Consider the following 144179-nt stretch of genomic DNA (forward strand, 5'->3'; position numbering starts at 1 on the left):
ATGGTTTACACCACTGCGATGGCCAGAAGCGACGTGCGTAAGGCATGCTGTCTGCGCTGCTCTCGCACCCACGGAAGTCATGGCCATGCGTGCAGCCATTTAAACTGTCCGCAGGCATAGATAACGCGGTTGACGAGGGCGATGCGCAGAAGGTCGTAAGCGTCGACAAAGGCAGATGGTGAAAGGAACCGTGTTGTGGAAGGGGCTGGTTGGCGTGAATTTTCGCCAGAGGCAGCTTGATCCCAATGCTTTCCGTGGACGACGACAATGGCGAAGACCGCAGCAACAGAAACGCAAGTAAAACCTGCGATGGGCAGAAGCGATGTGCGTTAGGCATGCTGTCTGCGCTGCTCTTGTACCCACTGAAGACATGGCCACGCGTGCAGCAATTTAAACTGTCCGCAGGCATAGATAACGTGGTTGACGAGGACGATGCGCAGAAGGTCGTGCGCGTCAACGAAGGCAGATGGTGAAAGGAACCGTGTTGTGGAAGGGGCTGGTTGGCGAGAATTTTCCTCAGAGGCAGCTTGATCCCAATGCTTTCCGTGGACGACGACGATGGTGACGACCACAGCACCTGGAACACAAGTGAAACCTGCGATGGGCACAAGCGACGTGCGTTAGGCATGCTGTCTGCACTGCTCTCGCACCGAAGAACCGCCCAAGAACCGCGCCGCCAATGCTGAAGCGGGATCATGCTGATCATTATGAAGGGTGGGTGTGGTTTACAGAGACATGGCTGCTGTGTTTGGAATCCCGTATAGTTGGTTGTTTTATTTAAATGTGACCAACATGTCTTGCGTAGTGTGTAGCATTTTATACTGCTGAGGCCCTCCGCTCCTATGAAGCTGGCCGCATGAAAACACCAACATGTCGGCTCGGCAACAGGTTACAAATTTGACCGCCATGTTTTTGCTTACGAAGTAAAGTGTTTTTGTCGCCTGAGATACATTGGCAGAAGCTCTTGCTTTAACTGTTCGTAATTGCCTACAGCGGTTTTTAGAAGACGACAGAGTAGCAGATCAGTAGGGCTTATATTTAGATACCCTGTGACCATCAGCAATGCGAATAGTTGGTGTTCAGGCGTGGTGGCGCACTGTTCAATGAGGTCTGGTGCTCAGCACAATCAGACGGGTTTTATCACAGGCGGGTTGCATGACTGCTTTTCTGATGGAGGCAATATGCTAAAAGGCCCGGTCGTCGACTTATCAGTGCACATTTACGATACCCAGGAATCCAAATTTATCCATATCCTTCCACTACTCAGTACCTTGTTGGCAAGCGGTAGATTTGGCCCATTGAAACCTCAAATTTCAATTTGTTATACCGATTTTACAGACATGTCAGTCTTAACTCTGATATAAACAAACGCGGCTAGGCAACGTTGGTAATTTCGGGATGGAACATCCACAGAATCCATAGGTTTCGAGCTTGCTATACACTTTACTTCAGTGGGTAGATAATGTGTGGTGTGCGCTTCCCAACAGCTATTTCAAACCGGGTATCGGGGTAAATGCTAGAGAGGTTCTCGTTTGTAGAAAACACATGAGCACACTACCTTGGCTACGAAAAACACCGAAGTAAAAGAAATCAGGGAGCTTACACTTCCGCGCATGATTTCAATGAGGAAGTTGTGGTACGTGAGCATTGTCGGACACATAGGTAAGTATTGGTATATTTGTTTATGTTAAAAGATGCGGTTATGCAGGATCCAAAAGCGAAAGCACGCCATAGAGGCCCCGTTCTCGGAAACCATGGAACATTAGCTCAGCGAGGCATTGGGCCCAGCTTCGTCCTCCTCTTCGACCGCAATCGCACCCTGCCCGCGCACTTTTTATTATTTATTTATAACTTGTAGTCTTCTATGCTTTACCTATGTCTCGCCTTGCGCTCTGCGAACCTGCGAATGGGTGTTCGTCCTTCTTACTCCTCATAACTTGTAATATTTCGAAGCTTTGTAATGACTCACGAATATTTGCGAAGGCAGCCAGCCATTACTGGAATAAGGTCATCTTTGCTAGTTGCGGCCGTATATTTTTGATATGATCAACGTTCTGCTCATATTACTTATGGATTGTGCACTTTACATTTATTCCTGTTTGGAGTGCATCTTTGGCAAGGTAATAAAGCAAAACTGGGTAGTCGTCGCTTCTCCTTGTTTTGCAGTCTTTGAAGTGAGAATCATTTGGAGCTCAGGGGGTAGAGTTGAAGGATACGCCGATGCAGCGGCACCCTTTCGCGTTTTTTATGTTTGGGATGCTGCCATCGGTAAAGGACTGAATAGACCATGGTATGAGCTCTGCTATTTTCATTTTTTCGACTTCGTAGGTGCGCTGCCCAGATAACAGGGCAATGTTGGAGTGGCTGCAGATTAAGTAAGGTAGGCACGCAATAGTTGTTATAATTACTAGCCTTAAGGCGTTGAAGCAATTGCTTTTCAATGTGTAAGCATCAAGAAATGGGATGCATTCCGTGTTTTGTGCCAGGCATCGGCTACGTCTAGTTTTTATGATGCACACGTTCGCTCCAAGAAAGGTTTCTTCCTTGAAGGAAGCCGCTGGTGTCCTTGGCTTCGTGGTATCTTGTGAAGGTGCTGCGTACATGCGCACTAATCTCCCGGCCAGTCATCAATTTCGTCCAAGTCGCGTCAGCCCAATACTTTTAGATTTTCCTCTGAAATCTGGTGTTCTTGAAAATCACCCCAGGAAAGCAGAAGCCGCCACCATAACAAGCGCTTTGACTGCGTTACCGGTCGTCTTGCAGCAGCCAATAGAACTAGAGTCATTTTACGAGTAATCGTGGGAAGAACCTGATGAAGGCATGTTCATCTCGAGGAAGTCCAGAGGTTTGACATTTGGGATGACTACTGAAGATTGAGAGCACCACCAGCGCACCCTAAACCGCTGGGAGTCACTTAAGTGGAGATTCTTGAAAACGTTCACCCCTCTGCTACGCAAAGAACGGGCCGAGGTTGGTGAGTATCATCCCTATGAATTCGTAATACTGTTTGTTAGTGACATCAAGCGACCTTTTCCCCTGAGGGGACAAAGAATTGACATAAGAGAAAAAACGACAGTTTCTTATGCGAGTGGTAAAGCAGGAGCCCTTCCCTTGCCTTCTTCGTAATCCCCTAAGAGGGCGCCCTAATTCCCGTCTTTGGTAGCTGCGACGGAGAAGACGCTAAAAATTTGTATAGGGGAACTGGACCACCTAATAAATGGACTGGGTTTGTAACGTTCGCGGCCGAGGCTATTAGCACTGATACACTACCTCTGAAAATCCGCACAGTCGTCAGGTAGGAGCTGCGGAAATGTTCCCAATGAAGCTGCAACCACAATTCAACATCTTGAAAGGAGTAATCCTGGAAGAAATTGAAAACGCTTTATTGACATCTATGCCGGCGGAAGCACCGTGCGAGCCTCAAGCTATGCCCAACGCCGCAACAGTTTGTAGAACCCGCCAATATCTAGGTGGTTTTCAGGCTAACCTACCAAGGCCAAACCAGTGTAAACCGTTAGCTAACACCCCGTTCATACCCACTGCCGAGCCTCCGCAGCACTGCTGACGTCGTACAAGGAAGGTCCCCCAGAAAGTAATGAGAAACTAACCGCTACAACTTTTAAAAGCCCAGTTGCCCAACAGCGCAAAGCCGCCAATCGTTCAACAACTTAACGACGCACCGAACACCGAAATTCACTTCGCGTCCACACACGGGCGCTGCGATCATTCGCTGACGTGACTTCTATGCATGACGATAGCTAAACTGCGCCCACCGGGCGAGTCAACACCCGCAAATAAACAGACAGCGAAAACGAAGATGGTTAGTCGCCAACGGTACACGCGAAGCAGCTGTTACACGATGCCCTGACGAAGCCGAAACTAAATGTGCAGCTATCGACCGACAGCCGGGGCAGTAATGGGCATGGGAGGCTAGTGTTCAGTGGTGAGCGGATCATTCGCGTCGAATTGACATAAAATACCAGAAGTGGAACAGTGGGCACATAAGCACAGCAGGAGGCCTTCTCAAAACACCTACTGTAATCTCTACTTCACGCGTCACCGACGAAGGCACAACGTATCTGCTTCATTCGTCATACTGCCTAACCGCTCGCAGGACGTAATACCGGGAATGAGCTTTTTGAGAGGAAACTGTGCTATTATCAATTTACAAGCCGAGTTGACCAGTTTCTTCTCCAATGTCGTTATAACGCCTCAGTCACGCACCGAACAACGCGCTTGTTTATAAATGGAGAATAATCATATCCCCTTGCGTTCCCGTGCAAGCCTTATGTTCGCAGTCCACTCTCAATATGCTACTCCTGAGACCGAAGATATCATAGAGTGCGACCAGAGCTTGCTCTTGATAGTGATGCATTCTTCGAAAGAGGCATCGTTCGTTTGAAACAAGAAATCCCACGATCTAATCATGACGTTCATTGAAAAATATACGAAAAAAACAAGGGCTCTTTCTTGGAATTCCTCGAAAAAAAATCAGAAAGAAAGGGAATATATTCCTGTCGCCAACTTTTAGACCGCACCTGAAGCCGCTTTCAACTCTTGACGCTACTGCAAAAATTGAAAATCTCAGGGCCTAGCTATACCCCTAATGCGACTGCATTCACTCGATTTCGCAGCTACAACATATGCCTCTTGCAAAGCGCCGTGTAATCGCCGAAGGTGGATCTCGACCAATGCGACAGTTACCATACCGATTGTCTTTACACTAGCGCCAGGCTATCCTTACGCACGTTAACGACATGCTAAGCGACGATATCATACAACCCTCAATCTCCCAGGACATCTCCCGTTGTCCGCAAGAAGAAAACAAGTTTTCACGTAAAGAGTTGGCATTTACTACCGACTGATGAACAAAATCACGAAAACACTCGTGTACCCTCTTCACCATCTTTGCCACAAAAAATACTTGTTGTCAATGTACTTGAAAACGGCAGCAGATAATTTAAGTGGATGAAAAAGAATACAGCATTTATAATGACAATCTGGCTGTACGAGTTAAAGGCGATCCAACTTCGTCGGTTCCGGGTACAGCAGAATCAAAACATGTAATGGACACTGCTCTAGTTGGCCTAAATTTGCACACGTACCCCATCTACATGGAAGGCATTATCGTATTTGCGCAGACCTTCGAAGAACATCTCGAAAGGTTGGATTTGGTGCTCGATGCAGCCCGAGAATAATGTGTAACACTAAACGCAGAAAAGTGCTGGTTCGGGTTCAAGGAAGTGAAGTATTTGGGTGACGTCGTCAACGTCGAGCAACTCCTGCCACCCCCCACGAAAACAACAGCTTTAGCCAAATTTCAAGTACAAGAAGGGCGTTCTCGGATGCCTCGGACTTCGCACGCACTGCCAGCGCTTCAATGACAACCGCGGAAACTGCCGAACGCTCGCCCGCCTGATCAAAAACAATGGTCAGTTCAGCTGTGGAGAACAGCAGCAGAACAATATCAGTGACGTTCAAAATCTCCTACAGTACTCGCCGGTACTTTTTTATTTCGACGAGTATGCAGAGACCGAAATGCACAGCCACGCCAATGATGTAGGCTTGGATGCGGTCCTCGTCCAAAAAAGAACAGCTTCGAGAAATAATCGCTCGCGCCATTCGTGGCCTATCAAAGAAGAAAGACAATATTTGGCCTCTGAAAAACACTGACTCGTTATCATATGGGCCGTTTCGAACTTCAGGCCGTAGGTTTACAGCGGATCCTATAAGGTGGGAAAAGATAACCGCTGTGTTGGGTGGAGAATTAGTAGGGCCTTCCAGCCATCTAGCGCGATGGTGACTGCGCCAGGATAATTTCACGTGGCCACTGTGCCCAAATTCACAAGGAAACATGGGAACGCTGACTCCCTCTCACGCGTCCCGCTCGACCCGCCACCCAAATATAATAAAAGGCTGCATTGAAGCTTCGTAATTTTTTTGTAAAAACGGCATGCAATGGCAGAATCTGCGAAACCCAAGGAGGATGATAAGTAGTGAGTGCAGAGATTCTGACAAATGCAATGCCAAGCACATTGATCAAAATGTAGCATGAAAAATTGTGTTGTGTAGAACATCCCGTTAGCTTGCGGTAAACACTACATCGGTAAAACCACTCGCTTCTTCAATGCGAGACTGCGGAAACATGGCATTGGATGGGCACGAAATGGACGGGCGAGGCCACATTATGTGCAGCAAGAAAACTCAACATCACTGTTGCAATGTGTTTTTTTAAATAAGGGCAATGGTTGGAGGAATTGAAATTCCCCGATAGTTTGTAACACAATTTTCAGGACCGATTTTGCCCAGTGGGGTGATAAAATTCTTTTTGAGCCCAAAGGTACAAACTGTGTATCAACGATATTGTTGATATTCAGAATAATGTAATGCATGAAGACCCATCTGAAGGCGACTGTGATGAACGTATGCCAAGTTCAAGCTCAAAGGCTGATTGGGTCAAAGTTGTCACCCAAACCCTGCGCCGACGCGAGCGGAAGGGCAACACAGCGGTAGGCCTAACGTCTCAACTGACAACCACAAAGCTCTCGCTTACACCCAAGATTGCTCCAATGCCAGCTCTCCTTCAGCTGAAGTCTGGGACGCTCTGGTGACCACACCTAATTCAAGCTGCCGTTAAACCAACCTGCGAGTGCTCTCCGACATGGTGCACAGCACCAGTACGATCAGCACCACGTCGAAGAAAGCAGAAAAAGCATTGAGGCTGGAGAGGCAGTTGGGAATAAATAACGTGACCTCCACCGAGCAAGTCCACAGAGTCGCCCAATATGACTCCGTTGAGGTAATTATTAATGCCGCATCCCCCGCTTTTCGGAATAAAGGACGGAGACCTCTTTTAGACTATGTACGAACTAAAGAAGAAAATCTACGTAAGTAAAATACTAAAAGTTCGAATGTCGTTCTAGTTAGATTGCCTGGAAATGACGTAGGCTTTTACATCGCCCTCCTCCTTTCTTAATACAAAGAAACGGAGACTATTTGAGACGCATCTATGAACTTGGACATAAAAGGACGGCATATCCTCAGCCCAACACAAAGGTGAGCCCCCATTGTGGGGCCAAGCTCCCAAAACCCGGACATGAGTGCAAGGCCTGTGGTCGCTATGTGAGGATTGGGGGAAGCCTAACGCAACTGAGGGCTTCTCGAATCGCTTCAAAGAGCCTCTTCTTCTCCGTAAACAGAAGTTCGAGATGAAGAGGATGGAGGAGCGAGCCTCAGGGTTGGACCAGGGAGCATCACAAGCGGATCAGAAAACCACCAAATAGCACGAATCAGCCTGATAACCAGACCACCTGTCCTTGCAAGAAAACCACCAGTGACAGCATGGATGCACCCCTGACGGATCCAGAACTGCATCCACAAGAAGGTGGGAAAATTGAAACACCAGGTTCAAAAGAATGTTCAGCAATTTCGCACGGAGGACTGGGAATGACGAGAAACGGTTGAGGTGGGACGGCATTGTGACTCCGATTTCTTGACGCAACCCGACAAACGTACCCTCAAACAACACCGATTCTCACCCATATAAAGAATGTCACACCCTAAAAGCACAGTTAGCGCAACAACAGTTCGTCATTGCGTCATTACAAGAAAGGTTAACCGAAATATAAAGATCCCTTTAGGATTCGCTCCTAAACAAAAAAAAACGGCCTTCCCGCAAGGCCACGGAAATTTGACAGCCATTGCAGAGCTCCTTATACACCTCCCACTAATAAGTAGTGCGCGGGTTTCTCTTAACAAGCTGAATTGGACGCGATAGGTCAAACCAAGACTGCGTGAGAGCACATCGTTGAATTCATCTCGCAACAAACTCACTCCCAAGGAGGCGAAGCTTTTCTCGATAAGGTATTAAACGCGCTCACCCACAAGCAAAACAACCAGGTCATAGAGCTGGACTTGGTGCTCCTGCCCAAGATACAAATTCAAGGTCTCGATATTCATGGGCAACTACAGGAGCAAATGGCTCACGTAGCCGAAAAGGGCGTCCAAATTAATCAAGTAGTAGGTCGGGTCGACCAACGGAGAGCTCGCCTCGCCCGGCTAGGAGGCAGACGGGAGGCGTAGAAAGCACAACCTACGCATAATGAAAGCTCTGTACTCCCACCGGACAACGTCCGAAAGCATGGATTTGATTTCATAACCCGAAGAATATGCTACCAAATAGGCACGACGTTACCGCGCCACTCTCTTGAAATTGCCGATGACAAAAAGACAAGTCAGCGGCGATACAACCGTGTGTCGGTGTACTCCAATCGCTCTGTGTTATAACGGCTATGCGATAGACGAATGGTTGAACAAGCTCACAGAATACCCTACTTACAAGGATACCTCTCGAACATCTACGGCAGCCGCCGTGAAGGGCAACATAGAAGTCATACAGCACCTTACACCACAAAGGGAATGTGAGCGTACGCCTTTGGAAGCCATCCCTTTGACCGCCACTGCAAAGGCATAATTGTTATTATTCACGTCTGCAGCCCAACCCCCAAAAACACAACCAGGCCATCAGATACTGCGCGTGAAGCCCTGCAACGGCCTGGTAGCTCTCCTTACCTCTTGTAGGGTCGACCTTAATAGAGCTCACAAACTTCGGGGATACACATTCAACTCCAAGAGGTGGAATTATCTACTCACTTTTGTAGGGGCATACGACGGCATGCTCCGAAATGACCGCAAACCCCTACCCGCACTGAGAACAGCGTTTCTAGAAACACGTGCACTGACATTACTTTTGCGGGGCTCGTTCGACAACAGCTGTGCCAGCACAATGGAGAATTCGCGACCCGGTCATGGTATTATACAAGTGCTCATCAAATGCTGAAGCTGAAGGTCATACATCAATACAGCCAAATTAACTAATTGTCAGATATTCAAGAAAGAAAGAAAATATTGTGTCTCGTAGAAGTGGCAGTCTTACGGCCAGTGGGCCAAGAGTGTTATGTAACACGTACACGCCAACACGAAAACAATTGCCACAATATACCAAATGCCACACCTCGATTACAAAAAACCCACCCATCACGAAGTCAGCCACAGAAGCACAGACGTAGCCACCTGGTCTTGAAACGAAAAGTGCAATTGGGTAAGCAGCCGGCGGAATACGTGGCCTAAATGTGCTTGGAGAATTATCGTATCTTGTGCGATGGCCACCAGGGAATCCTCTCTACTAGAAATACGGGGTACATGCTGCGATATCTATCGACCCACAGAAAAACATGCTGGAAACAAGTAGAAGACTAGCAAGCACGAAGCTCATGCACCAAAGAACCTCACTAAACACTTGAGCAACAAATACCTGCGTCCACGTAAAGGAATTCTTTTACCCTTTCATGGAGGTACACCTAGTCTTGAATTACACCGATACATCGAAGTCTGCGAAATCCGAGCCGCCATTGCAGCCTTTAAACACTCCATCTTAACTTCGCAAGACCAAATCACCAACAAACTATTGGCTAATGTATATGACAGTTCTGTTGAAGACGTAAAAGAGCATTTCGACCTCCACGGGCGCGCAAGCAAGCTTCCCTTCTACTGGGAGACCGCCAAGGTGCGACTAATTCTCTAAAGCCAAAGTATCTAATTTTTTGTTTTCAAAAGAATGATATGCTTCTACCTCGCGGTAATCGTACCGTCATCAGAAGAGCAACATAAAGAAGCATTGTCACCGTACCCTAATTTGTCAGATTGGCAGTCATAAACATAGCAGAATATTGGCAAGATATTTCACCTAAGAATTTGTGGCACCTAAAAATCCCATATCGATTATAGTGACACTGGATCAGAAAAGAAATGCGCCCTGCTAGCAGCACATGAAGCGCGTCTTCCCCTCGGGTAGCGCTGGCGACGCCGCTGCCTTATTTTTGCTCAACATCATGCTGCGACATGGAGCCCCTCCCGTACTGCTACGTGACCACGGCAAGATGTTTCTGTCTGAAATCCTTGCCGAAGTACTTCGTGCCTCTAATACCTCGCACAAAGCGACTTCAAACTACCATCCACAAATGAACGGGCTCGTTGAACGATTTCACCGCACGGTCTCTGACATGATATCAATGTACCTACACTCTGACCACCGAAATTGGAACACTATATTACCTTCAGACACCTTCGCCTATAACACGGCAGTTCAAAGCACCACAGGATACGCGCCTTTCTACCTTGTCAGCCACCTTCATCTATCACACCGGCTTGCTAAGTGTTTCTGTACCACTCCTGTGTCCGCTTCTGCATCGTTCCGAGAACAATTCGTGCTTCGGATCGACCACCGTCAGCAACTAGCTCGTATGTGCACAGAAGCAAGCCAACAAGACCGCTACGACGCTGTTCGATGGTCCGTCTCTTTCTGACCTGGTGGCGAAGTCTTGGTCTGGACACCGGTTTGCGCTCCACACCTGTGCGAAAAATTCCTACACCACTTCCTCGGTCCTTACAAGCTTCCTAAGGCTACATCTCCTGTGAACTATCACGTCACCCCGTTTGTGAAAGTGTTGACCGCCCTCATCGCGGCACGGCGATTGTCCACGTTTCCCACCTCAAGGCTTTCCACCGGCGTAATCTGCAGTAAAACGCGACCAGGCAGCCTCCACTGCCCCCGGGAGGGGGAGAGGTCGGAGAATTAGTGTGAGATTAGAGGTGGCCTCGTTTGTGAAAGTTCGGCCCCTTAATGCAATGTCCCAGTGGAATGCAATATCCACTGCCGCCTGGTTGCCGCTTCGGCTTCATCATCTATGTATATACTCATCATCACCGATTCTTCTTCTTTTTCGAACTGTCATCATCGCTAACCTGTTTCGGTCGCCATTTTGCTGCCTTCCAACTCGGCCTGCGAATAAAGCGGTTTGCGCTTACTGGTCTGCGTTCGCCTACCATTGCTCTACCTACGGTCCTTCCTACCACTATTCGTTGTTACGCCCGAGGGGAGCGAAGAAAGATTTTTTATAGTTTTGTTGCAGAGTTTGATAGCAATAAAAACATTGATGAACTTTTCATTTCTTTGGTGAAATTTTGAGACGGTCGTCAACTTTAGAATACAAAAGTGGCTGCAGCGATAAATATTTAGAGGGTGAGGAAATATTTCTTTAGGATAGGGAAGGAAGCCAACTGAAGAATATTATTTTTGTTAATAGAATACGCACTTCAATGTACCATCTTAGCTTAGCTTTGTGCCTTTCCTGCACCGTCAATAAATTATGAGAAACACGAAGAAAATCATTGCAAAATAGTTAAAAGGTAATTTATTTAAAGCTAATTGTACATGTTCAAATATGGTTACAAAGACTGACAGCGTTCTTTTAAACAATGGTAAGCATGCACGAACTATACACGCAAAATACATGCAAACAAATGTATAGGAGAACAGTTACATTACCAGGAACAGTTGAAGAAACCATGCCCAAACGCGCATCACAAATTATATGCATCCTTTCAAAATATTTCTTTCAAATTCGTGCACTGATTCCGAAATCAGTACGTGATCGATTCGGGAGTGACACCGAATACAAAAAGATGACTGAAGCGAGCAATTATTTTTGGAGGGATAAGACAGCATTTTTAATTAGAGGCCCTGAACATAAACATTGAAACACTGCTTCATCTTTACAAACACGCAATGTGTATATCCTTAATGGGATATGAGATATACGTTTGGCCCTTACACTTTCCAGAAATGGTTGACAGCCAAAGATGTTATGGTACGGTAGCACTGTTTATCGTAATATTATTACAACGGTATATTCTAAGTTTTATCGCTGTGGTACAGAAATATGTGTAACCTCTACAGTTGTGGTGATGCCGACTACTGTGGCAGGGAAAAGTCTGCTTTTGTTTTGTAGAATTTTGAAATGCTTGTGGTGTGCCATCACAAGGCCGTCATCGCTACAATAGCCGAAGGGCCCTCCGAACGTTCCCGCTTTACCTTGGTGTATGATGTCTAATCCTCCGGAATTTACGTCGCCACGTAGCGGATTCTCCTTGCTGTTGGCTGTGACGCTTTTTATATGCTAGGATCACTCTAAATTCGCGCCATCACACTTGTCACCTGAGAACTCCTCACCATAGCTCGACAGGCTCGTCTAATAATTTACCTACACAACTCCTACGCACACCTCACGACTGAGTGGTGAGTGAGCCTATCTTTCTGGCAGCGCAGTGCTAGTACCAGTTAATGCGAGCACCACTCTCGGCGATCCCGCTGATGACTTGAGATAGCAAGAACCACTAGTGGTGAGCCGCCATCTCCACTTGCAAATTTGGCCGCCAGTCGCTTGAAGCCCCACTCACCATTCGAGCATGCAAGTGCACTGCCTACTCACAAGTGCGAATGCTTCAACCTCTTGCGATTGTTAGTGTACAAACACTTCAAAGTCAGATTTTGAGAGCCCGTTACCGCTTTTCTATCAGCGTGCGGGCTAACCGCCTTGTGGGCACCTTGTGGTCTTGTACTATCTTTTGCCTGCTCTTTGCAGCATACTCTCGCTGCGGTGGCTACCGCTGGTGCAATCCACTTGTAGGAGTAGTTTCCGTTTAGAGGGGCGATTAGATTTACCTTAATAATTTCGTCACGAAGCCAAAGATAACACAGTTGTTTTGTAGGAAACCGTGTTTATAGGAGCGAACTTGGGCTCTCCTAACAACTCAAAATATACAAAGTTGGCGAAGGAGCCGTCGATAAAGTGACGTGTACATGAGAGTGTGGATGCATCGCTTGCCTGGGTGTCTGCTTTGCGGGAATTTATCTTTCAGTGCGGGTGTTTCGATAATCGTCGAATTTCATCAAAGAAAACATTTGTAACCTTGTAATGTTAAGGGGAAACATTCTCTCTCACAAATGCGATGACGCTTGCGGCACAAGAAAACAATACTTTAACATGCGCTTCGCCTTCTACACAGAATTCAGAACTCGGCAGAGCCTGGTGGTAACAAGAATACAGAAACAAACCCAATGCATTGTTCGCGGGGTTACCATCGCTAAGAGTGCATCGACTTGATGCTGACATATAAAACAGTCGGAACCAACAAAAAAGTCCGCCATCTTGCGTGGTAAGGTTTTATGCGAACAATGTGGGCGACTTGGGGCCGCGTGCATCGTCGTGATGTTCTGCAATCACCATTCTGGATCACCTCGTAAGTAAGTTGGCCGTCACGTTGTAGAATCTAGTAGGGTCCGAAATACTGTTGCACAACCTTCTCAGTACGTTAACATTGTAGGATGGGAGTCTGTACGCATATACGATCCCTTGGGTTGTACTCGGCGTGTCGGAGTCGGAGATTGTAGCGTCCGGCAACCAGCAGCTGCTTATATGCTGGAACAAAGTCAAGGGAGCTGGCTGGCTTCCTCCGTACGCTGATGGAATCCTTGAACGACGGCGTTAGGGTAGTCGTCATGTATGTGCGGAAGCAAAGTGTTGAGCATCTTGGTCCGCCGTCGTCCGTAGACAAATTTCAACGGTGTCGCCTGCGTAGTTTCCTAGATAGCCTTCGTGTACACAAACCTGGCATACGACACTGCTTCGTACCAAGTCTTGAGTTCAACGTCGGCGTACATAAACAGCATAACCGCTATCGATTTGTACGGGTGTTTCATTAGTCATTAGATGTTTTACGCAGTCGTACTTCGGTAATCCGTGTAGCTGTAGCGTGAGATTCTTGCATCAGCTCCGAAGTAGAGACCGATCTACTGTCCGTGATAAGGACTTCAGGGTCCGCATTAAGCACACCAAGTTCTTTTATGATGAACTTGGTGTCTACTTGTGCAGTCTCCCTCTCCTCAGAAGAGCGGTGTTCACTACGTAGCGCATCAGGTATTTTGCAGGTAGCACAATCTACATGTTCTTTTATCGTTACGCAGGAAAGGGGCCAGAAGGTCCACTCCAATCTGTTGGAGTTGCCTTTATGGGACGGCAATTGGCTGCAGAAGTGCCGCGTGTCTCGTCTTTTTTATTCGTCGCTGGCAGTCACGACAGCTCCGGACGTAGTTGAACACATCGGTTGTAAGAAGGGGTCAGTGGTACTTATCCCAAAATATTTCCAAAAGGATGTGCTGTGCCCAGGTGTGCGAAAGATGGGTCGAGGTGGAGCGGTTCCAAAATTTCTCATGATGGTGTTTGGCAATGACAAGAGTATAATTTTTTCTCGTTCAAGGGTTGAATGTTTCTTCATAAGGACGGATGTTTCGGGGCTAAATGATGGTAAGTGGTGTTCAAAGGTTCTAGGTACGGCGTCTCTGTGTCATTTTAGGTATTCAATTATGATTCATAACTCGGGGTCTGCACGCTACTGCGCGACTAGGTAGCTCTCCGTCACGACTCCGAAGAACACGCTGTCTTCTTCGGAGTCTTGTTGTGGTGGGTCGACGTGGGCGCGAGAGAGGCAGTGGGCCTCGTAGTTCTTTTTTGTGGCACCCAAGACCACCAGAGAGGACCTCCAAATTAACAAGCCAAAACAGCGCGTCCTGGTCTGTTACAATAATGAACGAAAGAGAGAGAGAGAGAGAAAACCTTTAATGAAAGCTGAAGACATCCACACCCATGCAAGCATAGGCGAAATTTGCTGGTTGCTTATATAACAGCCACTAGTCTTTCTCAGAGGCTGAGTAGTCTTTGTTAACCTTCGGCAGGCCCCGGCTGGCATAGACAATTACGTTTTCTCAAGCGATTTGCTTTAAACGAGCACAGCACGCAACCCTATATGAGTTGCATCCGTGTTCATTTCCGCTGCGGCATTTTTATTGAAATGTGAAAGAACGGGAGGGTTTTGCAGTCGTAGTTGCACCTCACAGAATGCTTTTTCTTCGCCATTTCTTCAGCTAAAACGGCTGCTATCTTTCATCATTCTTGTGAATGCTTCAGCAATGGCTTATCATGTGAGTGGCTCTGCTTGTGTTGGCGGTCGGGCACTATGCATCGTCGTTGTCCTCAGCTTGTAACCAGCTTGCTCGGCCACGTTAGAAACGCATCGCACAGTGTGCCTTACGCCGCTTTTGGGAGGTACTTCGGGATTAGATCGAGTTGTCGAGCTTAGGAAATGTGGTCACCACGGTCTTCGTTATCGTTACTTCGACGGAAGGTTTTCGCGTTTTCACGGTTGTGCAACTTCACTTCGAAAAGTGGCTGCTTTTAGTTTCCTTACCGTGGGCGAGGTAACTTTGCACGTGCAAAGTTAGCATTACTTTAGTGGCTCGTGTATTGGTAGAGGTAGGCCGACGGCGAACGGTTGAAACGGGTTGGGCAACGGCTGGTTTGAGATAGATACTCGTCAATCTCAGCTGGTCGTTTTCCAGGGAGAGAGACAGGTGTATCGACGGAGAAACCAGGATCCCGATCTGTTGTAACGGCAGCAAAGGTATATGTGGTCGGCCTCTCCGTAGTGGTAGCAAAGAGGAAGGCTTTAACGGAGGTTTGGGCAAGTTGGTGCATACTTTCAAAACAGTGCAAAAAGACAGGGTTCCCACTTGAGCTCAGTATACTACAAAGAATGGTGAAGAAAGAGTACGTCACGGCCCTGCACCCTGGTGAAGCAATACAATCCTACCGTCGTTCTGCAGCACCCTCGTGAGCACCATTCATTCCGATGATCCCTTGGTTAAGACCACAATGCGTCGCTGGAGAAGCGGAAGCTCGTCCGAAGCGCACGACTTTGCTACGAATAATCTGTATCGTTTTTTTTTAGAAATGACGCCAGTAACGTCACCGTAACGAGGCCAACGCTCAAAGCTACCTCTGCGCGCTGCGATCTAACCATCAGGAAGCGCGGACATATGTTTTCCTCGTATGTGCTATCATTTCTTTCTTGCTTGAAACAACAACCAATAAATAGGCTTTTCAAAAGAGCAAATAGAAAGTGCCTATTTTTTTGGTAAAGGTGTCCAGACCTTCAGTGATTTGCTTGACACAATGGCGAAACAATTCAGATGGCTGCACCGTATGTTGTGAAGAAGTATCACAGTTTTGAGACCTTTGCTACCTAAATATAGGAGTATTTGGCAATACTCCTTAGGCCAGTGCTCTGTGATGCTTTATGATATATCTGACACTTTTCTCTGGGGTATTATCTGATACATTGCTTTCACAAGCACTTAGACACACAATCCTTGTGTCCTTGACGCATGTGGTTTGTTCGCACCTGTTAGATACTGTTAAAAATTTAAGCTCACGTATGCGCCAAAGTGTTTGGTATATAGAGCCTGAATGGTGCCATAATTCGTTGAGCAACTGTTCGTACTCTGGTAATGCACACCAAAACAAATAACTCGCCTTCACAAGGACGTGACATAGTATTTGTGATTATCAGTCGGAGGTGCACTTCTTTTAATTTATAGCTACAGCTGAGGTATTGTATATGCTCGTTCGGTTTAAAAAGGAATCGTACAATATATCTGACCCTTATTCTCTAGTGATATCGGGGAATAAGTTTCGCTACTATTGCGCATTCGTTAAGAATGTATATTTAATAATTTGGAAGGCGAAAGGTAACCTACGTGCTGCCTTCGCTAAGTTTTCATCGTCCGTCATGTACTATGCCTTCAAAAAACAGCGCAGGGACGAGGACGAAAAAACGAAAAAGTTTAGTACAAGCGCTGACAAGCAAAGGAGGGTACTTTATTGCATTGTACAGTACACAAACAGAGAAGTTACGTCGCAACTTTAAGGATGTGGACACAAATAGACGTGGACACAGCACTGAGGGTAACATTTGGATTCTGCGATCTCCGACATGGCCATTTATATAGTCACATTCCTTATGTAGCAATGTACCAGAGGGCTCACTGATTCACGTGTTGCCCCCTTTCGCTATCGTTTGTACCTAAAAAATGTCGCACCTTCGCGATTTCAAGTACTGCTTCAAAACGTTTAGGTTCTCAAAAAGAGGTGCGGTGCACGCACAAGTATTGCAATAGGAAACCAAGAGGCTGCCGGTGCCGACCCGTAAGGCAAATACGTGCTCCCTTAAGCGTTCGCTAAGACATCTCCTCGTTTATCCATCGTACACTGCACCGCACCTGAGGGGAATCTCGTAGAATACGTTGTCGTGGCCATGAACGAAGCTAGGGGCGTGTGTTATCCCAAATGCCACATTCGGAGCTGTCTCGTTTTTCACAGCTTTACACACTCTCCCAATCTTGTTAGGTACGGCAAACATGGTCCTAAGTCCCGCCATCTGGCAAATCTTATTTATTTTATGTGACACGTTATGCGCGTAGGAACTGACGTGTATGGGCTCACGCCACGGGTTCTGGTTCTCCGGCATTGTCTTTGATGTCGTCGAGTTCAATACACTCTCCGCGGCTGTAAAAAGTAGCGTACGTGTGACCCTAAGCTAAGAAGCATACCAAATTCTCCGTCCAGGCTCTTGCACCAAGTGTGGGGACACCAACGATGCACCAAATTCTTTAGGGCTGCTACCACAATTTCTCGTCGCACGAGATTGGTGTGATCCGACGAGAAAGGCAGAAAACCCTCCTAATTTGTATGCGCATACATCCAGCACACGTGGCGATCATAGAAGGTCAGGCTCATATCGAGCAGTATCATGGTCCCACGCTCCGGAACTTCCGTGCTGACAACGAAGGAGTTCACATTGGAGGAGAACACACCCAGAAGATCCAGCTTCGGCCCTGCCTCCGCACCACTGTTCATTTTGAAGACTTCTAGGTATTTGCGCACAAGCGGAAACGTCTTCATGACGCTGTTGCCCTCCAAGGCCACCTGAACATAATGGTCAAACGATCCCAAAAGTAGGTCCCTTAGGTCAGGCGCAAGAGATGACCGAATGCAAACTCCTTCCCTCCGCAAGTAGGGCATATTACTGTTCTCTAAAAAAAGAATCCAGGTAGAAGTTTAACGGCTCTAAAAACTTGTTGATGCTGATCCAACACTCACTCTGGAACCGTAAGTTGCCGAAGTGTTCCACCGCAACGTTCAAAGCCCTCAAAAGCAAGTCACGTAAAGGAAGTAGTAAAGGTCTTTTATATTGACTGAAAATGCGTTCAAAGCTTGGGTAGGCTGTGCCTCAGAAAAGAAGTCGCAGATTTCACGGAGGAGCGCACCAGGAAATGGTTATCCAGCTGACGTTTGGGTGGGGTGCCTTGAGAAGGCCACCAAGGACGTGCTGCCAGGAGCCTAATTCTGCTACAATCATTCGAGAGGGGCATTCTTCTTTGTGTGTTTTCGTCAAGAACACTTGAAGGCTAGAGGAACTACTTTTTTGAGTGAACACGCCAGTTTTGACAGGCTCGGCCTCTCACACACGTCTATTCCCTCGTTTTTCTTCCAGTGGGACTTGGCTCCAATCACTCGGCAGAAACGACCGCAAATACACCTTCTTGGTCAGGAAGGAGCACCTTGATTTTGGACACCCGCATTTATGTGACTGCGCTTATTCTGGGACGCATTTCATGGAGTAGGATGATACCTACACCATCAAGTATGCATCTCTTCTACTCTTCACCCCCCGCATTCGAGGCCGTGGTCCTCACCAACCACATAAGTGCCGGCTTGTCATGGTTGGTTTGCGTGCCCAATTTTTGACCCAGTTTCAGTGTCTTCTACACCCCTCAGGGACTGGCATGACGCCCAAAAGATTAATATTGTGGTCTGGAACGTTGTGGTGAGGCGTTCTTGTTAGGGAAGCAAGCATCATTTTCCAGACAAATCGGCGGTCTGAATTGCTCGGAGGTCCGAGTGCAGTCACACGTCACTCGCTGGTGGCAGGTCGGGTGGCGATCACTCGCTGGCATCATCTCTGGTGGTGTGACGGAACCAATAACAATATACAACATAATACAACAATGTACAACAATGGGCTGTACAACCGAGGTGTGGTGTGGCGCAGCGGATGACCGCTATCTCGGAAAGAACAAACTGGATACATGAACGCCGCCATGGCATACTGGCCCTTGTTTTTCACCACCTTCAGAGGACAGCTGACCGAAAGGTCTCATTTAGAAGAGACTGTCCTTTTCTTAACACGAACCATGCCTCCAACTGCTATTTTTGATTTCTTCGCTGCACTACGTGACTTTAGTGACTTTAGGCCCGAGAAACTCCCATGGTTGAGTGATGTGTGCACCTATAGACACCTTAGTGCTCCATTGCTGCTTGTCGAAGAGGACGATGGTATAACGAAGCAACCTGTACAAAGTACTTGAAAAAACGATAAACCTCTCAACAAGTATATTGACATGGTGGCAATACTCTGAAGAACGTGTCAACCGGATACCACGCTCTTCTACAAATTGCGGAAATTCACGTGAAGAAAATTGTGACCCATCGTCACCCCATATCTCGTCCAGGTGTCCCTCCCGTACAAAAAATAACAGCAAGAATTTAGGTAAAGTTCTTTTAGATACATCGTTGAAAAATAGTATTGGATCACTTAGAAAAATGTCAGAGTAATGGCGGACCAAAAATCTTGAGATGCTCTTTCTGCTGGGCCAACATTGTCTTAGGCGACATTTTGACAAGGGCGCTCTGGTAACGGAATATGTTGAAGAGGAGCAGGTGCCGTTTTCATACACTTGTCTGCCTTCTGACAAACACTGGCGACGCTGCAATCCCCCTTCGGACAGACGCTGCAGTTCTGACAGACGCTCCAAGGACCACTGGGATATCACCGCTGCCGTTCCTCGAGAATCCGCGTACGCCTGCGATCCCTTGTTACTGCCGGTTTCGCTTGTTCCAGAACTTAGTGTTCGCGTCCGACGCCGACGAGCGGCCAGCCACCCCCCGTCAGGTGTTCCTGCTTCACTGCCTTGAGCCAACTTCAGCCGCCCCTTTCTACTGCAGCCACCGACAAGAAACGGAGAAAAAAACAGACGCCTACAATGCATGCCCCTGCCGCAAGCCCTCTGGACCCGTAAGAAATTGCTGTCGACACACTGGCACAGCCCTTTACCCCCACCGTCAACCTTCGGGTAGTGCATCGGCATTTTCATGAGCGTCAATTGCTTTCCCGTGAGTAATTCGTCGAATTTACCTTTGCGCTCCTTGTACAGCAGTGCCGTGGAATTTCGCCGCTACCGTGAATTCTGACCTGTGCGAGCAGTTCGTTGCCGGAGTTACTGGCCCGACACACAGAGAAAGACTGTTGCTCGAAGGAAACGCACTTACACTCGATCGAGCGGTAGAAATAGCCAAACTTAGTGAACTTACCCGCTAACAATCTGGCGGATTCGCGAAACCGACTAACCAGACCACGCAACAGCGACAACACAGACAACTCCATTGGGCCAGATATCCCTGGTTTTGGCTCTAACGGATGCCTCACCCCAAGTCAACATCTTCATAGCACGTCGCACACACGACAAAACTACACGCCCATGATGGAAACTGCAGCTGCCGTCCCTCTGCATGCGATTTCTCGTGATAACTGCGATTACCGCGGCGCAAAAACAAGCGAACGCATGCGTGGTCCGGGCTGCGGCGGCACCTGTTTCCCATGTCCAAGGCCTTCCCCTGTCCGCGCACTACTTTGCGAAGATGATACTCAAAGCATTAACAAAATTTTGACCGTCAGCACAAAAACCGAGCTTGGTATGTTGAAGTCGACATGACCGTGATTAACTGGACGCGGCTCACACGCAAAGTCGCGTTTCTCATTGGCACAGGCTCAGCAGTGTCAATAATTGAGGACGTTGAGGACCGCTTCATGTAACGCGCAGTGGGACCTCCCTTTTGAAATTACATTCTGTGCAACCCTTGGATCTTCAAATTTGCGGCAAACAGCTAGGTAAAGTTGCTTGCACACGGTCGTTCAGGAAACTCCCACCACTCAACCTCAACGTTACCTGCAATGAACAAAGACTCACAAGAGCGCACATGACAGCCCGGCGTTATCGTAAAGCAGCCACAGAGTGCACTTAAGTTTGGCTTGCCTGCACTGCTGTGGGCCCGGTTTTCTCACCTGTTTATGCCAGCCCTGGGCGTTGTGAAACGTTTTCAACACAAGGCGAAGATGAAAGAGGTTGTCTAACCAGTTCCGAGAAGTTTACACTTCTTTCAAGATCAGTACGCCAACCAGTAAGCAACGAACTGTAAGTCACCGACCAGTAAGCAGCCCTAATCTCCTTCAACATCATCGAAATCATTGATGCCTCCGAATGGGTACCTCAAATCATCGCCGCCCTGAAAAATGATGGCAGCATTCGTCTTTGTGTAGATCTGAGGGAGCCGAAGATAGCCATCGCGGTCGACCACTTCTCGCTGCCTGACACCGAAGAGCTGCTGCACGCCTTAATCGGAGGCCGCCACTTCTCAAAGCTACATCTCTTGTCGGCGTAACACCAACTTCTGCTGCACCCACACAGCTGGAATCTCACAGCGTTTGTTATTCAAGGAGGCTTTTTTCAGTTTTAAATGGCCTGTTTAAACTGGAGTAAGCGCCAGTAGTTTTTCAGCAGCTAATTATAGGAATTCTGCAAAGCTGCGATGGTGTTTTTGTTACTTCATCGTCTTCAAACAGCATCTGGAGATGCTGGGAGAAGTTCTTTATTGCTTAGGGAAAACAGGTCTGAAACTCAACGAGAAATGTGTTTTCAATTGAACATAACTCTCTTTCTATGGCCATCATGTAAGATATTAAGGCATAACACCCCTTGAAGCCGGAGTCGATTTAATCGTCAACGCTACCACGTCAACAGAACGAGCCAAACTCCGTTCATGGTTGGGCCTAGTCGAGTACGACGCAACGTTCCTTCTGAGGTTAGCCAAAGAAGTCGCGCCTATGCGTCGACTGCTGTACAAAAACTCACTTTTTAAAAAGGACACAGCTTCCCAAGCAAGTTTTGTTAGAGTGAACACACTTCTGTCCTCTTACAAGGTGTTACACATGTTTGACCCAGCTCATCCAGTTATTCTTGGAGCACATGCTTCTACATACGGGCTAGGTGCGGTTTTGCAGCAAGTGGATGGAGAGAAAACTCTCACCATTGCGTTTGCCTCGCTAACTAACTAATGCCGAAGGGAAATACTCCGTAATCGAGCATGAAGCAATGACTTGCATGTGGTCAAGCGAGAAGGGCCATATTTACTTCTGGTGATGACCTTTTACTCTTGAAATTAATCCCCAGGCATTGGTAGCGTTGCTTTCTAACAAGGAAACAGGGTGACGTCTTTTTCGCATCACGAGGTGGTCTTACCGACTTCTTCATTACAACTACACAGTGGAATACCGCAAGGGTCGGAAAACAAGGTAGCAGACGCGCTGTCTTCTACCAGTACGCCACAACCTGCAGACAACTCTACAGAAGTGTTTCTAGCGAGCCGATGTGCATCACTAAGGACCAGTTCGAGCAGTCCACAAGTGACGACCCCTCTGTTGCAAAAGTCAAGGAATACGATACGTCGCCACGGCCCCCCACCCAAGCTCGTCAAAGAGCAGCTGCAGCCGTACTTCATACTACGCAACGAGTTTTCTGCGGTCGACAACTTACTCCTGCGTGGAAAGCGACTCGTAGTGCCACATTCTCTTACGCATCATGTAATCACGACAGCACATGACTCTCATGTGGGGGCGTAAGTTCGGGAGGGGGTTGAGACGACATTAATACTAGGTACAAAGTTCGACCCGCACTCCCACCATGACAAGCGGGCACTCGAAACCCACAGCTGAAGATCAAGAGAGATGCATCCTTGATCGTATAGGCGTGATGCCACCATCTGAAAGTTGTGGCTTCACTCCCACAAGAAGCGTCTTAGTAGAACTGCGGTAACCCAACCCAAATCTTCTCCTCTCCGACACGGAAGGTCGAGTCACTGTCGCCACCGAGTCAGAGTATACCATAAGAGTAGACGTAGCTATTCCGGTTAATTTTTGCCAAGTGATTGTAGTTAAGCCAGCCAAAAAAATGGAGCCAATCGTCTTGGGCGAGAGGTGGGGCTTGCAAAAACTGGCGTCTTCACTCAAAAAAAGTAAAGCCTCCAGACTTGAAATGTTCTTCTTGGCTTAACAAACAAAGAATAAGGCTAAACATTATTAATCGGCGCTAAAACAGGGACGAGAGGAACACGTAACTCACAACACGGTGCCGAATAAGAATAAGGCTCCTTTCGGATTATGGTACTAGAAAGAGGCTCCTGGCAGCTTGTCTTTGGTCGCTTTCTCCGAGCGCTTCTGGTCAAACTCAGCTGGGTGACCCTTAACTGGTGCGGAGCTCCCGTGAAGTCTCCGTGTTTCGGTCTGAGAGTTTCGGTCGCATTTTCGGTCGATCTAAAATACCTTTATTAAAACGTTTCAGGTGACTTGGTTTTTGAAGGCTGTCAACGATACGGTGGACAACTTCGGCTACTTCAGGTTCCACTGTGAGTGTGAGATCACCACCAAGATTTTAGGGGCATTGAACTGATACCTATACTCCACATTGGTAGTGTGACAAGCCCAAACAGCAGAGGAAGGAGTATGCATGAGGTCCTCTCTTGCGCCTGTCTTAATGGACTGCTTGTCGTTTGACCAAAAACTTTAGGTTACCTTCGAGTGCATGAGTGAAGTGAAGGCGTTTCAGTTTGTGGACGTCTACCTAGTAGTATTCAAAAAGAACGGTTGTGTGCAGCCAGTGCAGATGCAGGACATTGTCAGTGTGTTCTCCTTCATGTTAAACACCTTCGTTCTCAGCGCGGATGTTCCTGAGCGTGGGACCATGCGAGTTCTCGATATCAGCCTTACCTCCTGAGATCCTTTGATTGCCGTTTATGCTGCTCCTATGCGCCTAGAAGCCAGAAGTGTTTTCTGCATGCATTTGTCGTCCGCCCAGAGGATGCTCTTGAAGCGAGGGATCGTGCTAGCGGCACTGAAAAATGCGGTGCTTCGTTCGTTTTACCACACTATGTCCAAGACCCTGGAGGCAGAAGCCGGTAGGCTTCTTACGCAGGGTACCCGCACGCGTTACTTCTCACTGTCGCGAAGAGTATAGAACTCGACGACATCGAAGGCCATGCCGGAGATACAGGAGATGAGGCCTGGGCGCATAAATCTCATTCCGTAGGTGAATAAAGTGTCACACAGACTCACGAAGACCGGCCAGGACGCGGCAATTATGACCACACTCTCCCCACGTAACAAAAGTTGGAGACAGTGCAAAGCTGCGAACAACATGACCACCTCCACAGGCGGCATGCAGGATAAAACGTGCTGCTCACGCCGTTCCCCGCCGCGCAACTTAGTCTAAGATATACCCTTCAGTTACGGTGCAGTGCACGTGGGACAAACTAGGAGATGTCTCAACGAACCAGCACTCGTACGCCTAACGTGTCGGCCGCGGCAGCGACCTGATTTCCCATTGCAAGAATTTCGGGTGCACTCTACCTCTTTATGAGAACACAAATGTTCTGAAGCACTACTGGGATTGCGCACGCGGGAACTTTTAGAGGCGTGCACAATAGCAAAAAGGGGCGAGTATAGCGTCAGTCAGCCCTATGTTACTTAGCTGCAGAAGGAACTTCACTACATAGATGGGTAATGTCGGCGATAGCAAAATCAAAATATTACCCTCGGTTTTGTGTACATAGACCTACGTTTATATGTTTTGTTATCCTTTCCTTTTCCTTTTCCTATTGATTGACCACACAGTTGTGACTTCACTTAGTCTTCGTATATATTGCAGCTCGCCTAAACCACGAGCAGTTGCTAGACAGCACTTTTACGGTCTTTTTCGGTTCGTTCGTCCGCGTTCTTCCGCTGTTTTCTCAAGTGATCTATAGCCAGGTGGCCCAAAACCCAAGCCTCCGTTATATACGAACCAGTTTGTGAGATTGCATGGTCACTTCGAAATTGAGACCCCGAATCACGATTTAAGGTTTTCTCCCTTTTTGCGCTCACATCAGCAAGCTAGTTAAAACGTCGAGCTTGCTTTCACTTTTCACTTTAGTATTGCACATTGTTTTTATTTTAATGTGAACACCGTAGCACCCCCAGTGATTGTTTTTCTAGCTCGCTAAAATGGGCTTCCAGGCTAGTATTCCACACATTGTGTGCCCACATGTAAATCATCAAGTGTGTGCGGGTGTCGTAGAGATAGCGGAGAGGTACCGACAGCTTGGTATACATCACTGCTACTCGGTATGTGTTCTCGGGTGAATTGTCAGGTTTTCCTGCAATCGGATATTGTAATGTGTAGCTAGTGAGATTGTGCGGAAAAACGTTTGTTCACTTGATCTCATGATTATACTGATCTTTGCACGTATTGATGCTGCTTAGAGGCGCCATGTTGTCGACGTTATCGCCGCTTCTATAGCAAAGCAAAAGTTGCTCGTATGTGTCCGTCCACGACCGCGTTACTTTGTATTCAGACGTCTGTATTCAAATGTCGCGTTGTTTTTGGAGTTACGACACTTTGCGTTACATGGCATGCGTTTTCCGTGTCCGCCTCGGCGAGACATGTTAAGAACTACTCACTTTCATGGCCCGCTTAAGAAGAAAAGCCTTTTTGCGGGATTGTTGAATGTTTTTATTTCTACTATGTTAACAGTTCGATGGTATATTGGTAATTTTAAAGTAAATATTTATACAAAGTTGGTAAGATTTGGACAACCTTTTTTTCTTCTGAACTCGAGAAAGACAACATCATTGGTTGAGGCGTCATACGGATTTTTGTATTGTTGATAGAGAAACCCGAAAGCAAAACCACTGGTATATTTGTCAATGGTTAATACAATAAAAAAAATTAGATATATTTCGACGGCTTTAAAACTTTTAGAGAACTTGTGTTGCGATATAAGGTGGTCAGAATTTTGTCTCCTGAGCAGTGTATGCGGTTAAGCAATAAATTTTTCTTTCCGAAGATTTTCCGCAAATATTTGCTTGACTAGGTAAGTCTAATGAGCTACTGTGAATGAAAACGGTTTATGGAAATTCTGCTTGTAGCGCAGGTAGCGGCTAGTTTGCGTGACCACTGGATGTCGTGAACGGATGACCCGCCATATTTCCGAGCCTCCAGAACTCGTTAACCGGCGTGGCTGCTCCGACTTGCAAAGCGAGTCGCTGGGGTTTGTTCAGCGCCTCTAAAAATTAAGTCTCGCTGGCGCTGTGATGCTGCTATCCAGTGATATTCGTCCGCTTTGGTCATTCGTTCGGTCTGTGGATGTCTTAAACGTGTTCCTGGTCTGTCGTAACCCAGTGGTGTCAGACGGCATTGCGAATGAGGAGCGATCTAGGACATTGTAGGTAACAGTGCTGACAGCTTTTAAACACCTGTTGAATCTGGCAAGAAAAACCCTCAACTGGACATTGACAGGAGAGCTTACATCGGTCAGCGTAGGAAGGAGAATGAAGTTATGACAGGCTGGCTGTACAATGCTACGTGAAGAACGTGGGCTTTTCGTGTTCAAAAAATTGCATTACTCTCTGGAATACACCAAAAGAAGTTCGGAAACTGTCACTAAAGGACAAACAATTCAAGGACAAACAAACCGCCAACCTATTGGTTGATATTACGCAGACGAAGAAGCAAAATTATTCCTAATCAGCAGGGCTGAGAAAATAGACAGGACAGCGCAGCTGTTGCTATGATATTTGAAAATACCGCATGTCACGATATACCCCGCATTCATGAACGTGGGAGGGTCGCGGTATGCTCCAGCCTAGTGACGACCCACAACGAGATGGTGGTGACGATTACTGAACGGCAGCTGCTGTGCTCGTAGGTGTTTTTTCGATGTCCCAGCACGTGGTTGCCCACCGAGCCTGGCGGGGCAAGGAATCATAGCGGCTGACGAAGATTAGGGTCCAGGTGGCGCCATATTGAATGAATGTTTATTTATTTCACAAGCTAGTTTATGGCCAGGACAAATAGGGAAAAAGTTGCAATCATGCATCTTGACGGGCACTACAAATCCATTTACAGTTGGAGACAGCAGCGTATAAGCATAAACAATACAATAAAAAAAGTAAAAGGAAAGAAAAGAGAGTATTCACTTCTATACAAAAGGAGGCGCAGAAATAACGTTGAAGGAGAAAAAAAATGAGCGAGAGGGGGTAACACAGATAAATGAAGGGGAGGGGGGCAGCAAGGGCGAAGAAAAGAAATCACTGCACTACACATTCTTATGTAGCATTAGAGAAACAATCCAGATAAATTATATACAGGCGTTCAATGCAACCGTAGGGGATTCACAATGCATGGCATTCAATACAAACAATTCTAAATAAAAAAAAAGATGAGTTTACACATGTGACGGTGTAACACTGAAAAAAGGCTGGTTAGTTTCGTAACGCTAGGTAGTTAATTATGCTAGCATCTGAACACAATGTTACATCAATTCCATTGAGTAGCAGACTGTTCAGTAATGTCGGAAGGTTGTAAGAAAGCATTTCCATGGCATAATTAGTGCGTGGATGCGGGACATACCAATGTTCTGGTTTTCTTGTGGCATAGCTGGGAACATTTACTTTCAGGTTTGCTAGGCTAACAATGAAACCCTTACTGCTTCTTATTTCCTTGCGGTAAGTGAGCGCAAGGTGGCTGGAAAAGTGGTGCTGTACTTGGACTACACCGAGATCACTGAACAGGGGTGCAGTAGTTGCATTATACGGGGCGTTGCAAACAGAGCGAATTATTCGTTTTTGTAGGCGAGACAAACGGATGATATTTGACGCTGTGGTCGTACCCCACACAAGACAGCAGTAGTTAAGTAAGCTGGCAAAAAGAGAATTATAATCAGTAGTTTCAGTTGACAAGGAAGGTACCTAAGCGAATATACTTGACCTGCAACCTGGGAAAGTTTACTTGTTAAAAAATGTATGTGCGCATTCTATGACATAGCCTGGTCAAAATAGACACCAAGGCTTTTTTGCGGAAGCTACCATATCAATTTGTGACGAGTTTATTTGGAGATCGAAATGAGAATTTATATATCTGCCTTTTGCCCTGAAAAGAATTGCTTTCGTTTCGTTGGCGTTTATGTTTAAGCCATTTTTCAAGGACCGCACTTGCATTTTATTTAGCACAGTGTTTGCAAGCATGATTAAGTTTTGGGGATTGTTGGATTGAATAAGTAATGTGGTGTCATCTGCGTATATAATATATTTGGTATCATGGTCAATGTTAACAAGATCATTTACGTACAGTATGAATAGAAGGGGACCCAAAATACTGCCTTGGGGGACACCAACATTTACCCGTTTGAGTTGTGAAGAAGGGCTATTTATTCGTGTTAGTTGATGTCTGTGACCTAAATACGATTTAATAAGTTCTTGGGTGACTCCACGAATACCATAGTATGTCATTTTATTAACTAGTAACTGGTGATTGATGCTGTCAAAGGCCTTGCTGTAATCTATGAACACCCCAAGAGTAAGACGACGCTCTTCAAAGGATTTTAAAATAAATTCTTTTTGCTCCAGCAACGCGAGCTCCACAGACCTGTGTTTCCTAAAACGATATTGACTTGTTGTCAATAGCTTGTTGTATTCAAAGAAATCATATATACGCTGAAAAATAATCTTCTCGAGTCCTTTGGAAAATAAAGGCAATATGGAAATCGGCCTGTAATTGGATATGTTTGTTTTATCACCCTTTTTAAAAAACGCAAGAACTTTGGCAAGTTGCATTTCTCGCGGAAATAAACCGGAACAGACACAGGTTATATATGTGCGTTAGAACGGGGGCTATAATATCGATCACAAATTTCACCGGTTTAATTTGAATGTTATCTATGTCACATGCTCTCACATTTTTTAGACCAGAAAACACATTTCTTATTTCTGTTTCTGTAGTAGGTGCCAAAAAAATTGTACTGTTACAAGAATGCGTGATATACTCGCACGCGTCACTATTTACAATGGCATCGCTCGATTGAGCAAAATGGTCATTGAAGGCATCAGGAACTAAATTTGTGGGAACACCTACTCCGTCCTTAATTATTTTAGCTATCGACAATCCTGTTGCAGTTCGGTTTAATAACCTGTTAAGTGTTTTCCAAATTTTTCGTGTACCTTTTTGACATGACTGAAGCGAATTAAGATAGTATTGAGTTCTAGCTTTTCGAAGTTCATTGTTTAATTTATTTCTGAATTTCTTAAAATTCAACAGATCTTAGGGTCTCGAGTGCTGATGAACTCATTATATAACTTCTGTTTCGTTTTGATTTTTAAGAATAAGTCCCTGGTAATCCTCATTCTTCTGTATCTTAGAAGAATGAGGGGGGTGTTCTAGGAAGGGAAAATTATTTTCATAAGTAGCTTTAAAGGCAGTTAAAAACATTTCATATGCTGAATCGGCTTGTTGCTGACTGAAAGTTTCCTTCCAGTCAAATTTCTCTAATTCAACCGTGAAGGTGAATAATCTGTTCTGAGTAATGGCTTGCGTCATTGGTTTGCTTTTTTTTTATTCTTTTATTTTTTATCTCGTCGTTTCAGACTAAGAAAGACTGGCATGTGATCGCTTAAAGCATCAGAGAAAACACCTGCTTTGGTATCTTCTAGAGGGTTGTTTGTAATAAAAAGGTCAATGCAAGTGCTTGTGTGACACGTTATTCTGGTTGGGGCTAAGATCATGTTAAAATAACCATGTGAATTCAGTAATATTTCAAACGAACGCTTTACTGCTGTATCCTCGAGCATGTTAATGTTATAATCGCCACCCCAGACGGCAGTGTATTGATTATCTTGGGCATATTGAAAAAATTCTTCTACAAAGGAAAAGAACCGCTCCAAATTCCCGTTTGGTGGTCGGTAAAAAACAGAGTACACAGTTCTGGCACACAAAACAGATATCACTTCATAATCACTTGAAATACAACTGTACTGGTCAATAATTCACGCATTAAAATTTTCCTTTACAGGTAACGCAACACCACCGCCACGCGATGCTGTTCTGGATTTCGCAAAACATTGGTAATTGGCAAGAACCCAAGCTTGATCATATCAGGCTTGATCATACCATGTCTCAGACAGCATAATGAAATCAAATTCAACGGTTAGGCTACTGAAAAACACGTCTAGTTCATCGGTTTTATTTTTCTCTGACTGACAATTGATATGAATACATGTTGTCGCTTTATCATGTTGGGATCCAACAAACGACTGAAATGCTGCGGGAGACACCGAGTCTGCGCATGACATCACAGATAGAAGCAGTTTACCGTGCCTTCTTACTCATCCTACAGTAGTGTGTCAAGGTCAGCAAGGTTTCTTATCACGCATGCGCGGCCGCCTTCCTCCCTCTTGACGAAAATTTTGCCAGCACGGTGCCAGCAGAAGCGAAAGTTATTCTGGTCTGCCCAATCTTTCGCAGTCTTTAGAAGTCGCCTATTGTGTGCCATCAGGTTTTCATTCATGTAGTGACCAGGCATTACATCTGGCACACATTTCCTTTGTTCAAGCCACTCGTCTCGGGTTAGCTGACTCGTGAAGCGAACAATGACGCCTGGTATTCTATCATTTTTGGATGGAAGTCGATGAATGGCGGACACATCTTGCTTCGTCAAAGCGTCAATGTTTAGTGCTCTGGCAATGACATCGACCTTGCTGAGCAGACATTCATTTTTTTCTTGGGGGATGCCATGTATCTCTATGTAGAGCTTTCTACTCTGATATTCCAGATCGTTTATGGTATTAGAAACTTTGTAAAGTTCTGACTCAGCAACCATTTTTTCTAGTTTCCCGACCCGGCGTTCCAAAGCCTTCACCTCAGAGTCTTGCCTGGCTTGTTCTGCAAGTACAGAGTCATACTTTTCTGACATCATGCTTATCAATGTTTCTATCTAGTGAACAGTAGTTTCTTGAGGCAGCAGTTATTCAAGTTTCCGGTTTATGTCCGCGAGTAGAACAACAACAGGATCCGAAGGTTCTTTCGGTGAAGCAGCGCCTGCCATGTCCACACATTTCTGACATTTCCATGTTATTCTGTGCTCATCTCCTTTCGTTCTGAAACTGCTAACTGATATCCCGGAACACGTTCCTAGGTGGTACAGGTCCAGGCACTCACAACACTTTATCGTGCATTCCTCTGAAGGAATATTGACCTGACACTCAGTACATGAATTCATACTCAGCAATACAGATTTTACACAATTTGCGCATCAGTGCAAAGATGAGCACACGAGGCCAAGGTGCAAGAAAAACCAGGAGACAAAATGGGAGCAGCAGCAGCGAAGCACAGTATAGCAAAGTTTTGACGGAAAAAGATATTTCAGAAGCCCAAACCTGTAACGATGCAGAGCAGGTTTAGGCAAAGGCACGTCTGTGCTCCGTCGCTGCTGCCCCCAACAGACGATTGCAGTCGAAGCGTAGTCTTCTTATACTTGAAAGGCGGTGCTCATGTGATCCCGGCTTTGCCGTGATAGCGCAATCAAGTGCACAGGAATCTTGGGAGTTGTCTTCGGCGCAGTAACGGCAGCTAGAGGATCCAGGGGCAGCAATCCGTCCTTCCGTGCAGGAAATGGCAGCGGCGATTTGGGTGAAGTAGTACAGCAATTGTAACGATGCAGAGCAGGTTTAGGCAAAGGCACGTCTGTGCTCCGTCGCTGCTGCCCCCATACTTCTCACACCGCGGTGTTGTCAAAACATGAAGATGAAACAGCCAGCAAAATACTCGGGCCATACGAAATAAGACAATCCGCCAACGGAGGCATCACTGTACCCTTGTGTAAGCGTATATATGCATATCTTAATTAGGCCCTTCTGTGGACAAGTCGATAAATAAATTACACATTTAGAAGCGTCGTTAATTGTGTTTTTTTTGGTGTTATGATTTAGTGCCACATGGGTGACCGCTGTATTTTCTAGCCTCTATTGTGTTTAAACAAAGTAGTTTTGGTTGTGAACATCTACTTACTCTCACAGCTTACCACCCACTTAAAGTAAGCAAAAAGGTGTGAGATCAATTGCTATTGGGTCCTTGAAAGTAGCGGTCGCGCGTGGAGTCAGTAGCGTGCGCCGGGCAAGCGTAGGCTTCGTAGAAGCAAAATATCTCTGCCCCTACCAGCAACAACTGAATACTTGGGAGCACCTATTCTCATGAGAGTACAAATTACGTTGACTAAAATATAACTTTAGGAGAAAATTATGCACCCCTTCATTTTATGACGACGGTTGTACAGCTAGACGGTTTGCTCCAGAGTGATTGCTTAGTTGTTGTCAGAATTTGGAGTTTGTAACACAATGGTTTGGACTTCGACTCATTGAGATTTAATTGGCTGGGCCAGAGTTTGGACTTTAGGTAGCAGCAGCTTTGGCTAAGACCATCTGCTATTTAATTCTCACAAAGAAAGAATTGTGTTGAAAGAAAGAGTAAATCACATAGAGAGGATGGCATGTTGTAGTTAGATAGAAAGGTGTATAATTTGTTTGTGTTATTTAACACCTTTATGCATTATTTTACGAATTAAACGGCTTCTACTGTGTTCGGAGGGTGCAACACTGTCATATCGGAAGGGTGATTCTGTTGGTTACCGTGAGGGACCCGGATTCAATTACTACCAGGGGAAGTGTTTCTTGTTTTTGCGTTACCCACCACCGTCATCGTCAAACGGTGAGCTTTTAATCATTGCGCTTTTCCACATAACTCAGCCTATAGGCTGCAATTTAAAACATTCATACAATTGTACTAAGCCTTCAGCTACCCCATACGCATTACTTTGTTTCATGACCAAAATCTAAAGTACTTAGAACAATCATCAAGGTGTTTCAGCGAATCTGTTTCAGTTCGCTGTTGCTCCTTCGTACTTGATGTCATAATTTGAACGACAAGGACATTTCTCTATTTACAGGCGCAGAAGCCGCGTGTTTTTGGTCTTCTCGCACTTTGTACAAAGGCACGTACATTCGCCTAAAGTCTGCCTAACAGAACAGAAGCTGTTTACTTCTTGTCCATAAGTTATTAGTGAAGGTCGCTGGCATCGCGGTTGTCGTTTTTGTGCATATTTGTGGGGGTGATTATATTGCCACGAGAACGGTTTTCTTCCCCAGTGTTTTTTTTTTCGGTAACATGTTTCTGTCGCATGTTTATACAGAGTTGTGGAGGCCCGCACTTTGGTTGTCTCTAGTGAAGAAGGTGCCGGAAAATTGCACAAAAGTCTGGAAGGGGTCTTTCCGTTTTCACCCTGGAGTACTTCCCAGAGGAGGGGGCCACAACGATATTACCCAAAGCAATCTTCCCTATGACAGAAGTTGCTGTATCACACCGGTAAAATTATTTTAAATTGTGATGGATATTACCGCATGAGAGCGTCCCGGGCGCCGGTGCGTTGTGGTGTGTAAAATTACGCTTCCTGTTACGCTGGTTTAGTGGTGCGGGTTATATCTAGAGCTATTAGTGCAACCCTTTCGGCATGTGCGGTACTGCTCAAAGCGACGACGTAAGTTTGAGATTTTTTATGTGTCTAGATGGTTGCAAGCGCAGCAGAGACATATGACGAAAGAGTGGCAGCTCATCTCGTAATGTACGCAGCATGTTGGAAAAGCCTGCAAAAGCCTGCATTTATGATGTGAACTATACTTTAAAAAGGCTACCCAAATTTTGTCCATCACTACTCAGAGAAGACTTTGCGGTTCTTGTTTTTAGGTGTTGTACTTCTGTATCTATAAGGCTCCGAACATTACAATTCGGAGTTATAGTTTGGATCTCCTGAAGGCTTCCGTACAAACGTTTGGTTGTTGACTGTGTCCAATCAGTCGCCTATTCGGAGTTATTAGAGAGACCTTCCTCTTTCTCTTTTAGCACACGCCATCGTGGGTGCGTATTTCCTCAATTTCTTCGTGAATATAATTTGAATTACACTTTGGTACCCTGGAAGCGTAGGTGAGTCGACGGTGTGTGAGCAAACGAGCGCAGACGCCGGGAGGCCTTCGTTAAATAAATTTCTTTAGCTCAAGGTGGATGGAAACCCTCATCGCCAGAGCGAACTTGCTATCATAGCGGGAGAGTAAAATCAGTCACATTATACCATCGGACTTAAGAAGTAGTTACTACCATACATAATTTGAGCACGTCTACTTCGACAGATTGAACGGCAAATATATAACATAAATATCACATATTTTTTAGCTGCTACAAATGTTACATATTACAAAAAAGGGGAAAGGTCGGTTTCCTAGTGGAGTGAGGGTTCCGCGCACTTACGCCGCCCTGTTTATTCGTTATGCACAGAGCACCCCCGTCCCGGATACCCGTCCCACATTTCTTATCCATACGCTTAGGAAGTATACAAAATTATTGGTTTGCTCCCTTCAAAGTACTGTCGCGTCTTTTCACGTGAGTGATGAGGGCGCAATTGAGATACTCCTCCCACTAAACACCATGTGCACGTTAAAGCGCATATATATAAATTCCTGTATATGAAATTCGCGGTGCCGTGCTGTCTGAGCCCATCTTAAACAAAACAACAAATAGGGATGAAGCCCATAAAACTACACTGAACGCTCGTTTACTTCAACCTTTATAATTTCTTTTTGAGGGATAATTCCAACTGTGCGATTTCGTTTCATGAAATCTCAATTGATGATTAGTTATAAAAAGCCACCAAACTCAAACCAGAATACAAACTACGCACTATAAATCACCCACACAACAGAATTGAACTATGTGCCACAAACCCGGCACCTTCTGTCCAGAGAAACCAATCTGGATAAATAGATGGCAAAACTGAGTAAAACCCGTCAGAATAGCAAATGGCGTAAAATATAGAAGATGCATCCTTGTTGACCCATTTGGATGAGGACGCGTGTGGCATGTCAGGCACGCTGAAACGTGAAGGCATCATATTTTATGTGAATGTGCAGAACTAATAGTTGCCCCGGATTAAAACGAGGGCAAGAATCAAGTGCTCCTAGGACACTCGAGCACAAGTCATGGCCGAATAGAAGGCTACACGTGTCTTCAGCTTTTGCGACTGAAAAAATGAGGCTTTCTGCTATGTTCTTGTGTTTGAGCATAAAGTAAATGCGGTTGCTTCAAAAGACTCAAAGTGTTAACATCATCTTCTACTATCCAATCGGTGTGCTACTATCACTGAGAATTTTTTTGAATGTAACATTCATAATTTCATATTTCCCTGGCATCCCGTTGCGTTTAAAAAAATGCACGTTTACTATATGTGCATAACTTTTATTGTAACTAACTAGATTACAAAGTGGCTTTGAGGCTGCGTATACATAGACTGCAAATTTTGTTTAATCGCCCTAAACGTTCTTAGGAGAAATAACATTTAAAGGCAACACTCACATCATCTCTCCAAAGGAGAGCATGATGTGATTTGTAATTTATTTTTAAGTGTAAGTGTCACATACCTGAAGAGACAGAGAAATAACTTTTATTTGCACCCATCTGAAATGATGAGGGACAGGGCAATAGCTAGAAACCCGTTCAACCTCTAACCGTCAGCCCGAATCTTTTGAGATTCGGTGGCGGTCAGGGCGAGACCGATGACTTTGCGTTGCTCTTCTGTTTTATGGTTGAGTAATAAGATCTCCCGATATTCCACAGTTCCACCCGCCGCGGTGGCTCAGTGGCTAAGGCGTTGCGCTGCTGAGCATGAGGTTGCGGGTTCGATTCCCTGCCTCGGCGGCCGCTTTTCTGATGGAGGCGAAAAGCAAAAATGCCCGTGTGTTCGAGATTTCGGCGCACGTTAAGATCCCCAGGTGGTCAAAATTAATCCGGAGCCGTCCACTACGGCGCGCCTCATCGCCTGCGTTGCGTCGGCGCGTTAAACCCTACATTCAATATTCCACACTTCCTTTCGGGTCGTTATAGAAAGGGCATGCTCAGACCATGTGGACTACGTCCGCAATGCTATTGCAGTAAATGCATTTAGGAGTAAAGCCTTCCGGTTGCCAGTTGCGGTACAGTTGAGGGTTCGGAAACACCCCGTTTTGCAATTTCATCCACATAACTTCCTCTTTTTTGCTGAGCGGTTTATCCGCCCCTGGATAGGTCTTGCGACGCAGCCTATAATGAGAAATTATTTCTTGAAATGTTTTGAATTAGTGACCTGAAGGAAGGGGTTCCTCGCGTGGAGACGGCGAGTCGGCTCCGGTAGACGGGCAAGTGAGGCCTTGGGCGGTCGCATTCGCCTTCTCGTTCCTCAACAGGCCCTGTGGGCCGGGGACCACATTAGTGAGATTTGCTCTGCTGGTACTTCACCTTCTCTGAGAATTTTTACGGCTGCAGCAGAGACCCTGCGCATATCATAATTCTAATGGCTTCCTTAGTGTCACTTACAACCACACTTGTAGCGGTTTTTGCTATTTCTAGAGCTATAGCAACTTGTGCCTCAGTTGCATTTGTGTTTTTGACGGTGCAGCACGAGACCGGGTCTCCCCTCCCACGCAGGTGCGTGGGGTGACCTCGCGATCAATGGCTCGGACGCGCGCTTCTAATCATAGCGAGTGGCCGCGTGCCCCGGGAAGGGGGAACAGAGGAACGCGGGGAAGATGTCAGAGCAGGACAAATCCGCGGCCGGCAGACGTTTATTTAAAGGAGCGTAAGCGGTCGCTTGGGGCAGTCGGCTGGAGATTCTTCAACGTGCAACGCGGAAAATTTGTCCGGGCGTGACGCACTTTAGTGGAAGTACGTCGGTAGGCTCGCGACGAAACGACCAACGCCTCGGCTTAGCGCTCTAGTCGCCCGTCGCCGTGAGTCCCATGGCCGACCAGCTTCCGCACCCCGTAGCCCCCAAAACACGTAAGCCGCTGCCCGGGGAGGCCGACTTCACCTCGCCGTGACTTTCCGTCGTTGAACCTCCGGGTTCTCCTTGCCTCGTTGAGACTTTCTTTTGCCGCGCCCTTCCCATCGTAATTTCTTTGTTGCCTCGGATTACGATATCTGTCTCCTCCTGGTTTTTCTAGTGTCACTTGTAGGTGACGAGTTCAGAGTTGTTTAGGTGTGTTGTGTGTAGTAATTATCGTTTTCGAGGGTAACGATATTTTAATGCATTTCGCGTGTCGTGTACAGCTTGTAGAGCTGGTAGGGTTATAGTGCTGTGTCGGGGATAAAGGTGTTTGTCCCCTAGATTGTTGTGCTTGTTGCGCTCTTGTTAGTATTGTTTGGTATTTGTTATGTTTTTTGTGGTCGAAGGTGAAGGCGTAGGCCAAGGCGGATAGAGTGTCTTCTTATTGGCCACATTGTGTATTTTGTTTTTGTTGTATTTGGTACATATTAGGTTATCGCCATGCGTTAGCCGCCCAGCGCGCGCGTGCGCTAGGTGCACGGCAGATTAGTTCCTGCGCACACAAAGCCGATGACAGTGTGAAGGTTTCTTTTTCTTGTGTCGGGCATTGCCTTGTAATCTCTTGGTCCTGTAGTAAACATATATAGCTAAGAACGCTGTCGAGCATCTGAGCGGTGATTTCCCTCACTCCAGCAATCTCGGCACACGTGAATACGCAGGAGCGGCCACTCTGCTAAAATTTAAGTAACTATTGCCTTGCGCCCTTCTTTTTTGGTTTCTGCTAGCGGACGCAATGATCGGGGTGATGGGTTTGTGACACGCACAGGGTCACCGCAGCACATTGGTAGCACAAAGGACGTTTTTCAACACCTGGCGAGCGTGATCATCTCCCTGCGGCGATCACCTCAGGGGGCTCGTCTCCTGGCACAGGTCACGTCAGCAAAAATTTGACGTCAGCCACAATTTCACAATCCAGCATCCTCACGTTAACAGCAACGTCGTTACCAACCATTAAAACGACCTTGAATGAACGGTTTTTGCAAAAGGCGCAGGAAAAAGCGAGGATTGCTCCCGCTATTGCGTTTCACAGAAGCCAGGGTGGGCAGCGTGGCGGCCCGCAGGTTAGGCGTAGCAGGCGCTGAACCACGTTGCCGAGAGGTCTGTGACCGATCACACGCCCTCAGAGTTCGATATATGCAATGTTTAGTCCCTAAAAAAACACATCTTACATGCACATTGAACCGTAGAATTTTTGGTTTTTTTATAAAGCATATTCACTCTATCTTGGTGGGTATATTCGTGATGATGGTACAGAGTTCATTTTCTTTCTCTTCAGGTACTTGTTGTGGAACTGTTCTCATAGATACAGTATTATACCAATACAAAAATGGCTACACTAGAAAAACATCCCTTACCACAAATGCCTCCATTATCAAAAATGAGCCAATATAAAGTGGCCGTAAATAGGCTTCCTTTTCGCGACTGCGCAATGAATACCAAGTACATCAGAAGCATAATAATAGTACATCCGCTTAGGCACCGTTCATAAATTGCTCAATTAAAAATATCGCGCCAATCCACCCCGTGAATGTGGTTGGAAAACAAAGCAGTAAACGACACCTATAACGATTACCCATGCGACGTCACTTAAATTGACTCACATCGCTCTACAATTAGCAAAGCCAGATAGAATTGAAATGCACTTAACCACACCATTTATAATTTAAATAGATATTATTGTTAAAATTAAATCAATGCATGAAGCATGAACGGTATTTTGTTGAGTTGTATTGGTGTAGCACAAGAGTGGAAACTTTTTTTTATAAAATTAAAGTAAGCTCCAACCCGGTGTTAGACGATCTGTCTTCTCCTTCTCTGCGCCGCGGACGGAGGCGACGAGATTTGCGGAAGAGAAGAAGGAGGAGGAAGAAATACTTCTGTTCAGATTTCTGAACAGCCCAGAGTGAAGCCCTAGGGAGTGATTCCTTCTTTTGTGGAGTCCATATGCAGTCCGCGCGGCCTGTGTTTTGTCCACCCCGTGAAGCTGGGTAGGTAGAGAGGGTGTGGACAGCAGCATCTCCCATTTCTCTTTTTGGGTAGTTGGCGAAAAGAAAGGAGGGTGCTCAGTGCTAAAGTCGCACACCCCTATTACGGGGCGGAGTGTTCCTACTTCTAAACAAAGTTCACATTCAGCGTCGTAGCGCTTCGGATACATTAGGTGAAGACGCGTAGGCTGTGGGAAGGAGCGCGGATTGTATGAGCTGTGGGGTAGTGTTCTCCGAAAAGGTCAGGGTAAGGCGAAGGTACGGTCTGTCTCAGAAGGCGATAATGCTGGGTTATCTCCCTGAACGTGGCAAGCGGGTGACTGTCCTCGTGGAGCTCCATAGCACGGGAGGTAAAAGCGCAGGTTTGTTGGCTGGCCGTATTTGTTGCCCTCCATTTAGGCGTGAAGGGGTGTCCAGATAAGCTGAATGAAACCGTTTGGGGAGTGATTTTTTAGCACGCGCAGTGCAGGTCAGGACACCCAACCCTACTGGGAATTCCAGTAGGCTTGCTGGGAATCGATGACTACCCTCCGAACCCCTTGATGAGCGAGAGCCAAGGTGACGGCCACCTCTTCTGCTGGCGTCATTTCTTGGGTCCTAAGCGAGGTACACCCAAGGAGGTTGGTTCTGGAGGTAGCCACGATAATGGCGTATTGCTGCCCTCGATGTTTGGAGGCGTCTGTGAAGATAACTGCATGATCCCCACCGAGGTGTGGTGTTTAGCGCTGGAGCCCGTGCTTTTCAGTGACCCTCGTCATGTTAGGGGTTCATATTTCTAAGCAAAGGGAGCATCTTTATATTTAATCACCAAGAGTCTTGGAGTGCGTCAAGCGGAGTGACATTCTGGGCTTCCGAACCAATCTGGTGAAGCATGCGGTTACCCTTCGCAGTTCTGAGTCGGACCTTCTGGTTAGAAAGATTGCCTTCTATCAGCTCTTCCACCGTGTTGTGGAGCCCCTTGCTAAGCAGCCTGTGTTGGGACGCACTCATGAGAAGACCATTGGCCTGCTCGACCGCCTTTCGAATCATTATATAAAGCATCTCGATGTCTTCCTCGTCGAGAAGAAGACAGGGGGTGGACGTAAGTAACTCTGGAGAGGAGAAAATCTTCAATTAATCAAAAGGTTCCGGATTCCTTTAGGCCTCGCTTCTTGGTGGCTACTCGCCGGATCATGTGTATGATTTGATTATTCCTGTTTTTGAGGCGCTGCAAGGAGACGTCACTCTTGGGGTTAGCCCCGAGATGTAGGCCCAGGATCTTGATGCTTGGGCTTAGAGGAATGGCCTGGCCATCAAGGAGTATTCAATGTATTGAATACTTTGGTTTGGCGTGAGGCCGGACGCCAAGGAGCTGTGATTGTTTACGTTATCATTAGAGTCCACAGGCTTTAGCACATTGGAGTACTAAAAGTGAGATGCCATTCATTGGTGTGAGCTTCCTTTAATTTTTGTAACTCTTAGCACATGAGCAAAGTCCTCACAGGCGTGAGTGGTCGCGTGATACTTTTACGTGGGATTCAGGGAGAACGCAGGGGGTAAACCCGTAAATGGGCTTGGTGAGTACACCACCTGTCTTCCCAGTCTTCGCGTCGGCTCGTAGCTAAATCGGCAAAACAACGGGCTCTTGCTTTGTTAGTCTATTAGTTCCGGGGTTCGATTCCCGGCGGTGGCAGTAGATTCTTTTATTTGTTCGCTGGAGTTTCCTGGTGACACCAACGGTCACGAAAGAACCCTTGGGGGGTAGAGGTAAAAAGCTTTGCTTTAAAAATTTAAGCACTCGAACTGGTAAATAATCTAATGTTTATAACGTCGGTGTTGCAAAAGGGTGTGAACCATGTCACAAAACAGGTTACACTTTCAAGCACTTCTCTGACGCCACTCCCAGGGTAGAAACAGACAAATATTTTGGTTGGGGTTATTGCGTTTTTTTTTTATTGCTTCCTGTACAAAGCGCGAAAACGACTTATAATACACGGGCTCCAGAGCATAGCGTGACCTTCGCGCTTGTGCTCAGCGTCACCGGCTTTATCTTCCACAGTGTTTGCGGCACGGATGCGGCGGGATACTTTTGTTCGTGGCGACTGTATTGAAAAGCCACAATTCCTTTCTCCTTACTTCTTCACACTTCATGCGGTCGCACTCCCCGCAGGGTGCACGTCTTCACCTGTGTTGGTAATTAGTCGTAGCCCAAGACCGGCTTGTTGAGGGTATAACTGCTTTGTCACCTGTTAATACCATATTCCGGAAGCCATTGTCGCCATCAAGAAATAACATAAACTCCCCGCCTTCTTTCCACCGGCACCTTGCTGCTGCAGAGAAAGTAGCGATAATGTTGATTGTAAATGACAGAGAAGATATGGAAGTGCCTACCGCTCTATTTTTCAGGAATCGACGTGCACATTAGGTACTGTTCTCCATCTCCCCTAAAAACAGTGATTCTTTAATGTCTTTAGGTCTAGCTACCTTCTGCAGCATTGTGTTCATTGGTTTTACTTACCTCAGCTAGGCCAAATGAGGACAAACCCCGCAAAAACACTTCATATCTGAACACGTTTTTAAAGAAACTTTAAATAGCCCAGTTAAATTAGAAGTAAGAAAATTGTAGGAACCTCACCCTACGTGCCGGACTTTTGCAGTACGCTACCTTCATTCCCATCGCGATGGCTTACGTCGAGGATTGCAGCCGAATTTCTTCTTTATCGATGCCACATTGACTTTATCTTCATCGATGGTTCTTTACCTATAAGCCGCAATGAAGACCCGTCAATAAATGTTGTTTTAATTTTTCTCTGTCGAAAGACTTTATTTAATAAACAAATGTGGACTGCGACACTTTTTCTTTATTTTGAATGATGAAAGGATGGCTCCTCTAATGATCAAGCCGACCTTGTAAAGGTCGGCTGAAATGGCATGATGCGAGAGATCTCGCACTTCACTTTTTTCTATTTAATTGCATAGCCACTAACAATTGATCAATACAAGCATCGTGTTTGTAAATATTTCTACGCACTAACAACCGTAAGTCTATCATTCTCGTGAACATCAGCTGTTTAAAAATAAACGGTTTCATAAAAAATGCACCTTGAAAGTCTACCCTTCTCGTAAACACCAGCTCTATAAAAACTAAAACTTTTTAAAAAATATATACACTCTGCTATTCATACTAAGAAATTCGACATTTATGCGGTTTCAGCAACGTCGCTTTTTAATAAATAAGTAGTGACGTTAGTAGGACATAAAACACAGGCTCTTTACTGATTAATCGAGTGGACATGGCAGCAGCGTCAGAATGCCGCCTAACAATCCGTTTCTGTTTTGTATCCAGACTATCCTGAGTCTGCTGCTTGCACCAATGACGTCAACGGGATCTCTACCGACCACAGATGCGCAGCAGTGTTGGCTCCGGGATATCGACGACGCATCGCGTGAATTGACCATCAACTTCTCGTCCCTGGAAATTATCGTCGGCGGCGCTGGAACTGCGTCAGCCCTCCCCCTGGAGGACCTGGCTGCGACACCAGCGCCGACACTTTTGCCGCCTATAAAGTTGGCCCGCAACGCTCGGCAGTGGGCACGGCAGCAGCGTCAGAATGCCGCCTAACAATAAGTTCTTGTTTTGTATCCAGGTGATAAAAAATTTTGGAAAATGTTTTCGCAGTAATGTATTTCTTATTTTGCTGCCGTGCCCCCGCCCTCTATGCGACTTGGTTGGCAATTTTTGTGCATCTATGCGGTCCTTGTTGATTCTTGCTGGAGATGCCGAGTCTAACACGGGACGTACTCTCGAAGAGCTCACCACGCATCTGAAGCTAATCGCGAAATACATACAAGAAATAAAATGTGGCTGAACTGAAACAAACGAAAAATTCAATGCGATTGATAATAAGTTAGAGAAAATTGCTAGCCTTGAGACTAAAGTGACTGACTATGTCAACAGAGTAGTTGAACTTGAATGTACTATGCAAACTTTGGCCAAAAAGCTGAATGACCTCGAAAATAGAAGCCGCCGTTCTAATTTGATCGTTTATGGTGTCCAGGAGCAAGAAAATGAGTCGACTGAAGTACTTGAAACAGCTGTAGTTAAGGAAATTTTCGGGGATATTCTTGGCGTGATGATATCGGGAGTTGAACGAATCCTCGTCTTGGTAGGCCAAATCAGGGGGATGACCGAAAGTCTAGGCCTGTCATACTAAAGCTTGAAGAGAACCGAGACAAAGAGAACATAATGAAGGACTGCCCAAAACTGAATGGCTCCGAAATTTTCGTCGGTGAGGATTTTTCCCAGCCTATTCGAGAAATTAGAAGAAAACTGTGGTCTCACACGGAGGAAAATCGAGACCGAAAGGAAAATGTTCATCTAGTGTACGATACGGTTAAAATTGACGGAAGATTATGTCTTGGGATGAAAACAGCAACAAAATGGTAGAAGTATCAAAAAACGTCAACGAAACGGCAACGAAAAAAAAAAATATTCCAAGCGAACCACGTATCACGAGAAGCAGAAATCAGCAACATTAATCAATGTAAATGCTCGCAGTCTCATCAACAAAGTTGATCAATTGGGAGCAGTCCTCCTGGCACATGCACCTGATATCGTTAGCATCACAGAAACGTGGCTGCATTCCGGTATATCTGATCACGAAGTTGTGCCCCCAGGATATGCGATAGTGCGTTAAGACAGGGAATCACGTGCTGGGGGCGTTGCGCAGCTTTTTAAGGAAGGGATTCATTTTTCTACCATGCCCGACGTAAAAGATACTGAGGCGCTGTAGTGCGACGTGCATCTTCACGATAGGATCGCTAAAATGGGCGTATTTTACAGGACTCCGAATGCGGAAAGTGAGCATCTTGAGTCATTATTTGATTACATGCAATCGCATGTGCACGGGGGCTCGATTGTACTGGCCGGTGATTTCAACCTTCCTGAGATTGACTTGTGTTCCATTGCCCCTGAAACAAAAGCTTAAAGCATCCTGCTGAACATCATGCTTGGTTTTAATCTTGAGCAGCTTGTCTCCACCCCTACTCGTGTACAGGGAACGTCATCTTCAATCTTAGACCTTGTCTTTGTTAGTAACAGTCTTTCTTTAAATGAGTCGCGAGTAGATATTCTTGAAGGATTATCCGACCAGAAAATGGTCTTGTGCACATTGCCATTCACCAGTCTACCTACATCCCGTGGTCCATCAATGCAAATACCCGCCTTTAACAAAGCCAACGATGCTGCTATAATGACGTAGCTTGCATACGAGTACTCTGAATTCTATGATTTTTGTAGTGGTGATTGTTCTAGTATTGAAGCGGTTTGGTGGAAATTCAAGTTTCATGCCATGCACTGTATGCGTAATTTTCTCCCAACTCTGTCCAAAACAATCCAAAAACGCAATCCGTGGATTACGCGTGAAATAATTCAAACCAAGCGTAAAATCAAGAGGTTATAAAAAACTAACAAGCAAAGGAATGTTTCAGGCTATCGTTCTCAACTTAATTTCCTTACTAGATAACTTAAGGAACAAGTGCGTAACGCTAAAAAGAAGTTTTGTGGCTGTACATTGCATGAGTTCATCAAAAACGCTCCCCATAAATTCTGGCAGTTATGAAAAGAAAGCAGACTAACCCAGTTTCACCAGATGGTTTAGATCAGGCTAGAGCCGAAGATTTGAATGTCTATTTTCGGTCGGTTTACACAACTGACAATGGTTTTGCGAAAATGAATCCTTCCCTTTACAATCAGGGCATCCGATGGATAGGCATGCCTACCTTATCGGAGGCTGGTATTCTTTCGCTTCTTTTAGGTATAAATGAACAGAAAAGTAGCGGTCCAGACCTGATTCCCAACAGTTTTTTGAAACTGTACGCGGAACCAGTCAGCAAATATCTTTATCTTATATATTCCAAATCTTTGAAAGACTGCTGTCTTCCTGCGGATTCGAAAATTGCTAAAATTATTCCCGTACCCAAATCAGGTAACGCTGCGTCTCCTTCTAATTACCGGCCAATTTCTATCACCTCTACTTGCAGCAAAATCCTCGAACATTTCGTATTGAAATTTTTAATAGGTTTTATTGAGTCGAACAATATTCTACACATGAATCAGCATGGCTTTAGATCTCGGACTATCTACAGTTACACAACTTGTCGAAACACTGCATGACCTTGCCCTCGGAATAAATGAGCGCATTCAAACCGATGTCATTTTCCTCGATTTTTCGAAGGCATTCGACCGTGTCTCGCATACTAAACTACTCCTTAAACTTAAATACATGTTAGGTGATGGCCCAATTTACCAATGGATTAAGAATTACTTAACTGACCGCCTCCAATTCGTGCAGTACGGCTGTAACTCTTCCGACCTTGCTCCAGTGCTCTCAGGCGTTCCCCGGGGATCCGTATAGCTCCAGTTTTGTTCCTAATCTTCATAAATGACATACGGAACTATGCTGACTTGAAACTTAGGCTTTTGGCAGATGATTGCATTCTATATAATACAGTACCAAACCGTGATGACCAGGGTAAATTAAATATTGCCAAAAATAAAATAGCCCAATGGTGCGCCGATTGGCAAATGACAATCAACGTACACAAAACCGTATTCATCTCCGTTACAAATAAAGCGTCTAAGCTAGATTTTCCATACCATTTTAACAATGTGCCGCTTCGAAGTGTCACCCAATATAAGTGCTTAGGACTTATAATATCTTCTGACCTAAGCTGGACAGAGCACGTGCGTAAAGTGTCAAATCAATGAATGAACAAACTATTCTTCAATAAACGGGACTTGTCCTATTCTACACATGAAACGAAGCTTCTCGCATACGTCACTTTTGTCCCCCCAGTTTTAGAATACGCGAATATTGTGTGGTTCCCGCACACTGCGAACAATATCGCAATATTGGAAAGGGTACTGCGCAAAGCCTTCCGCTTTATCTTCAATAGATACGGACGCACTGACTCCTATGCCACTCTGCTACAGCGTGCTGGTCTAGCTACCCTCGAAAGTCGCGCAAAGCTTTTTCGGCTCAAATTTTTATACCAACTTTTGCACAGATCGTTGCCCATAAACCCTGACCATTACTTGACATTTCGTGATACCAGACCGACTAGAAGAAGGCATGCTTGGGAGCTTGTTGAATATGCATTTATTAATAATACTTTTCGCTATTCTTTCTTCCCGCGTGCAATTCGTGAATAGAATGCACTGGACGCAGTCGTAACACAGCAGCCTACACTAGTAAAATATATGGAAATAATTGAACATGGTGTATTAGCTTAGAATGAGATATGATTACCAGTAATTAAATTCTTTTTGCCATGCAGTCCTGCCGGTTCCGTTTGTCCCTGGAAAGCATTTGCCTAGACTTTTTTTTTCTCTGTGTTTTGAGTCCAACGTGATGCTTTGTACACCGTGTGTTTTTCTTAACTTGAGATCTCCTGATGGTTGACGTACATTGGCGTTCTTTCATGTATTATGTAAGAATATACTAATGCTATGCTTCTATTGTTTACATAATATGCTCTCTTTGCGCAATTTTATTTATATAGATATATATAGGACGTTGATGAGCGATGACTTGTTGTTCACCCCTGTAATACTCTCCTTAGGGGAGTGACAGTATTCTGTAAATAAATAAGTAAATAAAATAAAATAAACACGCGGTACTTTTCGTTACTTCACTGATAATTTGCAATATGGCGTTTTCCCAGAGTTATAAAACGTCCGTAGACATTATAAGAGCTGTGAAATGTCTGCACACTTGTGCTTAATTTTGTGTTTTGCAATACGGTTAGCTAACTGAGGTGTCGTACGGGCACAAGATTTTTGAATATTTGCGGTCCTTCAGCTTACCAGTTGTTTGAGTCGTAGATTTCATTATTGAAGTTTTTTCACCTAAAAGACAACCCTAAGGTTTCTATGATGATGTAAATTATTTTCGAGTAGTAATGTAATCTACTCCCCTACCTGCATAACCACCCAAAGTGAAGCACTCGTTTGCATGTGTCCGTCGTCATCATGTAAATCATGTAGTTTTCTTCATAACAACATTCGGCGTGAGTGAACCTTTTGCAAAATTGTGGTGTGTTCCCAAAAAACAACAGAAAATTATTTTCTTCAGACGCAACCAAAATTTCATCGAATTACCAGCGGAAACGCTTTTGTTTTATTTAGGACATTTAAATATTTCACAAATTATAAGGATGTTCATAAAAAAATAATTTCAAATATACAATCTGAAAATTTTCTACAGAAGGTTTGGTATAACAATGATTTTCTTTGAAAACAGGAAAATATTAAAAAACGAGGAAAACCTTGGCTCTCCCGACATTTTATAGAAACGAATGAAAACTAGAGGTAATTGTGTGACAAATCTAATTCATTTCACTGTGTCTATAATTTAAGCGAGTACAATGGATCAACTCGGACATAAAAATACATGCAAACTGTAGTAAAAATACTTTGAGTTTACATCGAAGCATTGGAGTAAACTATGAAATACTATGATAAATTAGGTGTTGCACCAAACGTCCGGCCCCAAATACCGCAGCAACAAAACAAAAAACGAAAAAACAAAGCCGTAACTGTCTGTCTACCCGGATAATTCAAAAGAGTTTTTTATGAAATCGGGCGCAGCCGCCTATTCCTACAACCCAGGCATCGCTTGTAGGAAATACATCACTCCTAGAACTTCTGTGTCTTTTTGACGTTTGGCATTCCATTATCATTTAATAGTTTTTTTACGTTGTCACACACAAATACTGCTGGTGGTGGAGATCATCATAGAAACACACCAATCATAGCCGTAGCTGTTAAGCTGAGTTCTCCGAAAAGCACACATGAAATGCTCCGGTAGAATATTCTGTATTTGGGGATAGCACGAAAAAAGAAAGGTAATCGTGATAAATGTTGTCGGTCGTTTAGACATTACACGTAACTTCTCCCCGCGTTTTCATTTTATCTTCACTTTCGAAAGATCTGGAGCATGTTTTTAAAGTAAGCCTTCATAAGGTTCTAAACTTTTCTCTAGTAACCGTGAGTGAGCAATATGTTATTATAAGCTACAGCACAACACGAAAAAAGACGATTGCGCAAGCGCTGCTCGCCAAGACCAAATCAACGCGTGTCCTGTCATTTTTCTAGGGTACTTTTCTCTTCGTCCGCTCCAGGAATTTTAAAATGAACCACCGCCTTATCGAAAAGTACATTTTTTGAGAAATGTGGTTATATTGCCGGGAACTATGGTTTGATATTGTTTATTTATATTATGTTTGTACGGCACAGCTGCGCCGATTTATGTAATTTGTGTGCCAAGGGAAGCGCGAAAATTATCTAGATTTTATGCAGCCCGTGCTGTCTCCTTTGATAGGGAGAGTCTTTCCAACCAGCCTAAAATACTCTTCTGTGGTCTACAAAGTTCGAAATGTAATTCGACGGTTCGAGAAACACTCGCGCCGAAACATAAATGCTTGCGGAGAGGCAGCCACGGTTTTCAATGCGCCCACACCAGTCTGCGGACGTAACTTTGTTGACTGCTGCTTTGCCGCCTCTGTATTCTTTTAGTTGTTAGGAGAGCACGAGTTCGCTCCAGTAAACTTGCTTTTCCTTCAACACAGAGGCGCCGTCTTTGGCTACGGTAAATCTGGTGGGGTGCGGAGTACGCACCCTTTATGCTCCCTAGTACCTATGAAAGCTGCCAAGCCAATCCAACCAGTTGCAAGCCCCTGATTGCAAGGTTTACTGCCCGAGTGCAGTCTCCTGCCAGGAAGACATAAGAGAAATACCGCTACAACGACACCATGGCGCAAGAAGCAACGTCGCCAATCGTGCTGCAGCTGCCCAGGTAACTGCCATCGTTCCAGGGAGCACCCGCTGAAGACCCAGCAGAACGGTTGGAGAAGCTGGAGCTCAACCAGATCTTCAAGAGGTGGCACGGCGAAGAAACGGATGTCATGTTTCGTTCTACTTACAAGATGAAGCTCGAAATTTGTTCAAAAACCAAGAGAGCTCTTTGACCAACTAGAACCAATTTAAAAGCAAGTTCCTTAAAACCTTCACTACCGTTGTGAGAAAAGTTCTTACTGCACTTTAGTTTAAAACTCAAACGAAATGCCCCAAAAAAAGTGATGATCTTCGTTGAGGAACTGATGCGACTATTTGAGGCGCGGACTCGTAAATGGCGGAAGAAAAGAAACATTTCTGATGCAAATAGTAAAGCAAAAATTCTTTGGTTGCCTTATCGCAATCCCCCTAAAACGGTAGCCTAATTTGCGTCTAAGGCGGCAGCAATGTAGAAGCCGCTCGAGATACAATTGAGGCAGTAAGACCGCCACATCAACGCGTTAGTTTCTGATCCATCGATGCCGGGGCTTTTAAATCTGATACACCACGCGCACAATCCGCACCGTCGTCAGGGAGGAACTGGGAAAATCTTCCCAACCACGCCGCAACCCAAAGTCACCTACATGGGCGAAGTGATCCGGGAAGACATTCTACACGCTTTTGGGACTTCTAACCCAGCAGAAGCAACCTTCGGGGCAGTTTAGGGACTTCTACGCCACCGGAAGCACCATGCGCGCAGCTAAGTGTTACCTACTCTATGGCTATTCGTTGACCCCGCGCTGCTGCAATCCGTCGTCAATAAGCCCCCAACGTGACGCCGTCTACTGTCGTCCCCCCGACCCCCTGCAGCCCGAAGCAGACACCGAAGAATACAGACGTATGCCGAACAGCGGACAATTGTCCGCGGTGCTACAACTGCAGAGAAGCCTAACGCATATATACAGACACAGACTGCGTGGATGCTCCATCGCTACACCTCCCCCTCTCTTTGGCGAACGAGCGCGTGAGATCGACGAGTATATATCTAAAGCCGGACGTGGGCCAGTCAATTTCAACCGTTCATAGTTCTTACCCACACAGATCGCCAAGCCGAAGACGTAAAGCTGACTTCCCTCGCGGGAGATCCCCAAACCTACACCGGAAAACAAAAGCAGCCGCTTCTTTAGGAGAAGTTGCCCAGGCGGAAACGCGAATACCCTCCAATCATGCAAAGACACACGGAACAACGTGATTCACTAGATGCGATCAACCCGACTGCTCGATTAAACCCTTAAGTAACTTCCGAACCCGGCGACAGACGCACTTCGCGACGCGTACACGACATGACCGAACCAGCAGGCGAGAAGACGACAACAACGACGAAGCATAGTGCCCGACTGCCAACACGAACAAACCGAAACGGACGCCACGACGCACGTGCCGTTCTAACAAGGCGGCTTCCGACGTAAATTACTCCATCGACGGCTTTCATGTAGTCGCCTCATAGACAGGGTATACGACTACTCCATATTCAGCGGATCATTATCGCCTAATCTGAATAGTGTTACAGAAAAATAGAACGTTCCGCAAATAGGCACAACAGGAGGAAATCTCGTAACATTAATCGGAACGTGCACGTCACTCGTAACCATTGGCGGCAACACATAACCTGCTGAGTTAGCTTTTTTGCCGAACTGCTCCCGTGACGTAGTTCTTGGATTGTATTTTTTGAGAAAGAACGGTGCCATATTTCATCAGCAGACCAAGACGATAACTTTCCCCTATGAATATTTCATGATTCAGGCACCAAACCAATGACACTATGCTGCTGTAACGAAAGCCGGTGATCATTGATTGATGATTGATCATCGCGGTTTACTGTAAAGATGGTACTCCTGAGTTCGACGCTATCGTAGCGACCGACCTAAGTTTGCTTCTCGACAGTGTTGTCTTCTTCGCAAGCGGCATTGCGCTCTTTAAGCGACGACAGTCCTACATTTAGTTCATTCATTTCACCGAGGAGTACTAGCATTTCACGAAGGACGCTGCAATTGCGTTTCTCAAAGAAACACTGGAGGCAGGTGAAGTGAATGCAATCACTGACTCTGAAGGCGATCCCGAAGATGCATTCAAGCTTCCGTATCCCTTCGACGTGAATCCGGCGCCAGCGCAAGAAAAACGAAACAAATGATTCGATTTGCTGCGTTGCTACACCGATTGCTTTCCGTCGAACTCAATAGTACGTCCTCTATCTATAGCCAGCACCCAATAATAACCAAAGATCTAGCTCGGCCTAACTGAAAGTCATTCTACCACGTGTCTTTTTACGAGCGGGTAGCCATACGGACAGATTGGAAGACACGTTTAGCGACGCCGCTATGTAGGCATCCTACAGCCTGCTGCGGCTGTACTGGCTGCTGCAGCTGTACTTGTGAATGAAAAATGGAACATTGGGGTTTTGCGTTGACTACAAGCGGCTGAACAAAATCACTAAACAAAAAAAAGGACATATACCCCTCGCCCCGAATTGACGGCGTCCTCTACCATCTCTGCCACGAAAAGTACGTCTCGTCGATGGATCTAAAGACCTGCCACTGGCAAATTGAAGTGGACGAGCGAGGCCTTTAGAAAACAGGAATCATAACCCTGGTAGGCCGTTGCGAGTTCGAAGTGAGGCTCTTTGGTCTATGCACTGCGCTAGCAACATTTCATACAGTCATTTACACTGCGCTAGCTGGCCTTAAGTGGCACTTCTTTCACGTACACTTCGACAAAGTTGTGGCAGTGTCCAAACTTTGGACGAACCCCTTGCAGGGTTAGAGTCTTCACTCGTGGCCATTCGGAAATAGGGGTTAACGCTGATGCCTAAAAAGCGCCACTTCGCGTGCGAATAGCTCAAGTTTTTGGTCCATGTCATACTTCAGCAAAAGCCAACTCCCCAAGACCGAAAGACGAGAAGGACGAGCGAAGATTTCTCGGAAAGTGCGCATACTATTGCGCTTCGTCGCTACCTTCGCCCAAATTGCAGAGCAACTCTCACATTTTTTGAGAGATAGTACCCCTTTCAGCTTTAATACGCCAAAGAAAAAGCATTCTGGAAGCTGCAACAATGCCTGCGAAACCCTCTCGTGATCGCGCATTTCGACAGAATCGCCGGAACAAAAACGTACACGCACGCCAATGTTATACGGTTGGGTGCCATCCCCGTTAAATAGCAAAACGGTGTCGAAAAAATTATCGCATAAGCCAGCCATGGTCTGTCGAAGGAATAGAAAAACTTTTCAGCCTCTTAGAAAGAGTGTATGGCTAATCTATTGGGTATTTAAATATTTCGACAATACGTGTATGGTCGGCCGTAAAAGGTTGGGAGGGACTGACCACCATGCGCTGGGTTGGCTCCCACTTAGAAAGACACCTCTTGCCGTCTAGGGTGGTGGAGCTTGCACCTACGAGATTTCTACGTTACAATCGTCGAGGGTAGGCAGGAAAGACTCGGATGCCGAATACCTACCGCGCGCCCCCGTTCACTTACCACTACAAGACCCCGATAAAGATACCGTGTTCTTAGGTATCGTGACGGAGAGCGACCGAGCCGCCCTGCAGCAGCCCGACAACGATTTGCGTGTAATGGTCGACTACCTCAAAGAACGAAATGTCTCTGTGCCATGTCCTTGAAGAAACAATTCAACCACTGAGCAAGAACAAATTGTTTTTTTTTTGCCATCCCCGCATACCATATTTGGAAGCGTGCTAGGAGGCGTGCCACGACGGCTCGTCTTCCGCACATTTCGCCAAAGCTAGCACTTTTGAAAAAATCAAGGTGAGGTACTACTGGCCGCACCTTACAACCGATGTTCCTAGTACGTCCGGAGCTGCCGTGACTGCCAGTTACAAAAAACGCCGCGTCCAGATTCCCCGGACTTGTGCAGGGGATTGGAGTCTCACCAAGGCGATTCCAACAGATTAAAATGGACCTTTTCCCTTTCCCTATGTCAAGATCCCAGAACAAGTTTACTGTAGCGGCCGACGACATGATGCGCTGCTCTGGAACAGCGGCTCTTCCAAGAGGTACTGCTAAAGAAGTTACTTGAGAAACAAAGTGGTGCTGTGGGAGGCATCCGCCAGTCATAACCCTGACCACAAAACTTCCTTTATTGAAGAGCCTAGGAAAGAATCTTACGATACAGAAACCCTGATCACCTAAGAATGACTGCGTGGCACCCCCAAACGAACAGACTAACGGAGCGTGTTAACAAGATAATCTCGGATATCCGGTCTATGCACATCAACGATGAATATACTACATGGGGCGTGCTTGTACCGATGAAACGTAGGTCCTTGACCAAGTCAAATATGCGGTTTGACGTTTCGGTAACACTAAGGGTACCTTGATCACAGTGAGCATGTGCTTGGAAAACGAAGCTACACGTCGGGCATGAGGCGTCACACTGAGGTCGCATAGGTACGGTGAAGATTGCCGTCTGTTCTATTGATAGTGTCGGCCGTCGTCTGAATAGTGAGGGATTCGGGCAGCAATCGAGAAGACGGATTGTGCGCGGTTGTCAGAACTTTTGCCTCGTCCCAGTCGACCACGTGTCCGGTTTTCTAACAGTGCTCCGCCAGTGCGCTTGTTCTTGCATGGCCCTAGCTTACGTCGTTACGGTGCTGCGTTATTCTTCTTTGAATGTTGCCCGTTTCGCCAATTTATACTGATTGGCATTCGGCGCACGGAATCTTATAAACAACACCTGAACCTTGTAGCGTGAGAGGGGTCTTTTACGTTAATAGGGTCAGAACGCAGTTTGCTAGAGGGCACGTGCGCGATGTGCAAACCACGTTTCTTGAAAATGCGTGCGATAGCTTCACTGATATGTGGGACGTGGGGAATCACAGCACGCTTGGGCGCGCTTCTTGTGGACGCTTCTGCCTGGTCATCTTGAGTGCGGGGCCGTGTTCAGCGCCCTCTTTGACTCTTTTCAGATAAAGTGCTTAGGGTAGCCATTCCGTTGCAGGTCTTTATCGATCATCTTCATTTCTTCTTTCAGACTTTCCAGGTCAGAGCACGTCCGTTTTGCTCTGTTGACAAGTGGCGTCACCACTGAACGTTTATGGGACATGGGGTGCACCAACTGAAAGCACAGGTAGCTTCCGGAGTGCGTAGGTTTCCTGTGTACGATGAACGTTAGTCCACTCAGGGAGCGTTTTACGAGCGTGTCCAGAAAAGGGATACAGCCATTGGATTCCTCTTCCACAGTACAGTTGATCGAAGCCTCCGTATCATTCAGATGCTGTAGGAACATGCAGCTTGTCCGTGACGCAGAAGCAATCGTCGACGTACCGTACGAAGAGCTTCGGCTGTGGTTGGAATGATTCCAAGGCTATTTTCAAAATCGGTTCCATCGCCAGATTTGTGGTTGTGACCGAGATCGATGCCCTTCTGGCCGTTACAAACGTCTGCTTGTAGATGTCGCCATTATACGTAAAATACGTATTGCTTAGGCAAAAATAGAGGAGCTTGCAAAGTTCGGCGGCATCAAACGGAGTGCGGACCGGAAGCCTTTTTTCCAATTCCACACGTTTTCTGCAGGTTTGGACTGCCAGTTCGACAGGAATACTTGTGAATCTTAGCCGCCTACCCGTTCCTGCAGAGAAGGGGATATTATAGGCCTTTCTGTGACGGAGGTGCGCCACTGAATATCTCTGAGAGCAATTTCTGCAATTCCTTTTGAATTCAAGAGGTGGGAGCTTTTGCAACTTTGGAGTACGTCGTACGGTCTTCCAGTAGTGCCGACAAATTGTTGTCGTACGCAGAGCAGTCAAGCACAACGGCGACGTTTCCTGTGATGGCAGGGAGCACATCAATCTCTTCGTTCGAAATGGACAAAACGTTTGGAATTGGACTAAAGGCTTCTGGACTGCACTCCGTTTGTCCGCCAAGCTTTGCAAGCTCTTACGTTTTTGCCTAAGCAATACGTATTTTACGTTTAACGGCTCATCTACTAGCAGCCGTTTGGAACGGCCATGAGGGCATCAATCTTTGTCACAACTGCAAATTTGGCAATGGAAGCGATTGAGGAAAGAGCATTGTAATACTTTCAACCACAGCCGAAGCTCTTCGTACGGTACGTCGACGATTGCTTCTGCGTCATGGACAAGCAGCATGTCCGGCGCTTCCTACACTACTGAATGATTTAGAGGCTTCGATCATCTTTATTGTAGAAGATGAATCCAATGTCTGTATTCCTTTTCCGGACACGCTCGTAAAACGCCCCCCGAGTGGTCTATCGTTAGCGTATACAGGAAACCTACGCACTCCGGAAGGTACCTGAGCTTGCAGTCGGTGCACCCCATGTCCCATAAACGTTCAGGGGTGACGTCACTTGTCAACAGAGCCAAACGGACGTGCTCTGACCCGGAAAGCCTGAAAGAAGAAACGAAGACGATCGAAAGAGACCTGCAACGAAATAGCTACCCAAAACACTTTATCGGAAAAGAAGCAAAGTGGGCGACGAACACGTTCCCGCATCGAGATGAGCCGGCAGAAGCGTCCACAAAAACGCGCCAAAGCGTGCTGCGATTCCTTACGTGCCACATATCAGTGAATCTCTCCCACGCATTTTCAAAAAACGAGGTGTGCACATCACAAACGTGCCCTCTAGCAAACTGCGTTCTGACCTCTTCAACGTAAAAGACCCCCTCTCACGCTACAAGTATCCACGTGTCGTTTACCGGATTCCGTGCGCCGAATGCAAATCAGTGTTCATTGGCGAAACGAGCAATTTTCAAAGAAGATTAACGCAGCATCGGAATGACGTAAACAGGGTTTATGCAAGAACAAGCGCACAGGCGAAGCACTGTGAGAAGACGGGACAAGTGGTCTACTGGGACAACGCGAAAGTTCTGACAACCGAGCGCAATATGTCTTCTCAATTGCTGCTGGAAGCCCTCATCATTCAGACGACTGCCGAACTTATCAACAGAATAGACGGCAATCTGCACCGTATCTATGTGACCTCAATGCGACGCCTCATGCCCAATATATGTATATATTCGTTTTCCACGCACATGCTAATTGTGATCAAGGTACCCGTAGGGGTACCGAAATTTCAAACCACTTCTTTGACTTCGTCAGTGACCTACGTTTCATCATCACAACCATGCTTTTACCTGAGCAGACGGTATTCCGTAAAACTCTGTACTAAGACATGGGGCTAAGCGGTTCCTCGGGTAACGTTTGCGTGCAACTCGTCAATCCAGGGAACAGCGCAACTGACACCATTCGAGCTTGTCTACGGAAGACGGTCAACTTCAGTGTTTCACTCCATGATTCGGGACATGTAGCAGGCAAAAACCTCAACGCCGACGTCGAAGGATACCTTCAACGTGAGAAAAATGCCCGCCTGATCCCATAGGTTCATACAATAAACTAGCAGCTAGTGGATACTGGACGCTACAAACACCGAAGCCGACATGCCGAGTACCACATAGGGGATAGTATGTGGTTTTGACACCCATCCGACGACGCGGACTAGCAGCCTAGAATTATGTTCTTTCACTTGCGGTGTTCCTAAAGTAATTCCCTGGTTCAAGAACCACTTGCACTGAAAGATAAGCGCCCACACAGAAGACACCACTGTACATGATTCGGTGACCCCAGTATGCGCATGTCATAATATTCGCAGCTGTTTCACTACCTGTGTACTCTTTGAGTAGTTAGAAGACCAGAAGGTGGCTCCAATAAACTTGTTATTCCTTCAAAAAAGCTGCGTCGGCCTTGGCTACGCGACAATATGGTTCCGACGAAAGTATCTCGAGTGATGTGGTAGTACCGATCATATAAGCGAATAATTAGTAATATAAAGAACAATTTCCTTACGTTTATGACCTGAAATTTTTACAAAAGAATTTCATTCAATCAAAAAGACCAAACATTTCGTTTCTAAATTAACCTGATACGGAACCTGGACATAGATTTGAGAGAGCTTAGGAGTGATTTCACCGGTTGCTTACAATACACTTGATATCGTTGTGATTTTAGGCAATACATGTCTAAGGTTTAACTCTTATGCAATCTTTTTTATTATTTTAGGCGTTTTTCAGACGCCACGAACACGGGACCTCCTTTTGCACGCAGGCGACTTTGCAATCAATTGCAGCTAACCGGTGGAAAAGAAATACTGAGTTTTCCAGCACAGAGGTAAACATGATGAATATGAAACCAAAATACAGTTTGAGAACTATGTTATCGAACGTCTTGCTTCTAATGAACTCGAGGAGTTGGTTTCGAAGGAAACCTGTTCTGAAAAAGCAATGAGTAATCATGGAATCGTGTCAAGACACACAAGAATGTTATATAAAATAAAAGAACTGGGTCCTAAAACCGTAATGCGTTAACTATGTTATCCAGTGGGGCAATAGAACCTACACTACTTCTGGTTAGCGCGGAAAACCACATTTATAACTGGCATAAATAGATAGCATCACAACAGAAACGAGTGGTTCGCTGTATTGATGTTATCTAATAAAAAAAAGAATTCTATTCTCTCTTCTATTAGCAGAAATTGCTCAAATTTTCGTGGCTAGTTGTGTGTACACCTTAGGTACGCATTTGTAAAGAACTGAGGAGTCATAAATCCGTTCTTATGGAGGCGAAAAGCAAAAACGCCCGTGTGTACGAGATTTCGGCGCACGATAAAGATCCCCAGGTGGTCAAAATTAATCCGGAGCCCTCCACTACGGCGCGCCTCATCGACTGCGGTGCGTCGGCGCGTTAAACCCTACAATCAATCAAAAATCAGTCATAAATCTGCTTTATTGAACACCTTTGGTCACCTAACATGTATTGTACATTTATAGATGAGCTATAAAAAACTGAAACGGAGAGGACAGTTCATTACAACCAGTCATTTGGGTAATTTTACCCTGTGTCTTGAACAAATATCTAGATATCCAAAAATAAAACTTCTGTTGCGTGCGCTACAATTCCTGAGAGACAATGTTATTCTATACATTCTTACTGGTACTATTGACGGAACTCTTCTGAATTTGAATTGTATACATTGTTTTGCGCGTCTGTGCACTTATTCTTCTGAATATCTCTTTGTAATAAAAGTATTGCCATTGAACTTGCTTTCCTATTCGCTTCCGCCGCCCCCTTATAAGAAAAGCCGCAGCCATCGCGGAGAATAGGACCCGGGACCTTGGGCTCAGCAGCACAACGACTGAGCCACCTAAACACCACTGCGGGTCTCATATCTTTAAATGATTTATATATTTGCAGAGCTCCCTCGAAAGAAAGTGAAGGGGAGAAGCTTTATTGAAGTACACGTCGAAACTTTATTTTTATGTTCGGGCGAGCAAAATACGGGTCCTGATGATCGCGTCGATGGAGCTAAGAGATGGAAATTACTGTTCCTAATGGAATGCTTATTACAAAAACTGTTTATATTTGGAACCGCAACTGCATTGGCTCAATTATCCAAACAAGCAGCAGTATTTTGAAACTTTGATACGGAAAAAAATGTGTTGTCTGGAACATGTATTTTGGTGCAGCACCGAGCTGTAGGACGAGGAATATTACGGTCATACTGGCCGCGTAGAGGATTTTATTAAACTGCCGGTACTGTTCTTTATATTACTTTATTTGGAAACATGCTGGTATATATACAGCACTTTGTGCTTTGGAACATGTAGCCTACAATGCAGTCTAATATGTTAGGAATACGCCATACATAAAATTATATGTATATTAGTAGTGCGTCTCTTCTAAAAAAGAGACAGGGGAGGACGAGGACCACCCTTGTCGTGTTGATGGCGAGAGTTTCCTTAAAAGACAGCAAAATATATGCTGTAGGAAGCGGAAAAGGAAGGAAAGAAATATTAGGAAAAGGAAGGCTGATGTATTTCGATATTCTTCAGCATAAATTAATTCAAAACTTGCCTGATTGGCCTGAGCAATAACAAACCGGAAAGAGCACAAAATTACGCGTTACAATGATACCGTTAACGCCGTGAACGTTTAGCAAGTCATTTTCCAACCACAATTTTTACGAAGAGTTTATATATGCGCTGCTGTCGGTAATTTGGCACAAACATTTGAAGAAAAGGCTTGAGTGTCAGGAAATTATGTAAATAAAAACATCAGTCAATCAATAGAGTTCTGCTACAAAAAAGTGGTCACGCATGCACTAAAGTGTGCTAACATTAAACCATAGCGCACATACAGGATTTCCATTAGTCTAAGCACTGAAGGCCACATCACCACGCATTTTTAGAGTTGTACGTGTTGTAATTGTAGCGCCGTCTTCGCGTGAAAGTCTAGGTTTTTTCCCGTGTCCGTCTGTGTGTTCACAACAAGCACAACTTACCTTCAAAAGCATTTTACTCCAACTAGCCCGACATCAAGCTTTATTGAAGTACACGTTCGAAACTTTAGCTTCCCCCTGTCGTAGTGATAGTCATTGTAAGATCAATCGAGATCGTCGTGTTACTTATGCCAAACACTTCGTGCGTGTTTGCACTTGACGACAGCGGGGACAACACTGCGGCATGTACGTGCGCGATGCTTGTGCGGGGTTCCTGAAATCGCGTCAAGGTTCCGCGGAGCAGGAGTTGCGCCAGCTATGGCTTTGTTGGCTGCTAGGCAACCGGAGCCGCTGCTCAGGCTTTTCGCCAGTTTTTTTTTCATTCTCTAACTCCAGCTCGCAAGCGGGGTCGCTCTGCCATCCCCAGGAGGCAGGCACGTAGCTGGGCTCGGCATTTTCTTGCTCCTTAGTGTTTACGCAATTTTTTTTTTTTTTGCAGCGGTGCATGCCGGTGAACCGCCGCGGTTCCCACAAGGCACGTTTACACAAGTGGCAGCCAATTTCTGTGTATTTATAACTTGTTGCACCTTGCAGGCTTCAGATAATGGCGAGAACCAATTGTTCCCCTTTAAAATAAATAGGGGATGCCTTTGAAAAAGGCGCTTGTTTTCTGGCGTCAAGTAATCATTTTTGAACACTGTGTTCTATATTATATCAAGGTCGGTCGTGATCAACGTAACCTTTCTAGATTTGCTGATCAAATGAGCGTTCCTTATTCTTTGGCAAGATTTGGCTAATATGTTTGTACTTTTCTTGGCGGCCACACGGTGGATCCCGTCAATGTCTGCAGGAGTCACTACATACGCAATGTTATCTCCGATTTTTTGCAAGATGGCATTGAAGACCTCTACTGCGTGCAAGGTATGCCTCTAATCTCAATGTTGTTGATTCTGAAGTACTGCTCCGAATCTGCAAGACTTTTGTCAAACTGATGGTTTCCTTTCTTGAACGCTTTCTTCTCCTTTGCTAGTGCTCCTTGATCTTGTTTGATTTCTTTTGTAAGTAAAGTTGAACATCTCCAAGCTTTTGCGGATTTCAACCACTTCATTCGGAAGTGCGTCAATCTCGCGCCGACAATTGCTAACTTTGTATGATGGTTCACAAAAATACACAAGGTTGGCAGCAGCACTGTCGCAATAAATGTTAGCGGGAAAGTGTCCATTGAATGAATAATACCCTGTAGTAAAATGTCTGTCTAAGCTAATTGCCACCGTGTCAGAAGCTAATTGCCACCGCCGCTGCTGGCATCCGAAGTGCAGAGCGATTAGCATGATCGCATTTAAGTAGCATCGATGGCAGCGCCAGCAGCATCGCATCAGGGTCCGCTTCAACACGTCACTGAAGGTAGTTGCAGGTGGTGATCGGTCCTTGTCAAAGAGTCTATGCAAACGGCTTGAAGCAGTGAGATCAGAGTGCACTGCTGCGGCGCCTGCGCAGTAAAATGCGTTGGTTTAGCGGCAGACGCGTGTGGCCACAGTCGCTACTTGCAACCGAAGTACAGAGCAATGAGCGTAATCGCGCTTAAGTTGCGTCGATGGCAATGCCAGAAGCAACCCCTTAGAGTCTGCTTCAATACGTCAATGCAGGGAGCTGCACGTGGCGATTGGTCGTGGTCAAAGGGTTGATGACAATGGCTAGGATTGGTGAGCAATGAGTGCACTGTTCTGGCGCTTGCTTAGTGAAATGCGCTTGTTTAGCGGTTAGAGCTTGTTGCCACAGCCGCTGCTGGTAACCGAATTGCAGAGCGATGAGCGTGATAATGGTGAAGTAGCGTCGATAGCAGCGCCAGCAGCACCCCGTCATGGTCAGCTTGAACCGGTCACCGCGGGTAGGTTCAGGTGGCGATCGGTCGTTGTCAAGCAGTTGATGCCAACGGCTTGGAGTGGTATGCACTGAGTTGCTCGTCCGGCGCCTGCGTTGTAAAATGCGTTGGTTTAGTGGCAGAAACTTAGTGCCTCAGCTACTGCTAGCAACCGAAGTGCAAAGCGATGAGCGTGACCGCGCTTAAGTAGCGTCAATGGCAGAGACAGAAGCACCGCGTCAATGTCCTCTTCAACACGTCACTGCAGGTAGCTGCACGTGGAGACCAGTCGCTGTCAGGGGGCCGATGCCAACATGCTTGGGACGATGACCACTGAGTTCACTGCTCCGGCGCCTGCGTAGTGAAATGCTCCAGTTTAGCTCCAAAACCTTGTTGCCACACCCACTGCTGGCAACCGAGGTATCCCTTCTTAAGAGTGCTTGTCCTGGCTACAGTAGTAGCTTTGGCAAAACGACCCAAATCAAGAAGGCTGAAGTATTTCCAAATTCTTGTACGTGAATGTTGTGTACTTTTGTGAAAGCTTTTTTTCTAACAGCTAGTGGAAGACCGGAACCATTGCGTCCCTGTTGGTCGCTTCGATGCCCTAAGAGTCACCAGGGAGTGTTTTTTTTTATATTCTTCTTACAAATATTTTTACAAACGCAGCAGTATTCGCTCATATTTCAATATGTGTGTTTATATATAGGTTTACATAGCCAACAATAAGCTCATTGGCGAAAAAATCTGATAGAAGTGGGCTTTCATATTCTTAAATATTAATACCTAAAAGATGTTTACGTTGGCATCGACGTAGATGAAGAAAAAAACTACGTGTCCAGCTGATCACGTATATTCGGTTTGAAAATCGGCAACCATTGTTCTTTTTATATGTTTCTTACAAAGGACAATCATAGGCAACCAAAATCTCTCTGGCACAAGTATCTAAAACAAGGGTAACCAATTTAAATACTCTTACGCCTAAGATACCTTGGATCCACGGGGCGCTTCTCTAAGTGGCATGAACTGAATACAACATAAAAAAAATTAGTATCAATCGACAGGCCTAGTGACCTTGATCACCGGGATACCAAGTTTTCTCCAGTCTAGCCATTTTTTCTGGTATTCCGAAAACGGGAAGTCTCGAAACGGTGGTGGCCACGGTAATTTTTAATCAAATTTTAGCTGGCCAGTGGCGTTTACGCAATGGCTTCAGCTAACATGTCAAACCCTCAGCAAGTAAGAATGGGCCACCGAGACACCGACAACCACTCCATCGGTCATGCCTTGTGTACCGTGACGGGCGCAATTACGTCAAACTCCTCCTAGCAGCCGAAAGGCACGTCGCCTGTCTCCCAGTGTTGTGGCCAAAGAAAGTCACGACTGCCACCTTTACAGGGGAGCCATTACGAAGTGTTTAGTAGCTCCCGGGCACCTAAACTTGCGGTAGTCAGCTCTGTCGAACTCTTCCTTACCATTCAATTCACACGCAAGATCAAGATGTCAGTAACAAAGGAATCAAATTTCGCACTGATCCGAACGAAAGCATTGCCAGTATCGGCGCACCCAACCAAGAATTACCCTCACCAAGTATGCCACTCCTCGGAGGCGAAGCACAACGTCAGAGCGTTTGAAACCCTGCTTTCCCCCATCCCCAAATATGTAGGTACGCGGAGTTGTTCATGGAATCCTTGCACAAGCAGACAGCGACTACCAAAGAAAAGTGTCTGCGTCTAGGATGAGACATTTATCCGAGCCTGAACAATGGGTATATCCAGCCCAGGGCATCTGTGTGCTCCATTTTTTTACACCCCGATGTGCTTTCTGCGGTCAACATTGCTCCGCCAACCAATCCTGCAAACACAGATGCACAGTGTGTGGGGAACCGCATCTTTCAGAAAGTACGAAGAATGGGCCCAGACATCGTCTCCGGCCGGCCAAACTCCGTCACATGCTCTCGTGGAAGGAGCCCAAGCCACAAAAGGAGTAACTGAGGCGGATGGCAAGAAAATGCAATCCGGTATCGTTGCCGTAGCATGAGCCGAAACAAATCGACACCGGGCCCACCAGCCACCTGGGCGAAGATCGCCTCTGGCTTGCATATTTCCAGGTGTACTTCTACCAGAGAACCAGAGAGGATCAGATTTTTAATAAACATAGGGAGCTCAAAATTCAGACCTACGCTTTCCTACAAGAGATGTCCAACAAGGACAAAGTTCTCACCTTCACTGAGACTATGGAAACCTTTAAACAGGTCCCTCAAAACAAATCATCAGCCGCCCCTGCCTTTTTTTCAGAGAGGGATGAATTGACTTACAAGAACTCGTAGTGCCCGCCATCTCTATCGTGGCGGGCACAAAAGTATTGAGAGCGATGGAGTCCGATGGAGCATCTTTAAAAATGTCGTAAAACACTCTACTGACCCTTCGAAAATAAACCTGACATCAGCCTGCTTCACGCGCCAAATGGGAGGATAAGAATACCTCGCTTCATCTAGTACAAAGAACCCACGTGAAGAATCAGAGCCACTTTTATCAAAAACAACGTCACAGCTCCCGGCATATATTGCCCCAGAGAGACCACTAACACGCACTCATAGAAGTCAACCCCAAGTCGATCAAGAAACATGAAAAAAGGTCTTTTCATACTTACTGGTATTGTTGAACCAAGGTGCATAAACCTTGGGGTCTCGAAAATACATTCACCGAAGGAATTCAACTAGCCACTGCCAAACCAAACTCTACAACCCTCATCGCAGGTCACCGTAATGGAGCACGTTAAACATGAGGCTAACATTAGAGTTCAGCCAGAGGTAGGAAATCAATCTCCAATAGCCAGAAACCTCTGACTTTTCAACGACCCTGACGCGCCAAATACACTTAGAACCAGCACACTTAGTAATACATGCCGTCACATTGCTTTGTTGGCTAACAATAAAGGTCAGCCAGAGGTAACAAACCTGTTTTTAATAGACAAAGACCTCAAACTTTTCAACGTTTCTGACACGCCAAATAGACTGAAAACAGGCACAAGTAGTAATACTTGCCCTCACATTGTTTTTTCGCTTGTGCCATAAATACTTGGAGTTCCCTGCCAAAACTCTTGGATCAGAGCACAATATCTTAAAAATTGCAGCCCAACATTCCCAATACAAAGCAGTCATTTGAAAAGTATGTCACGCGGACCGAGAATAATTACGGAAAGACGGGTCTACCTTAACCAGCTAGACCCAGACTACAGTTGTTATGCCACCTAACAAAAACATCATCAGCCACACCTTATAAATTGCCTATAATCTAGATATCCCATACATTTACATCCGTATTGGTCAACTGGCAGCCGACAGTTGACCAAGCGCTAAAAACAAAAACAAAACTACCAAAAAAAAAGCTATGAACAATGGTAAATCATATGCAAAAGCAGCTGCCTGCGTGAATGATGTGGACAAGAAAAACTGGCTAAAGATAAGTGCCGAGGTACATGGGTGCCTATCCCTCGACAAATTATCAAAACCTACTTCGCACCCTCAATGCCTAGCAAATGGACAATTGGAGGCAGAACTCCGGATCACCCGGAATACCACCGCCTACAAGGGCACCCATCAACATCCTATTCACAACTTGGCCCCTCTATTCCAACAACAAAGGACCACACCCAGACTGCAGCGTTCTTCCAAACACCACAAGGGACGAGCCTATCTCCATAGAAGAACTGAAGGAAGCGGTAACATTGACTAATAAGAACAGAGCACCAGGAGCCGAACCCTATAGAACAAAGCCGTGACGTACGTCGAAGACGCCGGCCTCGAATCACTCATCCACCACATGAACGAAGGCTGTGAACACGATTCTATTACAGAAGAAATTTCACCCAGCAGGCAGGCAAACCGCTCATCTTCTAAAACCTGATTACAATATCACTGAATTCTTGTATAGCAAGTTAGTAACAAAACCCACCGAAGGGCTCCTATGGAGGTCCCTCAAATGGATGGACAATTGCCACGAAACATCTTTGGCTTTCGCAAACGTCCTAGCATCCATTATGTCTTTTTCCGTATATAATTAAGACCTTTTAGACAGGACCACCCTGAACACTCACAGTAGTATATTTTTACTGGACCTAAACGGTGCCTTTGATAACGTGCTCGACGAGGGGATACTTGCTACACTCAAAAGCACTTGAGCGACAGTGAAGAGGCCGACACCGTTGCTGGAAGATCGAACGACTTCTGCCTCTTTTAAGGGCGAAGCCCTTTACGAGGTCGGCCTGCCGTCATTCTTTGTCGTTGTTTCATGTCGTGGTAGATATACCACGATGCTAAAACACCGGCACATTCGTTTACGCCTGGCGCAACGGCGTCGTAGTCACCTCAGGTTAGCGTCGACTTCAAAGTACTAACATCCCGGAAGACGCGTTTCCGCCTCCCACTAGAACTTAACGCGTGCTAAAACAACACACCGACATACTTGTTTTCCCAAGCCTCGCACTAGAGTGTTTATTCTCCGCGGGCAAACACTTGTGCTGAAAAACATACCGGGACACCTGTGTTTCAACGCCTCGAGCTACAAGGCTCCTTGCTTCAACGACACAGGAGGTTTCTGAAAAGCTGTATACCTCTACCCCAACGGTTTCATACAGGTTGAAAAAAAACCGCGATGGTGCCAAGAATGCACCTATACCGTGAATGCTTCGCTACGGCCCATGTTAGACGTTAGTGGACCTGCCTGTGTTTATTTCTACTCCAGCCTCACGCGCAGCCAAGGCTACCCGATGTCTCCCTTCTGCTATTCTATACTTGGTGGGGCGCAAAGTTTTTCTAGCCATGCATTTTGCACTGACAAATAAATATCCTCTCGACGACGAAGAACGGCCCTCGCCTTTCTAGAGGAATACGTGCTGTGCAGCCTGTCGGATTCGCTCACTGTTGGTGACCTGATGGTGAAACGTTTACGGATGCCCCCTCTGATACGCATGCCATGGCACAACGAAGCCTGACCTCCCGCACCTCGTCTGGTCTTGCCCGGGCCTTGCCGTGCTTCGCGCCCAACACCACCCGGCGTGGGTTCACTCCTAAGAAGAGTAGATTCGGCCCTCTTGGCGTGTCAAGGACACCTTGACAGCACTCTGGAGCTTTGTCTGTGCGGCGTCGATGGCCGGACATTACTAGCGTCCTTCCTTCCTTGGTAGGCACCTACATCGCTTGCGAGCTTCCATTGCAGTGCCAGCACTTTGTCGTTCTTAAAAATCAGCAAATCCTCAACACCCAGTCGGGAGGATGACGATAGAGAGTAGTGATGAGCGGAGCAAAGAAGCAGCATATATTCTTCCTTATACCGATATCCATAGCAGATAAATAGGCTTGTCTCTGTACTGCAATTGTTGTCTCTAGTCATGCACGGCAGAGTTAGGCACACAATGGGAATTTCGTGAGGGTAGTTTCAGTGAGTGCGGGCCAATGAAATCGATTGAAAGAGTTATTTCTAATGCATCATTACTGTCCTTGCACAGTTGCAATACGGATTGTAAATAGACAATCGTTTAAAAGTTAGCCATCACAATAAACAGCTTTCCCATACCTATACTGTTTGGCCCAAGGCAGCTCTTCACGGCATCCGTGGTGGTCCGCATGATGCGTTACCAGAACCCACCCCACCCTAGAGCACATTCAGCAAATGATCTTGGAGTTCTTGCAGTGACCACTGTCGTAGTTGTGGACCGTCTAGACGAGCAGCAAGCGCCATAGTTTTCAATACGTGAGCGAAGACTTGGACGTCTCTTTTCAAACTATAGATAGGATACCACATCTGGAAGTGGAGCGACGAAAAGCGAGCATGAATGCTAGATGCGTAAAACATCAGTTTATTTCAAAGTGAAGAAGCCTGGTTTCTACACTAGAGAAAACGGCAATATTCGGGTGTGTTGTCTTGTTTTTTCTGCAAGTGCTGCGGAGTTGCTGTTAGCAAGATGTGGCATGAAGACGCTTGCACAGAGACTCGGGTAGCATGCCGTCCTTCGCCTGGCGATGGGATGACCATTTTTGGTATTAGGTCGCTCTACAAGAATATAAAAGTGTTCTTTTCTCCTATCTAACGCCAAAATAAATTTTAAGGGTTCCTCATACAACAGTCATAACGGGTATCATTGCACAATTTTTCGGACGGGATGGTCGTTTGAAGGTGAGCAGTCACCCGACTGGAACCTCATAGTTGTCCTGTTATCCGATCGAGTGAATAACTTAAAACTGTCTTTCGGATATCAGCAGTGAGAACGACATTGCGGCACCTACAAGAGCTCAGGAACTAGCTGGATGTCTTTTTCCGGTATGTCGTTAATTGATGGTGCACTGAATGTGTGGGCCAAAATATCAAACACGACGCCGGCCTTCGTAGTCACGGCTTTACGCTTACTTAGACAGTCTGTGTGGGTGTTTGTGGTGGTACTACTATCTCCTAATGGTCTTTTTTAAAGTACTCGCATAAAACAGCTTCGTTTCCCGGCAGTAGTTCTATCGGGCGTTCGAACCGTTGTAGCTCTTGTTTCAGTCTACCTTATTATACAGTCGGGTAAGTTGCAGTGCGCCGTGCCAGTTGCCTTGAATATAGGTGGCACTATGTCGCACCTGCGCTCTAGTGCACTGCACTGCACTCAAACTAAATGAACTCGGTGAGTTTGCTAACGACAGGATTCTTTGGGGCATCGCAAATTCACTCTCCATATAACCTTCGCCTCTCCGATGGTTTCCTATGCCTAAACGCTGTGTGCCCCTCATCAGCGCGTGCCAGAAAGAGAGCAGTGGACTAGTGTTACGCAGCGAAATGATTGCGCAGGTCGTGGTGCGTTCCCAGAAAGACCCTGCGTAGGGTTGTCTCCACAGCACACATATTGTCGTTGAAACCCTCGACGCAGCTGGTTACAACACTCCCATAAGTGTGTTAGCCGATTACCGAACCAACAATCCAGTGCTAACGTTGTTCTCCTGGGGATCCTTAGCTGGGGATATGTTTACGTAACACAGTAGTGACGCTACCTTCAATTGCCGGACACGTTGTGGTAAACACTTCTGGCACTTCCATAACTAGAAGTGTGAGTTTGTATAATTCAACGTGGCAACAGGGTATGTCGCGATCCATCGGCAATGATTCTGAAGAGGTTGGCTGAACTTCACGAACGTGCACACTGCCTAGTCCCCTGCTGTAATGCATGTTAGAGATACGCTGCTACGATACGTCTTGATGCACAATGGTCTGTTTGATACCGGTGTCAAGCAGAAACAGTACCACTACGAGGCCGCGGGTTTGTACACCCACACTGAAGCGGTTTTTAGCTACACAAGTGAAAAAGATGTTCTGCTCGTCGGAGACGTTGTTGCTTGGCTTGCTTGTTGTGTGTCCGCCTCCAGATTTTCAGTGCCGCTACTAGTAGGTGGTTACGGAGCGCCTTTGTTGCTCGCTTGTAGATATTGCACCTTGGTTGTATGTCTCACCCTGCTCAGTAGCCGCACTTGAGCAATGTTGCGGTTCGGACTTTTCGGGCATGTGGGCCTGCTTAGTGCTCAAAACATCAAGCGCTTCCGCGGAGTCGTGGGCGATTTTCAGAAGCTGGCACGTAGTCTTCCCACTGAACAATGAATTGACACCTGGAGAGGAATTTCGTTCCACCAGCGCTAGCACAGAAGGTACCTGAGGTGCTGTCAAGTTGTGGTTCGCTGGCAACCTGCTTGAGGTAGGTTCCTCGGGTAACTGCGACTTTCCTTTCTTTCTTCAACTTCCACTAGCAGGAACTTTAGGATTGGCTTTGTTTGGTCTTGTCGTTATACTGCTGTAAAGTCCACCATTAGTGTCGGTCTTCGTGCGCTTATGGTAGAGGATTGCCAGGTCTTCCAGCAATTAGGTGTCAGCCCCCAGGGCAGAACGCCTGCCAAACATCCGGTCTTGACAAGGATATGCCGGTAGAGGTCTCGCAACCGTGATAGTTAGGACGACAACCCAACCTCTGCAAAGTAGAGTGGGCTGCTTATGTGGTCGTCGACGAAGAGACGTTTCCTGCCATAAGATTCAGTGACTACCTTTTGGCAATATTGTTGTTAGCATAAGTCTGGCACACCCTTTCAAATGCAAGCTTCGCACGGCCGTTCATGTAAGCCTTAAGAATTGAAACTTTTCAATACCTGCCGCCGCTCCTAGTGCTCCTGTGCAGTCGCTCCTAGTGCTCCCAAAAGCACAGCAAGTTGTGGCTCTCTCCGTTGGAGAAATCTATTTGATGTTTTGGCAAGGCGACACCTACACTATGTAAGGTTGATGTCTGGGCTAGTTGGTTCAACATGTTAAATTTACAGCGCAAGAAAAACACACACAAGTACAAGTAAGGGGCGTACGCAGCGCTGTTCACTACACTTAGTGTACGGGGACTACCATAGGCTGCGACCACTTGCCTGATGAGCTCCGATTGAGCCAATCCGGTGTCGTTGCCAGACACTTCGGTGATTCCAGTGGCCTGAGCGGCTAGTCACAGCGGGTACTCGATATACGCGATGTACATGTTATACTTTTTCTGAAGCATGTTATATGAGGCAACAGTAAGCCAATTCGCGAAAATATCTGGAAAAACAAGAACGAAATATTAGAAATTTTTAGGTACTAAATCATTGATTTTGAGGTTTACCGTGCCGACGCTTAGCGCACGATGAAGCGCGTTCAAGTAAATGGTCCGGAATATTTTGACCACTTGGGGATCTTTACGTTCGCCGAAATTTAGAACACGTGGGCGTTTTCACTTTTGCCCTCCATCTGAGAACCCACTGCCGTCCCCGGGATAAGGATCCAGCTGCTTGTGCTCGCCAGTAAGAGTAAAATACGGGACCTGTTTATCGAGTAGATGCCCTTAGAGGAAGGAAAGAATTGTTCTTAATAACATGTTTATCAGAAAACATGTTTATATAAACAAGAGTGGGCTCTTTGGTCACTTATAGCTAACAAGTAACGTCAATACTTTACAATTTTGCAACCTGAAAAATTTGGTACATGGGCAGAGCTTTTTCTAGTTATTACGTAAAAAATCTTTGTTATGCTAACAGCGTGAATGCTTCAGATAACCAATCCTGACAACCTTTAAAATAAGTTGCAAATCATGTTCGAGCGTTATAAAAGACAACATTTGTTGCTTTGGAACCTTTATTCGAAACGAAGGATAAAAAAGACAAGCGGATGACGTGGTTGGCAAGTTATGTTATCTGTAACGTTCTTCTTACGGAGAGTGTTTATTTGCGTAATAGTAGGTGCTTTGGCACAAATATTGGAATAAAATTCCTACCGCCAATTTATTGAGAACATAAATGAATCGCTGTGCTTTATACAAACATGTACCCAAAATACCCAGTTGTTCTTGATGGAGACATCAACTGCCCAGGGATTGATTGGTGGTCAGGCATACCACATGGCAGCACAAAAAGGCATGAATGTCAAGAATTTCTCGATGTGTTGTCTTCTTTTAGTTTGAGCCAAATGGCCGGATTGCCTTCACGTGTCGACAGAATTTTACATATTGGGCTGACCACAGAACCAAGCAATGCTCGTACATGTTTTAGATAACATCAGCGATTACAACGTAGTGCATTTTGAGGTAACATTACAAAGCTCCAAAACCGAGCATAAAAAGGAAACATTTTTTGATTACAGCCGCGCGAGCCACGCCATGATAGAAACCAGATTTTTATTATTTTCCGCGCAGTTCTTCGTTTACTTTGATCTCAGAAATGTAAATGAAAACTGGCGAATTCTTTGCGATAAGCTTCTGGAACTGAAAGAAAAAGACGTTCGAATATTCAGTATCATGTCATCGACGCAAAGCGCGTGGTTTACGGCCAGCGTTAATCGCGGCATTTATAAGAAAAAGCGACTTTTTTCCAAGGCCAGACGATCTGAATCAGCCGATGACTGCAATAGCTACAAAGAACACTCTAAACTTTGCTAAGCAGAATACGAAGCAGCCAAGAAATTTTTTTAACAACGATATAATAAACCTACTGCAGGCCAACACCAGAAAGTTTTGGAAAGTGATAAATCCAAAGTACTCATCATCATCGTCCATATCAGTGTCTAAAAATGCTACAGACCTTTCCTCATCAGAGGCTGAAGAGGAATTCCTCTCTGTTTTTTGTTCTGTGCTTACGAATGAAAGCCCATTAGCAGCCACTCCTGATATATAGTCGTTAAATTCAGCAATGGATTACTTGCTTGTTACTCAGGCGGGTATTGCCGCAGCCATTGATAGACTCCCTACCAACTCTGCACCATGCCCCAATAAAATATGCACCGAACTACTAAAAATGACTAAAATGGCCATATCCCCGATCTTAGCTGCTTTATTTTCGCAATCGATAGACACAGCATGCGTACCGTTTGTTTGGAGAATTGCCCGTGTTATACCCAACTACAGACCGATTTCCTTAACCAGCATAGTTTGCAAACTTCTAGAACTCATAATATTATCTGCCATAATGAGCTAATAAAAAACCAGCTTCTTTTTTTCTAATCAACGTGGTTTTTTGAGAGGCCATTCTTTGGAAACTCAGTTATTTGAATTATTCACCGATCTCCGTAATGCAGTACATTCGTCCTCACAAATAGATGCTATATTCATAGATTTCGCCAAGGCCTTCGACTTGGTTCCTCACATGGGCCTAATGGAAAAACGTACTGCTCTTAATATCAACACTAAGGTTAACAGGTGGATTAAGAACTTCCTAACCCATCGGTTTCGGTCAGTAACCAGTAATGACCGTTCCTCCTCTTCAAATGAAGGAGATGCCGGCGTTCCACAGGGCTCAGTCTTGGGTCCTATCTTATTTTTAATATATATCAATGATATGAACACTAATATCTGTTCTACTATCTGATTATTTGCGGATGATTGTGACATTGATAAGCAAATTAAAAATACCAAAGATTTCTTATCCTCGCAGGCAGACTAATCAACCAACAAAATGGTGTAGAGATTGGCAGATGGCAGTACATGTGCCTAAAACTAACGAAATAACACTTACCAAAACGAGCGCGTCTGAGCCCCGTCACTATTTTCTCATTAGTATGCCTGTACAAACTGTAAAATGCTGAAATAACAATGCTGAAATACGTATGATCTACCGTTGAATCACCATAGTGATACAATAAGCAGCAACGCTTCTAAATCACACAGATTCATTATGCGCAATCTGCATTCCGCTAACACAACCACAAAGCTTCTGGCCTACCAAACAGTTGTTCGATCAAAGATTGAATATGCAGCGCTACTCTGGAACCCCCATCAGTCGTATCTCGTAAGTAAACTTGAGGCACTCCAAAATAAAGCTGCCCGATTCATTCTCAGGACCTACTCACGAACATAAAGTACAGCATAAATGAAACAATCCCTGAACTTACCACCTCTACAACAACGCGGGCTTCATAGTCCTTTATCGGTTTTATAGGCTATACCACAGCCAGTCTTCTTTCACTGCCTCGCACATAGGACCGGCTGGTCCCGTTTTTTCCTGTTTAGGTCATGCATTCAAAGCTCAACGAACATTCGCGCGTACCAACCTATTTTTATTCTCGCCACTCTTACTTGCTATTCGTCACCGGTATCAGCTCCCAGGTAACACGTCACCCTCAGTAATTCCGAATCATTTATTAATGAGTTACAGTGATTCGTGAATGTATAATTAAATTTTTCAGTGTTTGTGTACTTTTGTACCATTGGTTCAATGTTCGATGTTTGTATTATTTTGAACCTGGGTCGTTTTTGAACCCTCGCATTTTAGAAATTGGATGACTGTTGTGCGCCTTTTGTGTACCCTTTTTCTGAAACTGCATTTCGAGATGAATCGGTTTATATTCGCATTTATATTTGTGTTGCTGTTTTTAATGTTACAATGAGTTTTTTTTACAGCGACCTTTATGTAACGCCCGTACAGGCCTTTAGGGTAAATGAATAAAAAAACATATCGCCTAAATGTGGGAAATTGATCTGTAGATTGATACGGATCCTCTAGTAAAAAATAACTTGCATCAAACGCGCCAAGGTGCGGAAAAGGGGAGCCACAGGGAAGATGGAGGATTTCCATCTTGTATGAATGATGGACACATAACCATGGCATCGTACAATTTTGAAACTTTTTTAAGTGTTCTGCCATCTCTATCTCTTTGCACTGTGGAATTAGTGGTCATCGTGAGATGCATAGATATTGTTGTATTCCTTATGCCAAACATTTCATGCACGGCAGCGCTTGACTATATTTGTGACAAAGTGGCGGCAAGTACGTACGCCACGTATATGCGGTGATCCTTGCGGCGCGTCGAGGTTTGGTGGAGCAGATGTTGCGGAAGCTATGGTATTATAGTTCGCTAGGCAACGCCAAGCTCTCCGCTGTGTTTTCAGATTTTTATTCACTAAAGCCAGTTCACAAGCGTGCACGCTCGGCGATCGCCACGAGTAGCCCACTTACGCATGCCCGACATTTTCTCGCTACTTCGGGTTTCAGCCAGTTTTACTAAACTCCCGCGAACCGATAAAAATGAATTGCTGGCATCGCCATGAATCAAACCTGCAGCCGAATAGAGTAACGGAATGACAGGCCGTCATCTTACCGGCTGAGCTACGCCGCTCAGAGATATGGGGGATAGACGGCGAACGCACCGCACAGCAGCCCCACCCTCACCTGAGCTTATTTAAAGTTCTCGTTTGGAGTGCAAACAGCAAACCGCGTAATGAGTGATAACGGCGTTGATGTGGTTCGGATTAGCGATGGACTGAACAACGTCTAGAGAGAAGGAGTGCGATGGCGGTTCTCTTGGCCGGGACGCATGAAACAACAGTAAGCTGAAGGCAGTGATAGGGAAGATGCTATGGCCCCATTGGTCGCCCCCCCCCCCTTACCCTACACCATACGCACCTATCCATTTTCTTTCAGATGTCACTGCTGCTATTGGTCCTCTGTTTATGGTTTCGCTCTTTGTAGAGCCACGCGCATGAATTCAATTGACAACGCAAGGGTAGTCGGTGTTGGTGTCGTATACAGCTTCGCAGTCCAACCGTCTTCACAGGGCGCATATAAGCCAATTTGACTTTTGATAATGAACGGCGCTTGCGAGGAAGCTCGGCAATTGCTGCGAGCACGTATTTTCTTGGTATTGAGATACAGGGGTTCGATGCTACGTTTATTACCGAAGCTTAGACGCTAGAATGGCCCGCACGATATGATGATCATTATTTACGGGAGTGAAGACGAGGAAGGGTAGGCATAAGTGGTAGGGCTGATTATTATGTCCAGATGAAGACGAGGCACTTGTAATCTGTCCATAGTCCACTCACTCGTCACAATAGTACACAATGCTTTCAGTATTTTAAACGCGTTACGCCTTGCTTGAAACACATTACGGCCAGCTACAACAAGTCATGTTTAAAAGAACAATCAGGGAAAGGACAGAGATAATACGCGTCAAGCAGTCCCTTTTAATGCCATTGAATTACGGCAAGTGGTGTTCTTTCTATATGCTTCAAAAAATGCGGATAACACAGTCAACAGTAGGCGTTTTTGACAAATGTATGATCAGGGGGGGGGGGAGGGGCAGCAGTGTTTTTTGCGCATGTTGAAATTGACACTGGCAGAGGTCCACATACAAAAGAAGCGGTAAGGCAAGCAACGCATGTCTTTTTCATCGCCTCCATATACTTGGAATAATGGGTAGTATGATTCTTCCTGTTACGCCTATTACGAAAAGTGTTCATATGCAGAACAGAATAGGCCTTGGCACAAATATGCCAGAAAGAAGCCTTAAGAACCTGAATAATTTACACATCAAAATATCTGTAGATTGGCAGTAAACCCATAGTGGAAATGAGAAGTGCTAAAACAGAAAAATAGTTGTTCTGTTGATCGAGTGGCTGCCAATAAAAGACGGCCACTAGTCTTTACGTAGTGCGTGCTTTGCCAACATACTTAATGAACTGAACAGTAGGCCCTTTGACACAAATATGCGGACACGAAGTCATAAATCCTAAAAACTTTTTCGACCTTGAATATGTGTAATTGGGCAGTGATTCTGCACCAAATAAAAGAAGTGGAGGGACGGAAAAAGTCAGTCTCGCTGATATCGTAGACACATTTCAAATTTGGTACTAATATTTTTTTTATTATGCGTCATACGAAGAGCTGATGCTTTTTAATTACCTGTTGTAATGCTCCCCAGAATTTGCATGTTATGGAGAGGTTTTACGTACCAAAACGTTTGTGTTTTTAAGAAAATATGCATACATAAGGGCTTATATATTTGGCAATTTTCACACCTAAAAAGATTGGTTCATTGGCAGAGCTTCGCCAGTAAAAAATGAAGATGGAAAATACTTGCACGATTGAAACCACGGGTCCCCTTAAAGAATTTCAAGTGATGTTCTTATAACCCTTTGTACAGTGTTTAAATAGGCAACACTAGGAGCCGTGGCCGAAATCGTCGAAAAAGAAACGCTCGACATTTAGAAAGCCGTGTCCCCAAACAATGTGTTCATCGGCAGAGGTTCTCTAGCGAAATCGTAGAAGCGAAGGACTAGGAGAATACGCACCATCTTGATTGAGTGCTGCCCTTAAAGGACAGCAAAAGTGATGTTGTTCTTTCAAAGAAGGTATAGACGTTTACAGATCAGCGCCCTCAGCGCGGCTATATTTCCTGGCATGACGTCTTCCGTCACGGCTGGCCTTTAAGAACGATTTTCTCGCCCTGGCATCCGCTGGTGCTCTTGAGCGCCGGCGCGGCTTTATGGGCAAATTTGACATTTTTTTTATTTTTGGCGTGAATGGGGTCCTGTTCTCAACTGGTAGGGTGTGCCAAGGTCTAGAGATTACTTTGTCACAAATGCTCGCACGTAAACGTTGTTTAAGCGCTGCTTCAATTGTAGTTCGTGGGCTAGTTTTTGTTCACGCCTTTCGTGCAAATAAATGTCTCATGGATTTTTTTTCACTTTTTACGTGTGATCTTAGAGTAACAAAATAAAATCCTAAGGGCCGTAACATCATGCAATAACACAATCCTGCGGTTAATAATAACGTTACAAAGCTTGTTTTGGTAACGTTCCTTTCAGACCTACACTCAAATGGTTAATTGTGGACGAAGAATATCACGAATATTAAGGGCTTCAAAAGAAACAAGTTCTGCATGCGTGTGGAAACTGTATGTCACTCCTTTGCCACTTTGTTATGCTTCTACGTGCGATGAAAAAGCTTCACTGCTCAGTGTTGCAATTGTAAGCTGACCAACAGCAGACGGGGTATATATTGTATTCTTGCTCCGCATTTCCAGCTGTTGCCTTTTGGGTATGTGATAACATTGCCACTATGGAAGCACAAAAGTTGGAAGTGCCAAATGGCGGATAGATTGGACGGAAAATTGCATATGCGTGGCAATTAACGCTGGGTATGCTGGCGGGCAAATCGCGAATAAATATTTTGCGCTTACAGAAAAGCCTATAAACGCTAAAATAGACTGTTCCAATTTTGTTATGAGGTGCAAATATTGGACATGTCCTTAGTTTTTATTTTTAGAGATGCATTCGTGCAATATTTTAGTCAGATTTGCTGCCTCTAGTTTTATTAATTCCTGAAGAAAGAGTGCGACTTTAAAACCATGTCCCAACCGATTGGAAGGATTTAACTGTGACCACTGGAAGTGCGGAACCTCCATTGTTTGCAGCCTCGGTTGTAGGTCTACTTAAACGACGTGCGCAGTGAAATGTATCGCTCAAGATTTCACATACTTTGGTTCCCGAAAGTGCTGTGCGAAAGTACGTCCTACTTGCCCAGGGCGCAGACTGAGCATTCATTCCGAGCCACAGTTGTAATTATTAACGCTTTTGTCATCTGTGGTTTCACACTTCGTCTGATATCCCCGTCGTTATAAGTGAGACACATGGGGCCTATTAAGAAAACCCGAGCTGTTACAAGAGAATGACTGAAAAACGCTTGGTGGTGCCGCGGCGCAGACTCCGCATGCTTCCGTAGATCGGAGCGCTTCTGCGAACATCCTGTTTCATTTCGGAATGACCAACAAGAGCTCCGACTGCGTCTATATTGTTAAATATTTACTTTTTGCCTTGCCGACAGTATTTTGCTAAGAACCTCCTCCGAGCGGACAATGGAAGAACACTGCAGAACCCAATCTGGAAAAGGCCAGTAGTGGCTAGTGCAGCGGTGGTGCCATCTGGGTAAGGCTGAATTAATTACTCTGTCTAAACGGTCTATACAGTAGCGGACCAATTTTTTCGGACTTTCAGGGGAACAAAAAGTAGTCCCGAAAAAAAGGGCCTCCGAAATTTGCTTGGAGCAAAAGTGAACTTCGTTTCATTTAAATTCGACGGAGAAGTCGCGAACAGTTCAGTACAAACCTGATAATATAACGCTTACAAGTCAGCGTCACCTGGTTCCTAAGCAGAAGTGTCGTTTAAAAAATGGCCACGTATTACGGGTTTGCGGGTTTTGAAATGGCCCCTGCCACAGAATACATACCAAATTATAGCCTCCAAGAATAAAGTTTGCTACCCAACGGGACTCTAGCCAATTCCGATTCACTCCGAGGCTAGCCCGATGGCTCTCTAAGGGTTGAATGGGATTGAATATCTGTAGTTTATATACATTACTCGAACAGGACAACTGACGGTTCCTCGGGAAGTCTGGAATGTCCAGAAAGTCCGAATTTTCGGAGTCCAAAAAAACAGTCCGGTACTGTATATCGGGTGCACTAAGAACTGCGGCAGAAATATCCGAAAAAGAATGCTAAATAAATTCGGTAATATCTATACCTGAAATTTTTTCACCTTGCGAGGGTCCTCTAGTAAAAACAAGATGTTGAACTCCAAGAAAAATGCATGTGCCGTTGACCACATGAAGATTTTAGGGGAACGCCAGTAACCTACTTCATCATATCCTCTTTAAGATAAGTGCTTGTCCAGGCTAGAGTATAAGCTTTGGCACAAAAATCCAAAAAATAGGGCTGAGGCAGAATAAATTCGCTTTAAACTATAAATTTTAAATTAGTATACATGAAAACGTGTGTTAACGTCTGATAATCTCTAATAAAAAGAGGAGGCTGAAGGACGTCAAATATGGGTGTCTTCTTGACCGCCATGACACACTAACACACATTATTTTCAATACCCTTATGACAAGTAGTTTTTATTTATGGAATTGCATTTTCTTTGGCAAATATATTTGAAAATAAAGCTTAGCTGATTTTATTATTTTTTTTAAATCTGTAAACCGGCACTGTTTCTTTAACGAAAACGGAGAAGCACAATAATGCGGAGAAAACGAGTCCTATTCAGCGCGTAAAGGCACATAGAGGAAGTCCAGTGATGTTTGAAATATGCTTCTTACAAAAACGTTTTTACAGATTACAGTAGATATATTAGTAAAATATCCAAAAAGAAGGCTGAAAATTTTGGGCATTACTACACCTAAAAAAGATGTATACAGTAACACACTTCCAAAGTGTGTATCTGTTGATGGCATGGTTCCCTGAGTGCGACACTAATCTTTATACGTCCTTTTACGAGTCATATTTGTATAGGCTACACTAGGTGCTTTAGCACAAATATTCGAAAAGCGGAGGCTGATCAATGCGAAGGATTTGTGTTTGGTACATTTGCTGAGATCTCTAGTAAAATGAAAAAGCACAATGGAAAGAATGCGTCTTCTGTGAATCGTGTTCATCCCTTAAAAGAACGGCAAGTGTGTACTTTACAATACGATTTTTACGAAGAGGGTTTATACAGGACACACGAGAATGTTTTTGTTTGAACAACTGCTTAATGAAGGCCTGTTGCAATATTTTAAAATTCTGATAGGTAAAAGATTGGCATGTTATCTGAGAAAAAAAAATTCCTGGGATGTTACTGCCATCATATTCCAACGGAGTGATTTTCTGTACCTGCCAAGGGCAGCTTCGATGCCTTGCGTTCCACACAATTCCCTAGTGCCAGGCCGTGGAGTCAATTAAACCTTTTTCACGGTTGGTGCTCGGCGGCCTATGGCACACCAATGCCCATGGTGATTTCTACAGCCATGGTGAACGCTGTACTCGTCACCGCCTATGGGGGGATAACGTTCCTGCATTCTTGGAGCCGATCCATCTATTGAGGCGATTTCTCTAAAAAACCAGGTAAATTTCCCAAGTGTTGTAGTCCCACACAAGGGGTATTTGTATAGGCTACACTAGGTGCTTTCGCACAAATATTCGAAAAGCGGAGGCTGATCAATGCGGAAGGATTTGTGCATTTGCAGTGCGGAAGGATTGGTGCATTTGCAGAGATCTCTAGTAAAATGAAGAAGCACAATGGAAAGAATGCGTCTTCTGTGAATCGCGTTCATCCCTTCAAAGAACGGCAAGTGTGTACTTTACAATACGATTTTACGAAGAGGCTTTATACAGGACAGACGTGAATGTTTTTGTTGCGCCATGTTGCGGTCACTTGAACATATTTTACCGGTAGTAGCCCGGTGCCACCAAGGCACACGAATGCATATGTTACTTCCACCACCATGGTGGATGCACGACTCGGAGACCGCCTATATCAAGAGAGGCCGCCAGACTGTTTTACCCCCGGCAATGCGGCCATGTGTAATGAACGCCGGGGCCCCGACAGATGGAGAAGAGTGAGGCCACGTCGCAAGGGTAAATGGAGCTTTCCAGGCGTGAATTCCCCTTCAAAAGTCAGTACTTCTCAAGGGACGCCTGTACGCGTAAAAAACGGTAGGTGCCCGGCGGTACGCGCACACAAACCCGGTTCCATCCTTTTACGTGGCGAGTGCTGTACATCTGAGCCATTATTGCGGTCACAAAAGTTCTTGCATTTTTGCAGCCGCACCATTCCATATGGGGGATTTAACGTACTGGCCGGGTGAACAAACAGACCTAAAGAAATGAGCAAATTCTGCAGCAGTCCTATTCACCAGTAAGGAATGGGACGTCTGCAAAATCGCAGGAACGTTTGAAAGCATAGCTTCCTTCGTGCACCAGAATCTCCTAACCTAGCTGAACCAGGATTTATAAATTTACTGGCAATGCTTGGTTAGAACCTGGTCGTCAAGAGAAGAAGAGCGAGAGCTTTTCGCCTTAAGGACTAAGCGACGGCGACACGTGGGGACGGGGGAGACAGACGCTGGTTTTGGTTTACCGGAAGGGGACAGGGAGGGTGCTTTTTGGAGGCGACCACAAAGTACGATAAAGGTAAATGCCGACTTCGCTCTGTCTAACGGGCCCTTAATGTACCTAATTCCTGCGGTGCAATGTAGAAGGCGCGGCGAATGGGTGCTATTACACAGCGTTCACCGTGAGCTTAAGACTGCTCACCCCGCCGTCCGTGACGGCGGGACCCTTTCCGTCGGATTTGTCGTCTACTACAGCGATGGTTGTTTTTGGCCAGTTTTGGCGCAGCTTCGCGTCTGCGGCGGGGCTACTACGGCCGGTTGATGAGCATGATGGGCAGTAACTCCTGGTAACCGCAACCTCATGTAATAAACTCAGGGTACAAAAAAAATATGGCAAGGATTGGTTTACAGAGCGCGAAAACAACATTTCGATACAACACACAGACATCCGGCAACGTATAAAACGCTACCTTCTCCACACTGCCTTCCACGAATGGGAGTTCGTCCCTTGATTGTTAATACATATTCTTTTGGGCTCTACATTTATCACAAACGCCCAAACAAGCAAGCTAGTTTTTTTATTTATTTCCCAAAAAGTTGTCCAAAATACATAACAAAAACGCTACGGCCTGTAGGCGGAGCTAGTTTAGGCCCATTACATAAATACACAACACGGCAGCAAACATTATACAGGTAAGTCAGAAGATACTCAATGCACGAAAACCAAATGTTCACGACAAATTGAACAGAACAAATAAGGAACGGGAGTTTATGCGATGTTGGATAGGTCTACCTTTTTATTGTAAATACAAACTTATCAGTAGTCGAGGGTTCGACGAAAGTTCGTCTGGTCAGGCATTGTTTGAAGAAACAGTAAGGGAGTCACTGACCAAGTCAAAAAAGTAAAAAGACGTTTCGGAACCCGTATGGGTTCCTTGTTCACAATGAGGCAAAAATGGACAAGATTCGAATTTAAAGGTGCAGTTTGTGACGCAATGACCGCATGTAAATCAAATGACCGCATTTACATGCGGTCATTGCGTCACAAACTGCACCTTTAAATTCGAATCTTGTTCATTTTTGCCTCATTGTGAACAAGAAACCCGTGCGGGTTCCGAAACGTCTTTTTACTTTTTTGACTTTGTCAGTGACTGCCTTACTGTTTCTACAAACTTATCAGCTTTTTTTTCTATAGGTAAAGTTTTCCAAACTTTTGCTCCGTAACATTGTAGTAGGCGTTGACCGTAAGTATTTCGGTTTACAGACAAGTTGAAATTCACAATACTAGCACTGCTAGGGTTCTTTGTGGGTTACACAAACAAATTTATTGACAAAGGATGGCAATGGAGAATAATTTTGTTGACAACTATACACACCTTCATATCACAGACAAGCAAGAAGGTAAGTATTCGATGCTCAGATAATAACGGCCGGCTGCTACCACAAGAGTTTGAAATTTTCTTATTATGTAATGTTTATTTTTGATGGCGGATGATAGGATCTAAATAAATTTGATATGTAATTGCCCAATGTATGCAACAATACGTCTGGCGACAATGAAAGATTTAGTAAATAACCTTCAGAACTTGGATACTCAAGTACGTTTTACTTCTCGAGAGGGCGAAACAACGATGCAAGTTTTGTTGGAGATCCTTTCAATATGCCCTTTCTAGTTCCTTTGGCAGTCCAGAGTCACTCCTGGATAATAATGCAGTCAACATGATCAAGCAAGCAATTATAAAATATAGTTATTATTATATTAAAATACATCAAATAGCCTATATGGGGATTGGAAAATGATGTACATTTTTCGAACTGCTTAGAGTTAAGTTATTCCCGCTAAGCCATTAAGATAAGCGCAACAACTGATGAGTAATCGCACTTACTATATGTTGAACTGATTTTCCACTGACCATAATTGCGCTGTCATACACATACATAATGACCATGGACGACGTTAACTACAGAGAAAGATCGCTAACGTGCAGGGAAAAAGCACCGGACCAAGGACCGAGCCCTGGGAAATACCCGCTGAGATATCTAATTGTGATGATGAAACATTGGCACGAGCCATGCTGTTTTCAATTGGATAAGTAGTGAGAAAAAAATTCTAGAGTGCGTCCCTTAAACCCGTAATGTTCTAGCGTTTCCAAGAAAATCGAATGTATTACGGAGTCAATGGCAATTTTGAGGTTAAGAAATACCACACCCGCTATTTCACTGTTACCTAAGGGGGAGTAAACTTCTTGAGGTAGTGTCATTACAGCAGAAGACGTGTATTTTTTGTAATATATCTATGTTGGGCTGACATTATGATAATATTATCTGTTAAGTATTTTCGTAGACGAACCGCGCTAGCTTTCTCAAAAATAGTGTTTACAGGACTCTAGTCGGATATTCGCCGATAACTGCCAGGTTCATTACAGTCACCACTTTTATAAAATGTTGACACTCTTGCTACTTTTTGGGTGTCGGGGTATACCCCTATAACTACGGCACAATTAAACGAAGTAATTGGGGCTCAAGTATGTCAATATTGTCCTTCAGTACACTAATGGTTACACCATAATGACCGGTGGGTCTCCGGTCTGTCAGCACTGATATTACATTCACAATTTAAGGATACTCCATATCGTCAATCGTAAAGAACCATAGCAACACGTTTCCGCTTCCATCCCAATTCGTCGGAGGAACATGTTTAGGTAAGTGCGACACTATGGTAGTAAAGTATAAAATACATTTTTCTACGGTGCTAGTACCAACTAAGTCTCGAATGACAGAAGTTTTATTGGGTTTGCCTAAAACGTTATTGATAAACACCACCATTTTTTAAGCATTGCCCTGAGATTGCTGCTTCAGTGAAGTAGCATATTATTTCTTTCATTTTCCTATTTTATCGACCACTTGGTTCCTAGCAAGTCGGAATTGGTGTGCGTAGAAGTCATTCTGCTTATGTAGCTTTCATTTACGATACCATGTGTGTCGTTCTTTCATAGTGTTCGGTATGGGCTTTGTCATCCAAGGGCAGAGTGGTTGCATGTACTAGCAGCAATAGTGGGTTGTGCAGCTAGAAATTGTGGGGGATATAAAACTAACAAAATTGAAAATCACTGTATGCACTCATCCCAGCAGGCACAAAACGTGACCTCAACACAACACCCGATATGGAGACAAGGGCAATCGCGCCTGCTATAGAGCACTCTTCCCGTTCTGTGCCAGACACCGGGACAGTGTACATCTACACCGACTCTCAGGCTGCATGCCAGCAACTGCTCTGCAAGCGAATGCCCATAAATTCCGCCAACATAATCAACAAGATCCTCGCTTCAAGTCAGATGTGCCACAAGGTAGTCTGGGTACCTTGGCACGAAGGCATGCCATGAAATGAGAGCGCACACGCACACGTTCGAGCGTTAAACCACCGGGAGCCTGCGCATGCACTCCAACATTTATAGGAAGGTAAGGCGGAACCAGGACCTCAAGAACCAGTTAACAGCAGAGATCTGCTACGGGCAGCACACCAAAACAGACAAAAGCACCCAACACCCCACAAAACACTCACTCGCCGGGAATCCGCTGTACTATGTCAAATTCAGACAAACACGCCAACTACTGTACACCTAACACACCGATTCCAACGATTCCTGGGTGCCCCCACGGGTCCCAACTGCGGAGACTACCCTAGCATCTATCAAATGCTCTGGACATAGACACCCCTAACCTTCCCCCCATACCCAATCCTGCCCCCACTTCATGGGAAAAGAGCCTGGCCAACTCTAGCGCGGAAGTGCAAAGGGCACATATTGAACGCGTATAGAAGGCCCTGGCGGTCATCCCGGGAGCTCCGGTCTGGGGGATCCTTGTTAAAATAAAGTTATTTTCTTCTTGCTCAGACAAAATGTCATGGTAGTGCGTGTGTTGAAGTTGACTGCGCAGCTGGGCATATTTGTTCCTCGCATTCATAGTAGGTATTTTGTAATCGGGAGCAGGCTTATCAGTACGAAGCAAATCACACACACAAATATTCGCTCACGCATTCAAGCATCGTGTACTCAATGTTTTGTCCCGCTTAGGGGTCAATAATAAAGTCACCTGTAGTTTGTACAGGATGCCTATTGCCGGAGCTCAAAACGTTTTGAATATTTTCCATTCTGTAAAGAAGAGTGGTAACCTTTACGTAGGGGCTTGATTTAAGACGCCTACAACTTTTCCTGATGTCAGTGTTACAAAAACGGTGTGTGAGGCATAGTCAATAACCGTTGCACCTTTTCTAACGTATTACAGCATTGCAGACTTGATAAAAAGTGCTACTTCATCACCATGCGATGATGTATTCCTACAAGATGACAGGAAAATATACCCACGAAAAGAAATGTGCTCGGAATTCTTCAAGCATGTTTTGGACAAAGCGACAACATGGAAAATAAACTGGTGCCTGCTCAGGAAACTATACCGCACGTTCTCCTTTTTCCGCACACTTCTAATATTACACTGAACAATGGAAAATAATGGACGCTTGGAAAACTCTCGGTTGACCCGGCTACACATAAAGGTTGACCCGGCTTCACAAATGAAGCTAGAAGCGGGGCCATAAAGAAGTAGCAAAAATTTAGTTCACTTTAACCAGGTCCTCCTCAGTTGCTGCGTCAGAACCCGAGAATTCTCGGTTCTTCACGTTCGGACAAACAGCAATTTCACAAACGGTGATTTTAAAAGTCCGCTCTACTTTTTCACCTTATGTAAATAAATTTATTAGCTCAAACTGGGTAAGAATACATCAGGCCTTGCAATACCTGTACTGGGCCAGAAGAGAAGCGAAGTGAGAGCACGCATTCTTAGCCACTATGCTTTGTCCAGACGTGGAGAAGAGGAGAGAGGCGCTGGTTTTCATTCAGTGGCTGGAGAGGGGGGTGCACTTTTTGACGCAATTCCTAGGTGGTGGGCGTCCTTGTATAGCCACGTGCTTGAATTCAAGTGACATTGGATGGGCAGTTTTCTGGGCGTTGTTAACAGCTTTGCTTTCCCAACAAATTGACAGTGTGGATTGGAGCCTGTTTTGTTTCCACTTTTATTGGCCTTAATGGCACTTTTAATATTGGGGAGAACCAGATATATGCAGAAAAGGCGCACCCTGTTCATGGTGTGCGTGCTCCTAAAGAACGGGAAGTAATGTGCTTTAGAACACAAAAAAAAATGTTTTATTGAGCAACATTATGAGCTTTCGCAAAAATATTTAAAAAATAGGTATCAAATTTTTGTACGTTCGAAACGTGTACATCGCAAAGTTCCTACAGTAAAAAGGAGCAGGATTACGAGAAGAGTACCGCTCATGTTGATCACGTGGTTGACCTAACTGCTGGCAAGTGATGTTGTTTCAACATATTTTACAAATAAAATTTATATAGGTAATAGTAGTGCGGTGGAATATATACACAAAAAAGAAAGGACGATATTTCAAAATCTTCAAAACGTAAAACCTCTGTACACCATGAAAAATCCTTTATTGAAATGAGAAGCAGAGGAACAACGAAAACACGTCTCATATTGTTCGCCAGGAAACCTTTGTAGGCACCAAATTATATATTTATCTTTATTCTTTACGGTAAGTGTTTGTGTAGAAACAGTAGGCTGACGTATTTGGAAATTTCTACATATAAAAAAGATGAGCTCATTTGACCAGCACCTCGAATAAAAGGTTAAAAAAGAAAGATAAGATCAAGTGGACTTTTAATCACCTGCATGCTCTAAACGGCCCGAAGTGACATTCTTTTCAATGTGAATCTTAAGAATAAGGTCAACTAGACAACTGTAGGCGCTGAGGCCTAAATATTCAATGAATAGAGGCTCAGCCTGTGTTTATAGTTATACATAAATATAAGTAATTTGGGACGGCTCCTGTAGTAAAAAGGTTAAGCCGAAGGGCACAAAAATGGTGTTCCATTTGATAACATGGAGGCCCTCAAGGGACGAAAATAATGTTATTTAGGATATGATTTTTACGGAGGAGGATTATATTGATCGTAGTCAGTCGCTTTAGCATGAATATTCGATAAAAGAAGTCTGGTATGTTCTCCAATGACCATACCTAAGTGATGTGTGCATAGGGAGCGCACCACCATTGAAAAAGATTTTGGGAGAATAGGAAAATGTGCCCCTTCTACATCGTGTTTATGCCCTAAAAGGTAACAAGTGAAGTTCTATTTATAATGCTTCTTACGAAGCGTGTTTTAATAGGAAACAGTCGCTAGAACTAACCAAAATATAAGCAGACGTGTTTGAACTTTTTATTTAAAAAGAGAAACCAAAGGACGATGAAAGTTTGGTATTTTAACTGCTTGGGCCTCTTTCAGAACGGCAAGTGATGTTCTTTTAAATAGTTTTCTTACAAAAAGCGTTATTATATGAAGGAGTAGGCAATTCGGCACAATTAAACGAAAAAGAAGCATCAACTATACTGAAAACGTCACACCTTAGAAGAAGTGTACATAACCGGAGCTTTTATTTCAAAAAGAGAAGAAATAGGTCAAGATAATGCTTGCCATAAAGATTGAGTAAAGGTGGTTCAAGTTCCCCTTTTAGATGTTTGATGACGTATGCTTCTGACAAATAGTTTTATATAGGCATCATTTGGAACTTTGGCACACATATATGAAAAAAGGTTGAGTTATTTGAATATGGTAAAAGCTGCAGATAGGTACAATGTCACAACTTCCCTAATTAAAAAAGAAACAGAAGAACAAGAACAATACGTGTATTGTTGATCAAGTGGTTGCCCTACCCGCCGCGGTGGCTCAGTGGCTAAGGCGTTGCGCTGCTGAGCACGAGGTCGCGGGTTTGATTCCCGGCCGCGGCGGCCGCTTTTCTGATGGTGGCGAAAAGCAAAAACGCCCGTGTGTACGAGATTTCGGCGCACGTTAAAGATCCCCAGGTGGTCAAAATTAATCGGGAGCCCTCCACTACGGCGCGCCTCATCGCCTGCGTTGCGTCGGCGCGTTAAACCCTAAAATCAAATCAAAGTGGTTGCCCTAAATAGAAGCAGGTGATATTCTCTAATTAGTTACCTTCTGAGGGAAAATGTTATATAGGCAACCATAGGCATTTTGGCAGCGATAACTGAAAAATACGGATGAAATACTTGGAAATTCTTATATGTAAAAACGATATCTACTTTGGCATAGCACGCCTAGTAAAAAAGAGAATTGGAAAGACAAGAAAAATAAAACTGCGTCGATCGCGTCAATCCACTGAAAAAGTTCCACAATTTGTTTTAAATACAATCATTCAACGAAGCGTGTAAATGCTACACAAGCCGCTCTGACGGCGATATCTGAAAAGAGAAGGCTGAAGCACTGTACGTAAAAAGGTATGTTTCTTTAAAACAAGGTTCACAATTGCAACATATTGTGTTCTGGAACAAATATGCTAAAATGATTGCTCAGGTATTTGGAAATCGTAACACCTAAATTGTGTGTAGGTACGCCGGGCTTCTCTATGTTGGCCGTGGAAGGACGGGAATACCTGCATTGTCAATCACGTATGTGCCCTTAAATGGCGACAAGTGTTGTTCTTTACTTACAGTTTTTACAAACATGATTTAAAAAGACAGAAATGGTTGCTTTGGCACAAATATTTGAAATGAAATGTCTACGGCATATGGAAATTCCTTAACTTAGGGATATGCACTTTAAAAGATTTTCAAATGTAAAAGGAGAAGGGCAATGAAAAGGAATTACTAGTCCATTTTATTGAGTGGATACCCTCAAAGAAGCAGGTATTGCTCTTTACAATGTTCTTCTTATGAAAAGGGTTTATATAGAGAACAGGTGCTTTGGGAGAAATATTCAATAAAAAAAGTCTGAAGTACTGTCATCATTTTATTCCTAAAAAGGGATGTGTATTGGCAAAGCACCTCGTAAAAACTAGGCTCCAATGCACGCTGTAAAGGGGGCTGGAAAACAATGCTGGAAGCGACAATCTCCAAAATTTCCCATGCGATCACTTCAATTCACACACGTTACTCTAAAACGAATGAAACCAAATATTCTGCTAGCAATTATCTGTAATTCGCGCCAAAAATCGGCCTCCTCTCCCCAGCCGCTGAATTAAAACCAGCAAATGTCTCCCCGTCTCCAGGAGGCACAGGTCAGCCGTTCCAAGAACACGACCCGTCTCTTATATGCTCTTTGAATTTTCTTGGTCACGTTTCTATGATACCCGATACCGAGAGAGAACCATCTGGATCGTCTCACTGAGTCTCAGAAGAATCAGGTGATACCACGGGATCAAAGGGTGCGTAAGTTTTTACACCTTCTTCAGCATCGCAAGTGTAGGTCTTGTCGCGCCATTGGTCGAACGGCCTAACGCAGCCACCGATGCGAGTAGGAGAGCACCGGAAGCCACGGAGGCAACAGCATACGCACTGCCCCGCGGCCGTCGCCTAAAAATTGCAAGCGTACGCTTTCCCTTCGGTGCGCCACCGTTAAGCATCGACAACGGCTTCCCAGAGCAAACCAAGCATCGCTGCTAGGCAACATGGCTCCCCGATATCTGCGAGGGAAGGACGGCTGGCTTACAGCAATCTGCAAAGGACATCCAAGCAGGACAGACGCAACAAGGTTATCATAAATCGGACGGACTGATTTACGCCACTTACAGTGCAGTGGCCCTTCTGCTCGCGGTAGACAATGCAACGGGCCTCACGCAAAACGATGCAGACGCAACTGATTGGACTTCCTGCCTGCGAAGAATATTTTAGTTCTTATCACAAAACAAAAAATGGTGGATAACGACTTAGCGGTGCTCAAAAGCATATACATAGAAGGGCAACCAAGGAAAGTCGCAGCATACAAGTCACCTGTAAGTTGGTGCTAAAAGGTGATACATAGAGTCGAACCATGCACCTAGTCTCAAACACCGCAGAGGTACCTCCTAGCACAAGACACAGACATTAAAAATGCCAAATGATGGGATGCTTAGAAATGGCAATCTTCTCTTTCAAGGCACATAAATACGACGTATAGTTCGTTATTAGAACGCTTAGCACCGCTGCAAGCCCCATAATTCTAAAGGCCAGTTCTGAACACGCTGCTTGTTTATAGGGCGCATAGCAGACATCTGCCCTCAGGTAGAACCATTCTCAGCAAGAAATGCAGTACCAAGCTCCAAACTGAAGATCAAGACCACCCCGGCCAGACAGCGTGTGTCAACTGTGAAGCAAACCACCCGGCCTATGACCCAACATTTCCGATCCGTTGGGAAGCTGACCGGAAAGCAACTGAAGCCACCTTCGTGCGGATACAGAGCTGAGAGCTAGTGAAAACGTAGTAAGTCCACACGCGTAACATCGAACACATCGCTACCCGAGAACGGCAACGACAGCCGCAGTCGTTATCGGAGCCGCAGCATGAGCAAGAATATGGGGCAAAGCCAGAGCAGCCACCATTAGAGGAGCCAGAGCCGAAGCAGGGAAGGGAGCGAGGTCTGAACCCGCAGAAGGAGCCCGAGCGGAGGCCGGGGAAGCATCACGGATGCAGCTTGATCCGGTAACGTCAGAACTTGCCTTCCAACCCAACAACGCCACGGCATGCGTGTGCCAGACATACAACAGCCAAGGTCCGTAGGACGAAGATGGCGGAGCAGATGATGCCACAGAAGAACGGGTGTGTTGGCCAGCTCATCTAAACACTCGACACATGACACACCAACACAAACAAGCGTACCTTATCAAAGTGGGGCACTATGCCGTACAAAAGTGTACAAACAGGCTTTACTTGGACAAACATCTCCACCAACCACAGCCGAAACCGTTGCTACTCCTAGAGAACCGGCAAAAATGGACGTCTTAACCACACAGGAAGAACAGCACCATGATGAAGGACAACCCACCACTTAAGGGATTGGACATGACGAACTACTGGGCAGAAATGTCCAGCAACTGCTAGACAGACCGGTTAAACTCACAGTAAGTCTCACCGCTCTACAGAAGCTTGAGCTTAAACTAGCCACCTTTTAAAGCCCAGTGCGGTTGACTGCAAAACTAGTAGAAGTCATCGCTACAATCCAGACAACTCTCGAGGCATGGCTAGACTAGAAAACAATACCAGTCAAAGATATGGTCTGCCCAAGCTCATATCCAAGCCCATGCACCCATACAAAACAGCCAACAGCGCAAGCGCTATCGAGGATGACCAGTGAACTACCCCGACTCTCAGCCCGAAGCAAGAATTCCAAACACCCGCCTGCACCCAAAGAGCAAAGCATCTTAACCTGACAGTGAAATTTCCGTGGCTTCAGGAAGAAAATGGGCCTCGTCACGCAGTACCATGCTTCCCTAGAGCGCAAGGGAGACGTCATCCTCTTGCAAAAAACGACTACCTTTAAATATCTCAGGACTCACGACATCCGCATTCCAGGTGGACGAAGGAAACACAGTTAATATTTCCACGCTAATTAGCACGGCCCTCACAGCCTTGGAACACTACTTTTTTAGGAGAAAGGCGTAAGAGCGATAATTGTCAACATTCCGCCAATAAATGAAAGACAGAAAACGCTCCGGATACCAAACATTTACTTCCCACCGAAGGCAACTAGGGCACCTTTAAAGAGGTGTTCAGGTATGCCCCAGCAAAGTGAGTTACCAGCCTAATCGGCGGAGAATTAAATACGCTACGGCCTGCATGGGTTTACTCTAGGACATCTGCAAAAGGACGCTCACAGGAGACGCAAATTTGTAACTCCGGCTACACGAAACTGAACAATGTATATGACTTCTCAAGAGACGATAACTCCGTAGAACGGGATTGTAATCCTGACGTTACGCTTCATGAAGCGTAGTGGACATGGCTATGGACAAAGACCAGGGGAACGATGCTAGTCTAGCTAGAGAAATACACATTAACGGCCTTTGGAAAGAACGCAGACAAATCCGCATTATGAACTGAACTGAATTCAGAAAATAATCAAGCGAAGAAGGACCTGAGGATATGAATGCGTGGCTCAGGTACCTCATGGGCCAAATTCTGACCAGAAGCACCTCCAGTTTTTACACAGACGAAAGACACCCGGATGTCGGGGCACACTTAAGACACTAATGGGACGCAATACCTTCTTAAATTCTTACGAAGGTCAAAAGCTAGCGTTTGAGCGGTACGCACGGGAACCACGTTGCAGTTTACAAAATACAGATGTGTCATATGTTACCGTGCTTTAGGGAGAATAGAAGTTCTTTCGGTAGCGCGTTGTAAAATGGATGCCGAATTCGCCCTGGGACCTGCTCCATTGGCTGATGTCACACATGAAAGTAAAAAGTTCTGCCCAGAAATATTTGGTAGGTGTTGCAATTAATTTTCATTGAAATAAAATGTTTATAATAATTCCTCGTCTATACACTGCGTTCTGACCGTTAGGCCTTCAGTAAGAGGAGGTCGGGAGTTCAAGAGGATGGCAGAGGAGGCGCTCAGGTAAGACTTCGCCTGCCCCCCCCCCCCCCCCCCTAATCGAGAACCCTGCGCACGCCTATGTATCGGAGTAAGGATGTGTTAGAACAATTCTGCCAAATGAAACTACATGGAACTTGTCAATACAAATATGCCTGCTTACTGGAGCCACAAAAAAGTAAATATTCAATTTTAGTTAATTAGGCCACCGAAATCACTGTTTAGCACCTCATTCTGTGTCGCCCTGGACGCAAAACCTCACGGTAGAGGTGGTATTCAAGTAAAATTAAACGCCTAATTAAAAAAAATACCTGTCGACTTAACTTTAATCACCCTGTATAATACAGGGTGTTTCAGCGAACACTTTCAAAATTTCTTAAAAATAAGCTCTTCGAGAAAAAGAGAAACCGCCTTCAAAGGAGATTGCTAGCTAGAAGATCTACCCCATGGTTCCCCTCGCGGGAAGATGGTGTAAATTTTACGCGATGAATGGTATGTTTTATTATGACAGCTCCATTACGGCGCTCTTCATCAGAGAGGCTTTGATATCTGCAGTTCGGATCAAGCGAAGCGGCGCTTATAATTTGGCAGCCTTGATAATTTGGCAGCTTGCAGCTTAAAAACCTTCAATTTTCTCTAAAAATATGCAATGTAGCTAATAATACGCCTCCTATCTTGCAGCAAGGTTTAGAAGACTGCTGCTTACATGATTCATTAAATTTGCAGGCGTGTTGCGGGAGCATAACGATTGCTAAGGGCAGCAGGTGAGTTCATCGAAACTGGTCAGCCACCATCATCAACAAGCTTTATTGTTCGGAATTGCATTTGAGCACAAATATATGCCGTTTATTTGCGCAAATACGGAAACATGTTTTCGCTCGCTCGTCTTTGGCTTTCTTTCCCGGAAATTGCGACAACCAAAGACAGTCACTTGTCATAAATAAATGAAAAGCCAACGATTGATTGATTGATTGATTGATTGATTGATTGATTGATTGATTGATTGATTGATTGATTGATTGATTGATTGATTGATTGATTGATTGATTGATTGATTGTGGGTTTAACGCGGCGACGCAACGCAGGCGATTAGGTGCGCCGTAGTGGAAGGCTCCGGATTAATTTTACCACCTGGGGACCTTTAACGTGCGCCAAAATCTCGAACACATTGCTTTTTGCCTCCATCAGAAAAGCGGCGGCCACGGCTGCGGATCGAACGCATGACCTCGTGCTCAGCAGCGCAACGCCTTACCCACTGAGCCACCGCGGTGGATAACGATTGATGCAAGTTGATGCAGCCCGCCACCAGACTTGCCTTTCTGGGAAGCCCCTTAAAAAGCGACATCAAACAGGAAGGACCAGGCGATGGAGAGTGTAGGTGGTTCGCTTCGGTATAATATTTATTTTGCTTGGGCTGGCCCTCGTTGCCCTCTTTAGTGGGTCCGGAAAGTTTATGGAACGTCGTTTTAACGAACGCCATTTTATAGAAGCCAGTTTATCGAACGCCGTTTCATCGAATGCTGTCTTATCGACATTTGTTTTATCGAAACCGTTTAATGGAAATTGTTTTCCTCGGCCTTTTCTGTAGCAAAATTTGCAGTACGTTTTTTTAGTTCCCTCCTCGCTATGTTTTTGCAAATATTTTCACAGCAAGCCTATTTAGTAGAATTTGTAGTCTTTGTAGTTGTCTTTTATTTACTGTGAACATTTTGTTTTTGTGATGCACGAAATTTGTCTCCGCAAATTTTGTTACGTTAATTGCGCAGGTAGTACTGCCGTAACGAATGCCCTTGTATCTCTAGGTCACCCTGTGATCCGAAGCATAGCACGGCATTGTGGCGTATAGCCTTAAATGCCTCGATATTCTTCGCACATTTTTGGTTACACAGCGTTTGTATCTAATCTGATGTAATTATTTCGCCTCGTATGTTCTACATAAGGCACTTCTTGGTGCTTGCGAGTCCAATGTCAAAAACCTAACTGGAAGTATAGCAAAAGTCTCTCCTGATTTCTGCATTCCTAATTCTTAATGCGCACAGAGTTCAGTTACTAATACGTTGCCAAGCCTTGTCATACTGTTCTCGATGCGTTGCTTAAAACTAACAAAATTAGTCACCATACGACAGGTTGGTTAGTTTTTATCTCCTGCCCCCCTCGTTCCACCCCAGCATGTCTGGGGTTTCTAGCCCATGCTCTTTTACGTTTTCATCATGAGGCATAAAAAAACAGTAAGACAAAAATACTAAACACACAAAAATAAAGAAATCGTGGAGGTCTGCTCAATACAGCGCCGTCCCCTGATTACTTAAAAATAAAAAAAAAATGTAAAAATGAAACGAATCGAGAACCAGCCAACAAAGTCTAACACCTGAACAAAAAAAAAGAAATTTGGTGTCTCGTCTGGCGTGTCCGAAGCCACCAAGGAACCAATAAACCTACGGTTGGTGATACAAGAGGTGATTCAAAGTAAGGTCGTAAGAGTGTTGACGCATAAGTAGGGAATTATACGAAATCCTTTATACTATTATTTGAGCATGATTAACAAAACACGTAAATTGTGACGGGAGGGTCCATTGTCCAGTTGTTCTAGGTTACGAGTTTGCCTAGTGCGAGATCACCTGTAATGACTTGTACTACTCGACGAGTATGACGAGTTGGCTGTTATGGGTTCACTTGTGACGAGTTCTCCTAGACTCCACTACCTCTTTTGGGGCCTCACATTCACTGTCGGAACACCCCACCCTTCTGTTCCATTTATATAGCACTAATCTTTCCCAAAATCTTGGAAAGATTTCCTCCAAATGCAAACAATGCGACCACATGGTCCGAGTAGGAGTCGCGTGCAAACCAGGTGACTAGAAAAATTGGGGGAAGACAACACTTTGGACCACATAATGATGAACCGCGGCGCAAGGAATATATTTGGCAACACCAAACTAAATACACCAATATACATCCAGGAATATTGCGCACGGGGTTAGGGTTCCCACTCTAGTGGAAAATTCTCTAATATAAACAAGGGGGACCTACATCCTTGAGTGGAATCAATGAAGACGCAAGAAAAAATAAAGCGAGGTTTGTCGAAAACACGGGAAATACGGGTCAACCCAACAGACAGGTTTTTGTATGTGTAATCCACGGAAGAGATAATGCAGCATGACAATGCATAATGAAGCTAACTGCAGGTTAGGGTAATACGGTGGCCAGTTAAACAAAATAAACCAGAAAAAAACAATGAAGGCTGCAAAACAAAACTTTCGATAAAACGGACGCAGGTGGTTCGATAAAACGGCATTAGATGGAACCGCGTTCGATAAAACGGGCATATTTTCGATAAAACGGCGTTCGATAAACTGTCTGGGAACCCCTCTTTAGAAGAAATTTGTCATGGTGCTGAATGTCGTGATAGCCACGTTGAACCAGGGGCCCGGCCGACGGTGCGTGAGCTAGTCGTAATCAGGCATGCCCTTGTCTCTGAACTCTGCCTTACACCAAACTCTATTACCCGCGGCAGCTCCTCGCGAAAGATTCGCCTTCCTGGAACACGGCCGGACTCAAAACCTGCCTTCCTGAGTGGGAAAGGAGCGTGGAGTCTGGCCGTGCCTGGACTTAGTTGCTGTTAGTGTAGTTGCTGTGACAAGAAAACCTCGGAGAGGGGGGGGAAGAACTAGCGAAAATATATAATAAGCGGTTTTTACGGTTTAATAGTTATAATAGGGTAAATAGAGATAAATTGTACTGCGGAATTTTTATAAATACAAAATAAATAAATCAATCAGTAATACGAAAGAAATACAAAAGTAAAAGTATTACAAACAACCTGAGAAATAAAAATGTGTTTTCAACATCTACAACAAAGAATAAAATGAAGGCGGAAAATAACGGCGGAAACACAAATAAAAAGAACAAGAAACCGGCCTACTGTGTTACGCCATGCATTTGCATTTGCGCAAAAATGCATACTAAAATGACGGGATGGTTTACTGACAGTTTTTGTTACAGAACGCGATACCACACTTCAACAAGATGCAACAAATTTCAACAAAGAGCCAAAGTAAGGTTTTGTGGAATCATTTTGCCCGTAGATTTGCCCGGGACCGTTTGTTCCAGGGCTTTAAGTTCCGGGACCATTTGTTCCGGTACCATAAGTTCCGGGGCCATTTTTTCCGGTACCATTTTATCCTGCACCCCCTCACGGCCAGACGCGGCTGGGAACTGTCCGTGCACCGGAATGTCTGCGCATCAAAATGACCGCACCGAAACGTGCTGCACCAAAATGTAGTGCACCGAAATGTCCGGATCCCTGTGTAGGACATTTCGCTGCACTGACATATTGATGTACGGACGTATTAGTCCACGGCCGTATCGGTCCACGGATATTTTATTGTGCAAAGTTTTTGGCGTCCGAATTATCGAGGGCTTGTTTGTTTGAAACAATCGTTTTATTTTTTTTCCCGCATAACGAGAATTATGGCCAACAATCTAGAGAAGTGATTGCGTTTTCAGCTAAACGCTGTATTTGAATTTTAGCCAGTTATTATTAGGAATTTAGCGTTTGCATATTTTTGTTTTATACTTCGTTCATGGAACAGATGTTATGCAGGCAACTGATTGAATTCTTTTCTAGGTTTTTTTTTTATTTACAGGATGTTGTTCATTTATATTTGCTCTTTTTTACGGCAAGAATATCAGCTAAGTCATTTGGTCGGTGTCCACTACGATATAATGCATTTTTAATGATATTTGCTGAAAATAAAAGGCACTCTCCCTTTACAATGAAAGCAGCTTTATAAACATTCACTGCCCCCAAAAATACGAAAATCTTATTAAAAGTCTTCTAAAAAGTTTAACCTGCGTTGTCACTATAAACTGAATTTTCAGACACTCTTGTTCCTCGTTTTTTCTCCGGACAAGCCTGCGATAGTGTCGTAGAGGAAGAAATGACTTATTTCAAAGCACGTGCACGCGTTGTACGTCCCCGCGCACGCCCTGTATTACCCGTTTGTTGCTGTTGTGTCGGGGAGGTGGCTGGGAGGCAATTGTATAGTCTCGCTAATGGATGTTACTGCCCCTTCGTTCCTCTTGGGTGCAACAAAAGCCGACCCCCTCTCGTTTTCACTGGAGAGAGGGCGCAGTCGCAGTTACACAGCTGGGGCGATTGCTGACGCCTGTATTTGAGTGGAGGGATTGTGAACACGAGTGCAAATAAAGCTGTTGTTTTGAGATGGGAATTCTTCGACTGGCAAAGGACGTTCGGGTTGTTTCGTGACCCACCCACCGCAATGTCCGTGCACCGAAATGTCTGCACCGAAACGTCCTGCACCGACATGTCCTACACCGAATTGTCCGGATACCGGCTGGAGGGCCCCCTTCTTGCTTGTTTTTACAATCATTTTCATCACTTTAATTAGCGCGCATGACATATCCATGTTCGCCAGCTGAAGCAGCGGCTGTGTTGATTTACTCGCGTCATATCATCCACGTTCTTTTTTTTGTGCGGATGACGCGAACCCCCGAGGGAGACACTGGGAGTCGTTGCGGCTGCACCGATGATTCAGACGAGATTGAACTCTCGGGCTCATTATATCATGATTGCTTGTGCCATCACTAGTTTATTACAACTTTGTGTGCGTAGGGACACTGGGACACGTTGCGACTGCACTGACGATGTAGACGAGATTGAACTCTCCGGCTCATTATATCATGATTGCTTGGGCAATCACTCGCTTATTACAACTTTGTTTGGATATATTGTAAGGCGACAACTACTCTCCGGCAACCCGCCAGCAATCGGCTCAAGCGGGTTGGCCTCTCTGGTCAACGTCTTCGTCTACACTCTTATTTTTTCACCTCATGAGGTTTTTCCCCTCCAAAAGATGTCGACCCACGCCAATGCAATAACGACCGTCACTGGCCCGCGGGGCGCCCGGAATTCCTTCCTTAAAATTTGGGTTCGTCGACCTTTCCCCCGCGAGCCGACGCCCGCGCGTGAAGTTGGCGAGTCTAAACTGTTCGGTACAATAGCTTCTGAATTATTTCCCTCGGGCTCTTCGCCAGCCACCTACACTCCCCCTCCCTACCTCCTACTCATCTAAGGTGTTCCGGGCAAGAAACCCTACGGAGACTTTCGCAGGTACTACGAAAGCATACGCGCAGACAAAGGCAAAACAAGCTGAAAAATTCCATCTTTATAACTGCGTGACTGCAGGCAGTTGGTTCAATGAAGTCTTGAACGCCCAAGAATAGAAAGAACACACAAAAATTACCTAACTAAATTAAAAGCGTGCATCTAAAAATAACAAAGACTGAATTAGAAAACCCCGGAAAATAACATTGGAAACATGATTGAAATAGCGAAATTATAATTGCGAGTGTTTTTAAATGCAGAGCATTTCAGTAACTCACGATGTCACCCGCGTTGACGTCCGTAGTCCGCACCGACCCCTCCCTACTATATAAAAAAAGCGTCTTTTACACGGATGGACCAAAGATAAGCGAGGTTGTTGTATTATATTTAGGCTTACTGCAGTTAAAGTTGGTATTTCGAAAGAAATCTCGTGTTTTTATTTTGTTGCACTCTGTAGGTGTCCATGCCGCTCATTTATTTCTTTCAAAAGATATTTATGATTGTGAAGGGCTTAAGTCCTTGGAGTTCTGCGGGACAGCAGCATGCATTTTTCTTAACATGGCAAAAATGCATGCCTTGTTTCCATATTTTTTTTTATATAGTAGGGATGGGACTGTGCGGACTACGGACGTCAACGCGGGTGACATCGTGAGTTACTGAAATGCTCTGCATTCAAAATACTATCCGGCGCCCGGTTTCGATCCCTCGACCCTGCGGGCGGAACGCAATGTACATGGTGCTCTACCCACTGCGCCACAAAGCCGACACAGAATGGGACTGTACGAACGCCCCTCATATCGTTGACTCATTCAAATTACTGCTGACGGGCGCTCACTCATCAGCAGTTGCCAAAAGTGCAACAGCATTACCGTAACGCAAACTACTTAACGTCGTGCACCCCCGGAAATGCTCTGTATTTGATCGTGCCCCTCGCGAGGGGGATGTTTCACTGCGTCTTCTCTCGGTCGCGGGACCCGTGGCGCCATCTGGCGGAGGCGCAGCACAACTCGTAGCACTTTGAAAAGATGCGGCGCCAGCCAGCTGTGTGTGTGCGTGCCGCACTTGTACAAATGGCGAGAGTTTCACGCTTAAAGGCAAAGCTGTAGATTCCTCAATTTTTTTGAAACGATGTCTTATGCGAATATTTGTTTTGGATCGCTCGTCGATCCATTATCATTAGTTGAACTTTATTTCAAACGATTTTTCAGAGCTTACTTAATCCAATTACCCCGGCCGAGGCGCTATATTACTAAGCTGTTGTCGCGCGTTGCTCAAAGCTTCACTCAAAAAAAAAAACGGCAATAATTCGTTACAAGAAACCAGTGAAAAAAATACACGATGATACTGTCACTGATTTGTTCTATAAATTAGTTCCCTAGAAAAAAAGAAATAAAGAACAAAATTGACTGAAAGCTTCAAATAGTCGGCTCATATTCCACAAAAAATATACACTTTTGGAAAGTCCGCAAAACCATCTGCTGGGCCTAAAATAACGCAGAATTGCGAGAATGAACATCTCTCCTAAATATTTCACAATGGCGTGCGTTCTCCATCGAATTATACTCCAAGCCGCTCTAAAATCTGAATAAATCGAATTCAAAGAAACGAATCGTAAGCGCCCACTTTCTTTCTTTTAAACCAGAGAATGCTGTGTGTTTCAGCCGCCTTCCTCAATAAATGACTGATTGTTTTGGGTATCTTGGAACCGTGTTTGGATATAGTATATGAAAGGCAGCAACGGAAACAAGGCATGCATTTTTGCCATGTTAAGAAAAATGCATGCAGCTGTCCCACAGAACCCTAAAGAGCTAAGCCTTTCATAATCATAAATTTCTTTTGAAAGAAATAAATGAGTGGCATGGACACCTAGAGTGTACAACAAAATAAAAACACGAGATGTCTTTCGAAATACCAACTTTAACTGCAGTAAGCCTAAATATAATACAACAACCTCGCTTATCGTTGGTCCATCCGTGTAAAAGACGCTTTTCTACATGTGTAGGATTTAATTGAACGAAACGATTTGACAGAATCCTCTTTCTACGAAACGCTGTTTTCTAAGAAAGGCAATATTTGGTGGCGGTTTGTTTCAGCGCGGGAATTGACTGTTGGCTTACTTGTTTAAATCCACCGCTACGGTTTTAAGCACACGGTGAAAGGAATTCGCTTTGAATGTCAGCTATGCAAGAATAATTTGCGTTGAATTGAATAACTACATTGCTTTCCGCAGTCTCTGCGTATATACTGTTTAGTTTGCAACCTGCTACACTGAATGTCATTTATGGTAGGGTGGAGCCAATGATCTGATTCTGTTTTATTCGCAATCGCTGTCCTGTGTGTTGAGCCAATCATCGGTCACTACTTCATCGTACTAGGTTATGTGTATTTGATCGATGTTTTTGAGGGGTGAAGCCACTAAAGGGCACGGGGTTTCTGCGTGTCCTATCATTGTCGTCATTGTAGTGACGGTGCTAAAACACCGGAACACTCTTTTTTCGACGACTCGCGCTAGAAAGTGACATCACCTTGAGAAAAAACGCGTACTAAAATAACCCACCCGGACACTCGTTTTCCAACGCCTTGAACTAGAACGCTTCCTGGTTCAAAGAGAGAGAGAGAGAGAGAAAGACGTGCTTTATTTGAGGCCTGTGCGAGAGCACTCTTGCTGTCTGCATCAATGCTGGCCTGTGAGGGTGGTTGAGTCGTCAGGGAGGGCGGGTGGGATGGTAGGAGTGTCTGTGCTTTAAAGAAACGAGACTTTTTCAGCAAAGCTGTATACCTCTCGGCTCTACCCCGCAACGGATTCATCTCCGTGGGCAAAAACGCCTAGGCGCCAAGAATACCGTTATACACTGCATGCTTTGCCCCTCCCCAGGTTTAACGTGAGTGAAGATGGTATGGGATGTTTTCTTCTTTCGCAAACACTGTTCGCTATTATGTTAACACTTTGTGTGTTGGTTGCTTAACGTCTTATCCTCATATCTAGGGAATTTCTATTTTCCAAATTTCTACAAGCTACCCATTCGAGGAAACATCGTATTGTTTAAATTGTAAATATTTTGACACTGTAGGTTTATGCAGTGTAAGCCATGCCATGTATTTAATCCTTGGTCCCAGTCAAGCTACCTTTAAAGCAGTTTTGCCTAGGAACCCATTAGGTCTTTTAGAAAATGGGTAGGTAGCCGGGTTAACTGGTTTATTAAGAGGAAGGGTTGTAAGCTAGTAAACCCCAGCGACTCCATTTCGCTGAAAGAAGGGCCATAGACCCAATTAAAGAAATCACAAGTACACGACAATGTCCGCAGGGTTTACGAGGTTTAGTTGGTCCTTCTGGGTTCGTATTCTGGAATTCGCAGTAAAAGGCCTAAACTATCCGTTACAAGTTTGAAGGAATACATGTTGCGTTAAAGAATGCATTGAAGGCACGGACAACCCTATTTTGACGTCCAGCGTCAAGTTATATAACTAATAGTTTCTGTCAACTCTATAATATGGTTAGTTACTGCTATTGGTTGTGGTATAGTTCACGTTTTAGCCGGGAGTATATTCGGCAGTTTAAAATAACATGCTGCAAATATCTTGTGCTCTCCGCATTCGCGGGATGGTGAACTTTTACAGTCATTTTAACAGCAGAACTGGTTAGGCTGAGCTTTGTCCGTCAGTCTCACCAAAAAGCCTCGAAGCCTGAGAAATAATTGTGCTTCGGGAGGGCAGAAACCAGAAACAAGAAACGCCATGAAACAGGAAACCTAACACGGTGCCACCCCAAACACCTGAGAGTGGCAGGGTTGTAGCGGCGGCAGTAAACAACACGATACAATTGGAAAGAAAAAATCCTGGGCCATCTTCACACACGCGAAACCTGAGGTGGGGCGATGCATGCAGTGTATAAGTGGATTCTTGGCGCCTTGGCGTTTTTGCCAACGGAGATGAAACCCCTGGGGGTAGAGTTATACAGCTTTGCGGTAAAAGTCTCTCGTCTTTGAAGAACGAAGCGTTTTTGCGCAAGGCGTAAACGAGTGTCCCGAAGTTTTTTAGTAATCGTTACGAAGCGCTCCAGCGCGAGACGTAAACGAGTGTCCCGGTTTTTTTATTACGGGTTATGTTCGAGCGCGAGGCGTAAACGACTTTTCGGTGTTTTAGCACCATAACTATGTGAAACGACGATTACGACGACGAAGACGACGACAGGAGACGCCAACATCCCTAGCCCCTAAAAGGCTCTTTCCGCGGTCGCTATCGAACTTAGGATCCTCGCGTTATGGATACTGATTGAGCATCGCATTCCGGGCACACCGCATTTCCTTTGGGTTAGTAGCGCGGGCGTTGACTTTAGGCTCGTCCACCAGTTCTAGCGGGGGCAGCCCAATTTGGGAAAGATGTGGAAGCCTGCGGACGAAACGATCCGGGCCTGCCAGTCATAGATAGCTTTCAGCAGCAAGTTGGGAAATAAATGTGAGGTCTCTGACGAAGGGAGTTTCCGTCAGCTCTGCTTTTCTCTTGCAGTGCAAGCTGCGCTATTTCTTAAACAAGAAAAAACTGTGTAGGCATCGCGGAGTCGCAAAGGTGGAAGAGAGTTTCCACATATTGGGGCACCTCTACATTCAATTGGAACTGCAAGGATGGAAAATATTTGAATAGAATCGAAAGAACTGTGATACTCAGTGATTTCCAAAAAGTTTTGTAAGCGGGTCTCAAGGCAATAGCTTGTTATTATTCTTATTTTTAATATTATTATACTCTCGCATACCCTCAAAAATTTAAGGGCAGCTTCAAAAACGATCAGTGTAAGGGATAGCTTCTATAAACATTGATGTTGAAAAGAAAACTAAACCCATTTTGAGTTTCATATAGCCCAACCTTTCGTCTTTTCGTTTTGAATTTTTTGGTTCGATACAAGTTCGTTTTCTTTCGGTGTCTGAATAGTTTTACCTAATGATGGCCCTGGCTTTTGCCGCTTTCATTTCAAAAATTTTACATAGAGTAAAAATTAAAGCCGGAACTTGTTTTTCGAGAAAGAGTAGTGGAACGTGAAGAGGAACTCCTACAGGGCACCTTGTGCCCTCTTCAACGTTTGTATACGCTTTAAAATCTATACAATTGCCCAGTTAGGCATTCCATGAAATCGGGCCCTTGTGTCGCTGCACTGTTTGACGCTGTGCTGTTTTGTCGTTGTGCTATTCCGTCGCAACCGCGTTTGACGTCGTGCTGTTATTTCGCGTGCTGTTTTGTAACGTGCCCTTTTGACGCCGTGCTGTTATGTTGGTGCTCTTCCGCCGCATGCACTTTCGTCGTGTGCTGTTTTGACGGCACCCCTTCTGACACACCTCCTCCATGGTATGTTAGTCTCGATTTCTGTTGAGCTAAATCTGGTGTAATCCTGCGGCTAGGGCTGCGTAGCACGCATTCCGATTAGGTATTAGGCAGCGCTTCAGTGATGGTATTGCGATATGACTCCGCTGACGCCTTGTCTTTTGTTGGCTTGCTGGATCCGTCCCAGCTAGAGGTGCGTATTCGAAGCTGTGATAGCCTACGGCGCTCATGCCGGGTCTACTGTTCGATGCGCAACGGAATACTGCCTTGCTTATGGTAAGAGTGCTCGAAGTTACCAGCGCTTTCCGTTGATGTTCGGAATCTGGGGGCACAGAGCTGAGAAGTTTTCACTTCCGGTTTCTCCCTTGGGTTGAGCACAACGCTTTAAAAAAAAATAGACACTTCCGAGAGCATTGTCTGGCGACTCAGCTGCTGCGGGTCGCTCCACAGTACAGCATCGCGGTACCCTCGTTGGCGTCGACAAGAAGGGGAGCATCCGGCGTCCATCGGAAATTCCTTGAGGTAACGGTATGATCGCTGCTTTTTTCAACGCAGTCGTGCTGGTTTTACACCGGCATGCTCTGCGAGTGGAACCGTGCGCTTCAAATGCCCGTCCTGCCTGCACAGTTCCATCATCTGCACAGATGTGAAGGCCCGCTGCGGCCTCAGAATGGACCTGTCAAGTTGTGCTAAAGCTCGTCCGTTACTCCACTCCCAGCCCTGGTAACCAGAGGCTATAATACCCTCTGAAAGTTCTCAAGACGGTGACTTGGACTGCTCCAGGAAGTTTCAAAGAACTGAGCAGGACCACTTCGATATTCTAGATTCCTTTGACTTGGACGGTTTAAGGACCTTTGCGATGAACCTCGTACATAGCTTTCCTCGGTAGCTACTCATGTGTCTGTTTTTTTATCGTGAACAGCTAAATGGGGAGCCCTGTAGCCCTGTAAAGGTTAGCTATCACAACCATGGGCCACCGTGCCATCGTCATGAGTGCGTGGCCTCGGCACACAGGCCGAGTCACGCCCGAAAAAGAACACGCAGACTTCCGCGCTGCTTGGCCACGATCTACAGGTGCGCCCCGACTGGTGGGGCTTCTGCTGCCTTCGAATCTCCTCTGTGAAAAAATGTAGGCCTATCGCGGAAAACACAAGCGGAAATTCGAGTGAATTGCTTATTGTGTTGATGGCATTCATGCCCTTAGCGGTTGCATTCAGTTTTTTTTTTTTATAATATGCTCTCCGCAAAGAATGTATATATAATCTATAGTACCATTTGGCACAAATGTCTTAATAAGCAGGGCTGAATCATTTAGCAATATGTTTACTTAGAAAGATCAGTACATCAATAGAGTTCCCCCAGGAATAAAATAGGAGGGGAAAGAGGAGGAGCATACGTGCCATATTGATCGCGTGGATGTCATTTAGCAAAGGCAAACAATTCTCTAGTAATTCTGATTCTTACGAAAAAAGGGTAAATAGGCACAATATACACAACAACAACCGGAAATATTGTGAAACTACAATATGAATACGATAGTGTCATGAAGTGCCCCTATCGCGGGAAAAATAAGAGGAAATAGTAGAGAAAAGACCCAGCAAGCCCGCGGTGGGTTGAGAGAAGAGAATGAGAAAGCGAATATCCGAATGGGTCTCGAGACAATGGATGCGATGAAGAAGAGGAACGATGCTCGTGGTTGGAGAAAGATTGAGATGGGATCGAGGGCGACCAGCGGATCGTCTACTCCGAGGTAGCCAGGCGTACCAGAGGCCGTCTACAGGACTGTGGGTACGCCGATCTGGTGAAGCCCCTGCGCTCCGGCGGCAGATCCCCGGACTGCGGTAGCGCTACCCCAAGCACTGCTCTTGTTTCCGCCGACCAGCTTCTTCGTCCCGTCGTCATGGTGCCGTGCCTGTGCTCGGATTCTGGGGCCACGCCGCGTGAAGGAAAACAACCGGCAGCGGTAGTCGCCTTCGACTTACCGCCGCTCCCACCGCCACCAAAACCCGTGAGGCCCCTTGTGAAATTTTCCGCGACTTGGACACGGACTCTTCTGGCTGCGAGAGTGTGCGTGCTACGCCTGACTTGGCGACTTCATTGTTCATTTTACGCGGCTTGGACTCGGCCTCTTCTGGCTGCGAGAGTGTGTTTGCGTGCTATGCCTGACTTGGCGACTTCATTATTCATTTTTTCTCCTTCAATTTCTAGCTTAATTTTTATGAATACTTCCGTTTCCCAATATGCACCTCTGCCTTGTGACGCGTGAGCCGCTCTCACTACGGCCCTGGACCTGCCATAACATCAGAATATCAACATTGCAGAGCTCCTCTAGTAAATAAAAAAAACCGGGACACTCGTTTACCTCTCGCGCTGGAGCGCTTCGTAACGATTACTAAAAACAATTCGGGACACTCGTTTATGCCTTGCGCAAGAACGCTTCGTTCTTCAAAGAAGAGAGACTTTTACCGCAAAGCTGTATAACTCTACCCCCAGGGGTTTCATCTCTGTTGGCAAAAACGCCAAGTCGCCAAGAATCCACTAATGCACTGCATGCATCGCCCCACCTCAGGTTTCCCGTGTGTGAAGATGGCCCAGGATTTTTTCTTTCCAATTGTTATTGTGTTGTTTACTGCCGCCGCTACAACCCTGCCACTCTCAGGAGGTTGGGGTGGCACAGTGTTAGGTTTCCTGTTTCATGGCGTTTCTTGTTTCTGGTTTGTGCCCTCCCGAAGCACAAATATTTCTCAGACTTCGAGCATTTTTGGTGAGACCGACGGACAAAGCTAAGCCTAACCAGTTCTGCTGTTAAAATTACTGTGAAAATTCACCATCCCGCGCATGCGGTGAGCACAAGATATTTGCAGCATGTTATTTTAAACTGCCCAATATACTCCCGGCTAAAACGTGAACTATACCACAACCAATAGCAGTAACTAACCATATTATAGAGTTGACAGAAACTATTAGTTATATAACTTGACGCTGGACGTCAAAATAGGGTTGTCCGTGCCTTCAATGCATTCTTTAACGCAACATGTATTCCTTCAAACTAGTAAAGGATAGTTTACGCCTTTTACCGCGAATTCCAGAATACGTACCCAGAAGGACCAACTAAACCTCGTGAACCCTGTGGACGTTGTCGTAACTTCTGAATTCTTTGTGTCTAGGGCCCTTCGTTCAGCGAAATGGAGTAGCTGGGGTTTACTAGCTTACAACCCGTCCTCTTATTAAACCAGTTAACCCGTCTACCTACCCATTTTCTAAAAGACCTAAATGGGTTCCTAAGCAAAAAAGCTTTAAACGTAGCTTGACTGGGACCAAGGATTAAAAACATGGCACGGCTTACACTGCATAAACCTACAGTGTAGAAATATTTACAATATAAACAATACGATGTTCCCTCGAATGGGCACATTGTAGAAATTTGGAAAATAGAAATTCCCTAGATATGAGGATAAGACGTTATAGCAACCAACACACAAAGTATGAACATAATAGCGAACAGTGTTTGCGAAAGAACAAAACATCCCATACCATCTTCACTCACGTGAAACCTGGGGAGGGGTAAAGCATGCAGTGTATAACGGTATTCTTGGCGCCTAGGCGTTTTTGCCCACGGAGATGAATCAGTTGGGGGGTAGAGCCGAGAGGTATACAGCTTTGCTGAAAAAGTCTCGTTTCTTTGAAGCACAGACACTCCTACTATCCCACCCGCCCTCCCTGACGACTCAACCACCCTCACAGGCCAGCATTGATGCAGACTGCAAGAGTTCTCTCGCACAGGCCTCAAATAAAGGACGTCTTTCTCTCTCTCTCTCTCTCTCTTTGAAGCAGGAAGCGTTGTAGTGCAAGGAGTTGGAAAACGAAAGTCCGGTTGGGTTATTTTAGTAGGCGTTTTTTCTCAAGGTGATGTAACTTTCGAGCGCGAGTATTCGGAAAACGAGTGTTTCGGTGTTTTAGCACCGTCACTACAATGACGACAATGATACGACACGCAGAAAGCCCGAGCCCTTTAGTGGCTTCACCCCTCAAAAACATCGATCAAATACACATAACCTAGTACGATGAAGTAGTGACCGATGATTGGCTCAACACACATGACAGCGATTGCGAATAAAATAGAATCAGATCATTGGCTCCCACCTACCATAAATGACATTCAGTATAGCAGGTTGCAAACTAAACAGTATATACGCACAGACTACGGAAAGCAATGTATTATTCAATTCAACGCAAATTATTCTTGCAGAGCTGATATTCAAGGCGAATCCCTTTCACCATGTGCATAAAAATGTAGCGGTGGCTTTAAACAAGTAAGCCAACATTCAATTAACGCGCTGAAACAAACCGTCACCTAATGTTGTCTTTCTTAGAAAACAGCGTTTCGTAGAAGGAGGATTCTCTGAAGACGTTTCGTTGAATTAAATCCTACACATGTAGAAAAGCGTCTTTTACACGGATGGACCAACGATAAGCGAGGTTGTTGTATTATATTTAGGCTTACTGCAGTTAAAGTTGGTATTTCGAAAGAAATCTCGTGTTTTTAGTTGGTTGTACACAGTAGGTGTCCATGCCGCTCATTTATTTCTTTCAAACCAAATTTATGATTAGAAGGGCTTAGCTCTTTGGGGTTCTGTGGGACAGCTGCATGCATTTTTCTTAACATGGCGAAAATGCATGCCTTGTTTCCGTTGCTGCCTTTCTAATACTATATCCAAACACGGTTCCAGGACACCCAAAACAATCAGTCATTTATTGAGGAAGGTGGCTGAAACACCAAGCTTTCTCTGGTTTAAAAGAAAGGAAGTGGGCGCTTACGATTCGTTTCTTTGAATTCGATTTATTCAGATGTTAGAGCGGCTTGGAGTATAATTCGATGGAGAAAGCACGCCATTGGGAAATATTCAGGAGAGGTGTTCATTCTCGCAATTCTGCGTTATTTTATGAACAACAGTCGGTTTTGCGGCTTTTCTAAAAATGTATATTTTTTGTGGAATATGAGCCGACATATTTGAAGCTTTCAGTCAATTTTGGTCATTATTTTTTTTTCTAGGGACCTAATTTATAGAACACATCAGTGACAGTATCATCGTGTATTTTTTTTCACTGGTTTCTTGTAACGGATTGCCGTATTTTTTCTTGAGTGAAGCTTTGAGCAACGCGCGACAACAGCTTAGTAATATAGCGCCTCGGCCGGGATAATTGAATTAGGTGGGCTCTGAAAAATCGTTTGCAATAAAGTTCAACCAATAATAATGGATCGGCGAGCGATCCCCAATAAATAATCGCATAAGACATCGTTTCAAAAATTGAGGAATCTACAGCTTTGCCTTTAAGCGTGAAACACTCCCCATTTGTACAAGTGCGGCACGCACACACACAGCTGGCTGGCGCCGCATCTTTTCAAAGTGCTACGAGTTGTGCCTCGCCTCCGCCAGATGGCTCCACGGGTCCCGCGACCGTGAGAAGACGCAGTGAAACATCCCCCTCGCGAGGGGGACAATCAAATGCAGAGCATTTCGGGGGGTGCACGAAGTTATGTAGTTTGCGTTACGTTAATGTTTTTGCACTTGTGACAACTGCTGACGAGAGAGCGCTCGTCAGCAGTAATTTGAATGAGTCAACGATATAAGGCGCGTTCGTAGCGTCCCATTTTGTGTCGGCTTTGTGGCGCAGAGGTTAGAGCACCGTGAACATTGCGTTCCGCCCGCAGGGCCGAGGGATCGAAACCGGGCGCCGGATAGTATTTTTTTTAAATAGTAGGGAGGGGACGGTGTGGACTACGGACGTCAACGCGGGTTACATCGTGAGTTACTGAAATGCTCTGCATTCAAAACGTGAAGCGGGAGGACCAGACAATTACTCCCCATGATTACCAGGTCTACGCTGAGCGGCAGAGAAATGAGGCTCGGTTTGTGGCATTCGATTTACACACAATATATTGGCATTCGATTTCCACACAATATCACACTACACCAAAAATAAACACGCACAATCTCACTCTATCAAAAATCTACTCAAGTAGTAACTAGAGCACATTAACTGTCTATGCCAAATTGAAACAAGTCCCACACTGTAGCACGTCTAAGCCGCTGCTCTTCCGATGAAGTGTCGCCGTGGTTAGGCTTCCCCGTGGCCGAAAGTCGCAGAACGTTCCGATGGCCCGTGCTGGTCGTCAGTGGTGCGGATGACCGTGGTGCGATGCCACGGCTTCGCTGAGCAGCGCGGCTCAGCAGGCGGCCGGCAGTGCGAAGCTGCTGGTAATCGGAGGTCCCGAGCTGCCTGCTGCCAGAGGGTGCGATGCCGCTGGTGCGTTGATGGGCACGGCTCGAAGGGTCGCCGGTGGTGCGACGCCGCCGGTCAGTAGGAGGCCAGCAGAGCGAAGCCACTGGTAATCGGTGGTTCCGGGCAGCCCGCTGCCAAACGGTGCGATGCCGCTGGTGCGTTATTGGGCACGGCCCGAACTTGCAAACGTTCCTCCAAGACCTCGTTGCACCCTGCCCACTCCAACTTCGTCGTCCTCCTCTTCGCCTCGCATTTTATCGTGTCAGGCTTCCATTTGCTGGACAGATAACCTCCTCCTGCTCCTAATCACTCCGTGTATGTTCTTCATTGGCCCCTGCGAACTCTGCGAACTCTGCGAACTTCCCACCTACCCTATCATTTTTTGCGCAGCTCCGCTCATGCACTCGAACCATCCTAACACCCAAACTCTTTTTCCTCCTCTGCTTTGCACACTCACGAAAACATGGGCACTTTTTCTCGCCCTCTTGCCTCTCAGCCCCCTGACCGGGTGCTTGCAACTGCCTTTTACCTGGGACCAGCCCCGTTCCAGTGTCTAACCTGAATTTCTCCAGTGGGGACTCTTCTCTGACCACAAGGAGCTGCGTCTCAGGGAGCGGACCTAGCTGCTCTGAAATCTGCTGATTTGGCTGCGCACTGGTGACCCCGTTTACCATCTTAGACGCTGAGCTGTCCGGTGAGCCGTCTAAAGAATTTGCACTGTCGTTTTGTGCGACAAGTGTAGTCTCAATCGTCGTAAGCAATTCTACCCGACCAGCAAAAGAGCTTTCTGTCCGGATACTATCACTGCCAGTGCACGGAGCGGCCTGTATCTCGGTCTTCATTATTGCTCTTTCAGAGACCGTCAAATCGATTGAGTCATCAAAAGTACTAGGCGGCCGCAAGCTGTCCTCGCCTGGCATGTTACAACTGCGATCTCCAAGCGCCTGGACTTCGGTTCTACCATACCAAACCCGTTCACCTCGTTGCGCTTTGAAGGCGCTTTTCTCCTCAGCGGTCGTTTGCGAGAGCCCTTTTGCTTTTATTTTTTCATTGCTATCACCGCGCTGTGCAAACCGCGTTCCCTCAACAGCATCTGCTTCTTCGCGGTCACCTATCTGCGTTCTCTCTTTCTCTCGTGCCTGATAGAGGTCGGTCACCCTCGTACCTTCATACTCACGTGCGGCGCGTTCGCCGTCCTTTCTGCGTTCTATTTCCTCGCGGCGCCGCTTTATCTCTGCTAGCCATATCTTAAGTTCCAAAATCTCTATTACCCGCACGGCTTTCCTCTCATCTTCTTAAGCTCTCTCTCGTAACCTTGTACTCTCCCGTTCGTACAAGCTGAGCACCTCCTCCTTGGTAAAACCTAACGCACTAGCCAAGGTTAACATCTTCTCGAGATTCATCTCTCCGCCAGGTGAAACGCGTAGTTGGGCCAAGGATAGATCCTGGCAGGCTCGCCAAATGTTGTCACGCATCTCACGCGGCAGAGATGAGGTTCGGTTTGAGGCATTCGATTTCCACACAATATCCACACAACACAATTCCACACAACACTAAAACCTCAAACGAACGCGATCATGACAAACTCACAAGCATATCACACTACACCAAAAAGAAACAAGCACAATCTGACACTATCAAAAATCTACTCAAATAGTAACTACAGCACATTAACTGTCTATGCCAAATTGAAACAAGTCCTACCCTGTAGAACGTCGAAGCCGCTGCTCTTCCGATGACGTGTCCCCGTGGGTAGGCTTCCCCGTTGTAGAAAGTCGCAGAACGTTGCGATGGCCCATGCTGGTCGTCAGTGGTACGGATGACAGTGGTGCGATGCCACGGCTTCGCTAAACAGCGCGGCTCAGCAGACGGCCAGCAGTGCGAAGCGGCTGGTAATCGGTGATCCCGAGCTGCCCGCTGCCAAACGGTGCGATGCCGCTGGTGCATTGTGGGACACGGCCCGAACTTGCCACCGTTCCTCCAAGACCTCGTTCCACTCTGTCCACTCCAACTTCGTCGTGCTCCTCTTCGCCTCGCATTTTATCGTGTCAGGCTCCCATTTGCTGGTCAGATAAACTCCTGCTCCTCCTAATCAATCCGTGTATGTTTTATGTGCGAATGCACTTCTTAAGCGACCCTGAATCACGCGTCCACCGCCGTCCGTCCATCCGCACCACATACCCACTTAGGGCGATTGGCCAAGAACAGTTCCTAATTTCTTTAGCACATACCCACTTAGGGCGATTGGCCAAGAAGAATTCTTTCGAATCACCCGTGCATTCCCACTTACTTGGCACACACCCACGTGGGGGATTGGCCAGGAATCGGGCGTGAGAAGGGCTAATGCACCCGCTTAAAGGAGTACTGACACGAAATTTCAAAGCTGAGATCCCCTCTAGCAATCAAGTACAACGACAACACAAATAGGTGTCTGTGCATGGCACATACCCACGTGGGTGATTGGCCAGGAATCGGGCGTGAGAAGGGCTAATGCACCCGCTTAAAAGAGTACTGACACGAACTTTCAAAGCTGAGATCCGCTCTAGCAATCAAGTACAAGGACAACACAAATAGGTGTCTGTGAATAAATGCATCTTTCTCTTTCTTTGTAGTTGTGTGTGTGTGTGTGATCTCTCTTTCGCGAACATTACCGACTTGCGCAAATTCAACTCGTGCATTCGCACTTACACACTCTCCCCCTCGGGGAAGTGCGAGAGAATTTTTTTCATTGGCCCCTTCCAAATCCTTCTCGCATCTCATACTCTGATTCTTCTTTCTCTTTGTCTTTTCTTCCATAATCTAAGTCTCGGGCCCATCCCCCTTCCGGTATGGGTACTTTTTACCACATGACAAACGCAAGTACTGTTCATAGAACGAAGCTGTGTACGAGCCGAGTTTATAGTGAGAACCGTGGACCTTCGGCAGTTTTGTTCAAAAAGTAAGACTGAGCTAACCTGATATTTTTTGCTAGACAGATGTGTAGTTGGGAGAGCTCCTACAGTAAAAACAGAGAAGCGGAAGGACGGCAAACTCGATGTTCTCTAGATTTCGTAGATGCCCTTATAGCAAACTGCAGTGAAATTTCCGCTGCTCATTGGCACTATTTTCCAGAGCATTGGATTAAAAAATGCTACGTGCAAAATGTTGAGGCCCAATATTCTATCGCTCCATATCGAACGAAAATCCCAAATGCCTTTTCAAGTCAACACTGGAAAAAAGCTGGCCGTTACGGCCAGCCGGAAGTGACGTTTCAGTCAGGAATCTAGTGAACACAGCTGGTGGAGTCTGCCGCCGCTTCTAGCCAGATATGGCGCGTATTCATTGTTTTCGGGTGGCCCGTTACTTCAAAAAAATAGACGTGAGAAAAAAGGGGATGGGAAGTTCGTCTAACAAATATTCGTTCGCAGTGAGCGTCTGGGATGCGCCTATAGTCTTCTCATATCTACGAAATATGTACAAAAAAGCAGTTTTGAGCGCTACACTCGAGCCGGCACAGGCAATATGACTGTGCTGATAAAACAATCTTGCTTTTATGAGGGCAGAAAACAAAAAGGTACAGTTGGAGGTAAACCGGAAACATTCAGGCTACCCTGCTGTAATTATTTTCCAGTACAGGTTATTATCGTTCAGTTCAAGAACTTTATTCTTTTTTTACAGGGCAGTTGTGTTCGCGTCAACAAGGTGCCCGTGATAAATCTTTAGATGATGCTGACAGCGGGGAAGAAGAACCACCACAGTGCCTCCGGTGGCGTCTTGAAACATTGATCTTCAAACACTAAAACACTGAGCCCATGCGTGGCCACCGGCGTCGGTCCCGTCAGCACCCTCCAACGCACTGGAGGACGGTGAGGCAAGGACGGAAACGGCACCAGTCCCGACATAGACTATTTACACCACAAACACTGAGGGCTAAGCAACCGGTTTGGTGACTGGTTGCGCTGCCCAAGGCAACCAAGGGAGAGGGGTTGGATAAGGTCAGACTTGCTGAAGTGGGTCCCTGTGGAAACGAGACGCCGCTCCGCCCACGGCGGTTTGCATCGCATACCTCCCCAGGAGAAGAGAGGCGAACCTCGTCTGCTCCTCTGCGAAGGTGATGTTTTCTGTGAGGTTAAGATTGAATATTTTGTTTTCTACTTGAAACTTCTCGCATTTTCTGGAGTAGGCCGCCTGGGGGCCCCTGCTGTTTGCACATGCGAAGTTGTCAGAATCACAGTTGTGGGCGGTGTGGTCCTGCGCGGCGCATTTTACACAGGTTGTTTTGCCGTGGCAAGAGGTTGTACTGTGCCCGAACGGATGGCACTTCAATCAGCGGCGCTGGTTCGGAATTTTAGGGAGAATGGAGCATCGAATCAAGCCTGCGTTGATATGTTCGGGAAGCGAGGATTCAAGAAGATCGGCATCTGTGTCGGTAAGGAGATCTGGCTCAGAGATCACACCCGACGAGCCATTCAGGCTGCGGTGGGGTGTGACCCTGATGTCCAGATCGAAAATTTTTATCTGACCAAGAAATGTGGTTGCCTGCTGCTGGTTTTTTACCTGAACAAGGACTTCACCTGTGTGTAGTCTTTTGGCCTTGTAAGTTTTCCAAATTATTCCGTCAATGTATTTTGAAATCAAAAATACTGGCTGTGAAGCAAGAGGGTGGGCCGCGTCAACATATTTCATAAGAAGGAAACGAGAGTAGTTGTTTGTCTTTGGGAAGGTCATGCTTGGAAGTGGAGGAATAAAGACTTCGGTGCGGCCCCTTTTTAGGGACCGACCACGGTTATTAGGGGCGTTTGATTTTTCCATACAGCATAAAAAAAGCAGGAGACGGTGGAACTTTCTTCGCTTATTTTACCCTGGTATAGAGAGAGGTCTTTGAGCTTCGTGCCTGGTAAAAAGGCAGGAAGCCCATCCGCCGGAGGTTGACCTGGGCTGTGACGGCCCCGTTTGAGGTGGCTTTCGGAGCCCACGTCAAGCCGAGGTGGCCACCTTAAACACATAACACGGTATGTTACAGCTTATGTTGGGGGCTCGGGGTTCGCGCGGTCACCAATACCATCACCAAGTTTACTCAAGGCGAACTGTGCGGGGTGTCGTAATAACTAACCTGCAGATACATGACGGGTGAGGGTTTTTTCGTAGTGGCAGTGCCGTGACCAGAACGATCGATGAAGCAGGTGCGCATTTGAGGGGGTTGGTGAGCTGATGTTGCACTATATGGCCGGATGGCCAAAACGGTAAATATGAGATCTGGCGGCAAAGCATCCGAATGCCGAATAAACAGGCTGAGGTGAGCGGAAAAGATTCTCAATGGTGTACGCTAGCAGACGCCAGGAAGCAGACGACAGATGGGCCACGACGGCAAAAAGCAGCACCTGTAGATACATGATAAGTGAGCGGTGTAACGTAGTGCGAGTGCCGTGGCCCGAAGTGCGATGCAGCAGGCGCGCTTTGAATGGTTGGGTGAGATAATGTTGCACCATGTTTTCGGATGACCAACACGGTAAAGTTTAGATCTGGCGGCAAAGCATGCGAAGCCCGAAAAAACAGGCTGTGGTGCGCGGAAAAGCTGCAGAAGGGTGTACCTGATCACACGCCAGGATCTTCTATGGGTGTAGTCCGTAGGTCATCCGATGAGGCAGATGAGAGCAGGCCCACGATGGCAAAAAGCAGCGCCTGCTTTTTGGCGAGCATTGATTGCTAAACATTGAATGCTCATGGCAGTGCCGTGGCCCGCTCTTGATGCTTGCATTAGGAGAGGTCCGGTTGTAACGATCAAAATGTAACAATAAAACAAATATTTGTCTTTTTCATCCAATGTATGCTCCTTAAGGACAAAAAGTAATGTTTTTAGATGCGAAGCATCTCATGGTCGGGGCTATGTCCCTCCCTTGTTGCTGCGCCATCCACACCCCCACAGCGCATGATCGGAGTGCTGAAAGCCCGGTGGTGTCTTGCCCTCTAATGGCTCCTGGAGCGAAAGTGTTGCCGGTGTCTTCGTGGAACGGCACGAGATGAGCACGTTTCCCTTTTAGGTCTCCTGGAGCGATAGTGTTACCGGTGTGTTCCTAGGCCAGCACGAGACGAGACCCCTTCACGCGCCTCCGACGTTTCATCGTCGTCGGCAGCGGCGTGCGTGGCGAGTCTCGGCGGGCCGAGATTACAAGCAGCCCACAACCATCCGGGGAACGTGCATCGAACTCACATTCAGGTACTTTTGGGGTTCACCCACTACAACAGCCCTTGATTTAACACTTCAAACACCATACGGCAGGTCATAATCGAATCGGAACGCCAACCACAGATCAACGTCACCTACGTTAAACATGATGATGATAAAGCCTAAATAAAGACAAACTCATACCACAAACTACAACGTCTCTTTCTCTTTATTTCCTCCCTTCTCTAACACCCTCCTCCCCCTCCAATTAAATTACACCATCTTCCCGCAGGGGAACACTCAGTAGTATGCGAAACAGCCTAGGGGTCAACGCAATTTCCCATTTCGTAGTTCTGGTAAGTGAAAAGTGTGGTAGTTACCATGGAAACCAAACGGCAAATATAATAGTAGCTACGTACCTCAACCTAAAGGAAAGGACGAACTAAAAACTAATGTGGACTTCAATCTACCCCAAGGCTGCTTCGCATACTCCTCAGGGTTCCCCTACGGCAAGATGGTGTAACTTTTTATATATTTTTTATTCTTGTAAAAAACTTCATATAGTGAACAGTTTTCACTTTGGTTCAAATATCGGCGAAACCGGGCTTTGTAATATCGAAAATTTGTCAACCTAAAATATTTGTATGACTTCAGGGCTCGGGTAGTAGAAAGAAGATGCAGAATGACGAGAAAAAAATTCCCTCGCACTTCCCCGTGTGGGAGAGTGTGTAAGTGCGAATGCACGGTTGTTGATTGCGCGATTACGGTGGATATCGTGATCTTAATGAGTAGTCGAGAGATTACACACGCGCACACAACTACAAAGAAAGATATTTCACTCGTTATTGCTGGTACCGTTGCCCGGTCCGCCATCATCGTTATCGAGATGCAGGACCAGCGACCGCTCTCGACGACGGCGCGCGCTCGACTAATACACTCCCGCGCCACGCGGCCGCTACACGAGCGCCCTCACGCGTCCGAATGCGGAGCGCCCGCTACGCGAGCGAGAGCTCTCCCGCCTGAAGTGGAGAGGAGGCGCCCAACACCCGCAGTCACTGAGCGGAGAGAGGAGGAGGAGAGTAGCGCGCGCTAATCTCCCCCCGTTGCTAGGGAAGACGAGGAGCGCGCGCACCCGCAGCTGTTGCTATGCGGATGACGGCGGCGGACGATTCAGGCTCGCTTAAGAAGTGCATTCACACTTAAAATTGTCAGGTTGATCGCTTTCATGCCCTTAGAGGGCGCGAAGTAATATTCTTCATAATACCCTTCAAAAAGAAAAGTATTTCCTAGGCAAGATTGGAGGTTTAGCGCAAATATATTTGAGCTTTCGATGCGTGAAATGTGTATATCTGCAGATGTCCTTTGGCAAATTTGAGAAGTAGAAGGATGAGAAAAGTACTTGTGATGTTTACGTTTTGGACGCTCTGAAGAAATTGAAATTACGTTGTTAATAATAAAGTTCCTGAGAACAAGGTTTCAATTGAAAACAACGTGCGCTTTTTCAAAACTATACCCAAACAGAACGCGCAATTTTTGTGAGGTTCGGCTCTGTTACGTCGAAAATTTTGTAAAAAGGAAGAGTCACCCTAGTGAAAAAGAGAAAAAAGATTGACGAGAAAAGGTGGTGTCTTGTTGGTAGTGAAAATGTTCTTAAGAATGGGAAGTATTTCTGCTGATAATATACTCCTTTCTAACGGGGTACGTACGGGCAACAGTACTGGCTCTGGCACAACTATCCAAAAAAGAAGGCGGGGGTATGTTAAATTTCTGTTAGTAAAAATTATGTGGGCATCAGGGTAGCTCCGCCTATGAGGTGAGAACTACCTATAAGCCCACATTTATTTATTCATTTATTTGTATTTATTTATTTATTTTTACGTATTTATTTATATATTTCATTTTTTGACATGCTCACCAAGGGCTTCTCGGGTGAAGCACTGGGTGCATGGATATAAGACATACAAAATACACCATGCAGGAAGAAAAATATATTAAAAATGGGCAAAAATAAATGTGCAGATACATGTAAAGCAGAAGACTCATCAGAGAAGCGAAAATATTTTGGGAACAACAACAGGTCGGAGGTCATGTGTAGAGGATCCCTAATCAAAAGAAACAAGCATAAGCAAAGTGGTGCTTGTGGCGTAGAAACACAAGAACCGAGGGAGAAGTAGATGTGCGACCTGGGTCATCTTAAAATGCTTTTGACGAAGTCATTTATATACATACCTGTAGCACCTTTGGAACAAACTTCCGAAACAGTAGGCTTGCATATTTAGAAATTTTATTAGGACATATACTTTGGAAAGGGTCGTCTTGTAAAAAGAAGTGGAACAAGAAAACTGCGTGGCTTGTTATTTTTGTGCATGCCCTTAGAGAGGGCAAGTATGGTTCTTTAGATTATCTATATTCCAAAAAACGTTTTTATAGGCAAAAGTAGGCACTCTGGCAGATAAACATAAGGGAGAATAACGCATTTTCAATTCGGACACATATGAAAAGGGTTTTGCATCCCTAGAGCTCATCAATTCAAAATGCGAAGCAGAGGACACGAAAAATATGTCGGAAGGTAATCACCTAGGTGTATCGAAATGATGGGAAGTAATGGGCGTTATGACATCTTTGCTTACAAACAGAGTTTCAAGGGACAACATCATGACATACTACCCCCCCCCCCCAAAAAACTCGACATTATATTGTCTGAAAGATGCGCATATTGGCATAGCTCCTCTAGTAAAGAGATATGAAAGGTTAAGAAAAGTACGCTTTATTTTGATCGATTTGATTCTTCAAATATGTGCCTCTTGAAAATATGCTTTTGAAAAACAGTGTTTAAATAGGCAATGCTGTGCTCTTTGCTACAAACCTGCAGACACAGAATGCTAAATTATTCAGAAATTCTGATAATGACATGTATCTTTTTCAGCATATCTCTTTTCGAAAAAAGGGCAAGAAAAAGCAAAATGAAAATTATGTTGCTTATTACCTGCCAGAAATGATGGCAACAATATTTAGTATGATACGTTTTTAAAGTTGAGAGTTTTTATAGGCCGTCCTTCCCACTTTGGCGCACTTACCCTGGCATATCCTAAATAATGCCGAGGCAAGCTTAGGAGGGACGCTTAACTGTACTACTAGAGGAGGTCAGGAACAATACGTAGGATAATATATGGTTAAGCGAAGTTAGAAATACAGGAGGAGGCTTTATGAAGCCGAATAGCGGGCCCCTTCTGCACAACAGAGGACCCTAAATTAAGAAAGAACACGGGGTCGGATATTTATACATAGAGAATAGTAGAAAACTTGGAGGAGTTTCAGCGTTACCGATACAGTCGTGGCTGTCCTGATCAATCTAAAAAAGCAATACAGGTTAAAAAAGGCACTGGCCAATGCGCCAATGGCCAGCTATTTAGATGAAGCCCTGGGCAGCTCTGCAAGGATGTCAAATCAGCAACGAAGAAGGCAACAACATATTTCACGATTGTGACATAAGACTTCTACGCAAAGGTCGGTAGGAAGCAAATGTGGGAAAAGTCATTAGGAAACATGGGAATATAATTGTAACTTTATAGTGCCGACTTCTGGGCAAGTTAGTCTTGTATTGCGGACAAGGGAAGCGCAAAACCTACACAAGAGACGAAGAAGGACAACACAGAAAGTGCTACTGCCAACTGACACATTTACTTAATACGGTCACGTATATACACAATACGTGCGCCCATCAGCACAAAATTACATTGTACAGTGCATATAAATATCTCTGGTGTAGTCACGGCTAGTCCTCATACGCACGAATAACAGTAGCAAGCAACCGACGAGTATGTGTCACGTGGTTATAAAACTGCAAACAAAACAATAAAACAAGAACCTGAAAAAAATTGAGACTCATTCCCGCACAAGACTCGTTCTTCGTTATTATTATTATTATTTTGTTGGAAGGGGGATGAGTCTTCATTTTTCTGGATCTTGTTTTGTTGTGTTGTTTGCAGTTTGATAACCAAGTGACATCATTCGTCCATTGCTGCCTATTGCAATCTGGGCGTATGAGGACTTGCATTGATCCCACGGGAGATATTTATATGTGCTGTACAATGTAATGTTTGCTGATTTGCGCTCATTTGTGTATTTCTGTGAGCGTTTTTAGGAATAAATGCAGTCGGAAGTAGCGCTTGTCTCGGTTGTCCTTGTTTGCCCCTTGTGTTATTTTTTGCTCATTGCTCCGTAAAGAAGGAAGACGGAGATGCCGTATCGCCAAAACCATTCACAGCATGTCTGGCGGGAGTTTGGAAAGTTTGTCTCGGAAACCATTTTCGATTAAGAATAAATAGATAATTCTTGTGCCATTTGAAGGTTTCCGAAAGACGTAGTGCTGCTCAGTGAGACTGCAGAACACCTGCAAACAATACTTGAGGAATGACAATGAGAAAGCACGGCATTGAGGCAAAAACATAAATATGAATCAATCTAATGTAATGGCAAATGAGCATAGGAAAAACGTTCTCTTTAGCATGGGAAACAAAACGCTAGAAGTAAAACAATAGAACTACATTGGACAGATGGTTAGTGCTGAAACCAACCTCGAAACCCGCGGCAGAAGAGGTGTAGTTTGGAGAGCACTCAGCAAGGACTCCCTAACACAGAAAGGTAAGCTACGTCTGTCACTCAAATAAAAATTCTACAACCAGTGCATACTGATGGCTATGATGAGTGGAGGTAAAACTTTTCCATTAGTAAACAACTGGAACGCAAACCTAGGTAGCCGAAAACGGGCCCTGGAACAAATTATGTTAGAAATGATACTCAGGGTCAGAAAACGAGCTTCCTGGATTAGATGAGAAGGTGCAGTAGAAGATATCATAGATGCATAAAAGAAAAATAAATGCATTTGGACAGGGTATGTAGTCAGACGAAGCGACATCCGGTAGACAATTACGGTAACATAGGAGATACTTTGAGAATGGTCTAGAAGAAGGGGAATACGTTTAATTTGTTGAAAGAATGAAATAAGGAAATTCGGGGTAAACTGCAGAATCGAGAAGAACAGGATAGGATCAGTTGGAGGTCAAAGGGAGATCCTCCACCCTGCAATGGAACTGAGTGGGCTGATGATGGTGATGGATATGTAGGAATTAACGATATACGTGCCATGTTGATTGATTATATCGCTGTAAAAGAAGACAAATAATGTCCTTCGTAATATGCTTCTTACGAACAGGGCTCATAGGGTTCTATGAATGGAATTAAATAAGAATTTATCAAGAAAGACAGGACAACGTCTTCAAAATTTGATGCTAAAATAATCCCCTTTTCAGCAGAGCGCCTTATGTAAAAAAGATAAGGAAATGACGAGGCAGCGGCGTGTTATGTTGATCGAATCAACTCCCCTAAAGGACCGCAAAGAATTATCTGCAGTATCTTTTATGAAGGAATCGGGATACACGTTCAACCGTAACTGCTTTGGCACAAATTTTATGACAAAGACGGCTGATATGTCCAGTTATTTTGATACATAAAACGTTTTTGTACGCAAAGATTTTTCATAAAAAGGCGAAGCAGAAGAACTATAGAAAAACTCTATTACAAGTAATTTATATTTTAGTATGTGACAGTATTTTAATATCTTTAATAGTGGTTTTCACAAAAAAGCACAGCGGGGATTGGTTTTCTCGGAAACATTGAAAACGGCTATGCAAGCGCTCACAGAGTCTGCTAGAGTATCGACATCTAGAAGAAAAAAAGCACGCCCCGCTTCCCTCCTGTTCCCTGTCCCGCGCGATTCTCTGCGGTGAGCTCAACACACATGAATAGCCGTCACGTTATGGGGTGGTGTTCTACACATCCTAAAGAACCATGAATCCCCACGGGACAATAGAGCCAAGGTTGCGAAAGAAGCTAACACAACACACGAAATACATGTGCTGGAGCACAACAGCTTGCGAGCACCCTTAAGAACATCTGTGCTCGCTCATTACAGAACCCAAAGTAATGATTCCGAAGAACACGCAAATGCTGATTCAGATTCTACAGTAGCGTAGCAGTCCACGAAGGATTACGTTGGAGACCAGTAACATGTGGGTGCAACCGGTTGACAGGGAAGTGTCTGGCCGACAGATTAGCCATTTGCGGCCGATGAAAAACCCGCAGCATCTCGCAATGCGTGGTGCTGTGCGGACTTCTTCCCTTGTAACTGTCGAGAGGTAGGCTGTAGGACAATGCGCTAAACAGTATGAAGATAATGTTTATGAGCTCCGTGGGACAGCCTCAGGCATGTTCCGCAATGCTGAATGATAGCGTTCCTGTTGCTAAGGTGACACATATCGTTACCGACATATACGCCACGCAAGTAAATACAACCTGTATGAAGGTCTCTATTGGTAAGCTTGGCATTTTGAAACAAGAAGAAGAACTTAAGAGAAAGTCGTGCGAAGTATATCACGGATGCTTGTAGGGATGCGCTTTTGGAGTTTTAAAAATGTCTCTTCCTTGCGTTTTCATCAGTGTTCATATATGGCACATGTATTTACAAAAATAAAATTCCGTATTCTGGTATTTTTATACGTATTTAAAAGTGCCTGTTGGCTGTCGCCCTTCAGTAAAAATCAGAAGCGGGAACATGTGCAGGACGAGATTTGTAAGACAATTGTAATTTATATTGCAAGTTACTCTACAGCTTTCGCAGCTTTGGTTTTTTAAGCGGGTCATACTGGAGATGGGTTCACTAATTGCTCCAGCAATGTGTTACGTGATTGAGTTATATTCGTTTCATTCCCAGAGGACGAGTTCTAGTTATAGTGCATTCATATTTCTGCTGCTCCCCGAGCTATTCCTTAAGGCATCATTGTTGATCATAATTCAGTACCTGTGTTCAACGCATCAACGCAACTTTAAATATTAAAAAAAATTGCTTTTTGTTTGCAAATAAAAATGAACAAAATTTCAGTTTTCGTCTTACGGTATAAGGTAGGAGCCCTCACTAAATGACGAATAACTCGTATTACTTAACTTTTATAAAAAGTGTATTCCTCCATCTCTGCTTATGTCGCTTTCAACACTGGGCATAATTACTTATGAGATTTTTTTTTACTTCGAATGTGATTGTGTGGAAATATATTAACTTACAGCATTATACAACCAATGCTGAAACTGAGAGTAAATGCAAATGTTACTTTGATAAACAGTAAAGTTCTATTTTAAATACAAACACAGATATTCCTTTGCGGGCAATTGGGGCAGGTACATAAAGAGCTACTAGTGAATTGGCACTAGGAGAAATAGGCTCCCATTGGGTTCTTGGGTAGTTATTGAACCCTTGAAATTAGAATGACTAAGTAGTAATTCATATCCAAGTCAGTAGGGTCGACTTGTTTTCTAACGAGAGGAGTGTAGTTTCTTAAATTCTAATACAGGCGGAGTGGTCGGCTGTGCGGTTCCCTTTACAATGTAATCAAAAGGGACTTTCGCAGACATGAGGGTTACAGGGCACCGCTATGCTTAGGAAGAGTCACGTAAATTGAAATAAAGGCCACCATAAAACAGAAAAAAATCTATTTATTGTCAAGGTGATTGAAAAAAGTCATGTCCTCGGCATTCACGACAAAATAGCCTAAATATTGTTGAACTCGTCCTTTTGAATGTGTACCAGCCTACTTCAAGACGGGCACCAAGCGTTTATGCAGTCGTCTGCCGTGGAGTGATGAAGAATAAATAGAGGCGAGGAGAAAATAAAAAAACAAATATCCTGAAGGGATATCTCACTAACATAGAATATATGCACACCTGTTTTCCTATTGTTACGCGTATGTGCTCTTCAAGTAATGTTAATTTTGTTAAAGTAATCGGCCCACTGGATATGTAACTACGCATTTACTTACAAGCCTCAAGTGGCTGGTCGCGCTTTTATATTGTCGTGGTGACGTGTGGCGAAAACGGTGGGGGATGCGTCAGCTCTTATTGTGCTCACATCCTATTATGATGGCGGTAGACTCTGCACGTCAATGGCGCGTCTCTTCGTATTACTCAGACTTCCTGCAGTTCTGAAACACACAATAAAGAGAAGCACTTGCTGTTGTACACAAACGATTTATTTGAAAGAAATTAAAGACGTTTTTATTTACTCACAACTACTTTAATATTTCTGGACAGTGCGTTGCAGAAAGCAAGAAAGTAATACTTTAAGAAGCCACTTAGGTCTAACAGAGCATTGAAAACTGTGCTGCGCTCTATCCTTGTATAAGGACATTCTTCGATATCGAATCATTCGTTTAAGGATTTTGTATAAATGAAGATACATAATTGGGTGGCGCTTGCAAGAAAGAGAGGTTCTCAGAGCATATATTTGCAGCATAAATCGTGCTAAACCTCTTTGCAATATCAGTGGCTTCTTCAAGGATGGCCTAGCTGAACGTGATCTTTTCTCCTAACTTCGCCGCAGTTGCGCTCGTTAATGAGTGTGCCTTTTTTACAGTATTCGTTGTTTCTCTTGGGAAAGCACGATTACTGATCTCGGCTTCCCAAGGGCTAGCAAGATTCTTGGGAAAGTAGAAAGCATGACGGCTTGGTACCTGACCAATGGTTTGTGGTCAGCAAATCCCGCTTGAAGTTGAAGGCAAATTGCCATAGCAGATTGGCTCTGGTCTACGCAGGTTGGTACATCTTCGATATCAATCAGCTTGAATATAAACGCCCCTACATGCCACTTCAACTCGAACAGATAACGCCGGTACGAGAAAGGGAAGAGACACCAGCGCTTACTGTAAAATAAAAGTTTTACTGAAATGGAAAGCACATATATACCTGACAAGAACCGACCATCATGAACGTGTGTCCGTCGCACATGCGGGTGGCCGTACACTTGGACAACCGCCCGCCTTTGATTTCCTATTTTTTATATTTTAAGCCCTCACCTTAATAAGAAACAGTTCTTTATCTAAACTTCTAACTTACGGGTGACTTAAACTATCCGAACAAATAATCCGGGTATGGAATGCTTGGGGATGCACTCTGGTAGCACGGCCTCTTTGTCTAAAAAGAACTTGTGAGTCTGTGAAGCGTGGATTACTTCCGAAGCTTGCACAGTGCAGAGCCGTGTGTGCGTATGGCCTTCAAAGAGGAACGATGCTCCCCTAAGCGTACATTGAGACAGCGGCCGGTCTGACCGACGCTCATCCGGTCACGGAAATAAAATGCAACACAGAACGCTCGTCCTACACTGAACCAACTGCAGTCTGTGTTTGATCAAACAACCACTTCAGCAAACACTGCCTCTGACATCAAACCTGTTGCTAACCATACTGCATAATTTACCTAGCGTATTGCTGGAAGAAAAAGCACCCTTCCCCCGGACTCTGTCAGCTGTCTTTTTAAGGCGATGCGGCCAAGCAGGTACTTACGGCATGACCACTAGTTGGTTAATATTGTACGCATCCCGAATTCGATAAACAAACCCTTTGTATATCATTTCAGTATCCAGTGGCCGGCTGTACGTCGGTGAGAACCCCCACTGTCACAATGTACGCTGAAGGGAGCATCATTCCTATTTGTCAGGAATGCCATATAAGGATCTCTACACTGTGCATACTGCAGCTGTATACCAGGCTCAGCATACACACAGGTGCTTTCGAACACAGAGACAGTGCTACCAGGGTGCTTGCAAAAGCATTCCATAACCGGATTAGGGCTTACTTTTGTATAAGTCACCCGTCATTATGCATTTTAGATAAAAATGTGTTACTTCTTAAGAATAGAGCTAATAAGAAAAAAAGAAACGAAAGGGTGAGGTTGTCCTCATGCACGGCCATACGCAACTGTGACGGACACTTGTGCCTGATGATTTAGTCTTGGCCATACATATCTGTGCTTTCAATTTAATAAAACTTTCAGTTCATAGCAAGGGCAGGTCTAGAATTCTTTTCACGTTCCTGTGTCAGTTTACCATTAGTTTCCCTCTGGGATGTTCACCAACTAGCTCGTCTCTCCAGTTAGCTTCTGAAAAAAAAACGAACATAGAGGAAGAGGGAGATAGACGACACACTGCTGAATTAGAACTGAAATTTTCCGCATGGAAACACAGATATGTGAGATACAAGAATAAAAAATACAAAATTTCTTCCGGCCGTTAAGTGATATGATTAGGGATGATCGCTGTGCAGAAACTCTTTTTTCCATTCGTGACAGGCCCACAGATGGCACACTGACGCAACAAGCTCCAACTTCGTCTATGCCCGAAGCTTCTACTGATTCTAGTCCGATCTTTTTCTTTCCTCCGATAACCGCGATTTTGTGCAAGTAGGCTTTATAGTGGCACTTTTGATTGTGGTTAGCAAGTTAGCTGCAAAAGATCGCTCGGAGCGGAGCAGCTTGCTCTCGGGACCTGTCGTTTAGGCATCGGACGGTTTGTCCGAAGTAAACTTACCGGAACCTCAATGGGACTTCGTTTATCAGAGTTTTGGTGCAATCCGGCCATTTTGAGCGGTGGATTTTGGTACACTGGCCTTGGTGCGCATATACAGAAACCCTATCTCCACCTGAATGCCACCAGCTCCGAAGAACAGGCAGGTTGCCTACATATTGCTAGCTAAAGGAAAAGTTTGCTGAGGCCTGTCAACGAAACTCTCACGAAGAGGAAAGGGAAAAGAAAAGAGGCGCCCTCGTCCAAGCATAGAAGAAAACGCAAGACGTATGGCAGTTTTGCCAGAAGTACTTAGGTTTTCCCATGCGATGAAAAAGTGGGGACAAAACATGGCGTCAAAGTAGTCTTTTCCACCCACAACAAGGCTTGAGGCAGGAGAAAAGGTGCGACCAGAATCTAGTTTGCGACAAAAAACACCACACAAGACTGCCCGATCACAGCAAAAATGTGGTACACAAAATACCACTGAGGTGCCGGTTCGTTTACATCAGACAATTCATCCGATGCCTGAACGACAGAACCCGACACCATGCTGCTTCGTAATAAGTGACTCTTCCCGGCCACCTTGCTAACCACGCTCGAGACTGCATCTGTGGAGCCTACTTGCAAGAAACAGCGTTTATCGAAAGGAATAGAAAGATCGCATGGGAATTAGTAGAAGGCTTTGCGATATACGAAGCTGCAGAGAGCTGGGTCACTGAGCCATGTGTGACCCTTTATGATTCGAAAAAGTGTTTCAGCGCAGCTAACTTCGCTAATCATATGACTGACCACATAAAACAAAATTTCCCTATCGAAAAAACCCTTATGATTTTTATATGGGCCCCATAAAATTCATATGGGCCCGTAAGAATTCATATAGGGACCCATATGAATTTTTATGGGCCCATATGATACGGACCCATAAGAAGTCTAACCCCATATGAATTCTCATGGGCCCATATGAAATCTCCATATGGATTCTTACGGGCATATATTATACGGTCCCATAAGGGATCGATCTCTATACGAATTATACGGGCTTGTCTCAACCACCATACAGGTTTACATGTGGTTCACGAAGTCATGTGGGGGCATAAGGGGCACCATGTAGCTTTCTGTTGAACTTTGTGTGAGTGATATAAAGCTATACACAGACCCACGTTGTTACCACACTGTTGCAGATCGGGCCCGTAAGGTTGTAAATGTTTTAACACAAATTAAAATTCTTGTTCTACATGGGCATTAATTGTGGACTAAAAGTATACATTTATTTTTGTTCACTCTCATAATGATATTGCAAACAGCGCATTAAATATGTGCACCGTACCCAACTGATTCCCTGTCACAAACGGCCGGCCAGGCCCTCAATTTTCTCGTTCGGGCGGCCAACATGACTGCTTCCTCAGCGGAAGCGGCCATTTTTCGTCGAGCTTCTGGACCTGAGTCACCCCGTCCGCTTTTCCCGCGTTTGTTTGTTTGTTTCTTTCTCCTGCCTTTCGTTGGCGCTGCTCCGAAGAGGGCACGCGGCGGAGTCGCGGGGGCCCAGAGAGAGAGGGAAACAAAGGTGCCGGACAAGGGGGAGAAAGGTGCGGCACCGCCGCGGGCGATCGGGCGAAGTTTACCGGGGTGCGAGCGGCTCAGCGGGGGCTAGGGGCCGTCGGGCTGGAGATTTTTCAAGGTGCAAGACGCTGGGAAGGGTCCGGCGGTGGCACGGCTTTAGCGAAGCCCATCGTTAGGCCCACGGTGGGACGACCAGCGCCTGATCTACGGGAAGGAGTTCGCCTCGTCGTCGTGGGTATCGGGCTGACCAGACCTCGCACACCGGATCCCCGAAAAACGTAAGCGGCTTCCCGGCGAAGCCGACTCGACTTCGCCGTGACTTTCCGTCCTTGGACTCGCGGTAACCCATAGACACGCCTAGCGTTAAGACGTATGCCTCCTCCTGGTTTTTCCTGTGTCGCGCCCAGCTTTTGATCAGACCTAACTGCTAGGTTTGTTTTCTTTTTTGCTGTTTTTGTTGTGTTGCATAGTGTTAGGATGTAAGCCCCTGTGTCTCTGTATTACCCCATGTTGTAATGTTTTTTGTTTGGTTGTCAGCGGTCTAGTTAACGCCGTGCGCTAGCCGACCGGCGCGCACGTGCGCACATTGTGGTGTCCGCTTAGCGCCTGTAGTAATTCCTAAGCGACCACAGCTGCACGCCGTTAGTAGTGAGTGTCTTTGCTCGGATACTTGTTTTTGCTAAGTGCATATTAACCAGTTTTCACCTCATTGCAATTAAGCTTTCCAAATTAATGTGAAGATGGTACACTTTCAGGTGCATTCGACCACACATTGTAGTGTCCGCTTAGCGCCTGTAGTAATTCCTAAGCGACCACAGCTGCACGCCGTTAGTAGTGAGTGTCTTTGCTCGGATACTTGTTTTTGCTAAGTGCATATTAACCAGTTTTCACCTCATTGCAATTAAGCTTACCAAATTAATGTGAAGATGGTACACTTTCAGGTGCATTCGACCACTTCATAGGTCAAGTGGACACCGACGTGCCGGCAAAAACTCGACGCTTGAAGATGAACTGGTTTATTGCAGAGATGCGTAAAGACTTTAAATGAAAGCGCATCTCTGCAATAAATTTGTTCATCATTCAGCTCTGCATGTGTGTTTTTGTACACAAATGTGGCAATAAATGCCTTACAAAGCAGGAACCCCACTGTCTCCTTGCAAAGAGAAGCCGGAAAACGCGGCTAGAACATTCACCACAGCAAATATTTGTGTTCACACGTGTAAACAAGCGAAACAAAAGTTATTTGAGCTTTTTATATGGGGATGTAAAATATACGGATCTGTGACACCATATGAAATCCCTATATGAAAGAAGCCCTACATGTTTCCCCCCATATCCCCATATACCCATATCCAATAATGCCATATATATGGGCCTCATAAGATCCCATATATGGTGTTTTTTGGTAGGGTTGTTTTCTTCGTGTTCTTGTATGTCATATATGTATGCTTCCTTCAATAAAATTTTAGCTGTTAGACAGCAATGTGGTGTATTGTTCTCTTTTGTGTTCATTTATATTTAGGCTGACTCCCATCGAAGTAAATTATATTGTCCAATTGTACAAGTTTCGACACAATTGCGCCTTCCCTGATGCGTTTATTCTTCAGTTGTGGTTATCGGGGTACGTTAATGATTAAAAAATACAGTTTATAACCAAGACGGTTGATGTTTTGTAATGTATACTTGAAGGCTAATCCCAAACTGGTTATGTTTTGCCATACCCGTTTCTTATTAAAACCATACAGCAACAATGCTTTTCTGCTCACTTCGCTCAGTCGGAATGCATTCCTGTTGCCTATATTCTTTATTCTGGGAAATCTCATGTACGTTACGCTTTCACAAGAGAAGTGAAAATTCTGACGAGGGCAGTCGGTTTTGTTCCGTTTATAATTGAAAGCTCACGACTAGGTTGCTATCTCTTCCAATTCCTCTTACATCTAACAGCAAAATACCACAGCTCCGTAATTGCTTCCTTCGCTGAACATTTGTTCTCAGTGCGATTATTCTCTCGCTCTGATAAGCGCAGCTCCATTCCGTATGCGAAGAAGTGCTTCAGTTTTTGAAAATTGTTGGTGGCGTTATTTTAGTTACGCATTCTTCTAACTAAATTAAACATTCCCCAAACGCACAGCGTCATGCAAATGCGTGTCATGCATTTTGCTAATGAGAATTTGAAGCAGTGTAACAGCGTTTAGGACAATATCAACGAAACGATCTTAGTTCGTACACACTACAAATGTATGTCTATAACAACAACTACAAAGCTGAAGGGCGAAGGTCAAAAAGAATACATATGTTCAATTGCACAGGTAGGGAAATAGAAACAGCTAGAGCTCAAGTCAACTTGTATGCAAAACCTACAAAATGCGATTAGTTGGGAAACAGAGCCTAATTCTTGTAAGTTCACGCACAATGACTCAGAGTAAGTGTTAATATAGCCATACCGTTTTCCAGTCTAGTAATCCAATAATGGCAAGAACTAACAAAAAAAACGTCATTCGCATTCAACATGACGAATCAACGGCAATGTTAACGAATGCCACAGTAGAAATCAATACAACGCTTGTGTACAGTGCAGGCAGTAATTATACCCCAAAAAAACTTCACTTCAATATCACAGACACACAACGAAGACAAAGTTAAGGGGAAGGACGTCCATGTCACGATCTAACTATCTCACCTATTTTCACACACTGGTACACGTAAATGAGTCAGTTGGCATTCTACCTATCCAGCTTCTGTAAAACGGCCAAGGTTCTTGTTGCGCCTGTGGAACTCTCCAGATTGGCGTAGTTTGTTTCTTAGTGGAGCGCGAAGCGACAACCCTGTTCTTCTTAGACGTGCTGCAGGGAGACAGTCAATCCTTCAGCGTCTGTTTGGGATCTTGACGTATCAGCGTACATAACCATGAAATGGTGACGGACCATTATTTCGAACTTTTACCTCCTTCTTACCTGTGTTTTGGTTAAAATGCCTGTAGAAAAACGTATATTTTTAAACTGAACTCAGCGCTTATTCTGTCAGCAACCAATATCTTCGAGGATATTTCAAGAGCCTTGTTCGAGCATTGGCTTTTTCTATGATATTCTCTGCAGCTGTATATATAAGGCTACTCCCTCGCAGGACCGGGGCTTTTGTTCGGCATAAACGTGCCGGCTTCGTTCTTTCCGGTGCATGTATTACGATAAGAACAGGTACGTTGTCATCTGAGGAATCTGGACACGACTGTTCAACAGTAGTGGTTTCTTTTTAAAGATTGGTCGTTTTTCCTCCACCGCTTATTACCTGGGCCTTCACCGAACATCATGCTCACTGAGCGGTAAGCGTCAACCGATATTTCGCTTTGCACACAGGTCTTAACCTCGCGATTTGTTTAGGTACAATAGGCTACCCGAGCAGTCAGCTTGCAAAAAGGTCTAGTTTTCTCATGGTGTCTGTCTTTGCGAACTAGGCGTCCTCCGCAATAACAGTGCTGCTCAGTGTTACCCGTTACCGCATTGAATTCGGCAGGATATTCCTTAGCAGCGTGCTTCATATATTAGCCTCGTGAATTCAGAACGGACTTGCTTTTTTGTGGTTAGTTAGGCATTGTAAACAAAGTGCATGTTGCTGAAGTTGTGGTAACACCTAAGGCTTATCTTAAAAGTGGCCATTACGCTATGCAGGTTGTCGGTATTCTGCACCCCGATGTGCCTATCTGTTACTTCCACATTCAGCCATCCACAATGTACACCAGGTTTGTTTCCCACTGAGTTTATCCTTGCGGACTAGATCTGTTCGCGCCATACCTGTGGGGCTACCGGCACACGGCAAACTAGGTTCTTTTGCTGACAATATACGCGAAACATGGTCAAAGTCCTCGATCCAAATGTAGTGATGGTACCAGGGGTCGGCCGACGTAATCGTACGTCCAATAACTAAGACACAGTTGAACTCAAACTCACACTTGAGTTTAAGTGAGCACGAGGCTAGTGTGTCCTGATAAGTTTCAGCTTGAGTTTTTTTAGCCGAATGAGCCCAATTGAGTTTGAGCCTAAGTGAGTTTGAGAACGCCTGAGGCCAAGTCAGTTCTGTGCTCATTTTGAATTTCAAGTCCAATTTTAGTTGGAGTAAATTTTCAGTTCTGGGTACATTTTGCGCCATGAGTACAGTTCGAGTTTTGAGTATATTTTTATTAGTGAGTACATTTCGAGTTTTGAGTACATTTGGAATTCTTGGTACATTTTGAGTTTTGAGTCTAGTCTGAGTTGTGAGTACATTTCCAGTGCGGAGTACTTTTTGAGTTTTGAGTACGTTTTGACTACAAGAAAGATATTGAACCAATATTAGGCCTAACTGTAGTCTAGTCGTCGCCGATGAAGATGCCAAAACCTGTTACGCATGTAACGCTTGGGTGCAGCTTTGCGGCTGATTCTCTTTCGATACGCTACTTCAACACCTACATTTTCGTGGCCTCCCTTCACCTTTTCATGGTAGGCCCTATTCTCTCCCGTGGTTCCTATCATCTGATGCGGAGTTCCTCTTCAAGCGCAAAGCCACATCCAAGTGCTGCCCTTCTGTTTGTGTCATCTTAACTGACGTTTTCTCCGCAACACTTCTTCTCTTAACCTCTAAGCATGGTCTGCCTCTTCCCTCGCTGTCGGTCTTGTAGCTGTAGCTGCGTTTCTTCTCCTGCAATATCGCTCTTTTTGTGTGATGTTATGCCTCTTCGTGGCCACGCCACTGTATTTGTGGTCAATCCAACATTTTGGGTCCGGGCATACCCATCTCTGGGAACCGGGGTGACTATTGTTTCTAGACGTGTAATGTAACTAGCAACACCCGACATATAAGCTACGCTTGGTATGCGGTCAACTTATATAGCAAACTAGGACCGTTATTCCGAGAGAGAGAGAGAGAGAGAAAAAAACTATGCCAAAATTAGCGGCTCTGTCTCGTTTTCAACGCTCGCTAATTGCGCCGTTTCGCAGGGACCAGGCATGTACACTGTTTTCTACGAATCCCCGAAAGTGTGCGGAAGTCATCTCTGCCGCGGAACCTACTGCACTGAGTCTACATATCACCGGTGTTTAAGAGAGTTCGGCTGATTCACTGCTTTCGCGACAGGAGAAGAAAAGAAACAACCGAGACACCTAAAGCGGAAAACAAAGATATTTCTATTTCAACACGCGAGGTACGATACACAAGTGTGAACTTAAAAGACAAAGAAAAGGGGTAAATTAAAAAGGCAACTGAAGGGTAAAGAGAGGAAAGCCAAAATTCACCAATAAAATGGTAGAGGGGGATAGCGTTTACAACGTTTGTTGTGAATAAGAGTGCCTATCTGTAACCCAGAGATTGCTGCAAATGTTCAAAACCCGGAATCAGTGCTTCAGTGTAGGTGAGGCAGTCCATAGACAAAGTCGTATGGTTGATAACCCGGGAGAACACTGGAGTTTTCGAAGAGGTGCGACGCCTTCAAAGACGAAGATCGTAAATGTCAAAATATGACGCATGGTAACCACCCGCTATGTGTGTCACATGAGCAAGTAAACACCCGTGTAGTTATGATACCACGGCGAAGGCAAATAGGCCGGCTTTACAAAAGCAGAAGTGACATTGTTTGCTGCCTGGCTCCTTGAGCCTCGCTCCACCCAGTGAGGATAAACCTTTGATAATTTTCTGGAACAAACTGTTGATTGAATGATTCATTGATTGAAGCTTTTCATTTTTTGCAGAACACTATACGCAATAACAGTGTTGGGCCCAATAGCCAGAGGCTAGTTTTTGGTTCCATAAACAAAATACAACGGCAATTGGGTCGCCTTAAATCGTAGCGTCCCAATTAGAGTGTTCAAAAAACAAGTGTTCTAGGTAAATATATGTATATGTTTAAATATATTTATATATATATTTAAATAGGAAATGAAGTTCTCGTTGAAAATAAGACAGAAATAAGAATTGGCAGTCAAGAAGACCTCGGAAAGCAAAGGGGAGGATGTAGTAGCTCAAGATAAAGAATTTGGAAAATAAGAATGTGGAGAAAAAATGAACGCCAGGTGGAATCAGAACCCACGACCTCCAGAATACTGGTCTCGTGCGATAACCACTACGCTACCGGCGGGGCTACTTTAGCCTCCACTTTCTGGGGTATTTATGTTCAGGTGTTTTGTTTCTTGCACTTAGGGGTGGTAGCCAGCGCCACTCGAACTACTTTGGTGAAGGGGACCTTCTTTTTAACCCCTGGGCCGTGACTGGAGCGTTTACGAGATGTCGAGAGTGGTCGACAAGAGTTGAACCCTCTTAAGCTCCCTATGGGACCAAGACTGCCAGAACAGAGGCCCTAGCTATGCATGTAGCGAATCAAAATAGGAAATTAGGGTCTCGTTGAAAATAAGACAGAAATCAGTATTGGCAGTCAAGAAGACCTCGGAAAGCAAAGAGGAGGATGTAGTAGCTCAAGATAAAGAATTTGGAAAATAAGAAATTCCTATTTTCCAAATACTTATCTCGAGCTTCTACAATTAATCTTGAGCTACTACGTAAATAATAAAAAAATAATAATGTAACGTCACTAACGGTAAAAAATAGTCTAACCATTCCCCTAAACCGTCTTTGCTGTTGTAGAGTGCTGGCATTTCTTTCTGTATTTCCTAATGAGCCCCTCATTTCCAAACCCTATTATCGTGCGAAAGCTAAGTGAGGGCCTCAGTTCTGTCAGCCTTGATGCCAAGGTAGCATAAGAGGGTTTCCCGACAGTTACCCGCTTATAACAGGCTCTAGAAGTTCGCGTCAAGCCCCGGGGATTGAACAGAAGGTCCCCTTCTCCCCGCGTATTCCCAGTGGCGCTGGATACCACCCTCAAGCGTGAGATACAGTTGTAGTAAATATAAATACCCCAGAATGTAAAGCAGAACACAGTCGCCGAGATAGGCGAATTGGTAAGGCATTGGAGATCTAATCAAAAGGCGTGTGTTCGGTCCCCACTCTGGTGGCGTGTTTTTCTTTCTCTCTTTCTCACGTAATTATTAAAAAAAATATTGTAACGTCACTAACGGTAAAAAATTGTCTAACCATTCCCCTATGCCGTCTTTGGCGTTGTAGACTGCCGGCATTTCTTTCTGTATTTCCTAACGAGCCCTCATTTCCAAACCATAATATCGTGCGAAAGCTTAGTGAGAGCCTCGGTACTGGCAGCCTTGATGCCAAGGTAGCATAAGAGGGTTTCCCGCCAGATACCTGCTTATGACAGGCTGTAGACGTTCGCGTCCCACCCCGGGGGTTGAATAGAAGGTCCCCTTCTTCCCTTGTAGTGTCAGTGGCGCTGGCTACCACCCTCAAGCGTCCGATACAGTCGTAGTAAATATAAATACCCCAGAAAGTGAAGCAGAAAACAGTCGCCCAGAAAGGTGAATTGGTAAGGCATTCGAGATCTAATTAAGAGGCGTGGGTTCGGTCCCCACTCTGGGCGCGTGTTTTTCTTTCTTTCTTTCTCACGTAATTATAACAAAATAATAATGTAACGTCACTAACGGTAAAAAATAGTCTAACCATTCCCCTATGCCATATTTGGCGTTGTAAACTGCCGGCATTTCTTTCTGTATTTCCTAACGAGACCCTCATTTCCAAACCGTATTACCGTGCGAAACCTTAGTTAGGGCCTCGGTTCTGGTTGCCTTCATGCCAAGGTAGCATAAGAGGGTTTCCCGCAAGTTTCCCGCCTATGACAGGCTGTAGACCTTCGCGTCATTCCTGGGGGGTTTAATTGAAGGTCCCCTTCTCCGAGTGTAGTCTGAGTGGTGCTGTCTACCGCCCTCAAGCGTTTCGATACAGTTGTAGTAAATATAAATACCCCAGAAAATGAAGCAGAACACAGTCGCCCAGATAGGCGAATTGTTAAGGCATTGGAGATGTAATCGAATGGCGTGGGTTTGGTCCCCACTCTGGGGGCGTGTTTTTCTTTCTTTCTCACGTAATCAATAAAAAAATAATAATGTTACATCACTAAAGGTAAAAAGTAGTCTAACCATTCCCCTATGCGTCATTGGGTTTGGAGACTGCCGGCATTTCTTTCGGTATTTCCTAACGAGTCCCTCATTTCCAAACCCTATTATCATGCGAAAGCTTAGTGAGGGCCTCGGTTCTGGCAGCCTTTATGCCAAGGCAGCATAAGAGGGTTTCCCGCCAGTTACCCGCTTATGACAGGCTGTAGACGTTCGCGCCCTGCCCCGGGGGTTTAATAGAAGGTCCCCTTCTCCCCGGGTAGTCTGAGTGGCGCTGGCTACCACCCTCAAGCGTCATTAACAGTCGTAGTAAATATAAATACCACAGAAAGTGAAGCAGAACACAGTCGCCCAGATAGACGAATTGGTAAGGCCTTCGAGATCTAATCGAAAGGCATGGGTTCGGTCCCCAGTGTGGCCACGTGTTTTTCTTTCTTTCTTTCTCACGTAACTAATTAAAATAATAATAATGTAACGTCACTGACGGTAAAAAATAGTCTAACCATTCCCCTATGCGTTTTTGGAGTTGTAGACTCCCAGAAAATCTTTCTGTATTTCCTAACGAGCCCCTCATTTCCAAACGCTATTATCATGTGAGAGCTTAGTGAGGGCCTCTGTTCTGGCAGCCTTGATGACAAGGTAGCATAAGAGGGTTTCGCGCCAGTTACCCGCTAATGACAGGCTGTAGACGTTCGCGTCACGCACCGGGGGTTGAAAAGAAGGTCCCCTTCTCCCCGTGTTGTCTGAGTGGCGCTGGCTACCACCCTCAAGCGTCAGATACAGTTGAGTAAATATAAATACCCCAGAAAGTGAAGCAGAACACAGTCACCCAGATAGCCGCATTGGTAAGGCATTGGAGATATAATCGAACGGCGTGGGTTCGGTTCCCACTCCGGGCGTGTGTTTTTTTTTCTTTTTTCTCATATAATAATTAAAAAAATAATAATGTACCATCACTAATGGTAAAAAATCGTCTAACCATTCCCCTTGCTGTCTTTGGCATTGTAGACTGCCGGCATTTTTTTTCTGTATTTCCTAACGAGCTCTCATTTCCAAACCTTTTATCATGGGAAAGCTTTGTGAGGGCCTCTGTTCTGGCATTCTTGATGCCAAGGTAGCATAAGAGGGTTTCCCGGCAGTTTTCCACTATGACAGGCTGTATACCTTCGCGTCACGCCCCGGGGGTTTAATTGAAGGTCCCCTTCTCCGCGTGTAGTCTGAGTGGCGCTGGCTACCGCCCTCAAGCATTTAGATACAGTTGTAGTAATTATAAATACCCCAGAAAGAGAAGCAGAACACAGTCACCCAGATAGCCGAATTGGTAAGGCACTGGAGATATAATCGAACGGCGTGGGTTCGGTTCCCACTCCGGGCGTGTGTTTTTTTTTTTCTTTTTTCTCATATAATAATTAAAAAAATAATAATGTACCATCACTAATGGTAAAAAATCGTCTAACCATTCCCCTTGCTGTCTTTGGCATTGTAGACTGCCGGCATTTTTTTTCTGTATTTCCTAACGAGCTCTCATTTCCAAACCTTTTATCATGGGAAAGCTTTGTGAGGGCCTCTGTTCTGGCATTCTTGATGCCAAGGTAGCATAAGAGGGTTTCCCGGCAGTTTTCCACTATGACCGGCTGTATACCTTCGCGTCACGCCCCGGGGGTTTAATTGAAGGTCCCCTTCTCCGCGTGTAGTCTGAGTGGCGCTGGCTACCGCCCTCAAGCATTTAGATACAGTTGTAGTAATTATAAATACCCCAGAAAGAGAAGCAGAACACAGTCGCCCAGAAAGCCGAATTGGTAAGGCACTGGAGATATAATCGAACGGCGTGGGTTCGGTTCCCACTCTGGGCGCGTGTTTTTCTTTCTTTTTTCTCATGTAATAATTAAAAAATAATATTGTAACATCACTAATGTTAAAAAATAGTCTAACCATTCCCCTATGCTGTCTTTGGCGTTGTAGACTGCTGGCATTTCTTTCTGTATTTCCTAACGAGCCCCTCATTTCCAAACCCTATTATTATGCGAAAGCTTAGTGAAGGCGTCGGTTCTGGCAGCCTTGATGCCAAGGTAGCATAAGAGTGTTTCCCGCCAGTTACCCGCTTGTGACAGGCTGTAGACATTCGCGTCACACTCCGGGTGTTGCAAAGAAGGTCCCCTTCTCCCCCTGTAGTCTGAGTTCCGCTGGCTACCACCCTCAAGCGTCAGATACAATTGTAGTAAATATAACTACCCCAGAAAGTGAACCAGAACGCAGTCACCCAGATAGCCGAATTGGTAAGGCATTCGAGATCTAATCGAAAGGGGTGGGTTTGGTCCCCACTCTGGGCGCGTGTTTTTCTTTCTTTCTCACGTAATAAAAAAATAATGATGTTACATCACTAAAAGAAAAAAGTAGTCTAACCATTCTCCTATGCGTCTTTGCCGTTGTAGACTGCCGGCATTTCTTTCTGTATTTCCTAACGAGCCCCTCATTTCCAAACCCAATTATCGCGCGAAAGCTTAGCGAGCGCCTCAGTTCTGGAAGCCTTGATACAAAGGTAGCAGAAGAGGGTTTCCCGCCAGTTATCCGCTCATGACAGGCTGTAGACGTTCGCGTCACGCCCCGGGGGTTGAAAATAACGTCCCTTTCTCACCGTATAGTATTAGTGGCGCTGGCTACCACACTCAAGCGTCAGATACAGTTGTAATAAATATAAATACCCCAGAAAGTTAAGGAGAACACAGAAGCCCAGATAGCCGAATTGGTCAGGCATTCGATATCTTACCGAAAGGCGTGGGTTTGATCCCCACTTTGGGCGCGTGTTTTTCTTTCTTTCTCACGTAATTATTAAAACAAATAATATGCTAACGTCACTAAAAGTAAATAGTCTAACCATTCTCCTAAGCCGTCTTTGGCATTTTAGACTGCAGGAATTTTTTTCTGTATTTCCTAACGAACCCCGTATTTCCAAACCCTATTATCGCGGGAAAGCTTAGTGAGGGCCTTGGTTCTGGCAGCCTTGATGCCAAGGTAGCATAGGAGGGTTTCGCGCCAGTTATCCGCTTATGACAGGCTGGTGACGTTCGCGTCACGCCCCGGGTGTTGAAAAGAAGGCCCCTTGTCTCCGTGTAGTCTGATCGGAGCTGGCTACCACCATCAAGCGTTAGTTACAGTTGTAGTAAATATAAATACCCCAGAAAGTAAAGCAGAACACAGTCGCCGAGATAGCCGAATTGGTAAGGCATTCGAGAAATTAATTGAAAGGCGTGGGTTCGATCCCCAGTGTGGGCACATGTTTTTCTTTCTTTCTTTCTCACGTAATAATAAACAAATAATAATGTAATGTCACTAACAATAAAAAATAGTCTAACCATTACCCTCTGCCGTCTTTGGCGTTGTAGACTGCCGGCATTTCTTTCTCTATTTCCCAACGAGCCCCTCATTTCCGAACCCAATTATTGTGTGAAAGCTTAGTGAGGGCCTTGGTTCTGGCAGCCTTGATGCCAAGGTAGCATAGGAAGGTTTCGCGCCAGTTATCCGCTTATGACAGGCTGGTGACGTTCGCGTCACGCCCCGGGTGTTGAAAAGAAGGCCCCTTGTCTCCGTGTAGTCTGATCGGAGCTGGCTACCACCATCAAGCGTTAGTTACAGTTGTAGTAAATATAAATACCCCAGAAAGTAAAGCAGAACACAGTCGCCGAGATAGCCGAATTGGTAAGGCATTCGAGAAATTAATTGAAAGGCGTGGGTTCGATCCCCAGTGTGGGCACATGTTTTTCTTTCTTTCTTTCTCACGTAATAATAAACAAATAATAATGTAATGTCACTAACGATAAAAAATAGTCTAACCATTACCCTCTGCCGTCTTTGGCGTTGTAGACTGCCGGCATTTCTTTCTCTATTTCCCAACGAGCCCCTCATTTCCGAACCCAATTATTGTGTGAAAGCTTAGTGAGGGCCTTGGTTCTGGCAGCCTTGATGCCAAGGTAGCATAGGAAGGTTTCGCGCCAGTTACCCGCTTATGACAGGCTGGTGACGTTGGCGTCACGCCCCGGGTGTTGAAAAGAAGGCCCCTTGTCCCCGTGTAGTCTGATCGGAGCTGGCTACCACCATCAAGCGTTAGTTACAGTTGTAGTAAATATAAATACACCAGAAAGTGAAGCAGAACAAAGTCGCCCAGATTGCCGAATTCGTAAGGCATGCGAGATCAAATCGAAAGGCGTGGGTTCGGTTCCCACTCTGGGCGAATGTTTTTTTTTCTTTCTTTCTTTCTCACGTAATTAATAAAAAATAATGTAACGTCACTCAAGGTAAAAAATAGTTTAACTATTGCCCTATGCCATCTTTGGCGTTGTAGACTGCTGGCATTTCTGTCCTAACGAGCCCCCTATTTCCAAACCCTATTATCGTGCTAAAGATTAGTGAGGGCCTCAGTTCTGGCAGCCTTGATGCCAAGGTAGCAAAAGAGGGTTTTCCGCCAGTTAACCGCTTATGACAGGCTGTAGACATTCGCGTCACGCCCCGGGGGTTGAAAAGAAAGTCCTCTTCTCACCGTGTAGCCTGAGTGGCACTGGCTACCACCCTCACGCGTCATATACAGTTGTAGTAAATATAAATCCCTAGAAAGTCAAGCAGAACACAGTCGCCCAGATAGCCGAATTGGTAAGGCATTTGAGATCTAATCGAAAGGGGTGGGTTTGGTCCCCACTCTGGGCACGTGTTTTTCTTTCTATCTCACGTAAATAATAAAAAAATAATAATGTTACATCACTAAAAGTAAAAAGTAGTCTAACCATTCTCCTATGCGTCTTTGCTGTTGTAGACTGCGGGCATTTTTTTCTGTATTTCCCAACGAGCCCCGCATTTCCAAACCCAATTATTGCGCTAAAGCTTAGCGAGCGCCTCAGTTCTGGAAGCCTTAATACCAAGGTAGCAGAAGAGGGTTTCCCGCCACTTACCCGCTCATGACAGGCTGTAGATGTTCGCGTCACGCCCCGTGGGCTGAAAAGAAAGTCCTCTTCTCCCCGTATAGTCTTAGTGGCGCTGGCTAGCACCCTCAAGCGTCAGATACAGTTGTAGTAAATATAAATACACGAGAAAGTGAAGCAGAACACAGTCGCCCAGATTGCCGAATTGGTAAGGCATTCGAGATTTAATCGAAAGGCGTGGGTTCGGTTCCCACTCTGGGCGAATGTTTTTCTTTCTTTCTTTCTCACGTAAATAATAAAAAAAATAATGTAACGTCACTCACGGTAAAAAATAGTTTAACTATTCCCCTATGCCATCTTTGGCGTTGTAGACTGCTGGCATTTCTTTCTGTCCTAACGAGCCCCTTATTTCCAAACCCTATTATCATGCGATAGCTTCGCGAGCGCCTTGGTTCTGGAAGCCTTGATTCCAAGGTAGCAGAAGAGGGTTTCCCGCCAGTTACCCGCTTATAACAGGCTGTAGACGTTCGCGTCACGCCCAGGAGTTTGAAAAGAAGGTCCCCATTTCCCCGTGTAGTCTGAGTGGCGGTGGCTAGCACCATCAAGCGTTAGTTACAGTTGTAGTAAATATAAATACTCCAGAAAGTCAAGCAGAACACAGTCGCCCAGATAGCCGAAGTGGTAAGGCATTTGATATCTAATCGAAAGGGGTGAGTTTGGTCCCCACTCTGGGCCCGTGTTTTTCTTTCTTTCTCGCGTAATTTTTAAAATTAATAATGTTACCTCACTAAACCTAAAAAGTAGTCTAACCATTCCCCTATGCGTCTTTGCCGTTGTAGACTGCCGGCATTTCTTTATGTATTTCCTAACGAGCCCCTATTTCCAAACCCTTTTATCGTGCGAAAGCTTAGTGAGGGCATCCGTTCTGGCAGCCTTGATGACAAGGTAGCATGAGAGGGTTTCCCGCCAGTTATCCGCTTATGACATGCTGCTGACGTTCGCGTCACGCCCAGGGGGTTGAAAAGAAGGTCCCCATCTCCCCGTGTAGTCTGAGTGGCGCTGGCTACCACCCTCAAGCATCAGATACTGTTCTAGTAAATATAAACACCCCATAAAGTCAAGCAGAACACAGTCGCCCAGATAGCCGAATTAGTAAGGCATTCGAGATCTAATCGAAAGGCGTGGGCTCAGTCCCCAATCTTGGTGTGTGTTTTTCTTTCTTTCTTTCTCACGTAATAATAATAAAAATAATAATATAATATCACTAACGGGAAAAAATAGTGTAACCATTATCCTATGCCATCTTTGGCGTTGTAGACTGCCGGCATTTCTTTCTGTATTTCCTAACGAGCCCCTCATTTCCAAACCCAATTATCGCGCGAAAGCTTAGCGAGCGCCTCGGTTCTGGAAGCCTTGATACCAAGGTAGAAGAAGAGGGTTTCCCGCAGTTACCCGCTTATAACAGGCTGTAGACGTTCGCGTCACGCCCCGGGGGTTGAAAAGAAGGTCCCCTTGTCCCCGTGTAGTCTGAGTGGCGCTGGCTACCACCCTCAAGCGTCAGATACAGTTTTAGTAAATATAAAGACCCAGAAAGTGAAGCAGAACACAGTCGGCCAGATAGCCTAATTGGTAAGGTATTGGAGATCTAATTGAAAGGCATGGGTTCGGTCCCCACTCTGGGAGCGTGTTTTTCTTTCTTTCTTTCTTACGTATTAATTAATACAAATAATATTCTAACGTCACTAAAGGTAAAAAATAGTGTAACCATTCCCCGAAGCCGTCTTTGGCATTTTGGACTGCCGGCATTTTTCTCTGGATTGCCTAACGAGCCCCTTATTTGCAAACCCTATTATCGCGCGAAAGCTTAGTGAGGGCCTTGGTTCTGGCAGCCTTGATGCCAAGTTATCATAGGAGGGTTTCGCGCCAGTTACCCGCTAATGACAGGCTGGTGACGTTTGCTTCACGCCCCGTGGGTTGAAAAGAAGGCCCGTTGTCCCCGAGTAGTCTGAGTGGCGCTGGCTACCACCATCAAGCGTTAGATACAGTTGTAGTAAATATAAATAGCCCAGAAAGTGAAGCAGAACAGTCACCCAGATAGCCGAATCGGTAAGGCATTCGAGATCTTATCAAAAGGCGTGGGTTCGGTCCCAAGTGTGGGCACGTGTTTTTCTTTCTTTCTTTCTCACGTAATTAAACAACAAATAATAAATGATAATATAATGTTACTAACGATAAAAAATAGTCTAACCATTACCCTCTCCCGTCTTTGGCGTTGTAGACGACCGGCATTTCTTTCTCTATTTCATAACCAGCCCCTCTTTCCAAACCCTATTATTGTGTGAAAGCTTAGTGAGGGCCTCGGTTCTGGCAGCCTTGATACCAAGGTAGCATAAGAGGGTTTCTCGGCAGTTACGCACGTATGACAGGCTTCAGACGTTCGCGTCACGCCCCGAGATTGAATAGAAGGTCCCCTTCTCCCCGTGTAGTCTGAGTGGCGCTGGCTCACCACCCTCAAGCGTCAGATACAGTCGTTGTAAATATAAATACCCCAGAAAGTGAAGCAGAACACAGTCGCCCAGATAGACGAATTGGTAAGGCATTCGAGATCTCATCGAAAGGCGTGGGTTCGACCCCACTCTGGCCGTGTGTTTTTCTTTCTTTCTTTCTCACGCAATTAATAAAAAAATACTAATGTAACGTCACTAACGGTAAAAAATAGTCTAACCATTCCCCTATGCCCTCTTTGGCGTTGTAAACTACCGGCATTTCTTTCTGTATTTCCTAACGAGCCCCTCATTTCCGAACACTATTACCGTGCGAAACCTTACTGAGGGCCTCGGTTCTGGCAACCTTGATGCCAATGTAGAAAAAGAGGGTTTCCCGCCAGTCACCCACTTATGACAGGCTGTAGACGTTCGCGTCCGGAATCGGGGGTTGAATAGAAGGTCCCCTTTTCCGAGTGTAGTCTGAGTGGTGCTGGCAACCACTCTCAAGCGTCAGAAACTGTTGTAGTAGATATAAATATCCCTGAAAGTGAAGCAGAACACAGTCGCCCAGATAGGCGAATTGATAAGGCATTCCGGATCTAATCGAAAGGCGTGGGTTCGTTCCGCACTTTGGGCGCGTGTTTTTCTTCTTACTTTCTCACGTAATAAAAAATAATAATGTAACGTCACTAACTGTAAAAAATAGTATAACCATTCCCCTATGCCATATTTGGCTTTGTAAACTGCCGGTATTTCTTTCTGTATTTCCTAACGACCCCCTCATTTCCAAACCCTATTATCATGCGAAAGCTTAGTGAGGGCCTCGGTTCTTGCAGCCTTGATGCCAAGGTAGCATAATAGGGTTTCCCGCCAGTTACCCGCTTATGACAGCCTGTAGACGTTCGCGTCCCGCCCCGGGGGTTGAACAGAAGGTCACCTTCTCCCCGTGTAGTCTGAGTGGCGCTGGCTACCACCCTCAAGTTCTCAGTTGTAGTAAATTTAAATACCCCAGAAAGTGAAGCAGAACACAGTCGCCCAGATAGAAGAATTGGTAAGGCATTCGAGATCTAATCGAAAGGCGTGGGTTCGACCCCACTCTGGGCGTGGGTTTTTCTTTCTTTCTTTCTCACGTAATTAATACAAAATAATAATGTAACATCACTAATGGTAAAAAATATTCTAACCATTCGCCTAAGCTGTCTTTGGCGTTGTAGACTGCCGGCATTTATTTCTGTATTTCCTAACGAGCCCCTCATTTCTGAACCCTATTATCATGCGAAACCTTGTGAGGGCCTCGGTTCTGGCAGCCTTGATGCCAAGGTAGCATAAGAGGGTTTCCCGCAGTTACCCGCTTATGAAAGGCTGTAGACGTTCGCGTCATGCCCCGGGGGTTGAATAGAAGGTCCCCTTATCCACGTGTAGTCTGAGTGGCGCTGGCTACCACCCTCAAGTGTCAGATACAGTTGTAGTAAATATAAATACCCCATAAAGTGAAGCAGAACACAGACACCCAGAAAGCCGAATTGGTAAGTCATTCGACATCTAATCGAAAGGCGTGGCTCCGGTCCCCACTCTGGGCGCGTGTTTTTCTTTCTTTCTTTCTCAAGTAATTATTAAAAAAATATTATTGTAACGTCACTAACGGTAAAAAATAGTCCAAACATTCCCCTATGCCATCTTTGGCGTTGTAGGCTGCCGGCATTTATTTCTGTATTTCCTAACGAGCCCCTCAAATTCTAAACC

At 45.3% G+C, this 144179-nt stretch overlaps 1 non-coding gene and 1 pseudogene across 1 annotated transcript; one reads left to right on the plus strand and one right to left on the minus strand.

Annotated features, from left to right (window-relative positions):
- Positions 1 to 14289: 14289 nt before the first annotated feature.
- Positions 14290 to 114642, minus strand: LOC144148207 (uncharacterized; annotated as a pseudogene).
- Positions 114643 to 140140: 25498 nt separating this feature from the next.
- Trnak-uuu (transfer RNA lysine (anticodon UUU)) lies at positions 140141 to 140212 on the plus strand. Its single transcript has one exon. It is a non-coding gene; the product is annotated as a tRNA-Lys (tRNA).
- Positions 140213 to 144179: the final 3967 nt, after the last annotated feature.

This window comes from Haemaphysalis longicornis, unplaced genomic scaffold (assembly GCF_048455015.1).
Source record: "Haemaphysalis longicornis isolate Haplotype H1 unplaced genomic scaffold, Haemaphysalis longicornis Haplotype H1 scaffold_8, whole genome shotgun sequence".
Lineage (NCBI taxonomy): Eukaryota > Metazoa > Arthropoda > Arachnida > Ixodida > Ixodidae > Haemaphysalis > Haemaphysalis longicornis.